The sequence below is a fragment of the Eublepharis macularius genome, chromosome 5, assembly GCF_028583425.1.
Source record: "Eublepharis macularius isolate TG4126 chromosome 5, MPM_Emac_v1.0, whole genome shotgun sequence".
NCBI lineage: Eukaryota > Metazoa > Chordata > Lepidosauria > Squamata > Eublepharidae > Eublepharis > Eublepharis macularius.
Genome location: NC_072794.1, coordinates 8,753,962 through 8,875,857, shown reverse-complemented (window position 1 = coordinate 8,875,857; position 121,896 = coordinate 8,753,962). Strand labels below are relative to the sequence as shown.

Sequence of the window (121,896 nt, the reverse complement as noted above, 5' to 3'; positions counted from 1 at the left end):
ACTTCGTCCCAATTAATATTTAGCATTTGTATAGTGCTCAAAGCGCATCTCACGCAACAGCCCTGCAAGGTAGGCCAGTGTTATGCTTTCCCCCTCTCCATGGTGCAGAGGGGAAAGAGAGTTGCTAGGCTAAGGATCCCTAGAGTGTGGAGAAGGGACATACAGAATTGCAGCAGAGCAAAGCTAAGTAAGACACAGTATTTGAAACGTTGGCACAAGCCCCTAGTCATTATCACCTATTAAAATTATCCCTAATGTGTGGCTACACTGAATGCACACTCTTTCCCCTGCTTACCTTTCCCTCAATTTATCTAGGATGGTTTTATCCCAGTGATGTTCCTGCCATCTTCTTCCCCTCCCTCTGTTGCCTTTCACAAACTGAATTTTAGTTTATAATCTCTGAAGGGCAGGGCCTTGTTACCAAAGTCATGGTGCTGTGAAAAAAGATGGCGGTGGTTTCCCAGTGGTGGCCATAGCGTGGCTGCAACTGTGCAACCTGGAAGAAGGCCAGTGTGGTGGGGTGGTTAGAGCTCATCGGGCAAGGACTGGGTATTTAGCAAAGAGCCCCTAGTTCAAATTACCTCTTGGCCACAATGCTCCCTAGGTAACCCTGGGCCTGTGTGGCTCTGCTTGACCTCTTTTACAGGGTGGTTGTGAAGAGAAAAATGTGAGCAGAGAAAACCACGTAAGCCACCCTGAGCTCCTTGGAGGAAGGTCCAAATAAAAAATAATATATAATGTAAAAATACAGTAGAAGCTCCAATCACAGCCACAAACTCAGTAGTTTGCTAGGCCATACTATGAGCGACGATTGGATTCGTGGGCAGGTGTGGGAGGACTCTCTCTCTCTCTCTCTCTCTCTCTCTCTCTCTCTCTCTCTCTCTCTCTCTCTCTCTCTCTCTCTCCTGCATCATTGCCCTAGTCAGAGATCCCCCCCCCAATTGCGTTGTCCTTTAAAGAAAAGACCCCTTGTCTCTTTTCCCTGCTGGGACAGAGCAACCAATGGGGGAATACTTCCAAACAGAGAAACAATTCTAGGTGGGGCAGCTCCCCTCCCCCCCTTTCCCTGGTCCATGTTACACCCTTGGCTAATTTTTAGATCCCAGATAGCAAGCCTGGGGTTCTGGTTTCGTGGTCTGATCCTAAGGTGAGCCATATTGCCTCTGTACTCCCCAGCCCCACCATTTGTTATTATTCTTTATTTATTAAAGTATTCCTACTCTGCCTTTCCATTGAGGCTTGGTGAATAATAATTGGCCTCCCCTGCAGGGCTGTTGCATAGATTACCACAACAATGTACATGGACTCCTTTGAATCCTCTAGGGTTAGTCCTTGTTAGTTCTAATAAGTGTATTCATTTCCCTAATGACTGAGGGGAGAGGCAAAGGACACAGGGTCGGTCCAAAATCTGTATCTAAACCAGAATCGAAACCTCGATCTGCAGCCTCCTGCTCTAGGCTATGCTGCCTCTCGGCAATAGGTGGGACTTTTTCCCTTCCTTATTTTACCATTTTGGAAACTGTCTTTTTTAAAAAACGAAAACAAAAAGTGGTTATGGTTTTGAGGGATTCCTTTGGATATTGATTGGCTGTTTTATTGCAGTGGTAGTCGTGGGTTGAGCAGGATCCACCTTAAGGACTCCAGTTTTGATAGATTTCCCCTCCGTTTGCCAATAGGCAGTTCTCATTCCAACCAGGGACTGCTGTTGAAATCCGTCCAGATTTTCGGCTGACCTTCTGTTCTTGCTCCCCCTCCCCTTTCCTTTAAAGAGATTGTATATATCTATTTTTTTCCTTCCCCTGCTGTGTGTTCAATGGGGGGAGACGACCCCCCATACAGCCTGGGAAGGATTTTCCCCCACCACCTTTTTGCCCTGCAATTATGTTAGCGAATATTTTGCAAAAACAAAAACCCAAACCAAAATTAACTAGATTTTTTTTCTTTCTGTTAAAACAAATCCTACATCGTTTGAGACTCTTTGAGTTTCTTGTTTTAAAATTAATATCTTGACGGATAAGCTGACAAAAGGAAAGGGTGTTCCCCCATCATTTGGGGGGTAGATCCCCCAGGATGTATTCACAAGGACGGCATGCTGTAAGTATGGGGGGGGGATTAACCAGATATTTGCTTTGCTTTGACTCAGAATAGAGAAATTATTCAGTGTGTATGTGTGTGTGTGGGGGGGTGTTAATTGAAGGAAAGGAATAGCTTGGTTAATAATGTTGGTATGGACAGGGTTTAAACTGTTCCAGAATGATGAAATGTCATAGGTAGAAATATTCTTTGCTTTGGTTTAATTGGGGGTTCGACTGCCCGCCTGTGTCTCCTGCCCCGAGAATGCTGCAGATTCTTTCATGTGAACTGAGTTGCCGGTGGGCATCCAAACTCACAGCAATGGGGGGTCCCCGACTTGTCTGATGGCCCCTGAAATGTGGAAATGGCTTCGGTTTGGGTTAGCAGACCCCATAGGGGGTTGGCAGTTGGTGTTGCAATCTCTACTGGGTGGGAATTCAGCTGTAACTGAATTTAAGCGGTTTCATAGAGGTTGGTTCTGTGCCATTCAAACAAGCTCTGCGTTTGGGAGATGGATGGCAGGAGCTGTCCATTTAATGCAAATCCATTTGCTCTAAAAACATTCCCCAGCCCTTGAAGCAGCCCCCCGACCCAGCATTATAATAGTAGACATTCTTCATTGTTCCACCCCAAAAGCTTTCGTTTCAGGTGAAGGATTACTCATTGTCGGGAAAGGGCTCTGCACAAACACTGGCCTGCATAGGTGCCCTGAGCAGTATGCACAGATGCAACAGGAATCCTTTTCGTTTGGTTCAGGACAGGTATTTTTTACTGTGTAGCCCACATCCAATGGGATTTACCAGTTACCTGATTCAAATGTATTTGGAGAAGAGCCAGGGCAGTTTAGCTGTCCCTTTCAGCCAACAGCAAGGTTGCAAGGCGGGGCCACGAATCAGACAGAGAGGCAACAGGCAGCCTCCTCTGCTATTACACTGAGGGGGGGGGGACGCTGCCAGAGCCCTTGATTATTTAATTATTTCACGCCCTGAGCAATTTAGGAATTACTATGTATGAAATTGGGTTGAGTTAAGTTTGATTAAAATTTACCCTCTCCCCCTCTCCCACGGCTCCTTGACAAACTGTGGGTTTTAAATGTAACTTTTAAACTCCTTGGCTGATAGTGGCTTTTTTTCAGGGGGATCCCTATGAAACGCTATACGATGCCACGTGTGGGTGCTTCTATAACTCATCATAATCATTAGTGGGTTGGCCATGCAGAACCGCCACTAGCTGCAGATGAGTTCCTCTGGGTTTGGGGGGGAAAGCCCCATCTTTGGTGGTTCATCCTCAAGAACACTTAACCCAGATTCATTAAGCCTTATTAATCTTTTTAACAACCCTACAAAAGAGAGAAGCCAAAGGGTGTCTCCTCCCACACCCTGATCATTTGCATTCAGATTTATTCTGATCCTTCTTTGGGTTGCTAGAAGAAGGCAGGGTCCAGGGCTCTGCAGCTTTTGCCCTAACCCCAGCAGCAGTAAGGAGAAAGGCTCTCTGCACATGCTCAAGAGCATCCTTTTCTCTCTGCCGTTCTGTTAGCACAGTTTTATCCCACTCGGGGCAGCATACCTGGTTCTCCCCCCATCTTACCCTCACAACCACCATCCTGTGAGGTAGCTTCGCCTCGGGCCCCCCAGCACAGTGAGGAAGGTTCCCATCGCCAGCCACTGCCTGCCCCCCCACAAGCAGCCTCATGGAATTGTCGGATGAGGCACAAAACGCCTTCCGAGGCTGATCTCTTTGTGTCAAGAAGGTCCCAAATCACAGGTGCATCAAAGGCACAGGAAGGCTGGAGGTCAGTTCTGCAGAGCATGTGGCATCAATCAACGCCCTCGCCCAAGCAACCCTCTTTCAAACTGTTTCTCTGGATTTTTGTTTTTTCCGAGCAGCAGCCAGCTACAACTGCTTTAAGTGGCAAATGTGAATTTGGTTTCAGGCTTTGTTCATGTCTATCCCACCCTGACTTTCAAATGCGCTTATGTGTGAAATGGCTGTGTCCTTTACAGGGCACGTGTGTTTGGGGCCTGGGAGAATGGCAGTGGAGGCATCAGGGGGCTGGAGTGATGCCAGATCAGAAAATCTGGAGGACACAGGGAAGGGCTTATCTATGCTGGGCGGTAGAGGGAGGATTTCTAGAATGCTATTAATTACGCCTTAGACTTCAGAAAGCACTTTTTAGTGTTCAAAACATTATCTTGTTATCCCAACAAGCAGTTCTGCAAGATAGGCCAGTATGATGAGTGCTAGAGGGCTACAGGAGAGTGTGCGGCCTAAAACTGCTTAGGGAGTTCAGATCCGAAGGTGGAGGGAGGAGGCTTCGGATCATACCTCATTCTCTTATCTGCTGCACCACCCCAGCTTTATTTGAAGATTCGCCACACCCCCTGCAAGTAGTTTACTCCACCATATTCCCCCCTCCCCTTTCTCTAGACTTCGCTTCAGTCTGGGCAGCCCTTCAAATTCTCAGTGCTAGAAATCTGTGACCGGATTAAAGAAGAATTCCATTTCCTCCAGGCTCAGTATCACAGGTAAGGGGTGGGGGCATGTGAAGAGACCCAGGAGTGGCCCATCCGATGCCAGGTCAGGCTAAGACTTTCTAACCTTCGTGGCCATAAGGAAAGGGTGGAAAGGGAACTGAGCACTGCCTCCTGAAATCTTGGGAAATGGAGAGCAGTAAAGTGGCTTATGTTGTCTTGTAATGAATGACAGTCATGGTAGTTAAAATGGAACCTCCCTGTTCAGAGGCAGCATACCTCTAAATACCAGCTGCTTCCTCCTCTTTCTCTATTCTTTCTCTTAAAAATAAAGGCATGGGAGAGAAAAGGCTGATACGATCCCACCTGGGTGGGGCGGGGGGGGGTCATGCCCCGCTGATGGAAGATGAGTGTGAGCAGGATTTGGGTCAGACCTGGGAAGGGACTCATGACTCTCTCGCTCTGTTGGCAGCCTGAAGCTGGAATGTGAAAAGTTGGCCAGCGAGAAGACAGAAATGCAGCGGCATTATGTGATGGTAAGCGAGCCCCCTTGTTTTCCACCAGAGCAGCACCCACTGAAACCCCCCGATTGGCAGGGCGTGATCCAATTCTACTGTATTCCTCTCCTGGGCAAAGCGGGGAGCCTTCAGGGCTCTAGTCTGGGTGCAAGAAATGCTCATCTTCTGAAGTGCCTGGGCAGTGTGTGAGTACCTGTGTAATACACCTGTTGTACTGGATCAAGCCCTGGTCATCGATCACGTTCGTAATCCCATAATAAGCCACATTGAGGTGAGAGGCTCTTCTTCCTGAGAATCTCCATCTTTTAAAAAAGGAATGCAAGTTCCTGTTCCTCATTATGTATTTGTTAGATTTATATCCCACTTTTTAACCGTAAGGGCCTTCATGACTGGGAAAGAGAGGCTTGAAAGTATGTCGTGGTACCAGCTGCTGAAATCTCAGAAGCCTAAAGAGGAGGTTAAATATGACTTCTGTCATCCTCCGATGCCAGGAAGAAAAAAAAGATGGGCGAGAACAAGAATAAATGATGAAAATAAGGAAGGTTATGCAAACAGGCTCAGTTATGCATAATTCAGAGCAAGTCACAGAATATTCATTTTATATATGTAATGTTGAAATTGTCTAGATCCTTGCTGAGATTGTAGAGAATCTGACCTAAATTTGGAAAAAATCATGGTTAATTTCAAAACCAGCAAGGCGATACGGCTTCCTTTCTTTGCTGCTGTTGGACATGGGTTCAGGACCAGCCCCCCATATTTCAGGGGGTTGGGTAGGAGGCCTTCCCGTTCCCAGTGTGCCCCCCTAGTGCATACACACCTACACAGGCACTAAGAACAAGCCTGATCCGGGGTAGCGGTCAGTACTCAAAGGGGAGGGTCTCCTTTTTATGCTTGCCCTCCTTCTGTCTTTCTTCAATTCCAATTTGATCCAGCTTCCTGAACTTGTATAATTCCAGGGTGAAGAGCCAAAGCCAATGAAATGATATTATTGGCTTCAAGGTGTTTTTTTTTAAGACTGCATGATTTAAAAAAATTATCCCCTTGATTTTTGTAGGAAACATGGAGTGAGGGTTTGCATCTGTTTAAATTCCATAAATTCCAGCTTTTGTATTGGAATTATGAAACTGTGTATTTTATTTTTTATTGTGTATCATTGTTTTAATGTATTGTGCTACTATATAATGTTGTCACCCGCTCTGAGCCCATTCACGGTGAGGGTGGGCAAGAAAGCTAATCAATTAATTAAATTAATAGGTGAGGGTGGAGTGGGGTTAAGAATCAACGTGTGGAATCAGCTATTAACTCTCATGGCTTTTCAGAACCAACTCTAGGTGGGTCAGTCGATGGCCCTTAGCCCTGACAGCTAGACTAAGTGGAACCTCCAGAAATGGCAGCAGTCGACCTCTGAATACCAGATTTGGGGAATGTGCCGTGCCCTGTTTGTGGGCTTCCCAGAGACATCTGAGGGTGACAGCTGGAAGGAGAATGTTGCACTAGATCAACCTTGGCTGATCCAGCAAGGCAATTGCTATGTTTTAATGAACTGTTGCATGAAGCAGTCTGGCTCATTTGAGACTTTCTGTGTCTTTGCTTTCTTCCACCTTTTCTTCTTCCTTCTTCCTGGCTTCTGTCCTTTCATTTCAGTATTATGAAATGTCCTATGGCTTGAATATTGAGATGCATAAGCAGGTATGTGACTCTTCAGTGTAAGGGAATGGAACAGGTGGGGTGTTTGGAAGTCAAGCGTTATAGGAGGGAAGTGATTGGGACCTCCGCCTGGGGACAGGCATACCTCTCAGTTTTCATTGTACTAAAGGGAGGTGTGGTTCATGTAGCACTATGAAACCACATGGCTCTTTAGAGTGCCATAACACAGGCGGACAAGGAGCTGGCAATCAAAGCACTAAACTGTGTTGTGTTTAGGACTCAGAGCTGGATTCTCTGATGTTTAATGTTAAAAAGCAGCCAGGGATAAAGGCATGATTTTGATGGGGGGGAATAAGTAATACCATTATCCAACCCCTTCACTGATACAGGAGCCCTGTTCACACAAGCTACCACGAATACAATCCAGGTACAAATTTTTCTTCATGCGGTTTTTCATTTTATCTTCACAACAACCCTGTGAAGTTGGTTATGCAGCAAAGGCATGCCTGACCCAGTTTCACAGCCAAATGAAGATTTGAACGGAGGTCTCCCAGATATTACTCCAACACTCACTGACGTGCTGGGAGGAGAGATCTGAACCTAGGTCTCTAATACAGCTTGACAACTTAGACCTCGTTTCATCTGCAGTGAAGGTGAGATCCAAGGCCCGCTTTAAACAGGAGACAGTGAAACAAGAAGCAAACAGCCTCCTTGGGTGAGGTCCTTTGTGCAGGTCTCTTTAAAAGGGTGTTAGTGGAGATCGCAGCCAGCTCAGGTTAAAATCAGGCCTCAGGAGCAGACGTAGGTTTGTTTGCAGAGGAGACTGGAATGGGGGAGGCCTGTTGGCATAAGGGGCAGCAAGGGTGGACAAGCAGCATCAGTTTAGAGAGACAGGAGGGCATCAAGGACGAGAGAACCTGTAAAGGGGGGAAGGTTCCAGCCAGGACCGGACATGGAGATAAGAAGAACCAGAACGGCTATGAAGGAGTTTGTTTTCAACAGGGTGGCAGGCACGACAGCTGGCCTCCTGGCGGGGATGCTGGGTCTGGGACAGGGTGGGCAATGAACAACCCTCCTCTTTTTTCCTGAAAAGAACCATGGGATGGTGTGTCTGAGCATGCGCTGAGTGCCATTCTCAAGGAGCCTTTGGGAGGACTCTCTGTGCATGTGCAGAGAGCAGGTGGCCATTTTGGGGGTGGGGGGGAAATGCTCATAAGGGCATGATGCCTCTGTGCATGTGCAGAGCACTGTTCTCAAGAAGAAAAGAGGAGCATGCAAAGAATGCCCTTCCCCTTAGACAGGCAACAAAGTTGAACAGCAAGGCACACCCGGCCAGGATGCCTTCGAGATGTGTGCTTCCACAGGCTACCAGCTCCAACTTCCTGGTGTTTAACGGTCTGAAATGGAAGCTCTGTTCTAGATATGGTGGCCAGTCCACATTACAGGTCTGGCATGCAGCACATGCTCAGAGGCCCTCTTGTCTAAACCATGGAGCCCTGGCCTTTGGAAAGCAGGTTCAGAATTTGACTCCAAGTGAACCCTTACGGATAGGCAAGCAGGCCTTAGGGAGGGGGCACCATTTGGATGTTTTTTCTGATCCAGCTGGCCTTGGCACGCAGAGCTCAGCAGAGAGGTTTTTTTTTAAAAAAAAAACTGAAGGCGCTGAAATCCATCAGGCCTCTTATTCTGTTTTCATCTCTCCCCACCCTAGAGGCCAGGAGTGCATTTCTCACCCCCCAAACCTCGCTATTGTTCCAGCTGCAATTTGCTCTCCGTCTCCAGCTTTATCAATCCAGTCATCGCAGGGCTGGCTGCCAGGGAAATTAGGTTGGAACGCTGCCCGATGAAGTGGCAAGCAGACTGGCACCCTCCTCCATCTGGCTCCTCTTTGCCAAGCATTGCCCCCCCCACACCATTTGTTTAGGGAGACTTCTGGCCAGAGCTCCTGTTTCGCTCTTGGCTTCTCTGCCAATTTGTGAAAGCCCAGACTACGGAAGCAACCTCCTCTTCACCCGCACTGAAAGGAAAGATGAGCCCCCCAGAGAGGAGATCTGAGCACTCAGCTGCAGCCGCCTCCAAAGGACACTTGGCAGGCACACAGTGGGTCTGGGTGGTGCAGAACTCGGCTCTCCTAGAAACCTGCCCTTCATTTAATTGAGCAGGAGCCTAGTCCGCATGGAGCTGAAGTTTTGAAAACAGCCAGCAACACCAGCTTCTAAAAGACACCAGGAATGTGAGCCTGGGGTGCAGAATTCAGCTTGTAGAGAAGCTTGTTGTTTGTTGAAAATGAAGAGCTGTCTAGTCGTTGTGGGTGCAAAGATTCCAATTAAAAAGTCATTCTAAATGTTGCTCTGAGAAATTCCAGATTCTTCTCTTCTACCAAAGCTGGGTTCTGTAGTCTATATACATTGATTCAAACTGAGCAAATGCACACAATTTTCCTTTATTGCCCTAATGTTTTTTGAAATTTTGCATCATGCAAATTTGCATTATAAAATGAGGAAGGGTGAAGAAGATCACCCCAAATTCCTTAGAGGAAGGGTGAGAAAAAATATATGCTAGACAGAATTTATTCTGGTGGATGTGTAGGGCCTAAAAACCTTGCCCTAGCACCACTAGAAATCTCTTTAAAATCCTCTTCCCTAACTTCTGAAGTCTCAGCAGGTATTGAAGATCAAGAATACCTTTATATCCATTAGATAAAATCTTGTTTTAAATGGAAGCTGGGATTCTCAAAAAGCTGAGCCCAATTTCCAGGTTCTGCATTTGCAAACATAGCCACTGTTGCAAGCACTCTCCGATGAACCGGACCTAGAGAGCTGACCCTAGTTCGGCAATCATAACTTCTTACTTGACTGCAATAAATTTCAGGGGCATTCAGAGTTGGGAAATGCGATTTTGAAGCAAGAAAGATGTGAATTCTGAGGTTATCTAGGATGGCTGGGACCTCCCTTGTGGAATTCAAACTCAGAAGTTCCGTGTCCAAACTGAGATTGGCTGACAGTCTGCCCTCTTCCTTCGCCTATGATTTTGACTGTTACCTCTTTTCCCTTCTAGGCTGAGATCGTAAAGAGGTTAAGTGCCATCTGTGCCCAAATTATCCCTTTTCTGACACAAGAGGTAAGGAAATTTCAAAAGGACAAGACCTTTTCAATCGGGGATAGTGAGGCCCTATGGCCAGCTGCTGCTCTGAATGAGTGGCTCTCTTGAGCACGACCTGGAATCCTTTGCGATGCGCAGAAGTTCTGTGGTCGGGCAGCATTTTTAAAGCTGCTACTTCTTGGGGAGGGAGGATCTCTCTAACCGCACACGAAAACATAAACCTGATCCCATATCCCAGTATTTTGACCATTAGATGCAAAAGCGTTGTGATGGTTGGTGCTCGCATACACGCATGTATAATTGTGTTAGAATGTTGCTTTTACTAATGTGTATCACTTTGCCCCAGGACTTTTTTTCTGGGGAAAGAGGTGGTGGAACTCAGTGGGTTGCCCTCGGAGAAAATGGTCACATGGCTGGTGGCCCCGCCCCCTGATCTCCAGACAGAGGGGAGTTTAGATTGCCCTCCGCACCACTTGGCGCGGAGGGCCATCTCAACTCCCCTCTGTCTGGAGATCAGGGGGCGGGGCCACCAGCCATGTGACCATTTTCAAGAGGTTCTGGAACTCCGTTCCACCACGTTTCAGCTGAAAAAAAGCCCTGACTTTGCCCCAGGGAAGTGGCAAACGGCATGAACTTTGATCCTGATACTGTTTCATTTCCACACGCACCCCGGATGATATTACTGGCCTACCTCATATGGCTGTTGTAAGGGTTATAATGTATAAAGCATTTTGAACATTGAAAGTACATTTTGAGCACTGAAAGTTACTATACCCTCATGGTATAGTTAGCTAGTGCTCATTGGTTATTAAGCCTCTGGCACTCATAGAATCATAGGGTTGGAAGGGATCCATAGGGTCATCAAGTCCAACCCCCTGCACAATGCAGGAAATTCACAGTTCCCCCCACGCACACCCAGTGACCCCTGCTCCATACCCTGAAGAAGGCAAAACACCATATGTTCCCTGGAGGGTGCTCTTTTTTCAGCCAATAAACATCTGCTGGCGATCCCAAGGATATTTGCCTAGCCTTGACCAGGGCCAGGGCTTTCTCGACCCTGGCGTCAGCTTGGTGGAACTCTCTGTCTGTGGAAACCAGGACCTAGCGGGGCCTATTATCCTTCCATGGGGCCTGCAAGATGGAGATGCTCTGCCAGGCTTATGGTGGTTGAGGAGGGTGAATTATCTAGCTGGGCTCCCGCGTGTGTGTGTGTGTGGCAGGGGGGAGGATTGAGCTCCCTTCTGGATCCTGCTATCTGTTTAAACAGCATGCCACCTCACCCCACAGGGTTTGGATGTCTGGGGTTGTGTGATATTGAGCACTGCTTTTTGAAACTGTTTTATTGTATTTGTAAATTGTTAAACTTTTACCGTATATTCTGGTTGTTTTTATCTTAGATGTTGTTATCTGCTCTGAGCCCACTTGTAGGGAGAGCATGCTACAAATTTAATAAAATAAATAAATGCCTGGCCGGATCTGCCCCCCCCCCTTAATCAGTGGAAGCCATCTCCTTGCAAGCCACCCCTAAAGGGCCCTTTTCTGTCTCTGTAGCATCAACAGCAGGTGCTGCAGGCCATGGATCGAGCCAAGCAGGTGACAATGGGGGAGCTGAACAGCATTATTGGGGTAAGTAACCTGTGGGGGGGGAGAAAGAGTTAATCTCCAACATGCCCATCCCATGTGTGACCTTTTTAGTGATGCCTTCTCATTGGTTGGCAGCAAGCAGAGCTGCAACAGATACTCATGCAGAGATGCATTAGGTAGCTTCCCCTGAAGGCTTCTTTGCATTGGGAGTTACTGAATTATCTAGATGCACAGCAAAAGTGCCTGCCCGCCAAGGGTGATTGGGAAAAGGCGAGGAGCAGTAAATCAAGCAGATATGCAACAGTCAGCTGCCAGTAGGTGGAAACTTTGGGCTCCCAGAAGCCCTTGATTTACAGTGTGAAAATGACTTCCCTATCTATGTGGAATTTGTTTTAACCATACCCTTTTGAATTATCTTAGAAAAGGGTGTAGCTGACTTACAGGTCACTTCTTGCAAAGCCCAAGCGTACTGTTTTTAGCTTTCGATTTTCATTAAACATAGCAAGCAAAACAAGTGCCTCTTTTATATTATACCATAAATGTTTCTTAAAACCAATAAGGTTTGCTAATTTTTAACAAACTTGTCAGGTAATGGAATCCTTGCAGGGTGCTTTTGCTTTAATCTATGATCTTAACTCTTGCAAAGTTCCATTGCAGTCCTCTGTAGGTGAGTTCATTCCCACACTTGGCAACTTTGGTGGACCAATGGGTTGCAAGGATGCCTAACAAACAAGGACTCTTTGGAGGCACTGAGGTCTTGCAAGAATCTCTGCTTAGCACAGCTGAGCTCTTGCAAAGCTTGCCTTGCAAATAAGATAATCACCGCTATCAGTTAATACCTTCTGGTTAAGCCAGCAAGAAAGATGGAAAGAAACTGGCCAAGAAGGAATATTTAGCTACCTGGAGGAAGGGTCTGAGATGGTTGTATAAGCAGGTCTGAAATGGGAAGGGTGAAGGGAAAGTGGGATGGGGCTTCCCTGACTGAATTCTCCCAGGAACTTCTGTTTTCTCTCCAGCAGCAGCAGCTCCAGCACCTCTCTCATCACACCCCTCCCATTCCGCTGACCCCTCACCCCTCAGGCTCCCAGTCTTCCAGCTTGGCTGGTGTGAGCACCACCTCCAGCTTGCTGGCACTATCCAGTGTGCTGGCAGCTCAGACCCAGCCAGCATCGAAGGATGAAAGAGGGCCTCAGGACCCCGAGAACAACAGAGGTAAGAGCAGGAGGTAGGGTTGCCAGCTCCAGGTACGGAAATACCTGGAGATTTTGGGGGTGGAACCTGGGGAGGGCAGGGCTTGGTTTGGCTGGAGATCCACAGGTTATAATCCCATAGAGTCCGCTGTCTAAAGCAGCCATTTTCTCCAGGGGAATTCATCTCTGTCACCTGGAGATCAGTTGTAATTCCAGGAGATCGCCAGCCACCACCTGGAGGTTGACAACCCTAGGAAGAGCTGAGGCAAGGGCCGAAGAGGCTCAGTATGTTGGTCTGTGGGCATGATACTTGCTTGGGTGGACACAGGGTCCTGGATTCAAATCCCAGGCATGTGGAAGGACTCAGATTTAGTCCACTACATTTTAAAAAGTGTTCATTTAGATACAGCATGTTGGCTTTTAGATAGTATAGGAAAGATGAGATTAAAATTCAGAAGTGCAAGAAATCAAGCATTTAAAAAAAATAAAATGGCAGAGTGATGCAAACAGGGCTTTTTTTCAGCTGGAATGCGGTGGAACAGAGTTCTGGAACCTCTTTAAAATGGTCACATGGCTGGTGGCCCCACAGCGCGGAGGGCAATCTAAACTCCCCTCTGACTGGAGATCAAGGGACGGGGCCACCAGCCATGTGACCATTTTGCTGGGGGCAATTTAAACTTGTAAAAACTCCCCCCTTGTTCCACTGACCCAAAGTGACGTCATTGGCCCTGGGAGCATTGTGTGCACTTTGCACGCGCACATGTGGTACCAGGGGCACCACCTCCCACCAAGAGTTGCCCCCTGTGCTGGCAACCCACTGAGTTCCACCACCTCTTTTCCCAGGAAAAAAGCCCTGGATGCAAATATTAAAAAGTAGTATAGATTAAAATCCATAATGACTCAGAGCCACTCACCAGACTTACTTGGATTCTTTATGGATTTAAATCTCTTGCTACTTCCTGGTTATTCCAAGGCTGAGGAAATGGCATTAGCTCAGACTTTAAGAGCTACCAAGCTGTATTCAGCAACAGACAGAGTTGTGCAGTTTTAATTTCAAGACAGGAGATTAAGTGTATGGCAATTGTCTGAATGACAGGGAAATATTGCAAAAAAAAAGGGAGTTACCAAAGAAGCTTGGAAACTGACATAGAGTTTGCATGAAAAGGAAAAATATACCAGGGTTTCGGGCATCTGAGATCTACGTAGGTTTTAAAAAGTTAAGTAAAACTATGTAGGTCTCAGCCCCAAGGACCTTGCAATCTTTGCAATGCAGAAACACAGCTGGAGGAGAGAGGAGGTTCCCCACTGCATCTCTAACATGAGTTTTTTTTTTATTTATTTATATTTCAATTTATATACCGCCCATCCCCAGGGGCTCTGGGCGGTGAACAGTTAAAATCGATAAAAACAAGAACTAAAATCAATATAAAAACAATAAAACAAATTAACAAAGTGCAGTGGTGGGGAGAACCCTCCCCCACCCCAAAGGTGGGAGGCCGACATGGCACCGCCCCCTTCAATCACCGAATGCCTGGCGGAACAGCTCTGTCTTACAGGCCCGGTGGAATGATAATATGTCCCACTGGGCCCGGGTTTCCATTGACAGAGCATTCCACCAGGCTGGGGCCAGGGCTGAAAAGGCCCTGGCCCTGGTTGAAGCGATGCGGGCTTCCTTAGGGCCGGGGACCACAAGTAAATATTTATTCGCTGATCGAAGCGATCTCCGGGGAACATACAGGGAGGGAAGATATGCCGGTCCCAACCCGCTCAGGGCTTTAAAGGTAAGAACCAACACTTTGAACCTGATTCGGAATTCAACCGGAAGCCAGTGCATCTGGCGCAGGACAGGTGTGATGTGTGACTGGTAAGGTATACCAGTCAGGACCCGCGCCGCCGCATTCTGGACCAGTTGTAGTTTCCGGATCAGGCCCAGGGGTAGCCCAGCGTAGAGTGAGTTACAGTAATCTAGCCTGGAGGTGACCGTTGCATGGATCACTGTAGCCAGGTCCTGGGGCGTCAGGTAGGGGGCAAGTTGCCTGATCTGACGAAGATGGAAAAATGCAGACTTGGCAACCACCGTGACCTGGGCCTCCATCGATAGGGAGGCATCCAGGAGCACACCCAGACTCTTTACCACTGGCAAAGTTGCCAGTGGTGTCCCATCCAGGGCAGGGAGCTGGATCCCAACATCTGGCAGCCCCCGTCCCAGCTGCAGGACCTCCGTCTTCACTGGGTTCAATTTCAGCCTGCTCTGTTTCAACCATGCCGTCACGGCCTCCAAAGCTCTGGCCAGATTGTCTGGGGCCGTGTCTGGCCGGCCGTCCATCAACAGAAAAAGTTGGGTGTCATCCGCGTACTGATGACAACCCAGCCCTACTGTCCTAGGCTTGCTGCCTTCCAGTCGGAAAGTCCACTCAGCCCAGGGACTCATACAGGTAGTTAGAAGCTCTCAAGTAGCAGGGCTGGTACAGACCATTCTCTGCCTGAGATTCTGGAGAAAGCCTGCCAGTTGTCGTAGACAAGACTCAGCTTGGTGGGCCAAGGGTCTTCATTTAAGAGCTGCTTAATTAAAATGGAATAGATATTTAGGGAGGCAAGATCAAGATAATCCAAACTATGGTATTCCCCATTGCCATGTATGGATGTGAAAGTTGGACAGTGAAGAAAGCTGACAGGAAGAAAATCGATTCATTTGAAATGTGGTGCTGGAGGAGAGTTTTGCAGATACCATGGAGAGCCAAAAAGATGGGTACTAGATCAAATCAAGCCTGAATTCTCCCTAGAAGCTAAAATGACAAAACTGAGGCTATTGTACTTTGGTCACATCATGAGAAGACAAGATTCTTTGGAAGAGTCAGTAATGCTAGGAAAAGAGGAAGACCTAAAACGAGATGGCTTGACTCAATAAAGGAAGCCATGCCCTCTAGTTTGCAGGATCTGAGCAAGTCTGTTAATGATAAGATGTTTTGGAGGTCTTTCATTCATAGGGTTGTCATAGGTTGGAGCTGACTTGGGGGCACATAACACACATTTAGGGAAAAGCTATAGAGCCGAGGGACACGTTTTGCGAATAGGAAGTCCTGAGTTCAATCCCAAAGAGCAACAGTCAAGCTAGCATGGTTAGAAACTCTCTCTGCCTGAGGCCCTGAGTTCTGCTGTCAGTCACATGAGCTGGAATGAGTCAATACCCTGTTGCCATGCCCAGCAGCATTCCCACGTGGTGCTTTGCTTTAGGCCTGTGTGCACAGAGACTCATTGCCTCTTGAACCCTCTCAGCAAAGGTAGTGCCTTGCTTTTCCCAATGGGACTGGGTGGCCACTGTGCACTGATGGGGTGAATTTTGCCGTGCTTGCAGTTTCTCCCTGGAGAGTCTCACATAGCCTCTGCCCTTCACCCTGGATTCCAGTTGTTGGTCACAGCAGCACGAGAGGGAGTGTTGAATTATATACAAAAGCAACACTCCCTGTGCGCTGCCTGCCTTCTCACATTTTAGATTGTAAACTCCTCGGAGCAGGGATTTGCAGTCCTGTCTTCTACACGAAAGATTAGTTTTATTGTTATTATCAATAATAATATGCATTTAAACTGTGCTTTGGTTGTGATCTTGAGAGCGAGGCCTGTACTTTGTGCCTCCCCAATGTCATTCATGCCCCCACAGCTGTTTGTTCGGGGGGGGACTTCTAGTGACTAATAAAGCTAATTCTGTATCTGTAGAGGTTGGTTCTATTTATGAGCCTGGGAACAGCTGCATTGCATGGAGACTTTGATGAGGAGACTTGGGGGAGAACAGTTCATTGCGAAGAGGAGAAGGGTTGGGGCCCAAAAGACCTGCCCCCCCCCTCATAGAAATGTTGAGAGGAAAGGTTGTGGTTACTCTGGTTACTTTGCGGTGAAGGAGAAAGCACTTTACGCATGCTGAAAGGCAACCTTTCAAAATTCATTTTCTTGGGGGGTGGGCAGGCTAAGCTCTAGCAATGAAAAAGAGAAAAAGACTTTGTTTCTGAAGGGGAGGTGTTATATCTTGAGCTTTTGGTGAAGTTCCCATTCATTTCGAATGGCGCCTGCGCAGGCAAACTTTTCCGGTGGAGCAGGCTCCCATCAGCCTTCTGCTCGGCCTCTTAACAGCTCCCTTGAGGCGGATGATTGGCCTTGTCTCAAACTTGAATGAGCCATTGTGTTAGAGCAATGGGGTTGTCGAACATTTCATTTCTTTATGTCATTTATAGTCCGTCTTTCTCACTGAGGGTCAAGACGGATTGCACAGTGTGAGATTAGTACAGTCAATATCAAGACATTTCCATAAACGATGCCATAGGGCAAATAGATACAAGCAGGGCTTTTTTTCTAGGAAAAGAGGTGGTGGAACTCAGTGAGTTGCCCTTGAAGAAAATGGTCACATGGCTGGTGGCCCAGCCCCCTGATCTCCAGACAGAGGGGAGTTGAGATTGCCCTCCGCGCTGCTGAGCGGCGCGGAGGGCAATCTCAACTCCCCTCTGTCTGGAGATCAGGGGGCGGGGCCACCAGCCATGTGACCATTTTCAAGAGGTGCCAGAACTCCGTTCCCCCGCGTTCCTACTGAAAAAAAGCCCTACATACAAGTTCACAAAGACAGGAATCCAGTATAACATAGTGGTGAAGTGTATGGTCCCTAACTCCTTAGCGGAGCATTTGAGACCTCCTCCCTACAATACAGCCCTCCTATCTGAGTAAAAAGCCTTTTCGAATAATTTGGTCTTGCATCGTTTGTGAAATGCCAGGAGAGTGGGGGCTTTCCTGACCACCTCAGGCAGGGAATTCTACAGGGTGGGGGCCACCACAGAGAAAGCTCATGTACGGGCTGCTGTTGGTTTCGCCCGTATGCAGGGTGGCACCTGCAGGAGACCCTGTTCGGATTAACAAAGCTGTTGGGGAGGAGCATAGGAGGGAGGCAGTCCTGTAGGTATGCTGGACCAAGGCTGTGAAGAGCTTTGTAAGTGAGCAATTGGGAGTATATTTTGTTTAGATGCTTTGTGTGTATTTTTTATTTATTTAGAAGATTTCTGCCCCACCTTTGTGTCATATTAAACGGCACACAAGGGAAGACCGAACAATACAGAAATTTTTCAAATTAAGCTTTTTTAAAAAAAGAGCGTGGTAACAGTAGAAGAAAAGCAATTGTAAAAAAAAAAAGGCAATACATCGTTTAAAAGCTGTAGTGTTGGAAAAGTGGCATCTGGCCTCAGCTATAGAATCTGCAGAGTTATTCAGCTTTGGAGAATGAAATGATTTTAAACTCGCACAAGGCCAAAAGCAGTATGTGTTTTTGTGTTATAGTTTGTGAGGCAGGGAATTTCATTGTCTGAGGGGCCATAGCAGAAAAAGCCCCGCCCTGTATACCTGCCAGCCGTGGAATGCAGGTATGCAGAAGAAGGTATTTGAGATCCTGGGCAGGCTTGTGTGGTGGTGGAGAGTGCCCTCAAGTCAGAGTTAACTTATGGTGACCCTGGCGGGGTTTTCTTGGCAAGAGACTAACAGAGGGGGTTTGCTGTTGCCTGCCTCTGCAACCCTGGTCTTCATTGCAGCTCTCCCATCCAATTACTAACCAAAGCCGACCCTGCTTAGCTTCTGAGCTCTGACAAGATCAGGCTCACCTGGGCTATCCAGGTCAGGGTAGGTAGGGTTGTAGGCAGGGCTTTTTTTCAGCTGGAACACGGTGGAACGGAGTTCCGGAACCTCTTGAAAATGGTCACATGGCTGGTGGCCCCGCCCCCTGATCTCCAGACAGAGGGGAGTTTAGATTGCCCTCCGTTTAGAGGGCAATCTAAACTCCCCTCTGTCTGGAGATTAGGGGGTGGGGCCACCAGCCATGTGACCATTTTTGCTGAGGGCGATTTAAACTTTTAAAAACTCCCCCCCCTTGTTCCAGCTGACCCAAAGTGACATCATTGGCCCTGGGAGCATGCATGCAGTTTGCATGCACACACATGTGGTACCAGGAGCACCACCTCCCGCCAAGAGTTGCCCCCTGTGCTGGCAACCCACTGAGTTCCACCACCTCTTTTTCCAGAAAAAAAGCCCTGGTTGTAGGAAATGAAATTAAGTATGTTGTTGCTAAGTTGTTTATATGCCACGATTCACAGAAAAAGCGCCAAACATGGGATGGTATTAATGTGTTACAAAATTCAGCTTTCAGAAAATCTTCACTTTCTTTGTGATTTTTTAAAAAGTTCCTAACTATTATGGTTGTGATTGTGAAGATATACTTGAAAGAGTGCAGTCATTTCTCCCAGTGATACCTAGATGCTGCTGCTGAAGATTTCCATAGGGTCCCAGCAGAATAAGTTATGTGTAACACGAATTTACAGCTGTGTGCACAGCTCAGACTAAACAGGTTCCCTCGACACAGATTTGCCTGGATATCTTGACTTGGAGTGTGACAGTGCCACACACAAAGTGCTTATAGAAATCTGGAGTCACATTGGCTGGCTGTCTGCAGTGGCACACACACGTATGTGTGTGTGTGTGTGTGTGAGAGAGAGAGAGAGAGAGAGAGAGAGAAATGTCCCCCTTTGTTCTGAATTGCTTTGCATGCAAGCCTAATCAATGCCAAAGTCTTTTTGGCAAGCCCTGAGTCACTTTCTTGGCTGCAAAGCATTGTGGGACTCTATCCAGCATCTGTTAGCCCACCTCCCTTTTGTTGGCAGGCATCCTTGTTAATCTGGGGGAAATAAAGGCCTTCTCTTTTTAACCTTTATGCCAAGATTGGCACCAGGCCTGCTGAGGGGCTCCATGTGGTGTGGAAGACCATAAAGGGTCCCTTGAAGGGCAGGGGTGGGGGTCACAAATCTCTGCAAAACAGCAAAAGGATAAAGATAGGTAGTAAATTGCCACTTTCCTGATCTCCTATGGTGAGGACTGCTTGCCACCAGGCGACCAAGCAAAAAGAACTTGAGATAACTTTTTAGGCCACAAAATATTTTTATTAGATGTAGATCCAGTTTTTTGCAGAACAGTTTACAATACTTCAAAATATTTTAACTTCTTAACCATCCACCTCATTCTTAGCTCATCCATCCAGTATTGCCACCAAATCCACCTGTGCCTGTTTTCCCAGGTACGTCATTGAGGCTTTTCCTTCCTTCCTTCCTTCCTTCCTTCCTTCCTTCCTTCCTTCCTTCCTTCCTTCCTTCCTTCCTTCCTTCCTTCCTTCCTTCCGGTAATTTTACCCTGCCCTTTCTCCAAGGATCTCAGGAGAGCACACATGGTTCTCTCTTCCCTACTCTATCTTCACAACAGCCTTGTGAGGCTGAGAGCATATGACCGCCTTAAGGTTAATCAGTGAGTTTTGTGGCTGAATAGAATAGAATTGGAACCCAAGTTTCCAATGTCCTAGTCCAATACTCTCTCCACTGCCTCACACTGGGTTTTTGTCTCCTTCGGATTTCTTAGTTAGTGTTAACTGGCTGGGTTTAAAGAGTTTTCCTTTTCTCATCTGCAGGGGTCATTTCATAGAAAAAGAGCTGGAGGAACTTATTAGCATAACTCATTAGCACAACTCATTAGCATATGCCACGCCCCTTGATGGCACCAGAAGTGTGTCATTAGCATAACTGATTTGCATATGCCACACCCCTGACATTACCTATCCTGGCTGTTTTGGACCCAATCCTGGCCATTCAGGGCCAAAATTGGACCCAAGGCAAAAAAGAGTCTGAAAATGGTCGAAAAGGGCCCCCAAATGGTCAGGATTGGGCTGCTGCTGAGCGGGAGAGTGATCCAGCACCCGTCAGAGGCCCTATCCAGGTCGTTTCAGCCCCAATCCAGGCCGAAACAGGCCCAAAACGGCCAAGAGTCAGGTGGGCAGGGCCACCTGACATGTAGGGTTGCCAGGCCCCCTCAATCTCCCAGCGGGGGATCGGGACCTGGCTCTCACCTCTGTTCTGAGGGGGGGTACGTGCGTGCGAAGCGCTCCCGCAAAGTGCAATGACAGCAATTCTGGGAAGTGACATCATCACACTGCCCATGCCCCACCCCCCCAGCGCACCCACGCTCCCCAGGGGCTCGCATTGGGGGCTGCTGTGGAGCGCAGGAATGCTCCTGCACTCCACAGTGGCCCAAAATGTGCCTGTGGATCGGGCCCGTTTTGAGGCGCTGCGGAGCACAGGAGCACTCTGTGCTCTGCAGCACCTCAAAACAGCCCTGTTTGGCCCAGATTGGGCCCATTTTGAGCCACTGTGGAGCGCGGGAGCGCTCCTGCGTGCCGCAGCGTCCCAAAAGGGGCCTGATGCGTGGGAGCGCGCAGCTCCGCAGGGGAGCACCCACAGAGGGTGCGCCCCCCCCCACTAGCCAGGTAAGTGGGGTGTGGGAGGCGAGGGCTGGGGATCCCCCACCCCCACCGGGTGTCTGGCACCCCTACTGACATGTGACCTCTTTGGGGAACTGCCGGAACTGTGTTCCTACGAGTTCCCCCTCGAAATGAGCCCTGCTCATCTGTCACTATTATGCATTTCATCTCATTTGTAGAAAATGTATTGTAACCTTTTAATGTAAAAGTGATCATAGCAGCATAATCACTTTGGATTTTTAGCTCCCCCCTCCAATGACAATGTTTTCCTGTGTAGGTGACTTTTCTCTCTTATCACCATCAAGAGATAGTCTATCTACAGCTGTTACATTTCAAAACTTGTATTCTGTTTGGAATGTTCATCAAGATTCAGCAAGAGGAGGCCGCTAAAACCTGTGTGTGTGTTATGTGCCGTCAATTCGCCTCCGACCTATGGTGGCCCTATGAATGAAAGACCTCCACAACATCCTATCATGAACAGACTTGCTCAGATCCTGCAGACTGGAGGGCGTGGCTTCCTTGATTGAGTCCAGCCACCTCGTTTTAGGTCTTCCTCTTTTCCTACTGCCTTCCCCTTTTTTTAGCATTATTGACTTTTCCAGAGAACCTTGTCTTTTCACGATGTGGCTAAGGTACGATAGGCTCAGTTTTGTCATTTTCGTTTCTAGGGCTAAAATCTACTCCTTCCCAACTTAGACCCAACAGTTGACTAGACCTGATACATATGCTGCTGAGTTTTAGCTCTCTGTGGCTTTTTAAAAAAAAATCTTTTTTGGAGTTTTCAAGGTCATCATGGAGCCCTTCCATCAACCTTGAGCTGCCTAACAGCCTTTTGGGCTGAAAAACTCAAGCCGAGTGCCATGAGAGCCGTTATGAGCAGCAAAGCGGGGAGAGGGACAGATCCTGCTGTGGCCCTCTGGCCGAAATCTCTCCCCCCACCTGCCCCCGCTCTACAACTATTGTAGACTTTGCCTGGGTTTTCAGCTGTGTGATTGTGCTAGTGATTTTTTTTTAATTGATCAGTTTGAGCGTGTATGTGTTTTGCCTTTCTGATTTCTGTCTCAAGAACAGCAAGTAGGCTAAGATAATAAATACTTCTTGTCCCCGATCCTTTCCCCATTGTTGTGCAACTTGTTAAAGGAAGCTCATCATTGTCGGGGCTTCAGAGCATTATATCCACACAGAGGGGCAATGGACACCCCCAGTAAAGGACAACATGCCCATCCAGCACTTTCATTCATTGTTCCACCACATGTGTGAATGATATCTAAGCATGGGGACATGGGGGAGAGTTTAGTGACCTCATTTCTAAGTTGGTAAGGGCTGATTCCAGACGACTAACCGGAAGGCGCTTCATGCCGCCATGTTCCGGATCGCGACGGGGAAAATGCGAAATATCGCGTTTTCTCGTGCGAGTTTGGCGTGACGTTGCGCCAAACTCGCGCGAGAAAACGCAATATTTCACATTTTCCCCGTCACGATCCGGAACATGGCGGCATGAAGCGCCTTCCGGTTAGTCATCTGGAATCAGCCATGGTTTGTGAATTTATTTGCAAGGAGAGCCTGTATTCAATTTACCTTTGATGTGTTTGATACTATTTATTTTTAATTTTTTAAAGTGCGTGTCAATCACCTTACTGTCTTTCCACTCATTAGCTAGAACAGTGGGAGGCAGGGGCAGGCGTAGGGGAGCATTCGGACAATTTCTCTTGTCCTAGTCTCCAGCATACATTTTAATTATGTCCCTCCTGGGACCAGTGAGCTTTTCAGAGTCCTGGAGGTCTGGAATGTGATTCCTAGAAATCTTATCCTCCACCTCCTCTGACCTCTGAGATTTCACTGGATGTTGCCCGCACACTTTGAAGCATATCTTCATTCTTACAAAGGCTTAGAAACTTCAGTTTTTGAAAGCATAAATTCTCAGGAAACTAAGTTCTGAGGTCTTGCAAAACAGGCAAGTAACACCAAACCCTGGTTACGGTTGCCCTATTAAAACTTCACAAATACATGTTGCCTAATTTGCATAGCATGCAAATTGTCTGCTAATTATGTGAACCATGCCAATTAATTGTTCCATTGTCTACCCGTTGCCGTGCAACCCCCTGCCATTAACGACCACTCAAAAATTGTTGGGAGGATCACAGAAAACATCTTTTCTCCTGACCTGATTCGCTCATGCCAGGAGTCACTCCGTTCTGTCTTCCGAGATGACAGCAAAGCTTGTCTGTGAGGGAGGAAGATGGAGCGAGGCCCTGGCCCCTCCACACTTGTCACTGCAGCTGTTTAACTAACCTGCAAGGAGATGTTCCCCCTGTAGGCAGATCTGGTTTGTTTTTCTCCCAAGTCTGAAACCCTTGACAGTTAAATCCTAACCCACTCCCCCTTGTACACATTTTAGCTGACAGCGTTTAGCCATAGTAAAAATGGAAAGTTCTAACAGATAACCAGAGTAAGGTTTGAGTGGCTTATTTGTTCACAATCCCCTCCTTTTGATTTCACTGTGGTTTCATTGGTTTCCATAACTTGGATTGCTTATGGTCTGTGGGCCCCATACAAACAACCTGTCTGCATGTTGACTGACCGCACGGGAAAGGAGAGCAGGCATGTATGTGCTGACCAGGCCCTCGCCACTCACAGGCAGTCTTCATAACTGGAGCTCGGAGCAAAAGTCCAGGATGGGGCCCCAGAATTACTGCCACCCAACCTGCCAGGGCTCATCTGAGCCACCCCAAGTAGCCCTTGGCCTGTGCAATTTGGATGGGCACACACGGTGACCACACAGCCACAACCACAAAAAGGCTGCCACAGGAGGCTTTGCCGACCACAGAATGCCAGGCAGTGATGTCACACTTAACTCTTCAACCCCCTCCTTGGCAGTCCTCAAGGAGCAGCCAGACCAATCCTTGTCAGGGAGGCTTTAGGCTGTTCCTGCATTGGGCAGGGGGTGGGACTAGAAGGTCTGTAAGACCCCTTTCAACTCTAACCTTTCAGACAGGAGCTCTGTTTAACAGAATGCCTTATAAACAGAACATGTTGTTTTGAAATGTGTGTGTGTGTGTTATGTGCGGTCAAGTTGCCTCTGACCTTTGGCGACCCTATGAATGAAAGACCTCCAAAACATCCTTAACAGATTTGCTTAGGTCCTGCAAACTGGAGGACGTGGCTTCTTTTATGGAGTCCAGCCATCTCATCTTCCTCTTTACTGCCTTCCCCTTTTCCTAGCATTATTGACTTTTCCAGAGAATCTTGTCTTCGCAAGATTTAGAAATATTCTCTTACATACAGTTGACTGTCAGTCACCGATGAAGATCCTCCTGGTATCAGCTGTTGCCAAAGCAACTTTTTAAAAATCTGCACAGCCCATCAGACCTGCAATAGCCAATCAGAAGTCATTCTGGGCAAAAGCCCCACCTGGCCCCACCTACCTTCTAAAAACACTTGGAGGGGGGCAGGAAAGGTGTTGCTGGGCACCACGTTAGGGACCCCTGGTATGAAGATTTGCATCTTTTAATGAAAGCTGGGAATGTAGGGCAGCCAGTGGGCACTAAGTGATGTCTCCAGATTCCTAGTAAAATCTGACTTTCCTGGCAAAACGGGAGCTCCAGAAGGGGTTCAGAGGCCCCCTTAATTGATGTGTTCCATAGCAGAGCTCAGGTGCCGCAGAAATTCTGGGCGTGTTCAAAGCCGTACAATCTAAATCAGCTAAAATCCAGCCGTTCACTTTAAGGTTTGTAGAGATGGGAAAATTAACAATTACATCCGTACTTTCAAACATGTTGGTTACTGATGGTTGTTGGGGGTTTTCCGGGCTGTATTGCCGTGGTCTTGGCATTGTAGTTCCTGACGTTTCGCCAGCAGCTGTGGCTGGCATCTTCAGAGGTGTAGCACCAAAAGACAGAGATCTCTCAGTGTCACAGTGTGGAAAAGATGTAGGTCATTTGTATCTACTCAGGAGGGGTGGGGTTGAGCTGAGTCATTCTGTAAGAGTTTCCCAGGGTGTGGAATGCTAATGGCGGGAGGCTTCATTGTATCCTGAGGAGGTTCTTTTGCATATGGATTGGTGCTTGATGTGCTAATCTTCTCTGCAGGGCTATTGTCGGGTGTGGAGTGTTTTGTTGGCCTGGTGTTTTTCAGAACTGGAGCCCATGCTCTGTTCATTCTTAAGGTTTCTTCTTTCCTGTTGAAGTTTTGCTTATGCTTGTGAATTTCAATGGCTTCCCTGTGCAGTCTGACAAAGTAGTTGGAAGTGTTGTCCAGTATTTTGGTGTCCTGGAATAAGATACTGTGCCCTGTTTGAGTTAGGCTATGTTCAGCCACTGCTGATTTTTCAGGCTGTCCAAGTCTGCAGTGTCTTTCATGTTCTTTTATTCTTGTCTGGATGCTACGCTTTGTGGTCCCGATGTAAACTTGTCCACAGCTGCAGGGTATACGGTATACTCCTGCAGAGGTGAGGGGGTCTCTGCTGTCTTTTGCTGATCGTAGCATCTGTTGTATTTTTCGGGTGGGTCTGAATACTGCTTGAAGGTTATGCTTTTTCATAAGCTTTCCCATCTGATCAGTAATTCCTTTGATATATGGCAAAAACACTTTTCCTGTAGGTGACTGTTTTTCCTTGGTTGTTTGATTCATCCTGGGTTTGATTGCTCTTCGGATTTCATTTCTGGAGTAGCCATTTGCCTGAAGTGCGTGGTTTAGATGATTAATTTCCTCATTGAGAAAGCGCGGCTCACATATCCGTCTTGCACGATCCACTAATGTTTTCATTATGCCTCTTTTCTGTCGGGGGTGGTGATTGGAGTTTTTGTGTAAGTACCGATCAGTGTGAGTTGGTTTCCTGTAGACCTTGTGACCTAACTGAAAGTTTGCTTTGCGGATGACCAAGGTATCCAGGAATGAGAGTTTTCCCTCACTTTCTTTCTCCATTGTGAATTGTATGTTCAGGTGGATGTTGTTGAGATGATTCAAAAACTCCATCAATTCTTCCTCCCCATGGCTCCAAATGATGAATGTATCATCCACAAACCGGAACCATACACTGGGTTTGTGGGGTGCTGATTCTAGAGCTGTTTTTTCAAAATGTTCCATGTAGAAGTTTGCTATAACTGGGCTGAGTGGGCTCCCCATGGCCACCCCATCCATCTGTTCATAGAATTCGTTGTCCCATTGGAAGTAACTGGTTGTCAGACAATGATGGAATAAGGCTGTTACATCCTCTGGGAAAATCTGATTAATCAGTGCAATCGTGTCTTTTACTGGAACCTTGGTAAACAGGGATACAACATCAAAACTGACAAGTATGTCTTGTGGATTGAGTTTCAGAGAACTGATTTTGTTGATGAAATCTGCTGAATCTTTGATGTAAGACGAGGTTACCAGTTACTTCCAATGGGACAACGAATTCTATGAACAGATGGATGGGGTGGCCATGGGGAGCCCACTCAGCCCAGTTATAGCAAACTTCTACATGGAACATTTTGAAAAAACAGCTCTAGAATCAGCACCCCACAAACCCAGTGTATGGTTCCGGTTTGTGGATGATACATTCATCATTTGGAGCCATGGGGAGGAAGAATTGATGGAGTTTTTGAATCATCTCAACAACATCCACCTGAACATACAATTCACAATGGAGAAAGAAAGTGAGGGAAAACTCTCATTCCTGGATACCTTGGTCATCCGCAAAGCAAACTTTCAGTTAGGTCACAAGGTCTACAGGAAACCAACTCACACTGATCGGTACTTACACAAAAACTCCAATCACCACCCCCGACAGAAAAGAGGCATAATGAAAACATTAGTGGATCGTGCAAGACGGATATGTGAGCCGCGCTTTCTCAATGAGGAAATTAATCATCTAAACCACGCACTTCAGGCAAATGGCTACTCCAGAAATGAAATCCGAAGAGCAATCAAACCCAGGATGAATCAAACAACCAAGGAAAAACAGTCACCTACAGGAAAAGTGTTTTTGCCATATATCAAAGGAATTACTGATCAGATGGGAAAGCTTATGAAAAAGCATAACCTTCAAGCAGTATTCAGACCCACCCGAAAAATACAACAGATGCTACGATCAGCAAAAGACAGCAGAGACCCCCTCACCTCTGCAGGAGTATACCGTATACCCTGCAGCTGTGGACAAGTTTACATCGGGACCACAAAGCGTAGCATCCAGACAAGAATAAAAGAACATGAAAGACACTGCAGACTTGGACAGCCTGAAAAATCAGCAGTGGCTGAACATAGCCTAACTCAAACAGGGCACAGTATCTTATTCCAGGACACCAAAATACTGGACAACACTTCCAACTACTTTGTCAGACTGCACAGGGAAGCCATTGAAATTCACAAGCATAAGCAAAACTTCAACAGGAAAGAAGAAACCTTAAGAATGAACAGAGCATGGGCTCCAGTTCTGAAAAACACCAGGCCAACAAAACACTCCACACCCGACAATAGCCCTGCAGAGAAGATTAGCACATCAAGCACCAATCCATATGCAAAAGAACCTCCTCAGGATACAATGAAGCCTCCCGCCATTAGCATTCCACACCCTGGGAAACTCTTACAGAATGACTCAGCTCAACCCCACCCCTCCTGAGTAGATACAAATGACCTACATCTTTTCCACACTGTGACACTGAGAGATCTCTGTCTTTTGGTGCTACACCTCTGAAGATGCCAGCCACAGCTGCTGGCGAAACGTCAGGAACTACAATGCCAAGACCACGGCAATAAAGCCCGGAAAACCCCCAACAACCATCGTTCTCCGGCCGTGAAAGCCTTCGACAATACATGTTGGTTACTGTTTCATACCTTTTAGTGAATGGTAATACAACCTCAACATAAGCAAAGTAGTTCCCCCCGCCTCAATGGTATTGTTTTTTATATAATGTGATATGTGTTTATTCATAGCTGTCTTCTGCATGTGGTTAATTTATTCTGGAAAATGTAATTGTGTATCTTTTTTTAAAAAAAAGGAAGGTAGAGTATCCTAGTGGTTAAGGGAGGACAGGCTGTGTTCCGATTCGTCCCCAGTTCAGATCCCACTGCTGCTACAAACCTACTAGGGTAGACATCGTGAAATCCAAACAGAGTTACTCCAGCCTAAGCCCATTGATTTCAATGGCCCACTAGAGTAGCAGTGCTTAGGATTTCACTGTTCGTCAAGTCACTGTGTCTCATAGAGGGATAATAATACTGGCCTTCCTTGCAGAGCTTTTGTGGGTATTTCAGCAAGATGGAGCACTTTGAAGCACTTTCCACTCTGGAAAAGTTGTATTTGTTAAAGGAAACTCAGATTTGTATTGTGCTTCTCCACTGCCTGAGGTTCTTGCTGTCCCCCTTCTCCCCCTAAACCCTTTTCTAGCAGTGTTTAGTCTCAGGCATATTTGCATGCAGGAGTCTAATTAAATCTTCTTCTTTTTTATTTGTTCCTGGACTTTTGGGATGTCTTGCTGCTGGGGTGTACATCAAAGAACCCCACTCAAGCCGGGTAAGTTTTCCTTGTGTCGAATTGATGACTTTGGCGAGTAGCAGCAGCAATCCAGATTCTGCTGAGAGAAAAGCCGAATTCTGCAAGAGTTGTTCAGCTAATTCAAATGTGGAGGATCTCCCTTGTGCTGTTATTTTTCTCATCCTAGGAAGGGTCAGAAATCTGGAGAGGGTACTTGAGACCTCTATTTGCCCCCTGGAAAATGTTTTCCACAAGGCCTCTGGCTTATGAGATTTCACCAGGTGTTACCCCCTCCGTGCTTTTAATTCTCTCTTTGCAAAAGACTCGAGACTGGAGCGCCTCTCTGTGTTTTTACACTAAGTTCTGAGGTCCTAGAGAACTGGCAACATAAACGTAAACCTGATTAGGCTAGATGAAAGTTCTTATTTTTAAAAAGAAGGATGGGAATCGGGGATGTCCACAGTATCTTCCAGGGCTGATGAACAGCCCACCAAGGTTGTCTTGGGCCCAGATAGGTTCCCCACTCTAGTAGCTGAGAGAACACGAGGCAAAGAGAAGCGCAGAGGGATGCCTGGGTTATGAGCTGAAGCAAACTGAGGCGGGGAAAATGTCCTGTCCCTTTAACAAAGGTTTCATATGCTGAAGTGGGCAGTTGATGCGTTTTATGGCATGAAGTTAAACAGCATCACCTGATAATTGCTTGCAGATCAAGCTGATATTAAAAGGAGAGTGAGAGGGACCAGATTCAAAGTTGGCAACCGTCTCTCCCTCCCCTAGAAGGCCCCCTGCCTGAGAGGCCCTGATGGGGTGATTTGGCCAGCCTGAAACGCATCTGGAGTGTTTAACGTTTTATTTTTTTTAATTGAAATTGAACGAGCAACCGGGTGATCTTCGTTTTTTCCAAGTGCTGAATTATCTCTGTGTTTGTGGTGCTGATTTCTATCAGTTGGTTGTTGCAGATAGCCAAATGCCTCTCGCATGTTGTCAAAGGCCCTTCTCTGCCTGGCTCTGCAACATCGTGGCTGGCTTGGGTTCAAAAGCCGTAAGGCTGCCGTTTTGGCTTGGCATCTGCCGAAGGGGGGGGGGGAATGCAGCGGTCTTATGCAGTAGATGAATCTAGCCTAGGCGCCATGTGCCACATGGCAGGTTGTGCACTGCATGGCACCTCACTGTACATGTGTATCCCGTGCATGTGGAAGTGCATCAGGGACAAAATCCACCCACCATCATTTCCTGTTTGGAAATTTCACTGCCAGGGACACAGAAGGAGAGTCTAAAGCCTTCAGCATTGTACTGCTCACTAACATGTGCTTTGAAAAGGAATCCCCCAAATCTCCCAAGAAGGCGAAACAGGTGCTAGAGCATCAAAGGGACTGTTGCAGGCTATGGAGTCAATGGACCTCAAAGAGCATGGCTCTGTTTAGGACTGCACAGTACAATGCATTCTAGCTGCCCCCTTGTAACTGCCAGGGCCCTTCTCCTTCCAGCACCGTGCAGGTTAACGCTTTGGAAGTAAACAGCCCAAACGGCTGATGGGGATTTTCCGTTGCTGTCATGCCTCATTATCTCCCCAAAGGGGGAGGGAAGGATTCCTTTCAAGTCCAGCACAAGCAGCAGTTATTCAACTGTTGTTTTAATTCCAGCCACTGTGCAAACATTCTTTGTGCGTTAGGGACGGTCTCCAAAGAAGCTGCTGCTATTTGCCAGAGCTCTGATGTTTAAAAAAAAAAAATTTAAGACTTGAAAGGGGGCCAGAAGGATTGATCATTCATAAGCAGATGTATGCTTAAATTCCAGGTACTGGCTGGCAATCCAAATTCTACGCCAAGAAAATGCTTTATTCTGTTCACAACCCTGCCATTTTGTTGACTGATTTTGCTTGAGTTATTCTGGGCCGATTCCAGATGACTAACCTTAAGTCGCTTCATGCCGCCCTCTTCCGGATCGCGACGGGGAAAATGCGAAATATCGCGTTTCCTCGCGCGAGTTTTGCGCGACGATGCGCAAAACTCGCGCGAGGAAACGCGATATTTCGCATTTTCCCCGTCACGATCCGGAAGAGGGCGGCATGAAGCGACTTAAGGTTAGTCATCTGGAATCGGCCCTGGCCTTGATGGTCGTGGCCTGAGTCTTTTTCAAGTGTTTTGTGTGTTTCTCACCCCAGCAGATCTCCTCAACCTCATACGAGGTTTGAGTCCTCCTGTCCCACCTTTAAGGCAAGACAGGACTTAGGGTTCCACCTGGCAGGGACTTTCTCTGAATGAAGTTCTGTCCTCTTTTTCTTCCTCCCCCAAAGAGCAATTCAGCGTCTCCTCCCGAGAGCTCGCAAGAAGAGGAACAGCTGGACAGCACAGGGGTGAGGCACAAGCAAGAGGCCAAAGAGGAGGCAGGGCATTACGTAAGTGCAGCTGCTGGTGGGCCTCAGTGGGGAATAGGGCTGCCTTTCCTGTTTGAGACCAGTGGGCTGCCTGTGTCCCATCTTCGTATGATTTGGCAGTGACAAAATCTCAGGGTCAGGTGAACAAGTTCAGTATCCTGGAATATTCAGCAAGAAGGAATGCCCAGTGTGGCTTATGACATGCCTGCATCCCAGGCTTGAACTGATTTGACATTCATGTATAGCATACAGTGATTCTGTGAGGGGCAGGGAGCAACTTTCTGACAAAAAGGTCTCTGTTCACAACAGACTACAATTCCCAGGATCCTTCTCCCATCGGAGAGCTGGTGTGGTATGGTGGTCAGAGGGTTGGAGTAGACAAAGCTCCAATTCCTGTTCACCATGAAGCTCACGTGATCAGTTATTCTCTTTCAGTTTAATCTACCTCACAGGGTCATTGCGATGATAAAATGGAGACCACCATGTATGCGACACTGAGCTCCTTGGAGGAAGAGGGTGGGATGAAAATATGCCAAATACATAGTATGGTTCTGCCTGTTCACTTAAGAGCACCATGCAGATGGAGAGTGACGAAATGCAGTCCAAGCCTTCAGTAAAATGGTTGCGCCTGAACTTCGGCTTTATTTTGAGGGAAGTCGGGGCCTTTTCAGTCGTGTCCCCATACCTTTGACACATATTCCTCAGGAATGTCCCCTTGACAGTGACAGCATCATCAGATTGTTTTCTCTTGTGTTGTGTTTTTTTAAAAAATATTGTGCTGAATGTTATGATTAATTTCATTTTATCCTTTATTATGTTTTAAGAGCTTGTAAACTTTGGGAAATACATGCAGGGAAAAAAAGGGTATTATTTGAAATAAATATCATTCTTTTTTTAAAAAAAAATCTTCAACTCCAGATTTATTCAAACATGTTCTGGCAAGCAGCCCAAAAATTTGGCAACTGGCCCAGAAGCTTACCCCCTCCCCCAACTCAAGCATGAAACAGTTGGGGCTGTTTTCCCTCTGGTCAGTTGGCAATCAGCATCTCTTCTTCCAGTGTCTGCCGTCTTCTGCAGAATTCTCCGCTTCCTAATCCAAAGGGGCCGATTAATAATTGCTCAGAAGGAGTTTTGGGGGTCATTTTGCCCAGCCTGACGGATTCCATCTGTTCCTGTTTTATTCTCCCCCCCCCCTTTGCAGGAGAGTGATGGGGAGAGAAGTGATTACAACCTGGTTGTTGATGAGGTACGTGGCAAGGATTTATTTATCTTGCGTACTGAACCCAGGGTGCTGCTCCCCCCCCGCCCCAGGTTAGCGAAAATCAGAATGGATTATGCAAAGTAAATCTACATCTGTGAAACAGGTTGCAACATGCACTGGGCATGTTGGACTAGATGGTCTGTATGGCCCCTTCCAACTCTATGATTCTATGATTCTATTATTCCTCTTTTCTTGAGGCAGAGTATGTGCAAATGCTCATCCTGGTGTGTTCTTTCCAACCCCTTTTTGGACTGAGCCCATTATGTCCTGCCCTGGGAACACTGTTAGCATCTTGTAAAAGCAAGTGGAACCTTGTGACCAGGGTTTTTTTTTCAGCAGGAATGTGGTGGAACTGAGTTCTGGCACCTCTTTAAAATAGTCACATGGCCCATGGCCCCGCCCCCTGATCTCCAGACAGAGGGGAGTTTAGATTGCCCTCTGCGCCACCAAGCGGTGTGGAGGGCAATCTAAACTCCCCTCTGTCTGGAGATCGGGGCGGGGCCTCTGGTCATGTGACCATTTTTGCCGAGGGCAATTTAAACTTTAAAAAATTCCCCCCTTGTTCCAGCTGACCCAAAAGGACGTCATTGTGCAGTCCGGAGTTCCACCACTGAGTTCCACCACCTCTTTTCCCAGAAAAAAGCCCTGCTTGTGACTGATGCATCCTGCTCTGTTTGTAGGATCACAAGCCCTTGCTAGCCTTCTCCCCACCCCACAAACAAAAAACAAAGTCCCTCCTGTGTCAGAGCCCTTTTTCGGTGTCCAGAGCAACCTCCAACCTTTTTGCTGCAGCTGCACTGTGCATCAACATCCAATGACTGACATTTCCCTTTCTGCAATTTGAATCAGTGTTGATGAACATTCCATGACATCACTGCAGCTCAGTTCAATGGCAGTCGACAGACCCCTTTTTCAGTTTACAGGCAAAAAGAACTGCAGTTTTTAAGCACTGCATTAACTGATATCCTGCCTTCTCCCTGGCTGTTCCTGCTTTCTCTTTTCATCCAGGATCCTACTTCTGAGCATGATATGCCTCTCTGCATGTCCACTGCCAAGCTTCTGCCTAGCCGGAGGGAGATCCCCGACAGTCCACCTTCCCTGGCCTCCAGTCGGAGCACCACTCCTCTCAAAGCAAAAGACCAGAATTTAGTAAGCAGGGCAGGCCTGGAATACTAAATGGGTGGCTGGAGCCAGTCACAAAAGCAGTAAAGCCTGGCCATGTATCTCCAGGGTTGGGATTTCTAGATATTGGGGGGCCTCCAGCATGCAGAAAAATGGGACTGATTGTAAAGAAGCCCTGCACACGCCCTCGGGTTGGGGAGGGGAGACCTGTGTCCCCGCTCTCCTACCAATGATTCCTTGTAGAGGACTGCAGCTCATTCTCTAAAACTGGACTTCATGATTGCCTCCATATTGAGGGGGCAGCAAAATGTGGCGGGGAACTGTCTAAATGTGGATAAGCAGACTTTGGTGGCCCCCAGCCCACGGGACATTCGCCTGGCTCCAGCCTGGTGGAACACACTCCTGATTGAGATCTGGGCCCTGCGGGACCTGCTACACTTCCACGGGGCTTGCAGAATGGAGATGTTCTGCCGGGCCTTTGGTTGAGAGCCAGCGAATTGTCCCTTCTCTGTCTGCCACGTCTCGTGCTCCACTGGGGGCTGCCCTGGGCCTGTGTCACCATTGGCCTATCCATGGTTTTTAGATGTTTATTGTAGCCTATATTGGTTACAGCACCAGTCTTTGTAATTTTTGTATTGTTTTCTATATTGCCTTTTAGATATAGGTATATGGTTTTAATGCATGTATGTGCTCCCCCCGCCCTGAGCTCATTCGCAGCAAGAGCAGGGTATAAATCTAATAAAATACATAAATAAAATAAATACAATTATTTATAAATTAGAACCAAAAATCCTTCCCCAAATGGATGGGTGAAAATGAAGCAAGCTAATTTAATGCCTGCAAAGGGTGTCATTTAAGGGGGAAATGGAGGAGGAATGGAGAGATGGGCCTGTTCAGACCCCTAAATGCTTATAGTGTCACGGAGAGAAGATCTCGGTCCAGATTTCGGGAGGGAGGAATTCCGATCTGTGGGCCTCCAGCTTGTCTGTATCCTTTGATGAAGTCAAAGCTAGCTTTTGATAATCTTTTAGGGTTGGAGAGGAGCCAAGGAAGCCTCAAATTAAAGCACAGGTATGCTTTAATGATGGGTTGATTAATTTGCTACCCACGATAAATAAGTCTTACTCCTTGAGGCAAACACAGGGAGATACTGGAGGGAACTGGCAGGAAAGGATAGTTGCACTCACGTACTACTCCTAAATGGAACCTCCAGGTTCAGAGGCAGTCTATCTTCCAATGCCAAATGCTGGGGAGGAAACAGCAAGCCCTGCTTGTGGGCGTCTGAGAGCCCCTGGTCAGCCCCTGAGGGAGGCAAAATGCTGGACTGCATGGAGCTTTGGTCTGGCCCAGCAGGCCCCATCTTAGTACTGCATGTGCCTTTTACAAAATGGACCCCCCCCCCCAGCAATGAAAGCCAGACTTGTGGATTCTGGTTCTAGAAAAGCCTCCTCTTTCCAAAGCGCAAATGTGCAGCCTCTCCTTTTCTCCACCACTCCCCTTCCTCAAAAGGAAGACGACGCAGCTCAGTTAATTAGTAGGCCACTGGGGGCTTTGAATTCCTGCGAGGGTTTTAATGTATAATTAATTGCTATTAGCACAAGCTGGGGCTGGGGTGGGGGGTTTACCATGCCATCTGGGTGAGATTAGGTGGGAGAGAAACTCCAGGCTTCCCAAACAGAGGTTATTGAACTGGTAATAGTTGTGAAGCTCAATTTCCCCCTCCTCACGCCCCCCCTCCCCATCTTTTCCGTCTGGCCGCTTATAAAATCCCCCCTGGGCCCTCCTTTCTCCCCTCTTCTCATGCCCCCCTTTCCTTCCTTTATAAATAGAGTGAGCAGCTCTTGGCTCAAATTTATTGATCGCCCAGAAGATCACCGATTGAAACATCAGGGCAAAAGGGAGCCGGAGAAGAGAAGGGCATTGATCGGATGTCAAACCCACAGCAGCCAGGAAGGAAAGAGGAGAACGTAGAGACTCAAAGGGAGATTCTACAAGCCACATGCAGGATGGGGGTGGGAGCTATATTTGCCCCCGTGGATTAGAATAGGTACAGTCCCATATGTAGAAACCGTCCCTGTGCTAAACACACACACACGCATGAAGTTGTAGAAGGATCTTTCTGGGCTCTTTTTTTTTTGGCTGGGAAAACGAGATGAGAAAGATGGGTCTATCAAAACTGGTAAATGAAACCTCCATGTACAGAGGCAATGTATCTTTGAATGACAGGTAGTAGGTACAAATGGAAAGATGTATCTCTCTCGTGCCTTGCTTGTGGCTTGGAAACAATGTGCAGGACTAAGTGAACATTTGGTTTGATCCAGAAGAGCTTTTTTCCTTCTTATAGCACCAAAACCCAACGCTAGATGTCTGCACACAGTCCTTGTATTCCACACCAGTGAAATGTAGAGTGCTGAGGTGGAGGAATTAAGGCTATCTATGAGAAAAAACCTGATCACCAAACTATTGTTCTCAGGATTTGGGGGATGGGGGAGGGGTAAAGCCTGTGGATGACTGGTATAAAACCAGTATAAATTTGTGATGCAAATATGTATTATGTCTGCACTGAACAAATGGGAACGTGGTTTCATTGTTCAGAAACTGGGCCGTTTCCACACGGCTTACCTGCTTGCGTTATGTCCCGGCAGATCGCGCAAAAAACGCTATCTTCCGCGTTTTTTGCACAATCTGCCAGGACATAACGCAAGCAGGTAAGCTGTGTGGAAAGGGCCCTGGTTTGTTGTTCCAAAGGGCTTCTGTGCGCTGTCATTCGTCACAGGGTCTCTTTCAAAGCATCGGTGGAGCTCGGCACAGCTACAGTTCTCAGAGGGATCCTTTGGGGAAAGCTGTGACAGTTAAACCCGTTTCAAAGGGATTTAAGTTTCACAGGCACGGAGTCATAAAAGCTTATTTAAACATGTAAATACTCTTCTGTTCTACTCTGTATCGTACGCATCCTCTGTACATTCTTCTCCTACAATAAAGGGGCTGGTTGTCCTGTCTGTTTGGGTGGGAGGGGGTATGTATGCCGCCCTGTGCTCCTTGGAGGGAGGGCAAAATAAAGATACACAGGAAGATTACAGATACCTCCCAAAGGTGACACATAAGCAAGGCATTGGTGGCTCAGAGACCCCTACCTACAGATCCCAAATATCATTCTTGTATTCTTCTTAATATGCTTTTATATTTATGACATCTCATTGAGAGAGGTTTGGTTTCAGTCGGTTCCAGTATCAGTCATCTGTCTGTTATAAACTACCCGTCTTCTTTTAGCGCAGTATCGGCTGTAATCCTGTATTTTGCCCCTAGCTTCAAGGACACTGCAGCCCAGGTCATTTCCCATGCCCCCTCTTTTTGCACCCCCCATATGTCTCCCATCCCCTATAAACATGATATGACGTATACAGGATGTTGAACCTCTAATATTCCAGGAATGTTCAAGGCTTTGTGAAAAGAATTTGCGATGTTTTCTCAAAGCAGCTGCGCCCTTTCTCTTTCAGAGCGATAATCCCACCAGCCTTTCCACCTGCAAGTCACCTGGTCTGTCTGCATCCCAGGAGTCCTTAACTTCAGGGCCTGGGCCCAGCGCCACCTCCCAGGTCCGGCAAATTTTCTCTAAGTCTTCGGCCACAGATGCCATCAGTAAGCCGAGTTTCTGAACATTGTACTTCCGCATCATGTTCTGCTTGCCATAGACAACTCAGAGTTCTTTTATCACCCCTTAGATATGTTATCTTTGGTGATTGCTCAGGATGAATTTTTGTTGCTTGAATTTGCGTACATTTGCATATGAATAATTGGTCTGAAGAAAAAAGACACTGGTCTCCACCTACACATAGACTTGGTCTATGCTGGAGCCCTCTTTTTATTTACTGTAGTTAATTATTTTAATGTTTCTAAACCCCATGTTCAGGTCCTAGAAGGAAGCATGGTTCCATGCTGAGGATCTCGGAGTTTGTATTAAAAATAACAGACTCATATTTTCCTTTTTCCTTTTGCTTCTGTTTTGTGTTATAATTTAGTATGATTTATTTCTCCCCGCAAAATCTGATGCCTGGTTTAATTAGGGGTACCAGTTGCCAGAGCCAGTTTGATATAGTGGTTAAGAGTGGCAGGACTCTAACCTGGGGAACCCAGTTTGATTCCCCACTCCTCCGCTTGAAGCCAGCTGGGTGACCTCAGGTCAGTCACAGCTCCCTCAGAGCTCTCTCAGCCCCACCCACCTCACAGGGTGATTGTTGTGGGGATAATAATAACAGCTTTGTAAACTACTCTGAGTGGGCGTTAACTTGTCCTGAACGGCGGTATATAAATTGAATGTTGTTGTTGTTATTACCAAACATCAGTGTCTCACAGAATTCCTCAATGGGTTAGGAAGCAAGCTGAAAGTCTGTGCAGAATTCTTCCGCTTCTTTAATGAAAGCCCCCCACTTTCCTCCTCCAGCCCTACGCAGTCCTCTGAGCATGGCAGGCTCCTACACTTCCTCCTTTGGGATCGTACCCCATGCTGCTCTCAACGGTGAACTAGCTGCATCCAGCTCATATGTCAGCATCCACCTCTCCCCCCAGATCAGTGGGACGGTGTTATATGGACGCTCCCCTGTGGTACGTTGACAACAAACTATCCCTTCCACATTGCGCCTCCACCTGGAACCCCATCTCCAAAGAGCCACATTCCCACAACAAGCTTGCATTGTGTTGGTGCTTCCCCCAATGGATCCTGGGAACGGTAGTTGCGTAAGGGCTGGGCTGTAGGCTGAAAGGAGAATCCTGGCAACGATTGGCACCAGAGCTGGATGATGGGAGAGCTGTGCAGCGGGGCAGTCTGGAGGCAGAGTCCATTTTGAGCCAGGAGGAGAGCCAGACCCTTTGTCTCCTTGGAATAAGGATGCTGGCGAGGCAGGCCGGCCCCTGGGAAGGAAGCTGGCAGGCAGGGAGGCAGGCAGAGCTACTCCGAGCAAAACTGGAGAGCTGCATAAACAAGGCCAGAAGCTGGGTTTTTTCAGACGGAGAGAACGCAAGCCTAGCCTAGAGCATTTTGTAGCCAGTCCAGATCAAGAATAGCCTGGCACTGTGCTTCTGCTCCTCTCCTCCCTGCCTGCCACTCACAAGTAGGGGCACAGATTCAGGAATGTTTCTGGTAAGTGTGAACATTTTGTTCTGGATGACTCTGGTTAAGCTTTATTCAGAGATAGGCCTCCACGTAAGAAGCCCTGAGCGTCTAGTTAGCTTTCTTGTATCAAATAATTTAACTCCTGGCAAGAGGCACACCACAGATAACATCTTTGATTTGTTACCAAGTATTGTACACAAGTAATACAGTTACAGAGTCTGCTTCATTTTAAGCCTTTGTCATTACAGAATAATTATTCAGTATTCTTGATATTAACACAATCAACAGAAGATCCATTATAACTACAGAAATCACTGTGGAGAGTGCCCTCAAGTCATAGTTGACTTATGGCGACCCCTGGTGGGGTTTTCATGGCAAGAGACTAACAGAGGTGGTTTGCCATTGCCTGCCTCTGCAACCTTGGTCTTTGCTGGAGGTCTCCCATCCAAGTTATAACCACGGCTGACCCTGCTTAGCTTCTGAGATCTGACGAGATCAAGCTCACCTGATTTCCAGATCAGGGCATAGAAATCATTAAAGAAGAGTAATTACATAAGTGTCATGTCTGTACCCATACATCCATGCCATTGTCTATTGTTGGCCTGATATTTTAAACCATTGCTGTTGCTGTACCCCGATATCATTTTGCTAATGCCATAGCTTGCTTTCACAGGCCCTCTGCAGCTGCAGGTGTCTTATCTAACGCTTTGAAGCTCTCGGCGCTTATGACCTTGTACACTGCTCACTCCCATTACTGTGTTTCAATTTTAATCTCATGCCTTTTAGTGTCTAGATTTGATAGGTAAAATATGTGAGGAGTTCTCAGGACTGGTTCGCGCCAAAAGTTGTGTTTTACTATTGGGAGGGGGAAAGGAGTAATTGTGCTCTATAATAGAATGATCTTCACACGCCTTGAGTATTCCTGTCAACCTGCTGTTACTGCTTAGTTGCTTACCTTGCTTCTGAGTAATCCTATGGACATATCTGTGGAAATGATCTGATTCCTGAATAAAACCTTCTAACCAAGAGCCTGGGCCGTTTCCACATGGCTCCCCGCTGCTCGTAACAACCCAGAAGATCGCGCAAATCTTGCACAAATCTCGACATTGCGCAAATCTCGCGCGAGAAAAACGCAATCTTCTGCGTTTTTTGCACACTCTTCCGGGTTGTTACGAGCAGCGGGGAGCTGTGTGGAAACGGCCCTGAATTCTCGCTGTGATGGTTACAGGGGTCTCTCTGCCATAGCCTGTCATCCATAGTCCATTTGGACATTTAAGTCCAAAAAAGTATCTTACCCAAAGGTGCAAAGGTCACAGGCAGGGAGTCCTTCCAGAGAAAGAAGCTTGTGATTAGTTTAGCTTGACATATTTATAGGGTTTCAGAACCATTTCTTAACAACAGCTGCTTCAGCAAATCAAATGCTTGGCTGTTATCTTATGATTTCATACTCCAGACGAAATTATCTGTATTTGAAACATCTTCTTGAAACATGTAACAGTAGCTAGTTCATTCTGGCTACTTTTTCTATAAACAAAGTCTATATAGAATTAGTGGTTATCAGGGCTTTTTTTCTGGGAAAAGAGGTGGTGGAACTCCGTGGGTTGCCCTCGGAGAAAATGGTCACATGGCTGGTGGCCCCGCCCCCTGGTCTCCAGACAGAGGGGAGTTGAGATTGCCCTCCGTGCCGCATGGCACGGAGGGCAATCTCAACTCACCTCTGTCTGGAGATCAGGGGGCGGGGCCACCAGCCATGTGACCGTTTTCAAGAGGTTCCGGAACTCCGTTCCCCCTGAAAAAAAGCCCTGGTGGTTATAAGTTTCTCATACACCTGAACGTCTTTTCTCCCTCCACCAATGTAACTGTCCTCGAATAATGTTGCCAACCTCCATGAAGTTAGACCTTTCTGTCATTATCATATACTTCCTGCACTTGGGCTTTGGTGCACCGTATACATTAGTATGAGTTAGATGGCTCTTCTAATCTACGCATGGCAACACAACTGTGCAACTCTATTGTTTTACACCCTCCTCCAAAGTTGTTTTATTCTAGGCCCTTTATGGCTTATCTAGTTAAAGCGCCAGGCTAGCCCTCTTTCTGTGTGCATAGGAGCCTTGAGCAACTTCCTTTGTCATGTCCAGCAATTGTTCCTCCACAGTTCTAGCCGTATCCATGACAATTTGAGTGCTGCCGAACTCTTCATCCATCGAGATATTACGCACAAAAAGGGCGTGGGGGAGAGAGTAAACGATGGTATGGGCAGCAAGATGGACATACCCAGAGAATACTGAAAAGTCAAAACGAAACTTTGAAGCCAGTGTAATTCAGGAGTTAGACTAGGATCGGTGGGACTCGAGTTCAAGGGCAATATATTATGAAGATGAAATGAGGAAGGAGGAAGCCAGAGAAAAACAACTCTGAGTGCCTTAGAGAGAGGGTGGGTAGCCTTAAAGAAAAGTTTCCAATGACTAGATGCCCCCCTCCCCACGTGTGTTTGTAGGGAATAACCTTTGCTAGCGCCAGTGTATGTCTTACCCCTGTTTCTGGGGATTGATTTCAATTGTGGGGCCTGGATTTGAAAGCCACTCACGGCCTCTCTCTTTGGCTTCAACAGGTAGCCTTTGAATCCCACCCGCACTTGCGTGGATCAAGCATCTCCTCTTCCCTCCCAGCCATTCCTGGGGGCAAGCCGTAAGTGTCGAAGAGCCTTGTGATGGCAGCTGGCAAGGGGGGAGGCAAATGCAGGAAGCAGCTGATAGTCTTGTGGAACCATCCAAGGAAATCAGAAAGTCTGGACTGGAATACTGAGCAGAGTGGATCTGACACCTTTCCCTGGATCCCTGTTGGGGCTTCCCATCCACTTCTATAGAATTGCCCTTGCTTGGGGTTCTCTGTGGCTTTGCCTCAAACTCTCTTTCCTGCCCTTATTTCCCCGTTTCCATTTGTCCTGAATTCTCCATCTCAGCTGTCTCTCTGCACATAGTTGCCCTTCCTGCATGCAGCCTCAGTCACGATGCTTCACTAATGTCAGTTTTTCCCCATTTCTCACAAAACCCACTTGGTTGGTGACACCTTTGAGCTAGCCCCTTATTCCTTTGGTCCAACCGTACAAAGCACAAGTACACGTAGGAATGTTTGCTAACATTCCCAGGCTGCCTCGGTATCTCCCTCCCCTTCTGTTGGTTGTGGAACTTGAGATTGTATTTACCTTGGGTCAGAGGTCTGGCTTTTTGTACTCTCTTTCAAAAGCCCCATATTTATTCATTTAACATCACTCATAGCCCGTCTTTCTCCCTGAGACCCAAATGTGAATTATACAGTATAGGCCAATAGGATCAAGCATTCAAAAAAACACTGTCGTAGGGTACGGCTTGCAAAAATTTGATTACAAGCAAAATCCAATACAGAGCTGAAGACAATGCTGAAAAAACATAAGCAATTAAATGATGCAGAAACTTCTCAGTAGGGACACAACAACATAGTCCTCAGTCCTTGTCCCTTTGCCGGCATCGCTGTGCGCCATTTCCTTTTAGTACAGCCTCTTCTTACCTGTGTAAAAAAGTTCTCCTGAATAATGTAGTCTTGCAGAGATTGCTCAAGGCAGAAGAGTGGGGGCTTTCCCGACTATCTCAGGTGGTGGCCAACAGAAAATTGCATCTATATCAGGGGTCCCCAACGTGGTGCCCGTGGGCACCATTGCACCCGCTGACACATTTCCTGGTGCCTGGTGAGTGTTTTTAGAAAGTGGGTGGCTTCTGATGGACTATCGGAGATTTGATTGGCTGTGCAGATTTTTAAAAACATTGCTTTCGCATAAGCGGGTTCCACAGCCCAAGGATCTTCACTGTGTGACTGAAAGTAAGCTGTAACAGCCGTTTTGTGGCTGGCTCCGCCTCCTGTGGCAGCCTTTTTGAGGCAGCCATTTTATTGCTGTGCCCACCACACTGTGTCTGAGAGCTCCAAATTGCTTGGGACCCCTGATCTATATGAAGGCTGGAAGGGAGAACCAGTACTAATGTTACCATGTTAAAGATTGCATGTGTTTTGGCTATGTGGATGGCTGTGCACCATGCAGGACTGGGGCTGGATGTGTCCATTTTTTCCTCTTCTGAGGTCTATTGGAAATTCTTCTTTGGGCTTCTTCCCCTGCTCTTCCAGGGCCTACTCCTTCCACGTGAGTGCCGATGGTCAAATGCAGCCGGTCCCCTTCCCACCTGACGCCCTCATTGGCTCTGGCATCCCGCGGCATGCCCGCCAGCTCCACACACTGACCCACGGCGAGGTGGTGTGCGCCGTGACCATCAGCAACTCCACCCAACACGTCTACACGGGAGGGAAGGGCTGTGTAAAGGTGTGGGACGTGGGGCAGCCTGGTGCCAAGACTCCCATTGCGCAGCTGGACTGCCTGGTATGTACAAGGAGCTATGAACTGGGGCCCTCTGCACCCCAAGGGTTCAATTCCAAGGCCCACAAGGAACCACTGATACATGGGGAACCAAAGCCAAACTCACCAACAGCCATAGCTCTACAGGAACTATAGCTCTGTGGGTCACCAGTGAAACCCCCAGCAAGCACCTCCATGGAAAGATTCTCAGGCAGCCAGGGCAAGGGAGCACTTCTGCCCGAAACCCCAGAGAGGTTCTCCCTGCTGGAGAAGATGCTACTGGGCTAAATGGTGTGATGCGCTGATGCCCTTTGCTGGAACCGAGAGAAAGACCCAAGATCCAGCCAAGCAAAGGTTGCAAGTAGCCACGTTGCCCCCCTCCCAAGTCAAATCCCAAAGAAAATGCCATGAGATACTTTCTATTACAATCCACCAAAACAACACAGAACAGTGCAAGCTTTTATGTTCACCAGAACTTTTAATTAGGCTGGAAGTTAAAAAACAAAACGGTTGATCCCTCTAGTCTAAGTCTGCCAGCTGGATGGGGCTGGCTGAGAAATTCTGATGCAGATAACCACTCCCAGTGGTCAGTCAGTGACAGACTAGATTGCTTCTGATAATGGGGGATCTACTTCTAGCTCACGGCAGTTAACAGGCTCTTCCCGTGTTTCCCTCATCCCTTTTTAAAGCCATCCGAACTGGTCTGTCTTGCTCCATTTGTAAGTCTGTAAGTTGCTTGTGCAGGCCGAAGCATCCTTTCTCCAGAACTGGCCCAGAGCTATAACGGGAACCCGTGATACAATCTCAGAGGCAGGGGGGGAAATCTTGTATTTCTAACATGGTGTAAATAGAAGTGATTGAGGTACTGAGATTGCAGACACCCCGGCCTCAAGAAAGGGTTCCCATTTCTGGATGCCACCCCCTCCACTGTATGGGTCCTCCTGCACTCAGCAGTGTGCAATTTTTGATTTTGTGAAAACACAGGGCCAAGCTACAAGTGACGAATGACACTTGAACGGCAAGTGTATTTCTCCCTGTTCATTTGTGCTCCACTCAATCCACTTGCCGTTCAAGTGTCATTCGTCACTTGTAGCTTGGCCCACAGTATAAATTAATGGTTCAGCTTCTTCTCACTCTCTGGTTTTGTTACAATACACCCCTCGAGTTTCTAGCCCTTATGGCTGAAAGTGTGGGCGATGTTCTTGCTGCGACCACAGAAGCCAAAGGAGTGGCCGATTGAGCTTTCCAGTGGAGAGGATGGGGGCTTTTAACCTTTGCCTTCTGACTTTCCACCCTGCCCGCACCAGAACAGAGACAATTACATCCGCTCCTGCAAGCTTCTTCCCGATAGCCGGAGCCTCATTGTGGGCGGGGAGGCCAGCACCCTCTCCATCTGGGACCTGGCAGCTCCTACCCCGCGGATCAAGGCGGAGCTGACTTCCTCTGCCCCGGCCTGCTATGCCCTGGCCATCAGCCCCGATGCCAAGGTCTGCTTTTCCTGCTGCAGCGACGGGAACATTGTGGTGTGGGACCTGCAGAACCAAACCATGGTCAGGTGAGACAAATGGTTCTTGGTATGGTGATTTTCAAAGGAAAGAGTTCTTCTGAGCCAAAAGTACTCATCTGCCTGCCGCTTCTCTGCAGAATTCATTGCATGTCAGAATGTTGCTTCTTTCTAATCAGCCTGTGCTCCACCTCTGCCTCAAATCAGTCCTTGATGCAACCTGCCCTCGGAGGAGGCTGTTCATTGTGTCTCTCCAGTGGCGTAGCATGCGTTGCGAGTGCCCGGGGCAACTCCTGGCAGGAGGTGGTGCCTATGGCACCATGTGCGCATGCTCCCAAGCCCCCCACACAATAATGTCACTTCCAGGAAGTAATGGTATCGCATAGGGCACGGCCGCCCCCCATGAACACTCCCCTGATTCAGGGCCGCTCGCCTCCCCACCCCTTACCCCTCCACCGTAGCAACTCCTCCTCCTCTCCAAGAGCGCTCCCGCGATTCAGGGCCGCTCGCCTCCCTGCCCCTCACCCTTCCGCTGCAGCCACCCGCACCACTGCCGGCCGCTCGGCATGCTCCTCAGCTAGCAGCCGTGGAGAGCCAGCTCAGCACCCAACGAGCTGGCCACTCTGTCAGTGCAGGAGGCAGCCAGGGCCATGCGGGTGACCTCCCAACTCCCACAGATGTGGCGCAGGCTCTCCTCGGCGGCTGGCACCCCTAATAATTTTGCACTCAGGGCGGCCACCCTCTGCCCCCCCCATGCTACACCACTGTGTCTCTCTCTGTGTTGCTGCTCTGGGCACATGTCCTTTCAGTTAGGGATCATGCTCAGAATAATGACTCAGACAAAAATACACAAGTGGAGTCCTCTGTCAGCACACAGTAGTTACTCATATCCCCTGCATGTGAACATGCCTTTAGTTTTAATACAGAAAAAGAAACATGATGCAACCAATTCTACAAAGGCATTTTAAAGAGGGTGTGAATAGAGCAATGATAGTTAGGCTGCAGTTGTGAGTGCCTGGCTGGGAGTAAGGCCTTTAAACACAATAGGATGTATTTCTGAGCAAATAGGTGTGGAGCCAGATCCTATTACAGCATCATACCAAAAAACCCCCACAGAAGCAGAACTTGAGGGCCGCTAGCTCATGAGCTTGTGTGTGTGCTGCCTGCCTGCCAGGGCAGCCAACGGAGGCCAAGAGTAGGCGAAGGCCAGTTTCACACTCAGGTTTAAAGCCGATGGGTTTCAGCATCTGTGCCTGTGGCCGTGGCAGCGGCTCTGCATCCCCCCGTTTTACACTCTCTGCTCTCGATTCGATTCGGCATTCTTTTCGGCATTTCATACTAGATGTTTGGCACCGAGGTTGCCTTGGGCTTTGTGGGCTTCTCAACACACGTCATGGAGTTTTCTTTAATTTTGAGTTTGCGCATGCACGGTAACAAAGTGCTGTTGTGATGTAGCCTCTCTGTTAGACTAAGAAACCCCGCCCTCTCTGTGGAGCCACCCAAACTTATCACGATCGAAAGTAGCGATGAGTGGTGTTGAGAACTGATTACAGCTGGAGCCTCTTTACTTGCAAGGAGGACGGCACAAGAGCAGCTACAGTGAAATCAACATCAACCCCCTAGACTATTATTGTTGTCTGCAATCGGAGACGGCAATAAAAGCAGGCAGAGTTCCACGCAGCAAGGCGACAGGCGGGGGCGGGGATGACTCCGTTTGTGGTGGGAAGGCTCCCGTCCCAAGCAAGCCGCTGTTCTGCTTGTTCTGTGCACTTGCTCAACCCGGCATCACAATAACTGTTAAATGCTCACACTTCTTTTTTAAAGTGCTTAATTTTTTTCACATGAATTTGCAATGCTGCAACTGTTGCTGCTCTTCAAAAAAAATGCCAAAAAAAATTGAGGAAAATCAGACGGAGAGCTGAGGAGTGAGTGGGGAAGAGCCCGCCCCAGCTCAGCACGCCTTGGAAGGAAGTGAAGGAAACGAGCAACCTGCAAAGCTGTGCTGCCGCTTACTGCTGTCCGCCCTGGCTCTGCTCGTTGGGCGTCATGTGCAGTGCATATCCGTTGCCTATCCCACCACCACCGGGGCTGTCCGCTTATCCAAGGCACAGAGGCACCAAATAGTGCTTCACCGTGTGAGTTTGCAGGTGCAATGGCACCTGCCCACCCACCCCAAGTGCCTCTAGCCTGCCTGGTGAGGTATCAAACGGTGCTTCACCGTGTGAGTTTGCAGGCGCAACCAGGGCCAGCGTGCCCATAGAGGCCAGGTAGGCGGTAGCCTCAGGTGCGAGGGCCCTGGAGAGACGCCGGAGGGGGTGTCGGGGACGGAGGCACGCGCTGCAGAGCTGGTGTGGCTGGCCCGTAGCTGCTGCAGCCAGCCAGCCCTGTGCCGCCGCCGCCACATGCCCCCAGCCAGGCGCAGCAGCCAGAAGCCGCTGCCGGGGCGGAGCGCGGAGCAGCCTCTGCCCGCCACCCCAGCCATCCACTGGTGAATGCCCCGGCTTGCGCTGTGCGATCGTGCAGTCTGTGGTGCACACGCGCGTGCTGTGCGCACGGGGGGCGGTTGCCCCAGGTGCCAGAGACCCTGGCGCCAGCAGTGAGCACAACAGCGTGCGCTTGACCCCCACACACACACACACCGCTCACCTGGGAAGGAAGAGGAGGAGGAGAGGACGGGGCACAACTGAGCTGCTGCTCGGTGCAACTTTACTGCCCTTCAGAAACAGTAAAAAAAAAAAAAAGGAATTTCAGACAGGGAGCTGATTGGGGATTGGGCAGAGCCTGCCCGAACTCCGCTTGCCCAGAAAGGAAGCAGCTGCTGCTCGGTGCTGCCCATTCTGGCTCCGCTCGCTGGGGACTATGTGCAGCGCATAACCAGAGCCTCCCCCATCCCCGCCGGGGCTGCCCGTTTATCCAAGCCCCAGTTCTTTGGGAATGCAAGACAGACACCCTGGGACCCGTGGAGTTTCCCGCCTCCCTCACGCTCTGCGCCTGTCTTTCCCCACTCGGGCCAGGCCGGGCCAGATGGAGGATGCTGCACCGCACTGCCATGGAACGTCCTTTCGAAAAAACAATGGCGAAAGTAGCGAAAGTAGCGTTAGGGGAGCTGACAAGGGTGGGTGTGGTTAAATCTGCTCTGGCCAATCAACTTACAATAGGAAAGGAAGAGGGGGGTCGAGAAAGGCGTGCATTTTACACTTACATACAAGCGCAAGTTGGCAGCTGAGACCAAAAAAAATCGGCGTATTTCCACAGCCAGATACCTAACATAGCCCAGAGCTGCGTCACATGACTAGCTCGGAAGTGTAAAAGGCGGACAAACATGGGATGCGAAACAGGTAATGAACGCGCTGTAAAGCCTGAGTGCAAAAGGGGCCTAACTAAGGACAAACAAAATCACACTGAAGACTTTTGAGTATTTGTGGATTCTGAGCCTTTTGCTCTTGGGCTTGCCAGTACAGATTTTGGACCACTTCAGTGTTCACTGAGGCCATTGAGAAATGATCTGCTGAAAGTGATACTGGCCAGAACCAAATCTCAAATCCAGGGATGAGAGGGGAGATGGGCCAGAGGATTCCTGGCATGTCCCACCCATGGCTGGTTCTCCATCTTCCCTCCAGGCAATTCCAAGGTCACACGGATGGCGCCAGTTGCATCGATATCTCCAATTATGGCACCAAGCTATGGACAGGGGGGCTGGATAACACTGTGCGGTGCTGGGACCTCCGCGAAGGCCGGCAGCTTCAGCAGCACGACTTCAGCTCCCAGGTAGGCAGATGGGAAAGGATGTCTGCGAGGCCCTGTTGAGAGAAGAAGTGGGGAGGGGGAGGCACTGCAATGGCTTTGCTTTGGGAGGCAGGCATTAAAAGGGCGGGGCTAGCATTTGCAAAAGTGTTTTGTCCCACTGGAGAAGCTGGAGGTGGGAGGGAAGAAATGGCTAGATGCTGATTTCTATTAATTAATTATAATAATTACTATTAGCATTACATTTCAGCGCAAGCCTAATATAAAACACCTATGCATGTAAAACCTGAAGGCTTTTTTGCTGGTGAATATTAATGTTTATAGATTCAAAGATAAACTTCAGGCTGTATGGTAGTTGGTGTCTAGGGATGAGTGTGAATACTCTCATTTAGGATAATTTTTTATTGCTTTTCTAGTCATTTGTTTTGAAAGGTAGAGATTGTTTAAAAACATCCAACAGGTTCAGGGTGAATAAGACCAGAAGTTAAAGCCAACACAGAACATTTTAATATACATAGAACCCATCCTTTTCTTGCTTCCTTCTCAGACTCCTACCTTGCCTGTCTTAGCCCCCTCATGCCGCCAAGTGAAGTATTAGAAAGGGTTGGCATGACAGATGTTGTCAGGATGAGGGGGCCATGTTGGTGAGGTCAGTTTCTGGAGCTTGTGATGTCAGGATGGATTGTAACCAGGGCTTTTTTTCAGGGGGAACGCGGGGGAACGGAGTTCCGGAACCTCTTGAAAACGGTCACGTGGCTGGTGGCCCCGCCCCCTGATCTCCAGACAGAGGGGAGTTGAGATTGCCCTCTGCGCCACCAAGCAGTGCGGAGGGCAATCTCAACTCCCCTCTGTCTGGAGATCAGGGGGAGGGGCCACCAGCCATGTGACCATTTTCTCCGAGGGCAACCCACTGAGTTCCACCGCCTCTTTCCCCAGAAAAAAAGCCCTGATTGTAACACAATAAAGAACAGCATCAAATGGGAGAAAACCTGGAGGTGGAATATGTCTGAGAAAGCATATACTTAAATTCCAAGTCAGTTGGCCTTAAGAATCACTTACCAGGATGCTTTAACCCACAGCGGCTTCCCCCCTCCATTTTATTGTACTTGTTTGAAGAAAATGGAGGATTTGAATTTCCATTAACAAATATGAAACCAGAACAAAAAGGGCTAAGGCATTTGGGGTTTTGTAAGATGAGGGGGGGAAATGACCATATTAGAAATGCCTAGTCTAAAAGCTGTGGAGAAAGAGGATAAAGAGGGGAAATTCTCTTTTTTTAAACACTAAAACTCAAGGTCACTCAATGAAATTAACTGGTAGCAGATTCAGGAGAGATGGAAAGAAAGACTTCTTCACGTGACCTGTATTGTTTATGGGATTCACTGACACAAGACGTGGTCATGGCATGTAAAAAGAACTAGAGACATTGAGCTAAGCTACAAGAGACGAATTACACGAGGAGGAGCACGTGAAGGGAGTCGCAATGTTAGCCGGGAAGCTGAGTTTTAAGAGGTCAGAAGGCTTTGTCAATTTCCCCTCTCTACAGAGCCAGGGAAGATCACTCCCAGAGGTTTTGTTTATTTTCTCTTCTCCTCTTAGAAGGGGAGGTGAAACTGACAGAGCCTTTGGGGGGCAAAGAGGAAATTAACAAACCCTCTAGGCAGGGATCTCCCTGGCTCTGTAGAGAGGGGAAATTGACAAAGCCTTCCAATCTCTTTTCAAACGCAGCTTCCCGGCTAACATTGCAACTCTATTCATGCGCTCCTCCTTGTATAATTTGTCTCTTGTGGCTTGGCTCATTGAGGCGGGGGACAGGGGGCAGTGATAGCTATGATAAGTAAATGCAACCTCTGTTCTGGCCCTGTCTCTCGTTGCCCACCCCCCCCCCCAGATCTTCTCCCTGGGCTACTGCCCCACAGGCGAATGGCTGGCTGTGGGAATGGAGAGCAGCAACGTGGAGATCCTGCATGTGACCAAATCGGAGAAGTACCAGCTCCACCTTCACGAGAGTTGTGTCCTGTCCCTCAAGTTTGCCTCCTGTGGTAGGTGTGTGAGTCCCCCACCCCCACCCCACACTGTGTGTGATGCTGCCGTGTTCAATTCCAACCAGGCCTTTGTTCCAACCAGATTTTCAGTGGAGCATGTCATAGTTGATGCCCTCAACATGTTTCTGGGCAGCACGGGAAAAGAGAAACGTCCTTCCTACTCCCTCAGAGCCAAACTAAATGCGATGGCGAACCTGTAGTCACCATTTTAAAGCATTTTGTAGCACTCCCCCACCCCACCCCATGCATGTTATGGTGCCAAACCAGCTGTGTGTGCATGCTCAGGCGCAATCAAGATTGGGCCCTCATATCATTTTTAAAAACCCTTTAAAATGGCGACCACGAGTTCACCACCACATTTCGTTCGGCTCTCACTTTACTAGAGCTCAGCTTCACTGAACAAAACTGACCAGAGGTAGATTCAGGACTGAGACAAAATAGTAGTTCTTCACCCATCACCTGATTAACTTGTGGAACTCCCTGCCACTAGCTGTAGTGATGTCCATTCGTTCAGATAGCTTTAAAAGGTAGTTCAGAAAATCATGAATAACTAGCTACAGCGGTTAACTATGACAGCAAAATAGTACCTCTGTCTTCAGTGGATGCCAAATCCTTAGGTCAACTGCTGAAGATTGTTCTTTCTGTGGTCTCTTTCTGACATTCTTGGAGGTATCTAGCTGACCATGGTTAGAAACAGATTGCTGAATTAGCTAGACCTTTGGCCTGATCCAGAATCTTTCTTCTTTAAAAGGGGCTTGGAAGAAGGTACAGAAGAGATCTGCAACAGTTATCCCTGACTGCCGAGTAGAGCTTCCATGTCAAAAGCACTCTGATTACCAAACAAATGGAAGGCCATGTTTGTGAACTTCCCAGGCTGTCCCCTGTTGGAGGCAGGATACTGGGATAGATGGGTCTTCCCATCCACTGCTGTCCCTTTCTAAATGATGTCCTGATGGAAAGGAGTACCCTACAGAAACAAGAGCCCATTTTGTCATGTTCCTATTTGCAGCTTTGTGCTCTTAAAAGAAGGAGGAGCCCTGTATGGCTCAGTGCTAAAGATCCCTCCATTAATACAGGGGTTTGGTCACACAGAATGTTTCCTGTGGGGTCTTCACGACCCCTCCCCCCTTGCTTGTATGCTTTGAGTTGCAATCTCCAATATAACCCCCTTTCACCTTACAGGAAAATGGTTTGTCAGTACGGGTAAAGACAACCTCCTGAATGCCTGGCGGACCCCTTACGGTGCAAGCATATTCCAGGTATGGGCGGGGGAATGCTCTGCTGGTTGGGGGATCCCAATGCTGTTGGAGGCAGGGGGACCCGCCTGGGTTGTTCGATGCTAGCTGTGGTGGAGCTGGACCACATAACTGCTCCTGGGCTCCTAGCAGACGCCCAACCTCACCATCCTCCGTAACCAGCCACAGTAATGGAGGTTATGTGCAAAGAAAGGCCCTGATCCCATTCAAGCCACTTAGGCTGGTTTCACATACATTAGTTAATGCACCCTCAGTGCACTTTAGCGATCGTTTGCAACTGGATTTTCCTGCATGAAACAGGAAAATCCACTTGCTGACGATCATTGAAGTGCGTTGACAGGGCTTTGAAAGCGCATTAGCCAACATGTGTGAAAACAGCCGGAGTTCTACCAGGACTGACAGAAGAGGCAAATACTTTGGTCCACTGATGTTAATTAAGAAGCACTTAGACTGCTGGAAGTGCTTCTCTTATTGTCACCCTTACCACGGTGCTGTCAAGCAGGTTAGCCATAATCATCCTACTCCAGATAAAGCAGGAAGAGAGAGACAGGTCGGGTCACCAGCTGAGTTCATGAGGCAGCATTCGAAGCAGGAGCTTAGAGCCATACAGACGGTCAAGTTTTGTTTTGCCCTTCTGTTGAGGAGTTCAAGCTGGTGTACGTACCTCACCCTTCTTCCGTGTTATCCTCACATCAGCCCTGCGAGGTAGGTTAGGCGAAGAGAGGGCACCTGATCCCCAACCACCTAGTGCAGTTTCAAGCAAGAGTGGGGATTTAACCCTGGACCTCCCCTCTTCTAACCCAGCACTCGAACCAGTACACCCCTCTCTCTCTTATCCATTCTGTTACACTGTGAGCACGTGGCGGTTCTATGGGAGGACAGAGAGGATCACGGCATTGGCCCCAGAACCTTTGCAGCCCCAGGGGCTAAGAGAGTTCATAGTCCTCATGATGGCAAAGATCTGTTTGCTAGTATAGGCGGGTCGGGGGAGGGGGGTTTGACGTACTGAAATCCTCAGTGTTGTCTTTAGGAAGGAGGCACAACTATTCAAAATGGCATCAGTGTTTAAACGGGTTGTGTCAACACAGCTTGACTAAACTTCCCCCCACATTTCTTTCTTTCACAGTCCAAAGAATCCTCATCAGTTCTGAGCTGTGACATCTCTGCCAACGACAAATTTATTGTGACGGGTTCCGGTGACAAGAAGGCTACCGTTTATGAATTGGTGTACTGAGGGGGTGGGGGGAGTTCAGTTGGCCTCTCCATTACTCCTTCTCCTTTATTGGACACACTTTGTTTGGGATGCTGACTGCAAATCCTTCTAACAAGAGCTTCTCCTAGAAATCTGATTCTGCAATTCCAGCAGACATCCCCCGCCCCCAATACCTTACAGCCATAAGGACTAGAATCTTGCCTGCTCCTTCCTCCACTCTGTTAAATAGCTGATTCTCAGGAAACTGAATTCCACATCCAAAAGTTGTTCTGTTCCGCCACACAATCCACAGTACTGTGAAAGCAGATGGAAAGGGGCACTTCTGCGACAATCTGGAGAGAAAAGTTTCTAGCCTTCTTAGGAGGAAAGGGAAGCGTGCATGCATGCGCACATGCGCGCGTGCACACATCCCCCACCATTAACTGGTACTTCTTTTCCTGATTTCAAGGGTTTGTTTTTCCTTTCTTGGGGCAGGTTTTGGTGGTGGTGGGGGGACAGATGTTAATTCCTTTTGTGTAATTAAATATATTTAAACGTTTGATTCCTGTGTCATTCTTTTTCATAGAGATGGGTGACTTCTCCCAGTTTCTTGGAGGGCAGTGGTGGGCCGTTTTCACGCTGCTTACTGGCCACGGAACATCACGCCAAGCTCCCGGAATGACAGCGTCTTCCTGACGTGATTTCACGCAAGAACATTCTCTTGCGAAATCGCACCAGGAAGACGCTGTCGTTCTGTGAGCTTGGCACGATGTTCTGTGGCCAGTCAGCTGCGTGAAAATGGCTGTGGTTTCCTATGAGGGTTTGACCCAACTGGCAGCTGTATTGAGCTAGGTGCTGTTTCTGTCCCATTTCTGCCTCTTCCCTCCCCGAACACACCAACAGCTTAAGAGCCCAGTTCTGAACATAAAATGGGAAGGCGCAGACTACTTTAAGCGATTGCACGTGGTGGATTCTCCTTGAGATTTGCGGGGTAAGGGTTAGGGGAAGGGAGGGAAATGAATGAGGCCAGATTGGTAATGCTTAGGCATAGGATATGAGTTTGTAGGGTTTACTATAACTTCTCCATTTAGGACAGAATGTGATGATCGATCCATTCTGAGGAATTCACATATATGCTGTCAAAGTAGTGGTACTCCAGAAGTTTAAAAAGTAGATCTAGTTAGCATTAGCTCAAATTAAAAGCAAAATACCTGCAACTGCATGATAGGAGAGGAACAGTATCTAAAGTCTAACAAGAGCCAACTCCCATTTCCCTTTGCTACAACTAATGGGGTCTCCAAGAACCCTGCTAGCCTAAACAGAGGGCTTTCCCCCCTTCAACACCAACTCTCCTAAGAAATGTAGGGGCCCAGATGAAGGGGGAAAGTGGGCTCACGAGAGCAATTCTTAGGGTTAAAATCCAAACCAGTTCGTCTTCCAGCCCGCTTCCTCCTCCTCAGTTCTCTTCCAGCCATTCTTCTAAGAACCAAACGCTTGGCTGCCTTGTGCTGGAAGCCTTTAAAAAATCCTCATGTACAAGTCATGGCTGCAGTAGATTTTTTTTTATTATTAAATACATCCGTCGAAGCAAAAAAGACTGCAATGGTACCCTTCCATCACAACTATCCCCATCCCCCTTTTATTAGCCAGAGATTTTTAAAAAATTTAACGCACAAGAAAAAACAGTCCCCCCCCCCAAAGACAAAAAAAACACTGCCCAGAAAAAACAAAACAAAACCAGGGAGAAACAAAGCAGCAGCAGCAGAGTCCCTTTTTGTTCTGAACGGGGATTCTCTCTCTCTCCCTGTTCCCCTGTAAAAGTCGGGTGCTCGGTGGGAGGGCAAGGCGCTGCCCCCGCTGCCTCTTCTCTCCCCGGCCAAGTTCCTGTAAGCTTTATTCTTTGGCTGGAAACTGAGGAGAGTGGCTAGCTCCTCTCCCAGACTGGATTTCCGACAAGGCTGCCGGCTTTCCTCAGTAGATGACCTCGTAAACGGAGGCTTTCTTATCCCCAGAGCCAGTGACAATGAATTGGTCATCTGTTGAAACATCACAGCTGAGGACTGAGGATGATTCCTTAGACTGAAACACCAGAAAAAGAAGACTATGTTAGCTATCCATCCATCAGGGGAGCAGGTATTACTACTGCGAGCGCTAGAGCCCGCTGTGATTTAATACAAGGGGCTCTAACAGGGAGTCACCGCCCCTCCTCCCCATTGCCCACGGATCAGCTAGGCAGGGAGAAAGCGGCGGTTCGCCCCCTTCTCCCTGCCCAGCTGAGAGGCCCCAGGGCCATGGTGCCAGGCCTTCCTGCAGCTGCGTTGAGCCTTCCTGGACCTCTGGAGGCCCCGAGGAGGTAGGTGGTGGGGAGGCAAACGGTTTTGCCTCCTCTCACTTCTTATCCCCATGTTCTGCGCATGTGTGGGGATAAGAAGTGAGTCGTCGGCAACATGGTTTGCTTTTATGTTTTAGGATTATTATTATATATTACAAGTGAATACATTATAATCAATAGCTAGGACATTCACAGAGCAAAAATACAATGATTCTCCCTCTTTGCTTTTATCCTTCCAACAGCCCTGTGAGGGAGGTTAGACTGACTGGTCCAAGGCCAAAGAGCCTTCATAACCACATGGTGATGAAAACTGGAATCTCCTAGCATCTAGTTCACTCTAACCACTACACCACATCTTGGAACAGTCTAGCCTTCCTGGAGCGGCAGTGTGCTTTTTGAAACAGGTTTTACTTCACATGACTGATGCAGACTTTTCTTTGGCCACTGGTCAAAGGGGTTGTCCAGGTTTTGGACAATTATAAAAACCTACTAAACTTGTTTTACAGAAATGAAAGGAGGCTGAATATTCCCACTGCAAGCAGCAATCCAGAGTTCAAAACCACCTCTATTTCTCAGCATGTTTTTGGTGTGTGTGTAGGGAGGTAGGATGTAGAGAAATCTAGCAGCTGTCCCTAAACCCACAGAACCTTGTCGGATTAGAGGCACGAACAGATCAAACACGACACATCTATGCACCTTGTAAAGTGAAACTTTTCTTAATTCACTTTCACCTGTTCAAACACAAACAAACAAAAAAACCCCAACTGCGGCCACAGCAGGTGCACTCCGGCAGCCGTGTCACCCCCTTACCTGGAATATACTGGCCCCGTAGGGGGTTCTCCACGCATTCAAGAGGTTATCCTTTCCTGTACTGACAAACCATTTCCCTTGATTGGGATAGAACAGAAAGAAGTGATCACCCTTAAAGAATCTGACCACCTAAAGAATCGGTCCATTTCAACTTCTCCCCTTCCTACAGAGAAGCAAGCTTATCGAGTGGGCTGTGGATTAATTCATCCCGACCCCATCCTCTCTAGATGCTGGAAGCTGCCTTTGAACAAAGGGAAATCATCAATCTAGCTAGCTCAGTATTGCCCATAGCAGAATCTATCCCAGCACCAGAAACCAGAAATACTTTTAAATGGAGGTGCCAAGGATTGAACCAGAGACCTTCTGCATGCAAAGCCCATGAGTGGCAGCCTCCCCCACACCACTATCCCTGGCACTGCAACTTAGTCAAGACACTCCCCCCACCCCATGCCAACATAGTACCCTGTAGAGATTGCAAACGACCAGGGCTTTTTTTCTGGGAAAAGAGGTGGTGGAACTCAGTGGGTTGCCCTCGGAGAAAATGGTCACATGTCTGGTGGCCCCGCCCCCTGATCTCCAGACAGAGGGGAGTTGAGATTGCCCTCCGCGCCACTTGGCGTGGAGATCAGGGGGCGGGGCCACCAGACATGTGACCATTTTCAAGAGGTTCCGGAACTCCGTTCCACCGCATTCCAGCTGAAAAAAAGCCCTGTAAACTACACAATCCCGAGTTTTGAATAAACACCAAGGATGATTATGAACTCGTGCACAAGGAGACCATATGCAGTGCAGGGGATTCTGGAGGTACAATCTACAGCACATAGTTGATGGGGGTGCGGTCCCAGCCTGCTGCACCTCCCCATCACTGCACATGCAGCAAGAGGATGCACGGGAATCGGCCGAGACTGCCTGTGTCTGAAGCTCGTGGGGGAACAGCAGAACTTTTGGCCAAACTCTTATTAGGGGAATCAGGAATGCTAGAATGTTCTGGCCCTAGCCCTTTCCTGGAGCACTCTGGTGGCCCTGGGCCATGCCAGTCTATTTAGGGTTTCTATGGAAGCCACCCTATGCCTCCTGCCCAATCAAGACACCACCTACCGCAGGAGGCGAACTTGAGGGACAAGACACAGCTTTCGTGAAGGTGGAGCTGGTACTTCTCCGGCTTCGACACGTGTAGGATTTCCACGTTGCTGCTCTCCATTCCAACAGCCAGCCATTCACCTGTGGGGCAGTAGCCCAGGGAGAAGATCTGGGGGGAGGGGGGAGAAAAGGCAAGGCTGGAGTCAAGCCGGAAAGAAATTGAGGCAGGTACATCCTTCCTCGGAGCTGTGCATACTCTGCAATTCTGCAGGTGCGTTGGATGTAGAATTCACAAGCAAGCTTCTAGCTCTCATGGATGCAGTGTGCGCGCAGCGTAACATCTCCCAAAAGATCAGAAGACTGCAGAACTAATGTTACTGTGGCCAAGGAGCAAGGTTTCACATGCCTGCGTGGATCCTCGGCCATCTCTCTAACCCCAGCAGGATAAAAAAGAAAAGTAGGCCAAATTTCTGAAAGCTGCACAGCACCATTTTTGTGGCAAGTAGAGTTCGAACATCTTTGTGCTAAAACAGACTTAGGATTTCACAGCAGCACGGCTACCCTGCGGTCTTTCCACAATGGCAGATGCAATGGGAAGCCACCATCCATTAACCTCCCCCCCCACCCCAGCACGCAACTAAAGCCCGCATTCCTCTGCCCCCAGGAACGCCCCAAGACACAGCCTCTGTCTCACCTAGCAGGCCAACCGGACCCACCACTTTGCACCTGCTCCTAGTTCCCATCGGTCCCTCTTCTCTACTGCAAGCAGCTCTCCAGTCTCTCTCTCTCTCTTTCTTTTTAAAAATATTATGCCCCCAGGACCAATAAAGCCAGCAGCACAATAATAACAATTAAAAAAAACACAATAAAAGCAGGAACACTTCAAGATTCAATCCTGCAACCAGAGAGCTGCTCAGACAGAGACCTGGGCAGGGCATCGCTCCCCATTTTGGGGCTCTCACTTGATTCTTCCTCCTTTCTTCCAGCTTGCATTACAGGCAGAGTGTCCACTAGAGAACTGCAGAAATGGTACCCTACCGCTATAGCTGCTGCTTATGGGCAAAACTCAGGAGTCCTCCTCCTCACCCCTTCCTCCCATCACAGAAGCCCCGGCCCTTTCCTACCTGGGAGCTGAAGTCATGCTGTTGAAGCTGCCGGCCTTCCCTCAAATCCCAGCACCGGACAGTGTTGTCTAGGCCCCCCGTCCAGAGCTTTGTGCCATCGTTGGAGATGTCAATGCAGCTGGCTCCATCCGTATGACCCTGGAACTGCCTGGAGGAGAGGGAACGGCGGGGTTACAGAGACACAAGGCCGCAGCCCATAGGAAATACTTGCATTTCTAAAAACATCAAGTTGCGTGCCACGCTGAAGCGTGAGAAGTTAGGAAGGGGCCTTCAGATGGAGCAGACTCCTCCTCTAAAGCCCCCGTTCCAGCCTGCAGTTATCATGGGCCACAGAGAAGACCTTTAACGTTCCAAAAATTGCAAGGAATTAATCACTTCCCAGTTTTTAGCACAAATGACTAAATTTTGCAAAAGCAAGCTTAGGCCTGTCGCAAACGCATGGCTTGATAGGATATGGGGAATTTAATCGGTGAGAAAAGAACCGCACAAATTAAAGTCCTGTAAAAATTCTTCATTGATCAGTAAGTTTATAGAAAAGTTCATCAGTGGTTGACCGGAATGCAAGATCTGGCACATTCCCTGAAAGATCACGATATCTATCAATGAACAGAAAATGGTTTTTGTAAAAACATACTGTAACACTTTCCAGTTTCCGTAGTACAATGTTTGTTAGCTAGTTTGCACCACATTATATGGGCCTACTCAGGGCTTTTTTTCTGGGGAAAGAGGTGGTGGAACTCAGTGAGTTGCCCTCGGAGAAAATGGTCACATGGCTGGTGGCCCCGCCCCCTGATCTCCAGACAGAGGGGAGTTGAGATTGCCCTACGTAGGGCAATCTCAACTCCCCTCTGTCTGGAGATCAGGGGGCGGAGCCACCAGCCATGTGACCCTTTTCAAGAGGTCCCGGAACTCCGTTCCCCCGCGTTCCCCCTGAAAAAAAGCCCTGGGCCTAGCGAAGGCACAGGGACGTGGGCGCAACCTCCCTCTCCCCAGCCCACCGCTCACCTGACCAATGTCTGGTTCTGCAGGTCCCACACCACGATGTTCCCGTCGCTGCAGCAGGAAAAGCAGACCTTGGCATCGGGGCTGATGGCCAGGGCATAGCAGGCCGGGGCAGAGGAAGTCAGCTCCGCCTTGATCCGCGGGGTAGGAGCTGCCAGGTCCCAGATGGAGAGGGTGCTGGCCTCCCCGCCCACAATGAGGCTCCGGCTATCGGGAAGAAGCTTGCAGGAGCGGATGTAATTGTCTCGATTCTAGTAATGAAAAGGAGGGAGAAGCCACTGAAGCTCCCACCACCCACGGGACCTCACAGGTAATCTAGGCGCCTTCCCTGAATTTTCAACAGAAAAAGCATAAAAAGTATGTTTCTACTCCTTTTTTTCTTACAAAAACAGTTGCAATTAACATTATTCCATAGCCATGATTTTAAAAGGATCTAGACCGGTTGTTACTTGTCAATTCCTGACTAAAACCCCCGTTAGCACTTCCCCACCAGCAGCGGAATTTCAAAACGACTCCCTCCGGCCAGGCCCCAATCCTCCTCCTGGACTCACCAGGCAGTCTAACTGTGCAACAGGCGTCTTGGTCCCGGGCTGCCCCACATCCCACACCTTGACGCAGCCCTTCCCTCCCGTGTAGACGTGTTGGGTGGAGTTGCTGATGGTCACGGCGCACACCACCTCGCCGTGGGTCAGTGTGTGGAGCTGGCGGGCGTGCCGCGGGATACCGGAGCCAATGAGGGCGTCAGGTGGGAAGGGGACCGGCTGCATTTGGCCATCGGCACTCACGTGGAAGGAGTAGGCCCTGGAGGTGGGGCAGGCAGAAAGAAAAAATATCCTTCAAATAGAATAGCCCTGTTTAGTTGGAAAACAAGAAAGACCGAGAATATAGGCAAAGTTTCCACAGATACTGGGCTGCTTCGGCAAGCTGAAGGCATCCCCTTCAGCACTGTGATTTCCCTAAAGATGCTCCTTCGTTCTTTCTGCCCCTAACAGATCCAACTTCCATTGCCCTGATTTTTCTGTAGCTACCACTACCCTTGCAACAGCCTCCTCTTCTCACACCTTTTTGCATGCTCAGCAACCAATGCCCTGGGGATAAAAACTGCCAAAATAGCATCAGAGAATCAAGAACAAAAGCAGACTGCTTCTTGTACCTCAACACAGTTTGATTGACAAACAACATTAGTAAGATTATTTTTTTTAAATGCAGCGTTTCTACAGCACTGCATGTTTAAAAGTGCTTGGCATAACTGACAGCTTTACAACAGCCCTGTAAGTAAAGCCAGCATCAGGAGCCTGAGAAGAAACTCAAGTACAAACCAGCATTGAGGGCTAAGCTACACCTTATGGTTTATTTCATATTGATTTTGAAATAACAGGCTTTTGACTTTTGCAAAGGCAGATTCCATTATTGCTCTATCAAGCAGAGGAAGAGTCTGTGGGACAGAGGGAAACTTTAACCCGTTCTTCTCTTGCAGTTTTTTCACTGCAAAAAAACACTGCTGAGGTGCTTTTTCCTGGGGGAGGAAATTGTACATTTTTCCCAGCAGGAGCAAAAGCATCCCAGCAACTGAATGGAAGAAAGAAAAAAGGTAATTTCAATCAACCAATCACAGACCCAATTATAACCTGTAGCTAATCCCTCAGCCACCATAACTTTGTCACTTATCTGGAAAATGTAACTGTTAGAGTATTTGGGAGTGATTAAGTAGGGAATCAGCATTTAATACAATCTGGATAGGCTAGAAGCAAAAAAAAAAAAAGATGGTTTGCAGCAGAGAGTTTGTATTTAAGAGAATGGCTGATAAAGTTTGAATTTTGCTTTCCCATCTATATTACATCCACAGGAATTAACTTCACCCCTGACAAAATAAGGCTTGCTCAGGCCACAATCCTTTACTCACTTACCTGGGAGTAAGTCTATTGAACTCAGAGGAATTGACTTCTGAGTAGACTTGCTTAGCTTCTCTAAATATGAATGCGAATATTTGACGCGTAATTCATGGTGATGAATATTATAATTTATTGTCCATAGATAGTATTGTCCTGGATAGTTTTAGAACATTGGACATGTCACACATTCAGAGGTCTTGGTTTGTGAGTGTACTGAAGGCGACATTTTGACATTCTGGATTTTTATATATTCCACAGAACAAAAGACCCAGTATGTTCACCTAACACAATCTTCTGCAACAGATTACAGTCTCTGAATATTTTGCCAAGAATCTAAGACAAAGCAGTTTCCCAAGATACGCAAGCAATGAAGCAGATGTGAGTTGGAAGGGGGGGGGGATTAAGGGACACAAAACACAGAAGTGACCAATTATCTCAAAAAACCTTTCTCAATTCTACCTATTCTCCAGCATTATTATTTCACAAAACATGTTATGTGCAGTATCTGTAGAAAACTAACATCCAACAGTTGCAGAAGTCTATTAAGAAACAATCCCAGGATCAGACCTGCAGTCACAGGAGAACTGTTTGCGCTGGATCGTAGAAGGCGCAGAGCCTATAATTTGCAGCATATGCATCTTCAGCTGAAAGTGAGCTTCCGAAAGAGAAGTTCAAGTTCTGTTAAGACCACAAACATGAATGATCAGATATTGCTGAGCAAGGGAGCTCTCTCACCTTAGTAGCAGCTGAAGACAAAGACCCCCAAATTTGTCCAGGGAGGTTTGCAAGATCTACCAAGCAGGAATCAGAAAATACAGATGTTCCCTTGGTGCGGGTTCATAATGAATTGCGCCCGGCAGCTGAGAAAGGTCAAGTATTTCAGCAGAAGCTGTTTTGGGAATCCTGCATTATGCTGGCTGAGATCTTCCACTGTCACTCTAAAGTCACTACTGTAGAAGGGCAGTATTCAAGGAAGAAGCTTCGATCTCAGCAGGGTAGCATTCTTTTCCACCTCTTGCTAGATGCCTCTCTCAGAGAGGAACTCGACTGATTCTTGTGAAGCATGAATGCAGCGATGCGCCTGGCACTCGAAAACCAGGAGCCGGGACTCATTCCCCAACACGGCCCAGAACAGGAGGACAACCTTGTTTCTAATCCAAAGAGCCCCAAAATCCAGACTCCATACAACAGGAATGCCAGGGCTGTGGACAGGATGCAACACTGCGCATTCCAGCCCACCTCTTGAGACTTCGGTATGCTGCCCACCAATGAAGCCAATAACATTTGCGTTGCATAGGATCTTGTCAAAGCACATGGGATCAGCTTGCCCTCTACACAGTCAAAGGATCTGGTTCACTTTCTCCATAAGGCGGGCCATTGTTTGAACAGATACTGCCAATAGACACAGCCCTTACAGAAAGCACTTTGAAGTCTATGAGGTTATGGTGAAGACCGCGGCCATCGCACCACTCAACAGCGTGGCCAACAGATGTATAACTTTAGAGAGCCATTCATATTCTTAATGAGACATTGGGTCTGATCTTGCAATCCACTGGCCCAATTCTTACAGCCCTTCCCCTCTGTTCCCTTCACCTCGCAGCCATTTCCGGCCCTTGGTGGTGGGTCCAGCATGGCTGAGTAGCCATGTGGTTCCACGGACTACAATGAGCTGGATGAAAAGGGGCGAACCCACTTCTGTCTGACATCCACTGACAGAAGAGGCAAGATGGGTGATTTCGCCCCCTTTCCCTTCCTCGCGCCTGCCTCCTGGCCCATGTAGTCTGTGCAGGTCTTGCAACCCCAGAAAGCTGCCTCTCTGCTGGAAACTGCTGCTGGGGAGAGGAGAAAACAGGGGGACCCCCCCCAATCAGTGCTGGATCCAAACCATTAAATGGGAACAATATATTCCATGCGAGGACAAGCACCTGGTGTCCTACGGGATACTCTCCGAATGCTCTCGAGTCAGGAACTGAGCATACCTGCAGCTTTGGTGGCATTGGGCCCTGCCAACATCCAGCCAGGAAAAAGTGATCCAGTCTTGGCAGCTCCAGGGGGCACAGCTTGGTTCCAGTTACAAGCAGAGGACTCGGGAAGTTGGAAAGGTAAGAAGGGCAGGAAGCAGATTTTTCACATCATGGTGCTACAAGCATCCTCTGTGAAACGCCTGCGGGAACCAAGTGAAAGTTTATCCCTAGTGTCAGGTTACAGCATGTCCCCTGGCAGGAAGCTCTGTGTCAGGGTCTGCTCTTTGGCAACACATTAGAAATACAGAATTCGTCCATTCTTTTGCAGGCTGAGAGCAAAAGGAAGCACTTGGTGGCACTTTGTACCAACTTTGTTTAAGGGACATTTCAGATGATGCAGAAGGTATAGAGTTAATTAAACTGGGTGTAGACCAGTACGGCTGTTTACAACTTGGGGGACTTTGTCCTCTCAGTTTATCCCATCCAAGAACTACAAGTCAATATCTCCAGTTCCGGAGCAAGAAACAGCAAACAGAGTGGTGAAGTCGCACACTGTTCAGTTTTGGGATCGTGTACAGGAGCAAACCGAGTCATCATGATCCGGCTGATCTTAAGCTTTCTGACCGCTTTTGGAGACCACCTGAATAGATCTGGCTGAGCAGAGCAATGGGTTTAAAATGGATTTTCAGGACCAAGTTCAGCTGAGCTTGGACTACAGCTGGGCAGGCGTTCAACAAAGGTCGGAGGGCTCTCAAGTTCTCGTGGTCCCTGTTGGTGTCCAGCTTGCTCCCTTTCACTGCTGCAGATGACAAAGATGGCCATGAGGAGGCGGAAGAAGCTGCTACTGCTGCTGAAGGGAGATCAGAAGAGATAGTGGAATGGATCCTGTTGTTCAAAACAGGATCAGTTTAAGGAGCCGTTGAGCTGATCCCGGATCCACTGGACCAATTCCTATAAGGCCACAGGCTAACTGTTAAGGGCCAAAAGCCCCTCGTTCTTGCACTTTGGCTCCCATCAAAAGACCTGCTCCTCTGGCCATGCCCCGGCTTTAATACCTGCAAGCAGAAGAGAGACAGCCCAGATCTCATTCAACCATATGAAAGGAGGCAGCGGTACTAGGCAGACGGATGCTCTCACATTGCAACATAGAAGCATTCAGGGTGCCAGCTGCATCACAGCGACACTTGTGTTCACCAACAAGGACACAATGGCTTGACAAAAGCAAGGCAACCAGGATGGAAATTAATTGACCTTCCAGAGACGTCCTGTGCTTTTACTGAATGCGCAAGTTGTTCTGCTCCAAAACTTGACCATGAACCATCAATGGAAAAACAGAAACCACATCATTTTCAGCACTCTCCGAACAGGTCAATGACAAATGGATACATTCGTACAAGAGCGTTTGGTTGCAACCGAGCCAGGGGACCAACCAAAAAGCATCTGTCTCTAATCAGCTCTAGAAGAACACTCCAACATTTGTGGTTAAAGTGTATGCTGTAGAAAAAAGAGCAGGGGAGGAGTCTTTGGACTGGCGGAACAAGATTGGGCCAGGGGTCTGTGTTGAAGAGATTGTGGCCCCGGACTTATATTCTGTGACCTGACCTGACCTAGTGGATTCAGCACCACCATTAAGAGCTGTGGCTTTTTCTCTCTTTTGTTTATTTAAATTATAGTTTTTCAAACCTGCTTTGAGTTCCCACTGGAGAGAAAAAGATATAAATATCTAAACAAACAAACAAACTTCAGTAGAGAAAGCGACCTGAGGACGAGCATACTGAAAACAGACGGAAGTGCTCCACAGTGCCTCATCCCGGCATACCAAGTGAGGCCCCCCTTGACTTGTCCACCCTTCTGAAACATCAGCTTACGCAACAAGTGACAATTACAGAAGTAAGTGGCATACCTTGAACAGGGGACAAGTCTGTGATTTCAGATATTTTGATCGAAGGGACTGCTCATCAAGGTCGGTCGCCGTGTCTCGTTATAGACGGAGAAACACTAATAGCTATAAATCAATGGCCCTCCCAATGCAGTAACTTTTGGTGATCTGGCAGACACATATAGTACATCAGTACCAGGGTTTTTTTCTGGGAAAAGAGGTGGTGGAACTCAGTGGGTTGCCCTTGAAGAAAATGGTCACATGGCCGGTGGCCCCGCCCCCTGATCTCCAGACAGAGGGGAGTTTAGATTGCCCTCTGCGCCGCTGCGCCCCTCTGTCTGGAGATCAGGGGACGGGGCCACCGGCCATGTGACCATTTTCAAGAGGTGCCGGAACTCCGTTCCACCATGTTCCCGCTGAAAAAAAGCCCTGCTCAGTACACATCAAATCTCAATATCAAAGGGGCAGACGTGGCTTATGACCATTATCCAAAAGACAGTTTAGAATAGGGCTGCACAACAAATCAAGCCTGCACAGCTAATCCAACAAAGCACAGAAGGACATGGATGTTTCTGGGCCAAAAGCCTAATGGAATTTTATGGCTTTGAATGATAAACCAGTCTGATTTTGCAAGGTCTTTGCCAGAGGACCTCCCGTTCTGACCCACAAACCCGTAAGGAGGTCATTCTTGTTGGTGGACCCTCAAATTCGGTAAAGTCACCCCAACAGGACAAGCAATTTAACTCCTCTCGGGTCAATACACGAGGAGGCAGATACAGGTTTCGGGTCATAGAGGAGCCAATTCAATGCAGCTGTTTTGTCTGAAAGGGACACTGTCAGACAAGTCCAGTTTTCACTGGATGATTTTGGGGACATCAACAAAAAAGACGTTACACTGAAGTATTCAACAACAATAATAACAATATTCAATTTATATACCGCCCTTCAGGATAACTTAGTGCCCACTCAGAGTGGTTTCCAAAGCGTGTTATTATTATCCCCACAATAATCACCCTGTGAGGTGGGTGGGGCTGAGAGAGCTCTGAGAGAGCTGTGACTGGCCCAAGGTCACCCAGCTGGCTTCAAGTGGAGGAGTGGGGAACCAAACCCGGTTCTCCAGCTTAGAGTCCTGCCGCTCTTAACCACTACACCAAACAAACTACCAGGAGAATCATCAATGATGTTGCCACCCTTTCAACCACACCTCTTATGCATCAGATCACAACATACAATATGTTGGAAGGTCTTCAGAGAGATCCATCACCCACTGGGTAATCTGGAAGCAGGAAAGCTACCCAGTCAAATAATCACACCAGCTGGGAAATTTGTCTGCAGAATATACATTTTTTTAAAAAAAAAATTAAAATAGAATTCCTTACAACAGATTACAAGAAAAACAAGAAAAACAAGCAAAGATATCAATAAGAAACCTACCGCTCCCTCCTTCACCTCCCACCTCTTCCTAGGAAAAAAATCAAACCGTAGACGTTGGGATTTCTCAGAAGTATATCCTGCTCATTCAAGAAAGAGACAAGAGGAAACCACAATGCCACAAACCTCCGTTGATAAGCTCCTAAATTGGGTATGAAGGTTTGCTGAGATATTTTTCCCACAATAAAATGTTCCCAAATTTTTGTCCCCATTCCTGTATAGTTGGAATCTTGGTATCTTTCCAACAAGTTGCCAAAGTGAGTCTCGCCACTGTCAGCAATAACGCCACTAATTCCTTTTTATCCTTCTCTCTTTGAGTCAGAATATACAGTATGAAGCAAACGGCTCTGTTGATACCGTACAACATCGACTTGTCTTTCAGAACAGGAGAACCGGAAACCTTGCCACCCACAAGCGCTGTCATCATGCCATGACTGGAAGAAATGCTCAGGGCACCATTCCAGAACTCTTAGAGCCAACAGCTATTGGCTGGAAGTGCTGCCAATCAGGTCTGCATCCTTTTCTGGTGGTCTCCAAGTCTCATTCTGGCCGCTTGTTTGGAAGAAATCTCTTGCTCATGTGAAATGCAATGCCCAACTGAGAGATGCAAAAGCCACAAATCTGGATTCTGGCATACGTTAATGTGTCAGAGCAACAGGGATATTGCTGACCAGTACACAGGCATGAATATAACTGGAGTCCAACTGCCTGCCACAGTTAATGACCACCAAGGGAATGAATTGGCAGTTTCTTGCCTTACCTGGGGCCCTTAAAAGTGTTTGCAAGTTTTAGAATTACATCCTGATTTTATGAAATAAAAAATTCATTGCAAAGTTTCTTCATTAAATCCATTTGTAATATTGGCAAGTTACATTTAGGTGATCAAGAAACTATACAATTAAACTTTTAAAACAAAACCATACAGACAAGTGTATGCATGACACATCCCCAAAAAATCAAAATAATCTATTTTAGGTTTTTTTTCCCTTTTCAAAGTTAGTTTTCAGCTTGGAAACCCACATTTTCAGAATCAGCCTACCCAAAATTGGTTAGATAGTTTGGTTCTCTACATTTACCCCCTCAATGCCCCTTGATACACTTTCCAGTCCCTCCCCATTTTAGAAAAAAGCAGCTAGACTAAAAGGTTCACGTGATCATACCTAGTGGCTCACTTTCAGCTTGGCCTACCTTGCAGGGCTGTAGCGAGTGTAAAGCGGGACAGTTCCCAGATACCCAGCCCCAAGTTCCTTGGGAGAAATATGGAATGCAAATGTACATTCTTATTATTAGCCAATAACAAATTGTTTCAGAGATTCAGCCAAGAACAGGACTTAGCAGAGATGCGACTTCCCTCCCCACAAGCTCCTCCTTCCACTTACGGTTTCCCTGAAGATGTGCCCGCCTGCATCCCTGTGGAGAGCCCTGGAACCCGCAGGTGCGAGTGAGGATCATAGGCAACCTGACCAGGGAAGAGAGTCCACTTTGGTTAACATATTTGGGGGACCAAAGCCCGCCTCACAGCCTTCTGCAAGACATCCCCACCCCAAGCACTCACCAGCGGGGAGCGCCCGTAACTGCCAGTCCCGACGACAGCTGTCCCATTGAGCTGGGGGGCCACGAGATGCAGGCCAGCGTAAGCCCCGGCACCAGCCATGTCTCCATTGACAGAGGCATGGGCAACGTTGAAAGCGGCGGGGTAGGTGCTCTGGAGAGCAAGTGGGTTTCTCAGGCCAAGAGCTGAAATTGGGAAAGGGGGAGAGAGACGTTTTGCAAACACACATGCATGCGCTAAGACAGACTATTAAAAGGAACTTGAAGCAGAAGCAAGACTTTTCATATTAGTTTTTTTACCATCAAGCTTATATTAAAAGCTCGTTATCTCTGCCTTAAGACATTGTCTCTTGAAGATATCCCTTTCCAGCACCATTCCCACTTGGTTTTCTTTGCCCCCTCCCCACTTTCTCCGGCTACACTCCCCTAGCCCCTTGCTTGTTTCTTCCCTCCCCACCATAAAGTCTTTCCTTTGCTTCTTTGAAAAAGAGCCCCTGGAGAAAAGTCATTCTAAGCTTCTTGTTCTCATGATTGCTACGGAGGATCTTGATGAATAGAAACAAAAACCAGCACCTGCCTTGCCTTGCCAAATTTGTTCAGGGAACAGCCACACCAGTTTGCAAGTTTCCCTTTGCAATTACGAGAACGAGGAGCTTGTAGGAATGCTTCCCATGTTCTCCTCTTGCCCACAGACAATCGGCCTCTTAGGGAGAAGGCATCCTAAGAGAGTATACCATTTTTTGCCAGAGCCTCCCTCTCCAAACTTCCCTCCCCAAACCACAGTCCGTGCCGGGCGCTGTGGTCCCATTATGGCCTTCCAGTTACCAAGGGACTCCACTGTCTGCTTGGCTACACCCGGGCGGAGCTGCGGGGTGCTGCTGCTGGATCCCGGCACTGTCCCTTCACCTTGGGAAGTTGGGGTGCTCGACTTCAAGCCAGGGGTGCCTGCTTTCTCCACCTGCAAAGGACCCATCCCAAGCTGATGTCAGTGCATCTCATTTTTGTTCTTCCCTTCCCCAAAGCTCAGGGGTGGGGAGGGGGAAGGAGACGGTCAAAGTTCTTCATAAGACAGTATTTTAAAGAATTACGTAAAGGTGATACGCTGCAGGCCAGCAACTAGCAGAGGAGAAACAGCGGTGGGCTGCTACAGAGACCAGCTCGATGTGTGTGTCGGAGGTACCCTGGCTTTAACATGGAGGCGCCATTGAGCCTGAACTTCCAAGGGGCACCTGGCTCGCCTCTGACACAGCCGGCTGCCATGGTTGATGGGTGTTCCAGCAGTGGGTTTTCAGAGGCACATTCCCCTCCCCAGAACACTTAGGTCCCATTTAGGGTACTCGACCATGAGGAGGCCACATTTCCAGCCTCAATCCACCACCAGATAGGAACATTATCACTGCCACAAGGAGAGACTGAGAAGGCAGTCTGCCCTTCTGTAAACAAAAACCTACGACCTGACGCTGAATTAAGAGGCAGAGCATATTTGAAGATCGCCACGATTTCTGGCCTCTCTGCCCTTTGGTTGAGGTCACATTGAAGCCGAGCTTTTCAATCCCCCCCCAAAATGAAGAGCCAAAATAAGGGATAGCCTTTCCTCCTATTCTAAAAACTTTCCAGGAATGTCTCTGACAAAAGAATACTTCCTTCTTGCATCAGACTCCACTATCCCAGAGCCAGAAGATTAGGAAATCGATAGGGAAAGAACCTTTTCTGTTGTGGGCTTGCCGTTGACAAAAAGCTGAACCCACCATTCTCAAGCCAGGCAGATTGATAAAAGTTCTCTCCAGCTCCTTAGCAGATTTTAACTGGACCCTTCCTCCACGCAGCTCAGAGCAAGGTGCACAAGTTCTCGCTTCTGCACTGAATCGTCGTAATCGAGGAGGCAACTGGTCCAAGGTCACCTGGCCAGCTTTGCGGCAGCGCAGAATCTAAACTTGGGTCTCCTCAATTCTAGTCCAACATTCTGTTACCTCACACTGGGTTGTTCCATCGTTTCTGCCCACCTGGAAAACTACGTTAGAATAGTCTCTGAACATGAGCAGAGTGTAAACACACTTTCGCCTAAACCTATTGATTTTGCATAAAGTTGCCTACAGAGTGAGGCATCATTTCACCACAAATACCAGGCACAAATCCTATTTCCTTTTTGCCACTGGGGCACAGCATGTGCTTTCATGCTTGTAGTTTCAAATTCATTTCCCAGCATTTACATTTAGGGGGTTTTTTTCCTGCCCCAAAGCAGGTCCCGATGAACTACACATTAAGCGTCAAAACTCCCCCCTCCCCCATATTATAGAACTGGAAAGGGGGGACCCAGTGAATTTGATAGGCACTCAGTTTGGGATAGGCTATTTATTTCTTACTGAGACTCATTAAGTAAACGGTAAGTCAATACAATCAGCAGCTAGGATATTCAATAAACAACACAATAGGGTATAGATAGCAGAATTAAAATAAAAAACCAAGCGTAAATCCTAACACTGAGCTACAAACAACGCCAAAAAAAAAAGACTTGACATGACATGTGAAACTACATGGAAACTACCCAGGTGGAGCCTACTTACAACAACATAAAATACACAGTAGCAGAGACTACAGTCCCTACTCTCTTTCCAAAGCATCTCTCTGAGTCTTTTCTTTCAACAAAGACAAAATGAATAATTTACCATCCATAACTAATGTGCGGAACCCACTGCCACAAGACGCAGCGATGGGTGCTGGATTAGATGGGACTAGACAAACTCATGCAAGAGGAGAGAGCTGTCCGTGGAACATTCCGACCCAAGTTTACAGCTTCACAAGTTGATTGTTGAAATTTGCACTCGGGGAAAGCTCAGAGGTTCAACTAGGACTACCTTTAACAGTCATCAAAAGGCTGCAGAACAAATTTTCCCTTCTAAATTCTAGTCTGCAGTTAACAGGGTGACAATTTCCAGGAAGCATGGGGCACTGAAAGCAGTTGAGAGTCAATTAAAAAAGGGGGGGCATGGTTGGAGAACTCAAGAAACCCCCGAGAGCTTACAAAATCCTGGAGGGGAAGATCTGAAAAGGGATGTCAAAAAGGTCCGCCACTCAATGATTTCTGCTTGTATTTAGTAGGTTTTTATTCTTTACAATAAAAATCCAAAACCAGGAGAAAGATTTTTATCCCTTCCAGGTTTTAGAGGTTTCAACATGCAACGATATTTTAATGGAATTCTTAATATCATGTTGTTTTTCCAGCAGAGTATATTTGTAGACCTCCCCCTCCCCCCAGAAATATTTTGAAATGTAAAATTCTCCAACACAAAATAAAAAGGGGCTTTTACATTAAAATTGTCTTAATTGGGCTTCTTGGCTTTGCTTGCTTTGAAAATCCAGAGCACGCCCTCTTCCAATTTATGAATGCTTGCTGGTTGCTTGGAGGGCTGGGGGGCGGGGGGGATCACTATCTGCCAGGGCGATTTACATGGTTAGTCTGTAGCCCAAACACAACCAAGCGTTGTGCCTAGTAAAATATGTTACAATGCAATAGGAAAAGTGGACATAAGATGGTCCAAAGAAGAGGACACATCTCAGATCTCTGCCTCTGGCTCTGTGTTGAAGCTTCTGTTTATAAAGAGGAACATGCAGTGGTCAAGATGTCCACCGAGGGGGCAGAAACGCAAGTCAGGAGCAGTGGGGGAAGAGAAGAGTGGACGTCATCATAATCCTTCCTTCCTCCACTGGGACTTCCAAAATGAATTTTTCAAAACCCAGCAGCACACTTGGCTGCCCTTCCCAGAGGCCTCTTGCTGCCGTCTTCCCAACCCGCAGCTGCCACAATCAGCATTGGAAAGAAAAACAGAAAAACCTCACGCCCCAGGAGAGCCATTTGAGGGAGGAATTCTTTCCCTCCTCCCCGCCAGCCATGCCACTAGGCCATTACTCAGTGCAGTTCTTTCTGGGCTCCGGGCCACAGTCAGGCCACAACAGCAGTCTCCGTCCTTATGGTCTCTATTATAATGGGGCAAAGGGAACTCGTGATGAGACTGCTTGTGAACATTCCGTCACTGTCTGTTCTCACAATGTGCATTCATGCTCAGCCAATAGGAGCCCAGGAGTCACAAAACTCCTGAATGACCTGTCCTTATTCATAATGGCCCAACACTACTCACAGGACTACTTTCCTGAAGCTGCCACATCCAGCTACGCAAGATCCATGCAGATGCTAATCAGCCCCCTTGTTGCCTTACAGGGAGATGGGTATGGCATGCCCAGCATTATTGATCAACACATTAAAAGTCAGTCCTCCAAAAATCTTAATGCGCTTGGAAGCTGAGACTCCAATTTTCAGTTTCAAAATTGGAAGGAGTAAGACCTTTGCCTCTTTCCGCAACTGATTTCAATCCTAAAATCCACTCTCTTGCATGCGCATACACCGATGAATCGTGCACAACAGCAACACTTACTGTGGCTACATCCTTGGCAGTCCGAGGTGGGGAGGTGCTGCTGGAGGAAGCCATGGAGGTGGGGCTGAGTTGAACGGGCTCCTTCCGCTGCAGGGAGACTTTGTCTACCCCATTCTCCCGGGAGGAGAACGAGTGAACGCTGTGGGGGGAAGAGGGATCCTGGGGGGGGGGGCGGGAGGGAGGGAGGAAAGGAAGGAAGGAAGAATAGCATTACAGAGTGGAAAATGACAAGCCAGCTTCCATGGGGGCGGGGGCTGCTATTTGCAAGGACCCTGGCAGAGCTACAGCTCAGTGGTAGAACATCCCATTTGCTTGCCAAGGGGTCCCAGATTCAGACTCCAACTAATGGATCAGAGGAGCTGGCAAAGAGCTTTCCCAGCCATTATGACTTGGGTATGTTCCCATGATTGCCCGGAATCATATGTTTAATTTCAAGACATTTGAGATTAATTGATTGACTGGGTTTTTTTTTAATCCCATTCCTCCAGAGAATGAAGCGTACATGGTCCCTCTCTGAGTTTATCCTCCCAGATTTATTCTCAAAACGACCCTGTGCAGTAGGTTAGGTTGAGAGAGAGAGAATTGTTGGCCCAAAAGCAGCCAAAGGAACTTCATAACCAAGTCCACCGTTGAATCCAGGTCTCCCAAGTCAGAATCGGACCCGGAAACCATTGCATTGCCTCTCGTATTGAGCAATAGTAAAGAGTCCAGTAGCACCTTGAAGACTAACCAACTTTATTGTAGCATAAGATGCATCTGACGAAAAGAGAGCTGTAGTTCTTGAAAGCTTATGCTACAATAAAGTTGGTTAGTCTTAAAGGTGCTACTGGACTCTTTACTATTTTTTTTTTTGGCTGATCTGATTTTTGCTATTTTGCAACTACAGACTAACACAGCTAACTCCTCTGGATCTATATATTGAACTAGAGGCCCCACCTAACCCCGGTCACAGGTGAAGCTGCTGTAAACCGAGTCAAACCATTAGTCCATCGTCAGGATCATCTACCTGGACGGGCAGCCTCTCTCCAGGGTTTCAGGCAGAGGTCTTTCACATCACCTACTGCTTTGGGGGTGGGGGGAGAATTGAACTTGGACCTTCTGCATGCCAAACAGATGTTCCATCACTGGGCCACAGCCCGTCCCGTCCGAATCGTGACTTCCATTTCTGATACAGAAGGGGAGTACTTGCTCTCAGTGGTAGCCTAGGGATTCAGGGCTGTGTACATATGTCCAAATTCCATAAAAAACAAAATAGGGGACGTTTTCTAGGCTTCACAGGTTATGAAAACACATGCTGATCTCTCTAAAGGCAGTCAGAAATGCTGGATGTCACAGGATTTGTGGGTCTCTTTTTTGTAACCTTGCATATAAACACATCACTGCCTGAGGAATCCTACCTGGCTTTTCTCTCCTGATGCAAATTCTACAAAATCGAAATTTATTTTATTTTATCCCTCCCCTCCAAACCCTGCAGGACATTGTGAAGTTAATCTTTGCTCCCATAAAGGATGCTTAAACCTCACCATGCATGACACACCCTCAGGCATGCTCACCGAAAGCTGAATTGCAACACACACACACCCTTACCTCATCAACCACCAGATTATCATCGCTCTTCTCTCCGTCGCTCCCCTGAAAACGTACATGTGGAGGGAGGAGGGGAAGAGCAAGAATTACTCTCCAAATTCATGGCACCTCACAAGGATTCCCTCTGCCAACCCGCCCCCCCCCCCACCTCCAGGGCTTTTTTTCAGCAGCAACGTGGTGGAACGGGAGTTCCGGAACCTCTTGAAAATGGTCACATGGCTGGTGGCCCCGCCCCCTGATCTCCAGACAGAGGGGCGTTTAGATGGTCCTCCGCGCCGCTCGGCGGTGCGGAGGGCAATCTAAACTCCCCTCTGTCTGGAGATCAGGGAGCGGGGCCACCAGCCGTGTGACCATTTTCTCCAAGGGCAACCCACTGAGTTCCACCACCTCTTTCCCCAGAAAAAAAGCCTTGCCCACCTCCATCTTCAAAAATCTAGCAAGGATTAAGAGTATGTGCAAAAACGCAACCTAGCAAAGGGCACTTGGCTTCTTGTTTGCCTCGAGTCCCCATCAAGCTGGGAAACACTGCCCTTGAACCCCCCCAGCTGAGGTTGTGCCATGGTGCAAGAAAAGCACTCTGCACGTGACCAAAGACATCCCTTTAGTTTTAAGTTTTGCTTTAAGCCGCATTTTAGCGAATAAAAGCAGAGGCTGGGGCAAAGTCCATCTGGAAACACCTCTGAGCTAGAAGGCACTCCTTTTAAACCAGAGCAGTGCAGCTGGCAACTCCACAAGCTAGACACACACCCCCTCCAAATATGCAAACCACGTTAATGGGAGGTCATGAAAAAGGTCACAGGGTATGGCTTGCATGGGAAGGGGGTTTCCCATGCACAGCTTGTCAAGGAAGAGTTCCCTGCACCAACATGCTATTTCACCAAGGGTGGGAAATATGCATCATACAGGAGGGAAGGAGGAGACCACAAAAATTCCACCACAGAGCTGGCAAGAAGGAAGAGAAAGTTCCAGTGGGTTAATTCAGTGACCAAGGGAAAAGAGACAGATTGCACAGGCTCAGAGGCACTCTTTCTTTGCCCTTGAGACCAAATTGCCTAAAGTTTCTCTTGAAAACATGGCCCACTTCCAGTTCAGCTTTCATCATGCACACATGCCCCTCAACAAAAACATACGTAGTCTGTGCCATAGTCCTTCTCCTCTGATTTCCTCTTTTTGCTACTGGTCAGATAGTCTGAAATGGCCCGCATCCGTTCCCCATTGGACAATGCTAAAGAACTCTGGGGTAGGGAGAGATGTAAAGAGGAGGTGTAAAGAGGAGGTCCAACCCCCATTGAAAGGAAAGATATTAGTGACAGCCTGCAAACTTCCAAACTGCCATACCCATACCCCTTTTTGAAGGGAAGGCCCTGGCAAGACATATCCCAACTCTTCCTCTCCCCCAACAACCAAAGATTATTAGCAAACTCACAACCATGAACTCACAAGTTTGGCTAAGATAACAAGCATTAGAGGACACTGAAAGCCAGAAGGTGCTTTTGAGCATGTACAGAGTACATCTGTCACACTTCAGGACCATTAAAATAATAAGTGCTGGAGCTACATGGGATTCATGTGTCCTCAACCAGGCCTTCTTGTGCTCTTAGTCCAAGCTGAGAGCGGCCATTCATGTTTTGCAGATCGGTCTCTGTTCATGCTCAGAGGTACTCTAGGGCTGGCACAGAAAACTGTTCTGAGGCTGAGCCCTCATCAGAGGCCCAGTCCCCCCAACACGTTAGCCAATGGAAACGCTGGTCACCTGGCTCCTGCCAACATTTTATGTGCCATTCCCTGCCAATTTTGCATTAATGAGGGGACTGAGAGACTTGAGCCTACAGAAGAGCTGGTGTGTGTGTGTGTGTGTGTCGGGGTGGGGCTGGGGAGCAATCAAAGGCTGCAAATTACTGGATATAGGGAAGAGCCACCCAAAGAAGACGTACACAGGGTGGATTTATCTCATTTCATCCTCTTAAGAACCCTGCAAGGTAGGCTGGCCCACCAACATCAAATAAGCTTTGAATGCCAAACACCTTCATCTAAAGCCTGACCTACTCACCAAAGCATAATGGGAGGGTACATATCTCCCTGCCCCGCCCCGCCCCCCCCGCACACACCTCCCCACACACAAGCAGGGAACAGAGGGGAAAGAGTCCTCCTCTCTGAGGCTCCCAACTCCTAGGATAGATTGGTGCATTCCCTCCTCATCCTTTCACAGAGTTCCCTCCCCTTGCTCCAGACACACACAAAAGCAGCTTTAAAACACACCCAAAATGCGAAAAATCAAGACACGCATCCAACCAGCCCATTCCACACCCCTCCGTTGGGCTAATGCCTCCTCTCTGCTAAGGAAGAGGGAAGAAGCCCAAACAACTAGAAAATAAGGGAGGGGGGGCCAAGCAAGAAACGGAAAGGAAAACGGAGACTTACGGGACCCGGGTCTCTCTCTGTCGCCATGGCAACACAGATCAGCAACAGGGCAAGGATGGGGAAAAAACAAGAGAGGATGAGATTTTAGCAACACGCAACACACACACTTTCCAACATATTCATTTGAAATTTGCAAACAAGACTCTGGGGGAGGGGAGGGTATATTTTCAACCCTCTCCTTCCTAATTTCTCAATGAATTAAAAAAAGCCTTTTATTGCTAAGCAGCAATTAAATTAAAAAAACAAAACAAATGGCATTTCTGCCCTTTGTTTGACAGCACCCTGGCAGAGGTAAGTGCAGTATTGATTTCGTCTTTGATCCCCTTTTTCCACCAACAAATTATCAGGCTTGCATACAGCCTGATTACCTAGAGTGAGAAGAGAGTCCCTCCAGGTGACTGAATAAAAAAGTCTGCAAAATCTTTTTTTCCTCCTCTCTTTTAGGCCATAACCAGACACACCGAGGGCTAGTTAAGGTATGGCTGTGGATTAACAGCTCCAGAGAATGTATCCGCATCCCTTTGATTTTATATATATTTTGAGTATTCTGTTCCCTGTCCCCACAAAAGAACATTTTTATCCTGCCTTGCCTCCATAAACAGTTCTCCCTTGCTTCACATTTGTTTATATCATTATACCCCACCTTTCCCTTAATGAGGAGCCAAAGCAGCTTAAATCATTTTCCTCTCATTTTATCCTCACAACAGCCCTGTGAGGTAGGTTAGCTGAGAGAGTGCACCTGGCCCAAGCTTGAACTTGTGTCTCCCAGATTCTAGTCCAATATTCTAACCGATTCACCACACTGGCTCAGGACAAACTGCAAGATGTTTCTTCCATGAAACAAATGGCCTAAATGAAACTGCGGGTTTTTTCCCATTTTGTTCCTTAGTGAAAAACCACCCGATGAGTTTATTTCCATAGCATTCATCGTGCACAGACAGTATTTTTCAGATGGTACTTTTCCTCCAACATTATGTTGGGGAGTGGAGGGAAGCAACCATCTGCAAGATTTACAGCCCTACATACTGGCCTCTGAGGTACCTTAAAACGCAGTTTTCAAAAACTCCAACCTCCCCCAAAAAGCTGGAATTGAAAGACCGTATATAAAAAGAGCTGCAGAGAAGTGATTAGTATCAGCAGAACATACACAAAAAGGTCTTGGCCACAGTTGTGAAAACCAAGACAAAAACCAGGCAGATTACTTCCCCCTGCCCTCATTTTCCCTACCGCTTGCCTTACTTCCCTTTCCTAAACCTAACCCTCTGAAATTCATCTCCTGTCCCCACCATAAACTGCTCACCAAAATCATACATCTGAGTCCTAGACAAGACCTGGTACAGATGCTGCCCTCTTGCTTTTTGAGGAAACACATTTTATGCTTCTATTGTCTAAAACAGCTAAATGGAACCTCCATGGACAAAGGCATTCTACCATCAAATTCCAGATGATGGAACAAGAGACAGGCTTCACTTCTAGTAGTACGGTGGCCTTTTAGCATTCTGGAAATGTTCCTCTAACAGGAACAATTATAATTGAGCCCCAGCCACTTCACCAGGGCTAGTGCTGCTGCCCAGAGCTGAGCTGACTCCTGGGAGGCCACTCAGTTTGGCTTGCTCCTGTCCATTGAAACTCCCCACCCCACCACCCTGACAGGCTTTCCAAAGATTCATGTCCCACTTTCTCATATGGTCTTTGTGGAGTGTGCCATCAAATCATAGCTGACTTATGGCGATCCCTGGTGGGGTTTTCATGGCAAGAGACTAACAGAGGTGGTTTGCCATTGCCTGCCTCTGCAACCCTGGTCTTCACTGGAGGTCTCCCATCCAATTACTAACCAAGGCCGACCCTGCTTAGCAGCAAAGATCTGATGAGTTTGGGCTTGCCTGGACTATCCAAGTCAGGACACTTTCTTATATAAGTACCTGCTTACAACAGTAAGAATTCTCAAAGCAGTAAAATAATAAAAACAATGATAAAAACAGCAGCAAAACATGAGAAAAATGCAGCCAGTTCTAAAACAGCATCATATATTTATTTACTTATACCCCACTTTTCTCCCCAATGGGGAACCAAAGCAGCTTGCATCATTCTCCTGTCCTCCATTTTATCCTCACAACAGTCCTGTGTGCCTGGCTGAAGGACACCCAGCAGGCTTCCACATCACAGCGGAGACTCAAACCCAGCTCTCCCAAATACCTCAAAAACAGCCTTGTTGGACTGGCCCAAATTTGTATCTCAGTCCAGTATCCTGGGACTGGCAGGCAGACTGCCAAGATGAACATGCCTGCCATTTAAGACTGTATATTTGGCACCCGTCTTGGTATGTGCACAGCAGGGCCTTTCCTGTGGTGGTGCCTAAGCTCTAGAATTCCCTTCCTATGGAAGTTTGCCTGGCACTGAATTTATAAGCGTAATGAGGTGAAAGCACTTCCTTCCAGGCCTGTTGGATGCCCCCTCCCCTATTGCATGCCATCAGATGGACCTGGTTCTCATAACAGGAATTCTCCTCTCTCCAGCACCCCATACCTCTGTGCTCCGCGTCATGGAGTCCTCGATCGTCCTTTGGAACAAGCTGGGCCTGAGCCCCCAGTGCCCCAGAGAGCGCCAGGAGCCCAGAAGCGCTGCCAATGGTAGCCAAGCTTGCCGTCTGCATGCTGGAGGGGTGAGGGGTCAGCGGGATGGGGGGTGCATGATGGGAGAGATGCTGGGCCTGGAGCTGATGCTGGTGAGAAAAACAGAGGGGGGGGGGACAGAGACAAAAGCAGTCCTGAGATCATACCAAGACTCCGAGCGAGCCCAGCAGAAGTGTGAAAGTGGGAGATCATTCGCCAGTGGCTTAAAGCCAGGAAAAACAAAGGACAGATTCTGAATTGGAACCGTTTTAACCTATTCGTTGACTACTTAAATACTTCTCAAAGCTGCATCGGGCATCCATTAAAAGCAACAGAAAAGCCCGTTGTTCCCAAGTTTGAGGCAGCCCCAGCACCCTGTTTGAGAAATGGTGCGATTTCCCTTCTTATTACTCCCAAGCCCAAATTCGTATGAAGAAGTGCCGTCTTCAGACCACAACCACAGTTTCAGGAATGGGAAGCAGCTGCTTCAAAGGAAGACCAGTTTATAGGACTTATAGGAAAGAAGAGGCATTTCTGGAATCCAGATTCTGGGACTGTTAAGGAGCCAGATTTGCAAGGAACACTGATTTTCAGTTCCAATAATATATTTCTGAGACTTCTCCTCCTCTTCCTCTGACCCTGGAAAAAAGAAAGAGTCGTCTGCTGCATAAGGCAGTGTTGCAAGATTTCATGGCTGCAAGCACTTTGTGGCAAAAGGGCACCCAGGTGATTCCTTGAGCAGAACTGGCCAGTGCAGCCTGGTAGAGATACTGTTGCTTGTACTCCAGCAGCAGACTCAAAATCCATAAATGCATTAGCCCAATCGAGCTTAAACATTTCCAGGTGCACACCTCAGTGTCAGAAGCGCTCAATCAATAGTGCTCTTCTGACACATCTGGGATCGCTTGACGCTTGGCCAGCTAATGTTTTTTATAGGTACGGGTCTTTGATTGCAAGTGGGAGACGGAGGCTCTGTTCACGGCAGTTTGTGTCCTGCCTGTTTATTATTGCTGCGTGTTGTGCTTCTACACTATACATAATAAATTATCAGCCCAAGACTGTAGGCACGGGCTAGTCCTGGCTGCCTGCTGACTCATGGCCAAATGCTTTCACCAACAGTCCCAACACATCACCAGCTCCCATCACTGTCGGAGGGAAGAATTCATTGGGAAATTATACACTTCAAAAACATCCCCCCATAATTTATTCTTATTACGAATGGGATAGCCCTATGAAGCAGCTACACAAATGCGTGCACACAGTCCGGGTGCTCTGGGGACTTGTTCTTGTACTGTTACATGGCAATATTTTCTCTGGAAATGAAGGTACTGCAAAGAGAAGACCCAGGCAGGAAAAGAAAGCTGGTTCCTTGGAGCGATAGGATGAAGCTAAACTGCAATTGATACCAGGAGGGATAAAACAGATATGAAGGCCCCACCCTTAACAGCCGAGCTCTGGCTGCTGGCTAAGAACACCTGGCAAACAAAAGGAGAATTCCTGGTATATTGTGAAGGAAATATTCTGTTCTGCAGACAGAGAGGGGCTGACAGATAGAAAGACAAGAGAAGCCATTTGAAAAGCGCATCCCTAAAACGAAGGTGGCCTCATTAGACAAGGACTCGAGTACTGGAGGTGTGTCACACCCTCGTGAGAACACTGGGGCTTTTGATCCCAGAGATCCAACTTAAAATCCCAGCTCATTCTGCCAGTTTTAGGCATGCCATGCTCCGTCACGACCTGTTTCCTCACTTTTAAAACAGAAAATCCCTTACAGGGATTTGCGAGGGCAAATGCAATCAAGTTTGCAAAGTGCTTTGGAAAATTACGCAGTCAAAGTTCAGTACATGACATGTTAAAAAAATATGGATAATACCTTGCCCCACAAAGCTGGGATACATTATGGATACATTATGCAAAATGAAGCATAATCAAATCAATCTACAGATTTCTCTCTGCTGGTCCCAGAGATGGACAGACCGCTGAAGGATCTAAGCTCTTTTACTAGGGCTAAACTGCGAGAAAGTGGAAACACCAAGTAAGGGGCACAGCCTGCTTCATCCCTCGTTTGGGGAGGGAAAGATTTTACCTCTTGTGACTCTCATATCCATGATCCCAGTAGCATATATATCATATGCACAAATTACACAGTGGTGTACGATCCTCAAGTTACACATGTACCAAGCTGAAAGTTTCCAGGTCCTGATACCCCTGGTGATCAAGGATCAGTAAGGGTGGAGCATCCTTTTTAAGAAGATGCTTGAAGGTGCTCGGCCCTTTCTCACTCACAAGGGCACATTCCTGAGAAATCTGAAATTGGGAACATACGTAAGGCAAGGCTCTCTGATTTCCAGAAATGTCTAACAGCCAAACATTTGTTACAACTCAGCATGGTCAGGAGACAGGTCAAGAACCCTTCTGCCTAATGGAAAACAAAGCCACTCACAAAAGGGAAAAGTTGAGTTGTGGGTGTTTTGTTGATCTGGTGCCCTGACACCCATTTGCATCAGCCTCAAAGGTAGAATTGTGTGGGTGTAATTTCCAGAAGTGCCCAGAGATACACAACGTTGCTTGATGAATACAAAATCAAATTTGCTCCCGTATGTATTGTAGGCTACACTAGATAATTTGTAAAGGAATACTGTGTGTGTGCGCGCACGCATAGCACAGGTGTGCACGCGCGTGTGTCATCCAGGAGGAAGGCTTGGTCTTGCCACTTACCAGCACGGGGCTCTTGTGAGCAGACCACCCCCCCCCCCCCGCCTTCAGGAAAGATAGGGGCCCTCTCCATATATATGCAGGTAGAGTAACCTACCACTTCTGTCTTTGGAGAACGTGCTGCCAGGCTGCAGGACGGTTTACAGAACTGGAACTCGGGAGATGTGCCAGAATCTGAGCCAACCCAGAAATCCTCTTTCATAGGAAGGGTGGGCTGATTCCTCTCTGCCATGCCAGTTCATCCCCCTCCCCGTATTTTTAAGTATGTGGGTTTTGACAGAGCCCCAGAAACTGGGTCAGCTTTCTCTTCCCTGGTCTTTTAAATTAAATATCACTGTTCATACTCAAAAAGCTTTCAGAGAGGAAGCCAATAGCTTTTCCTCGTTGGTTAACCCAATCCAACTGCCTGCCTGGATTGTTTTCTGCCTCTGCCCTCCGCACCCTCCATCCTGACAACGCAATCGCATGCATCAATTCACCTTTTAGCACTTCAAAGTCACCTTCCTCCAAATGCTATTTTGCCCACTCTGGTGGGCCACTGGTAGAACCAGAGTTAGGAAAGGACTTCTTGGCCCAGGGGCTTGTTTGTGTGTGAGAACACCTGTGCAGAAGCTAGGGATTTGGAACCGGGTGCATTAAAAAAACATCAAGTTTCTAGCCCTCAAGACAGCATTTCCCAAACTTCAGATTCACGAGAAGCACCTTTCTTCTGCATTACATCTGGAGGCAACACTTTACTCCGATCCCCGTTTTCCAAGTGTTCAGAATTACCCATCTCCAGGACAGAAACCATCTGCAGGTTTCTGCATGACCTCCTCTTCAGTGCAAACCTCTCGACTCGCGCCCATGTGCAATGAGCATAGCCTCAGTAGGCACATACTCTGAGTTCACAGGAATCTTTTAACTGTTCTGTTCGTTCCTTTCTTTCACAACACTGACCACCAAGATCTCATGGTACCGTGATGCCACACAACCCAGTCTGGGAATAACAATGGTTTGGCCCTCAAGAATCTCTCAAATCCGTCACTTAAAAAGTGCTAAACAGCCTGAGCCCCAGCAGAGCTCAGAGAACCCCGGCACAGCAGGGCCCGCCAGAGACAGGCTTTCCAGCTTTGGAATCCTCTCCCACCCACTCTGCAAAGAAAAAGCAGTAGGATTTCCAGAAAGGGGAGGGAGGAGGAAGAAAGGCAATCTCCCACTCGGCGCAAATATTCTGAAGTCCCTTTGGTTCAACCGCTTGCAGCATGTGCTTCTGCCAAACGATGCCGGGAGGGTGTCACACAGGACGCGTAGCAGCCCACTGAATGCCATGTTTTGTTCCCGACCTTGCAATGCGAATCTCCAGCCCCCAATCCCCCTCCCACAGCTCACCACACTAAATCCAATTACCCACTGCCATTCTCGTCACATCCCTGCGTACGGAGGCTCTCCTAATCCTCTCATTAACCACAGTTACAGAGTGAGCGGCTACCACCAGCGGTACACCCATTTCCTTCCTTCCTCAACGTCCAGCTCTTCAGAGAAGCCTGGAAAGGGGACATTTTGTACTTATCAGCCTCAAAAACAGAGAAATCGGAGGTACGCCTCCAAAGCAGTTATTTTAACAGCACTCAGAAAGTGGAGAACTGATAAGACCCCCAAGCCTCAAAACTATCCAATCAGAAAAAAGAGAACATCTGTACATTTCCCTCTTGAACACAGTGGGGAGAGAGGCATGAAGTATACCTCCAATTTATTAAGGTACTTAAGCATTACCTAAACCGCTGGAATTTGGTACATGTAAGGTCCAAGGATCAGCAATCATTTTTTTAAAAAGTCTTAAGAGGGTAGACATTTTGATATTTGGACAGTTACATTTAATTAGATTCTGGTTGCAAGTCTGGAGCCAACTACAGGTTTCCTGATCTGTCCAGCTGGCTGGGGTGGGGGGGTGGGGTCAGCAGTGAACAGCTGAGAGTGAATTGTCAGAAGAAGTAAGATTTCAGAGGGCAGGATGGAGGCTCACAGGCCCTCACCACGCAGCTAGGAGCATCAAGTACAGACCAGGCCTAGATCTTAGGACTACAGGATGGCCAGTAAGAACCCGGAGGAGACCACAGCTGCTTCTGCCACCACCACCTCCACCACCCCCCTGATCAGAAAGGGAGGCTAAGAGGGTCCATCAACAGCACAGAATGGGGGGAGGGAAGGGGCTCCACATACCCCAATTGCCACGTTCAGTTCTGCCATAGTCACCTGCTTGGCACGTTCCACAGCTTGGACCACCTGCTGCTGATGCTGACGGGGTAAAAGAAAAAGGAAAAGAAGAGGATAGGTCAGCAGAGAGATTAAAACAGTCCTGCCTGCCTGGCCCCCCTGTGGCACAAGTGGATCAAGCACCATCAAGGGACTCCACACTCCTTACCAGATGCTTACATCAACGGCTGCCAAGGAAAACGCCACGCCCTGACACCAAAGGCTTGGTCACCTCCCATTATCCCCCTGCCCATTCCACCCCAAATGCCCTCCATCCCTCGTCAAAATCCACTTCTCCCCAGCTTAAACTCCTGATCCTCAGACCCCATCAAAGCTGTTTGCTCCAGCCTGTACATTTTCCTTCCCTTAAAAAGAAGATCTCAGTCTCCATGCGGCAGGGAGATATCTCTGGGGCGTCTGTCAACCACCAAAGTGATGGTGCAGAATCATCTATAATCAGATTTGAATTTTTAACAACTGGTCACAACATAGCATGGCCAACAGAAGCATGCTCCAAGAAGCTATGCAAAATGGAAGGGGCTTGGTCCTCATGCCCCCCCCCCAAAAAGAGAGATGAGACTAGGGCTAATGGAAACCGGCTCGATCTTCAACAGCCGACATTCCAGGGATCCGCAGGCGTCCCCAAAGACTTTGCCTGCTTCAAAGGTATCCTTTTTATTCCCTTTGTGGAGTGGTTGCCATCCACTCCACAAAGCCCCCCACCCCGCATTAAACAGCCCAACCGTCACGATAGCCGTTTTTCTAGCAGTAAAAATATTAAATGTTCCAGCTTGAATATGGCATGTCCAAAGTTACCCACATGCTTCATCCGGGAGTGGGGGGGGGGGGAAGAGAGCTGTAGTGGATTGGGGGGGGGCTAGAGCTGGTGACACCCACCTCTTGGGACAGGAACGGGATGAGCTGTGCACAAATGACATTGAGGCGCTTGGCAATCTCCGTCTACAGGGTGAGGACGAAAGGGGGGGGGGAGAAAAACACCACAAGTTCTGAGACACTGTCTTGTAGAGGAAGAACACACACAGAAGGCCTCAGGCCCAACCCCTGGCAGGGCTGACAAAGAAAGTCTTGCCCACTGCCCTACAGAAGCCATGGCCAGGCGGAGCAGGTAACTCCGAGGGGCAACAGGAGAATGGCCCACCTGGGTTTAAACAGCTTTCAATCTATATAGTATATTTTTATTCTATGCTTTCCCTCCACTCTGGATCTCATGATTCTCCCTTCCTACATTTTTGCCTCAAAACAACCCTGTGAGGTAGGTTAGGCTGTGAGAACAACTGTCCCAAAGTAACTCAAGCAAGCTTTCTGGCAAAGTGGGAATTTGAATCTAGGTCTCCCAGATACTAACCTGGCAGCTTTAAAAATACCACGCCTCCAATCTGTTTTTCCACCATCTAACTCATGTGCCATCGGAGGGCACAAAATGGGTATGGAAAAGTGTTTGTGTAATTCTCTGCCTTGTTCCTTTAAACACACCCAACGCTACCGTCCCTCATCTTCAGCTGGCCCTTTAAGAAGGCAGACAGTGCAAAGTATTTCCGAGCATATGCCAAGCCCCATTACCAGTAGGGAGAAGGGGCCAAGTTCTTCCACTGCACGGGAACTGATGGGGCGGTTAGGGTGTCAGACACAGAAGCCCTAAACAGCCCTAAATCTCTTTGGGTGACCACGGGCCAGTCCCTCCCTCTCAGACTGACCCACTTCACAGGATTGTGGGGAGGATAAATCAGGAAAGGGGGAACCACACTCCCCTGAGCTTGAAGAAAGGGCCAGATTTTTTTTTTAAAGTGCTAGATACCATCATTTCTACCAAAGGGAGAGAATCGGTGTGTGTGTGTGTGTGCTGCGGTTTGTATTCTGGTTGTGTATTCGAAAACATCCATTTCTATTTCGGCTTTGGAAATTAAGCATCTCACACAGAGACCAAGGGATCTAGAAAGGAAGGGAGAGAAAGAAAGAAGGGGGAAGAGACAGGGAGGGCGAATTGTGAGCAGGGAACTGGCGGCAGGTAGTTTCTGGGAAAGATTTAATTCTCTCCTGGGGCCTGTGGTAATGGATTCTCCTTTCTAATGCACTGATGGGCAGCTCGCTCCTAGGGGAAGAGCAGCCTCCGATTCACTCGGCCTCGTTAATGTTCAATTTAGTGGCACTTTAACGCTCGCGGTATGAAAAATGATCAGGCTCAGCTCACAGGGCTTCCCCTCCCCAACCTCCTTTCCTTTCCTGTGCACAAGGGGGGAGAAAAGGAAACACACACACACACCACAGCCAGCCTGCTTCCACCCCAAAGCCTCCTGTGAAGGCCTGAGCCTTGTTGAGCGAAAGCCACCATTAAAACCGCTGCCACTGAAAACCGTGAAGGACGGGCAATTCTGGTCCCAAGCGCATTAACCTCCCTTCCTTCCTTATACGCCACCTCGCCAATTTCACAATTGCTTAAAGGGGCTCCCAATTAACACACAACAACAGTTATAAAAATCGTAAGTGATACATCTACAGATGATGAAAAACCCTTTTGTATTACCACTAGCAACAACTTAAAGGCAGGATAAAAGTTTAGATTTTAAAAGGCCACCCAGTATAAAAAGCGGTTTCTGGCTGCCACCTGAAGGCCGGCAACAAAGGGGCTACATTCTAATTCATGGGGGAGGGAGTTCCAAAGATTAGGAGCTGCCAGTTTGGTGTAGTGGTTAAGAGCACGGGACTCTAATCTGGAGAACCGGGTTTGATTCTACATACGGTAGATTGATAAGAGTGGCATAGTTAGGTGAGTTCTTTGCTTGAATTTGTCTTTTAATGCAGCTGAAATAATCCTGTTTGCATCTGAGAGCAGAACCACAAGTGACAAAAGGCACAGATTGGACACTTGTCAGCTTCCCTCAAGTTTTGATGGGAAATGTAGGCATCCTGGTCTTGCAGCTTCGCTCTCTGACTGCTGTCCAATGGACTCTTCAACTGTCACTTGTCCAACATTCCGCCAAGCTGCCTACATTTCCCATCAAAACTTGAGGGAAGCTGACAAGTGTCCAATCTGTGCCTTTTGTCACTTGTGGTTCCGCTCTGAGTTTCCTCTCTCTCTCTTTCTCTAACACATACACACATACACACAGACACACACTCCTCTTGCTCCCATAATTTCAATCCTTTGCAAATTCAGATATAGACCTAATTTGGACAATTGTCCAAATCCCTTATACAGGGATTATAATGTTTCAGAGGGTGATTTCTAGAATGGAAGGCATCTCCATTTTTTTTAAAAAAACCCTGCACATAGAAACCTAGATAGGTAGGGGCTGGCGGGGAGTTCCAGCCTAGCTTTCGTCTAGTTTTCTAAGCTCAAGCATTCAGCCAGGTAAGCCCCCAACTAAAGCATTACAGGTGGACCGCTAAGCCAGAGAAACTCTTACTTGGTTAAAGCACAACAACAAAAAGCCTATCAGCATGTGCAGAGTGCTTTGCCCTTATTCTTGAGCAGCCGCAACGTCTCTCCTGCTAGCATGGCCTTATTCACCACTAAGATCTCCCCCTTCTCCCAATGCTGCTCTCCTTAGCACCAAATCTCCAGGAATTTCCCAGCCAGGAGTCAGCAACCCTCAACCAGCCCCAGCTGAACACCAGGGCACCAACTGCCATCAGCAAGGCCAATGGGAGAGGAGAGATCCGGCTGGCTCCTGGAAAGCGCATTCTCTGCCCAAGATCCCTTTTCAACAGCAATATTTGTATTGTTTAAGTAGTTGGGGTTGGGATCCAAAGTTTAAAAGAAAAGCTGTGTTAAGAATCATACAGTCAAACACATAAAACGCCAAGTATTTAATAGCTATATAAATGCTGCGCAATATTTATCACTAATTATTATTATTAACAGTTATTTGGGATTATAAGGAAGGGCTGCTGCCACAAAGGGGAGGTTTAGGCTGCAGAACCTCTCAAATGGGGGAAACACAGAGTAAAAACACCAAACTGGGGTGGGGGGAGGAAGTTACACGGGAAGCCATGCCTCGCCTCGACCACCAAGCTGGTTAACTGTGACCTTCGTCTGTCAGCAATAGAGCCTGCAATGGGAAAGGGGTGGCGCAACATTCAAAGGAGGCGGCAGGGGGGCAGGAGGGGGGCTTAATCTGAGGGGAGGCACCATCCAGGTCGCCAGAGGAAGCACAGGATCCATCAGCGTGGCAAGGTGATAACCCCCCCCCCCCCAAGGCTCTGGCTGCAGTGGCTCCTATTTGTCACGCAGGGGGCTGTCAGAGGCCAGAGTTATGAGCTTTCGTTAAAAAGAAAGGGGGGAGAAGGAGGAGAAACGCGAAGACAGGCTGTTGGCAGCTGGCCAGCACCACCTGAAGCCGGCAGTAAATTCTGCCGTCTGCACAGTGCAAGAAGCAGCCGGAGGAAGGGAGCTCAGCGAGGCCGTGGCTGGTGAATTCCACAAGGGAGCAGGGAAAATAGAATCATTGCCCAATGAGGAGGGACGAGCTGGAGCCGATTCCACCCCCACCCCACCCCCCAGGTTCTCATGGCCCTGCGCTGCTAGAGCGGACAAGATGTCCGGCTAGCCCAGTTACCCGTTTCTGAGACTGGCTAGTCAAGATGCCACTAGGCAAGAAAGTGACACACCCACCCACTGCTCTCTGTCATAGCATTCAGAGAGAGACTGCCTCTGGAGATGGCAGAGGTTGCAGTGACTACTGAGGTCCAAGGCCAAAATCCTAAATCCAAACCCTGTTTAGTAGATACAATCAACACAACACAAAACTCTGGGCAAGCTTCCAAGTTCTCCAAAAGTCAGGCTGGGAGACCAAAAGGGAAGGGAGAGAGAGAAAATTACCTCAAAGGCCATAATCAGGCCTGACACACCTTCTTTACTCCTCTCCCCCCTATTTTTAAAACATCCAGCATGATGAAGCGTTCTGGAGAACCTGAAAGCTTGCACATTGGTGCGGGCTGTTTTGGTTGATCCTAATAAATGGTGTTATGTGGCTTCTGCTTTTGGAGGGAATGGCTCCGTTGATCTCCCACAGTCACCAGCCACTGACAGATGGCTAAGTCAGGACACGGATAGTTTTTAAACCTGGGATTTGGTCTTTTTCAAATGCAGTTGTTTTCTTCTACTTTTATATGGCAAGACAACTCGAGTGGGTTCGCTGGAAAAGCAGCCTATACATTTCCTACATAAAATACTTTTTGACAGAGAAATTGAACCCCGGGGGGGGGGGGGGCGTGACGTTGTCCTGCCTATCTCAAGGTGCCTCCAGTGGGAGCAGCAATGAGGGGAGACTTTAACATCTGAGCCCAGCCAGGGGCACTTGGCTGGCAATGGTGGGAAACCAAGTGCTGGACTAGATGGACGCTGGGTGTGATCGAACAAGGCCAAAGAACCAAAGAAGCAAAAACTGCAGCTATTCACAGCCACCCTTTTCCTCCCCTCTCCCCCTTTGCCCAGATTTATACTGCAAGATCCTCAGGGCAGGGACCTTTCTTTGGGTGCTTACACTGAAAGCAGCTGCCTGCACAGAAAGTTATTCATTTACATTCCACTTTTACCCCCAGTGGGGGACCCAAAGCTGCTTACCACAAGTCTCCTCTCCATTTTATCCTCACAACAACCCTGTGAGGGAAGTTAGGCCGAGAAGGTGTGACTGGCCCAACAACACCCATCAGCCTTCCCTGGCCGAGTGGGCAGTCGAAGCTAGGTCTCCCAGAGACTAGTCTGACACTCTAACCACTACATAACACTGCCTCTCAGGGACACTGACATACTGGGCTAGTTAATCCCAATTTTTAGAACGCTTAAAAATATTCCTTGTACTCACCTGTTTGTGCATTTCAATGTTCAGACCATAGGACATTTCATAATACTGTAGGACAGAGAGAGCGCATTTTTTAAAAGACATCGTTAGGGTCAGGAATCTTAACTCTAATTATCTGGGTTTGCCTAACCCTCGTGCTCAGGGAAACCCTGTTCTACTACCAGCTCATACCAAACTTGAAAGCAAAGTAAATCTCAGAGCCTGTGTTTGACGCCAGGATGGAGTCTAAACACAAAAAATTAAAGAGAGCGAGAGAGCAAGGGTGCCTCTGAGGATAAAAAGAGTGCTTCCCCCTCTGCACTGAATACAGCCCATCCACATGCCTGAATGGGAATGGTGGAATGCCAGAGCAGGCCTGACACCCCCACCGCACTTCTCTGCCTCAGGAATTCGTCACTGCCATCCCCTCCCCGCCACACAAACCCCTCGTTATCAGAAAGCGGATCAAAAAGCAGAAAGAGGCACCGAACTCCGAAGAAAGCCAAATCTGAGTAAGAGAGGACTGTTCTTGGGTCACAGCAGCCAAGAAACCCAGAAAGTGACTAGGGAAGCTAGCCAGAGGATAGCAGGGCCAGTTGAGTCTTGGGGGCATTCGTGGAGCAAAGCCATACACACACACCCCAAAACCCCCACACATTTGAACATGGGATCCAGCAGGTAGAACATTCCCAGGAAAGAAGGAATCGGCAAACTGACACAAAGGTCGGGCCGGGGCTCCCTCCCCCGGCTTTGATTGTGAACTTGTACAAATGGAACGGGAGGCAAATGGAACATCCATGCCTTTGGCTCCCTGTTCCTTTGGCTGCAGTGGCCCCCTCCCTCCCACCCCCAAGAGGAAACAATTCTACTGGAAAGCTACCAACGCAGGGATTATCACCAGGCAGGCCGGCCAGCCCAGCTGCGAAGTCAGGACACAACAGGCCTCTGGTACAGCAAAGGGAAAGCATGAAACACGCGCCAGCTTTGCCCCTGGTCACTGCTGCCACCCCCTGTCTCTCTCACACACACAAGCTCCAGGTGGGTTGCTCACCATGACATAGTGCCGCTGGATTTCCGTCTTTTCCGTTGCCAGCTTTTCACATTCGAGCTTCAAGCTGTAAAAATAGAACAGGGAAGGCAGTGAAAGCCCAGCACGTTCCACATACACCACAGTGCGCGCATAAACGCACACAGTCCCTCCAGCAATGCTTCACAGCCAATTCACGCAATCAAAACCTTGGGACAAGTCTCCAGGGCACTGTTAAGGAGTTCAGGGCAGCATGTGGGGGTCTCCCATCCCTGCTGTATATTCACAACAACCCTGCAAGGGGCTGTTAAGCAGAGAGAAAGTGCCTGGGCCAAGGTCATCCAGAGAGGATATGAATCCAGGCCTTCCAAATCCTAGCCTAAGCACTACATTATACTCATTGCTTATTTTCAATTTGGGAAAATTTTCCATTATATAGAGGAAGCCAGTTCCAAAAGTTGTTTTTTAATCTAATTCATTGTTTATTTAGTATTCATTTAGTACATTTTTATCCCATCTCTTCTCTGCAGAACTCTGGAAGAAATACAGCATTCTCCATTTCATCCTCACGATAAATCTCTGAGTTAGGTTAGGCTGACAGAGCTATTAGTCCAAGTTCACTCTGCCATGGAAGCTCATAGACTGGGGATGTGAACCCACATCTCTTAGATCCTCGTCCGGTAACCTAACCACTACACCATCCTGCTACTTTGTATAGCCTATACTGCAAGTAGTGAGGAAGACAGCATTGAACCTGAATCCTCCACTCCTAATCACTGGAGGTCCTTCTGGCTTCCCCCGGCCCTGCCCAAAGACTGCTCGAACTTGACTGATATCGCGCCCTCCCATCTGCCTGCTGCTTCACACAGCCCAAGAACAGCAAGTCCCTGCTGTGAAGAAATCAAACTGAGAGCCAGTTTAGTGTAGTGGTTAAGAGCAGTGGGACTCTAATCGGGAGAGCCGGGTTTGATTCCCCACCCCTCCGCTTGAAGCCAGCTGGGTGACCTTGGGTCAGTCACAGCTCCCTCAGAGCTCTCTCAGCCCCACCCACCTCACAGGGGGATTGTCGTGAGGATAATAATAACACATTTTGTAAACTGCTCTGAGTGGGTGTTAATTTGTCCTGAAGGGCGGTATATAAATCGAGTATTGTTGTTGTTGTTATCTGAAATTTGCTGCCAGGATAGCCAAGAGAGCGGAAGGGAAATGGTGGCAGGGATAAAACAGAGGAAGAATCTACCTCGGACATTTGTATCCTGCTGCTCCTCCAAGAAGCTGAGAGAGATTCACATGGCTCTACCTTTGCCATCGCCCTCACAACAACCCTGTGAGGCAGGTTAGGCTGAGAGAAATTGGCCCAAAGTCACCAGGTGAGCTTCATGGGCTTAGTGGAGATCTCAACCCAATCCTAGTTCAACACTCCAGCCCATTATACTCCACTGGCTCATTAGAGACCCCCCCAAAAGCCACGTGAAACTACCAAGGCAGGATGTCAAAAAGTGTGTCTTTTGAACTCACATTTTCTGACATCCTGCCTTGGTAGTAAAGGCAGCTTCTAAATGTGCATATTATTATTATTATTAAAAAACTGGGGCACGTGGCCTCTGTCCTTGAGGATGCTTTGGAGAACACAAGCAGTTAAAGTGAGTGATTTGGGGTAGGTAGCCTCCACTTGGCCTGGTAGATTCTTTGGCATATGGGTGTGAAAGAGCAACCTAATGGCTCCCAATGCAGATATGTAACAGTAGTACCTTCTTAGGAGGCTTCCTGCTGTGTCTCTGCACAAGTCACTACACCCTTCCAGTCAGAGTGCACATCCAGATCAGTGACTCGTGCAGAAACAAGAAGTGGGATTTCCCAGGTGGTCTCATTTTCCCCTCTGATCCACATTCAGGACCAAGAACGGATCACGCCACAAGTTTTAATTCAGAAACAGGCTGGCACCTATAATGGCTGGACATGGAAGGAGGCAGAACTTCTGCAAGGCACAATAATAAAGCAAAGGACCATTGAACGACAAAAAGGTATTCTACCTGTGGTACTGGTTCTGCAGGAACTGAAATTCTTCTTTAATTCGATCCAAGATCTCCGGATACGTCAGCTTCAAGGACTGGGGGGTGGTTGACACCACACTGGCGGCAGCAGCAACAGCTGCTGCTGCTGTGGCAACGGGCGGAGCCTGCAGATGAGCCTGGGAGAGACAGCGCCAATCACCACCCATACTAGACAACATCCTCCTTCCCCTGTGTAATGCTTTGCCATATAAATAGTTTGTGTTTTCTGAATCTGTGTCTTTGTGGGTGCAGAGAGTGGTTATTCTGCTAGCGAAAACTGAAGAGAAATGTATTTGGGGTTGAGTCGGTTTATTATTTCTACCCTGAGTGGCAACGGTAGGAAAGATCAGTCTTTGAGACTGGGTCTGTGAATAAGCATGCAAGGATCTATACCTAATCTAAAACCACCAAGGTTATGAACCTATTCTGAAACCAGTACACATGCCAGTTCTCTGCAACCATTACATTGTATTCACTTGCAGTATTGTAATTCGCCTTGGATCTCAGAGCCAAGCTACAAGAGATGAATTACACAAGGACATGCCCATGAAGGGAGTCACAATGTTAGCCGGGAAGCTGAGTTTTAAAAGCAATCGGAAGGCTTTGTCAATTTCCCCTCTCTACAGAGCCAGGGAAGATCACTCCTCAGAGGGTTTCTTAATTTCCTCTTTGCCTCCCCAAGGCTCTGTCAGTTTCACCTCCCCTTCTAGGAGGCAAAGAGGAAATTAACAAACCCTCTGAGCAGGGATCTTCCCTGGCTCTGTAAAGAGCGGAAATTGACAAAGCCTTCCGATGTCTTTTAAAACTCAGCTTCCTGGCTAACGTTGGGACTCCCTTCACGTGCTCCTCCTCGTGTAATTCGTGGCTTGTAGCTTAGCTCTCAGTGAGAAAGGCGAACTATAAATAAACAACAACTGTAATAAATAAATTCTGTTTCTGGTTAAGAAAAAACCTGTTTCATCTGGAATACAAGATCCCTTTTTTACCTCACAGCCACTACCGTGCTCTGACCGTTCTGTCATATTACCATCTATAACTAAGCCTTTCTATAATACAGGAAAAAACTGAAGAGTTTTAAGCCAAAATCACTTGGTGGCAGCAAAAAACCTTTGGGAACACCGAGGGAGTCAGGGAACCAGCAACACACAGGCTGCGCAAAAAGGGCAAAATGCCATAGGTGGAGTTAGTGGTGGGATTCAAACCACCAAGGTGAAGTGCCCTTGAGGTAAAAGGCCTTGGTAAAGTAGAGAACACCTGAAACTTTGTATGTGGGCGGTGGGGGGAGGGGGAAGAAGTGTTGTGACGGGCCCTCCTGAGGTAAAAGTTTAAGGTAATGTAAGGAGGAGCTGATAAAAAGATCCTAGGTAGTTTAAAACAAAACCACCACATCCCATATCCCCAATCTTTTCCACTGTGAGGTCACTTATTCTAACATTTCAAACTAAAAGTACTCCACTCAGCTTATTCATTCCTATATTTATTTTAAAAATACTTCGCTAATCAAATATTGAGATCTATCAAGCCCCAATTAAGTAGACAAAACAACAAGCTTATGTTTGACAACAACTCCAACTTGAAATTCTGTTAAGGATTATCGTTTCTAGTACCACACCATTATATCGGGGTCTAACACAACCCTGCTGTTAATTCCTATGGAGTTTCATAGATCCCCCCCCATTTTTCCCCCTCAAAGCCTTCTAGAGATGAATTGAAAACAACACCGAATGGATAGCACCTCCTTATCTTAACTGCAGCATCAACGTATGTAAGACTAGATACCATATTGGGGTCTAGGGTTGCCAGCCTCCAGGTAGTGGCTGGAGATCTCCCAGAATTACAACTGATCTCCAGGCCACAGAGATCAGTTCACCTAGAGAAAATGGCTACTTTGGGGGGGGGTGGACTCTATGGAATTATGCCATGCCAAGGTCTTTTCCCTCTCCAAACCCCACTTTCTCCAGGTTTCTCCCCTCAGATCTCCAGGAATTCCCCAAGTTGTAGCTGGCAACCCTATTGGGGTCACCTAGCTAACCCCCCCAAACCATTTATGGACAGACTTTCATCTTCCACTCAATCCTTCCCTGACAGCTGACCACCATGTTGTTTTAGTAAAATGTTCATATTGAAATCAACTCTGGGAGGGAGAAAGAGGTTGAAATACTAGTTAGCGGTGGATCCCCTTTACTATAGAAAGATAAATAGATTATAAAGTAATGGAAAGGGGAGCTTTTCATACGCCTTTTATGTCAGGATCCTGATTTTTCACCAACCCTAATAGGTTGGTGAAGGACATTTTATTGAAAACATCTTTTCTGACTGTTGCAGGTTCTAGGTTAAGATCTTCTGCATACTGATAGGTTTTGAACTTGCTTATCTTAGAATGTCTTTTTTGTTTGTTTCTTTGCATATCTATAAGAATAAAGCAGACTCTAAGTTTGATGAAAAGGAATTCTTTAAAACAGCATTCTTGCTCTTAAGCAAAATCATTCCCCTCTTCCTTTCTGAGTCTTCCCAACTACCCAAAACTACACGGAGGGATCGCAACAACCAATTCAACTGCTAGAAGGCAAGGAGTTAATTCAATATTAAGAAAATCTTTTATGCAGTTGAACCCCCTATGGAACGAGAATGCTGAAGTCTGCAAGGAATCTTAAGCAGGGGTAACTCACCGGAGGCCGGTTTTGGGGGAACATGTTTGAGGCAGAACCATAAGCCCACTTCTTGCTGTGTGATTTCTGAGGTCAGAGCTGCATCCTAAAGAATAGAACTGGACTTGACCAGAGGTTGCAACAGATGGGCAGGAGGACAGAGGGAGAAGAAGAGACAGCCGGTCACTGCAATTCCCAACAATTCATTTGAAAAATGCCAATATAATAGGCTCATAAACAGCCTGTTTCTTCCAAGCAGCAATGCCTTTTACACTGGAATAATTTATATTTTTCCTTCCCTTCCCAAAAAACAAAGGTAAATATGGACAATGTTTCTAAATTAAAAGTAGAAGTGTGGGGGGGGGGCGTTCTGTACATGGAACATACAGTTAACATAAGGAACTTACTGCCACAAGACGCAACTACAGCCATTGATGAAGAGACATTAATGGGTCTGTCAACAGTACAACAAAAGGGAACCTCCAAGCTCAGGTGCTGTATGACTCTGGTTGGCTACAACTGGATGCAGGAGGCTCAGTTAGATGGACCTTAGACTTGATCCTGCAAGAGCCATCCCGGAAAGATATGCTGCCTTGATACATGAAGGTTCTGCTTCACTATCATGGTTGCCAAAAGAGCTGCCATCTACCAACAAGAGCATTTTAAACACACCATCCTTTAACCTTTGAAGGAGAGCTACCATAAGCCCTTACTTAAGGTAAGATAGCCATGGCTGACCAAGAGAGAGAGAGATCGTGCAAAATCACATTCCTCTACTCCTAGTTAACCGGTCCAGAAGGACAAGATTCAGATTCTCCACATGGCCCAAAGAATGGAGAAATGCAAACATATGGCTTGGAATGGTGAGATATTTGGTGCTGAGCAATCGTTGGTGCTTATTACATCGGTGGAACCAGGTACCTCTCTGCTTGAGGTGGTAAGATTTGGCAGCAATTTGAACTCAAAACTCCCCATCACAGGTAATCCCAACAAGAAGTAAAGTGAGGCAGCTGCTTCAGGTAATGGACTCTCGATATTATTAAGTATATGTCGGACCCATGGGGCCCAATCCACTGGGAAACCCTCCTAAGCAACCCCTGGTGAGCTGTGCAACAGCACCATGCAAAGATTGATTTCAACAGAGTAAGATTTCCTGGAAGTTCACCCCTTTCTTTTAATTCATAGGACAGAAGCACCCTTTGGACTTCCCCCAAAGATCTGGCTCCAGCTCCTATTTCCCATGTCGGAGCTACATGGGATTGATGTGCAGACCTCCTTCCTCCCCCAGGAACCACACCCTGTTCTGAGATAGGGAAAAGCAAAGATTTCCAGGCCCCCAACATGACCCAAGATTGACAATATGCCCTAAAACTCACAGATCCACCCCCAACAACCAGCTACGGCCTTTTTAGCCTTCTCCGTTCAATATCCTTCAAGCACGATAGATGCTACCCCCAGACCAATTTTTAGATGATAGATTTTAAGTGCAGTGACATCTCATGCACAGGGCTCCTCCCCCCATATGAGTGAGAAGCTAGCAGCCACAGGTATCCGTAAGAAAGCACTCTGCCCATGCTCAAGGAAGCAGTGCTGATAAGAACTGGCCTCTGGAAATAAGTCACATCAAGCTATCTCACCCTCCTCCCTCTTGAAACCTTAAGGAAATACAAGAAGGGAAAGAAGAGGGGGGGAAGGACCAAGATGTGAAGGGGGGGGGGTCACTTGGAGAGCAGCAGAGCAAGGGACAAATGGGAGTCTGTCCGTCTGGACACACCCGTGACACACCTTCCACTTTTTGAATATTGCTACCCCCACCCCCACAACACACACACAGACCACCTCCTCCCGTTCCAACCAGGGAGCGCCTTCTCCGCCGACTTCCTTGATCTCCACTCCTTTAGGAGCCCCCCTCTACCCTCTGCTCTCCCTACCCCCAAGCTGGACCCCCCCCTTTCTCTTGCACCCCTGCCTTCCCTTTCCAGTTTCCCCCCTCCCCCATCATCTCAGCCCAAACAATGGGGTCTCTCTCTCTTCCTCCTCCTCCTCTTGCGGTCCTTCCAAGCCGCAGCAGGTAGAGAGATCAGGAAGAGACTCCTCCTGCCTCCCCTCCATCAAGCCCCCCCCACCTTGGGCAGGCTGCGGGGGGGCGGGGGTAGAGCCACTCACCGAGGCGCTGGAGCCCGGATCGGGGCCCCTGGAGCGCGGCCGCCTCCCGCACGCCCAGGAGCACGGTGGGCGGGTGGGGCGGGCCGCTTTCTTCGGTGGGTGGACGCCCCCCCTCCTTTCCCCCCTTCCCCAGCAGCTTTGCGGGGGAGACCGATCAATGAACGAGCGCCAGCTCCACGTGGGGTCTGGCTCCTTCTCTTTTGCCACAGCCGAGCGAGCCGCAGCCAATCGGAGAGCCGAGCCGCGGCGCTCGGCCCCCACGTGGGTAGGCGGAGGAGGACAAAGCCGAGGGGGCCGCTGATTGGTCCGAGGCTGCCGCCCGGAGAAAATGTGTCAATCTGCGGGAACGCCAATGTAGCCAAGAGATGAAAAAGGGAGAGAGAGGAAGAAAGGAGAGGGGGCGGGGAGGGGGAGGGGTTTAACCCTTTAATGGGACCCAGAGCGGCGGGAGAGAAAATGGTTTAACCCTTAAAGGACCGGTGCCGGGATAGATTAACCCTTTGAAGTCTGCATCGCTGGGGGGAAAGAAACCGGTAGGTTAACCCTTTAGAGTCTGCATCACTGGGGGGAAAGAAGGGGGTAGGTTAACCCTTTAGAGTCTGCATCACTGGGGGGAAAGAAGGGGGTAGGTTAACCCTTTAGTCTGATACGGATTGGTGAAACCGTATGGGGAGAAGGAAATTTGAGAGTCTGGGTGCGGGCCGGGATTGGATAACCTTGAAGAAGGAGATGCTGCAAGAAGTCGTTTAACCCTTCAATGACTAAGTGGGTGAAAAGGAGGGAAGTTCGTTAAAACCTTTAAAAGGTTGGAAGGGGAATGAGACATTCCCCAAAGGACTGGAGCGCAGGGGCGGGGGCGGGGGGAGAACTCAATCCCTAAGCGCCGGGTGCGTCGACTTTTTAAAAAGATCGCTGGGCGAACTGGCTGATCTTTTCAAGCTGGTCTTTACACTTCGAGCTGCCTTTGAGTGGTCCCCTCCAGGAAGGGCTGGTGTGCTCCCAAGCAGGCAGAAATTCAACAGGCGAGTCTTTTCCCTATAATAGGAAAGGCTTCTCCCGCTGGCTTTTTGACTGTGGGACTCTTAAACAGGAGCGAGAACGCCTGGAAAGGAGAGGAGAAAGAAGAGTGATTTGAAAAGAGAAAACTTTCCAATTCATTCTTTGGGAAATGCAGAAACGACACTACAGGCAAAATGTTTATTGCACCTCTCTAATTAAATTAAATATAACATCAACACACACACAATGCACCAATCAGTGTACCTGGTATTTTACAAACGGCAAGACAGACACGTGTCTCTTCCACCCACCCCCAGGCATTTCCATTTTCAGGTAGGGATCAGTTGCCCATTCAATTGCCAGCCAGCCTGTGCTGAAGCAAAACGTGCTAAGCCTTGATGGATCGGGCCCTGCAGCATCCAGTCGGAGGCCTCCGGCCAGGCCAGTTCGCAAGGGGGGGGCACAAGGCAACAGCTCTCCCCTGTTCTTTGCCGCCACTATCGGGTAGTTACTTCAGTCCATGGAAGCTCCATTGCGCCATGGCGGCTAAGAGCGCCCTGCCCTCTGCTTGACCCATCAGACAAGATCTTGGGCTTCAGATGTTCGCGAAATCAGCTGGTCTAAACAAGTTCTGGAGCTAAATCTTGGGCACCGCACGCCCCCCCCCCCCAGCCTTAATCCTGCTTCCCCTTCCCTCCCACCCAGTTTAGGTGCACATGTGGGTCGCCTTTTTCCTCTATCCCCCACGCCCTGTAAAAGTCAGTGGTTTCCAAGGGCCCCCTGCTGGCAACAGGAGCAGCCCCCCCCTCCCCATTCATTCCCCATCATTCAAGGGTAAGAAGCAAACGCTGTCTAGCCCCCCCCCCCCCGCGGCTCCCTGCCATGTGTCAGAACTGATCTTTTCCAATCTGCTTCCTTGAGCACGGATGGGCTGGTGTGAGCCGGATTAAAGGAGGCAAAAAAGAATTAAAAATCCAAGGCCTGTGGTTAAAAATGGGGCGGAAGGGGGAGGAATTCGTATTTTATTTCTGAGTCTGCCAATGTCTGTCTGTCTAACCTTGGGAAGGGGGGGGCAGAATTTTCAGAGGACCTTCTTTGAGAGCACCAGAGACAGCCGTAATTATACAGTAGCACTCCATGGCACCAGAAAAGCACTTCTGAATATTTCCCCCTCCTCCCAAAGAGCAGAAAAATCAATTCTTTGGAAGGGGCCTCCAGAAAGTGCGTGGATGCACCCCCCCACACACAATCTTTTCTTCTAGCATGTAGGCTAAAATCCAGATTTTAAAGAGGACCTTTGGAAATGGAATGCCTTGACACTTTTTTTGTTTATGTGCTACAGTGGGGGATGCAGGCCTCTTAGGGTGCCGTCTTAATAGAGACCGTTTCTTAGGATCTGCGAACTCTTGCCACCGACCTCCAGTCCCTATATTAGAGAGGCAGACAGACTTTTTGCCTGGTGTGTCGGATGCATAATGTTGTCTGCTTGAATTGATTTTGTAATATACCTTAAGTGAGTAAGAAAGGCGAGCGATAAATGAAATAAAGAAATGAAGAGGACGTTGATTTGAAGGTGCCATTGAATCTGCAGGAACCAAACCCAGATTGTGTTGACGTGGAGAGTGTTCTTGATGCAAGATTTGGAATTTTAAAAAATGTTTCCCCCCCTTTATGGCTCCAAAAAAGCCCAAGAGACCGCCTGCAATGTATAAACCGCCCCCTAAGAACATCCAAATATAAACACATCACTGCAAACAGCCAAGCAACAAAACATAATAATCAGTGTCATGGCCCATAAGAGCCTAAAAGTTCTCTAGCTTAAGAACTAGAAAGCTGGAACTGATACAGAATAAGTCAGGCTGCTAGCTCAACTACACAGCGCTGCTTCTCTCCCTGTTACATGCAGGGTTTGAGCCAGTTTATAAAATTGGCAGGAATAAAGATTTCAGGCTCTGGGAACTGCATGTATGAATGTTTCCACAATAGTGAGAAATATTATGTCAAATGGAAGATTAGGCTAAGCTATTTTCCCTGACATGGTAGTTTTCTACATGCAAGGTTTATTTTATGTTGTTAAAACACAACCTCTATTTGCAGCCTAAAGTGGTATCATCTAGAAAGGCTTCACAATTCGATTCTGGTCCTGTATGCATTTTTGTTGCCTGGCTTTCAAAAATCTCCAGCCATTGGTTGAGCTGCTGTGATGTCACAGCATTCTAGAGTTGTGCTTTAGTGCTGATAATAGGGCACCCCAGGCAGAAGTAGGGTTTTCAGCATACTCAGCAGACACCAATATACAGAAAAATATTAGTTTGCAAATTCCACAAGGGGAAATAAACCCCAGTCTCCTGGTGAGGAGCCAGCAGGCTCAGGGCCCTTCATGAGCTCCAGTAAGTCAAGTGCATCTAAGCTCTCCCATGCTAAATGTTATTAGAGCACCTGAACTTCTTGATGCTGGAAAAGTCATTGTGGAGTGCGTGTTTGTGTTGATCAGGATTGGAGAAAAGATCTTCCTCCAGTCCTAATTAATCACAACCCCAAGGACTCTTTAAGATGCAAAGGGGGGGGGCAGAGCTCTTTACAGCAGTCTGGAATGGGGGCAAAACAGGGTCAGGGTATGCCATGCGTACCCCTCATCCTAATCCCCTCCCTATTCTCCAATGTAAAGTAAATTTTTTAAATTTTTTTGCAGAAGTAAGAAATTTTTTAAAAACTTCTATCCTAGACTGAATTGCTGCATTGCTTTCTTCTCACCCAGCCCCAGTTCTTAGCATCATAGGGCAAGTGAACTGTAAACAGAACAGGCCAAAGTTCAGCAGAAATGGGTGGCTGGTACACGCTGGTGCAGAATTCCTCTGCCCCCCTCCCATCTTCTAATTGGTGAGGAACACACAGTGTGTTGATAGACAGAGCAGCAGCTGGAAAAGAGGGTCCAAGGAAAAACTGGGCTGGGCATCAAAGGTTTGGCCAAGGTGCAGGGACCCCTAGCTTGAGGCTAGGGAAAACCTATAAGGACAAAATTAAAAGGGCTTCAGCAAGCCCAACAGCAAAGAGTCCAGTAGCATCTTTAAGACTAACCAACTTTATTGTAGCATACGATTTTGAGAGCCACAGCTCTCTTCATCATGCATCTGATGAAGAGAGCTGTGGCTCTCGAAAGGTTATGCTACAATTAAGTTGGTTAGTCTTAAAGGTCCTACTGAACTCTTTGCTATTTTGCTACTGCAGACTAACTCAGCTAACTCTGCTGGATCTATGAACAAGCCCAAAGCATCCCTTCCCCATTTCTTTCCCAGCCTGCCTCGACTGTGGGTAAGAAACTCCAAAACCAGAATTACAGTCTATGTTTATGCTGGGCTGGGTTTTTAAAGCTGCATTTTAATCAATATCTTTTAGTGTTTTTAGTATTCTTTGTTTTATAAGTTGCCTATGGCAGGTTCCTGGAGAGGCCGCACAATTTTTGTTCTAAATAAATACATACCTGTTCTTGGAAGAGCTGCCCATTGTGTCTCTGCAGGCACCACTGCTCTGGGCTCACCCTCATCCAAATAAGCGGCACGCCTAGATTAGTGACTCATACAAAAACATAAAGAATCCCCATGGGGCAGGGGTGAGCCCAGAGCAGGGACTCATGAAGAAGAACAACGGGCAGCCTGTCCAACACTGAATTCCTTTTTGTACAGTATGGAGGACACAGGTTAGGTCAGAGCTCCCCTCCATAAGGATCTGGCTGTGCCAGAAGCGGTTTCACCTCCCTCCTCTCTGTCTGCACTATTTTCCTAACCTGAAATGGTTCCATAGCCTCATTCTCCACATGGGCTTCCTCAACAGGCCCAATAGCGCCCCCTGGGACTGCTTCAGGTTGGGGGAAATGGTGCAGAGCGGAAGGGTCTAGGCCTTTCCCTAATCAGGTACTGCCTGCACGGGAATTAAAGAAAACCCCAAACTTGCATACAGAATATTGAGCTGGATGGACCAATGGTCTGATCTGGCAGAGCTCTTCTGATGTTTTTAAGTCTGCCACGGAATGGGAACCCCCCAACCCAACCTGTGTACCTTACAACATGTGAAGGGGCAACTGTGTATAAAAATCTTGGGGGGGAGGCGCGCTACCTCCTCCTGGGGGTTGCAAGTGCAAGTAAGCAAAGCCCTACTTGCGAAACCTCCCTTCCCTCGGCCCTTCCCCTAGGGGAGGATCCTGGGTTCTGGTCAGAGGACAACTCCCTTTTCCCCTGGGGGGAGGGAAAAAGCAGCCTTCCGGTCAGAGCCCCACAAAACGGGAAGACAGACACACTGAAAGGCAACACCCCCCCACCCCCTCCACAACTGATTTCCTTTCCTGATATTCCTTTCCACAGCAAGTCTATTAAGATAGCTATGCGCATGCTGCCCTCTAATGTCTGTTCCAGTGCCTCATTTCCAATTCTTTAAACATCTGCCAGGCACTGGGAAGTTTCCTCCCTCCTCCCCTTTCCCCAGCCTTCTTACAATGATTTTTAAAAATTTCCAGTGCAGTTTTCTGGGAGAAAATTGCTTGGATCCCTTTGGCTGCTGGGTTGCACGTGGGCCTCGGCTGACCCTGGGCCACAGCACCTGCCGCCAGCCGCAGGACTCAACTGGAAGGTGCAGTGATTGCAGAAGCAAACCCAAAGCTCTTCCCTCAACTCCCCCCACCCCAAGAAAAAAAGGAGAGGCCGGGGTCCTGTCCATTGGAAGCCCAGCCTCTCAACTCCTGGTCCCCCAGTCTGTGTCAGAATATGCCCAGTGGAGCTAGAAGTGCTTCCTCTGCCTTGACCTGTTTTGGGAATTGGAGGATGCAAAGGTGGGGAAACGACACAATTCCAGCCAAGCCATTCTTGCTGCTAGCATGCATGGCAATGGGTTGCACACCTTTGCACTAAGGCGCAGCTTGCTTGTAGGTACCTGCACGCTCACAGGGAGATCCAAAGGTAGGATTATGAATGAGGCTGATGCCCTTTCCCAGGGAGCACTGGGCACACGCAGTATTCATTTCTAGCCATTACTCAGAGTCAAGACAGACAGAATCTCTTCCCTGTCATTCAAAAGGTCGCCCCTGCTCCCCTTCCTTCATCTCTCAGGCCATGTGCTGTTCTGCAGGAGGGGGCATCAAGGGAGTGGTGCAAAGCACCAGATTCCACAGCACACCAGCATGGTGCAGTGTCAGACTAGGATCTGGGAGACCCAGGTTTGAATCCCCGCTTAGCCACAGAAGCTGGCTGGGTGACTGTGGGTCAGTCGCAGGCCTTCAGCTCAACCTTCTTCACAGGGTTATTATGAGGATAAAATGGAAGAGAGGAGAATAATGGAAGCCTCCTTGGGTCCCCCTCATCCTGACCTGGATAGCCCAGGTGAGCCTGATCTCATCAGATCTCAGAAGCTAAGCAGGGTCGGTCTTGGTTAATAATTGGATGGGAGACATCCAACAAACACCAGGGCTGCAGATGCAGGAAATGGCAAACCACCTCTATTGCCATGAAATAGCCTCACCAGGGGCTGCTGTGTCAGCTATGACTTGAGGGCACTCTGCACCCTCTTGGGCCCCCATGGGGGAGAAAGGTGGGGTATAAATGAAGTAAGTAAATAAATAGTCTCCAGTTGTGCAAAAATAGCACGTCCTTCTCAAAGGAAAGACCCTCACAGGCAAAAGCATATTTTATCCTTAGGTCCCCTTTTAAAAAATATTTCCCTCCTGCAGAAAAACTCTGCCCATGCTCAGAGACACTCAACACCGATACTGGAATTGTTGCAAACAAAAGGGTGTGGCAACTTCACACAGCACACCAAAGTCAGGATCTTGCCGGTTTATGCCTCATACACTCCCTGGCCCATTAACGTTGTGCCACAGAATTGCAGTTTTGAGAGAAGAGTTTATAGTCCGGTTTGAGAAAACCATTTCTGGGTTTGGCCCTGGCCCAGGTTAAACCTTGTGCTAGACCTCAGTAACTGATGCATAATGAGCTGCACAGCTGAGTGTGCCCAAAGTCCCTCTCCCCCAAGACACATCCAAACGCCAGGCACCCCAGGAGCTGAGCATCCCCAGACGGCGATTCGTGTGCCAGAGCACATTAGAGAGTGACCACTGCACTCTCTACGAGAAAGATATACGTTCAGTAAGTGAAAGCATCTGTAGCAACTACATATAGGAGGCTGCCTGAGGCATCTCTGGATGATTGTTCCAGAGGTGGTGAAACTCAGCAGGTTGCCCTCGGAGAAAATGGTCACATGGCCGGTGGCCCCGCCCCCTGATCTCCAGACAGAGGGGAGTTGAGATGGCCCTCCGCGCTGCTGAGCTCAGTGGTGCGGAGGGCCATCTCAACTCCCCTCTGTCTGGAGATCAGGGGGCGGGGCCACCGGCCATGTGACCATTTTCAAGAGGTTCCGGAACTCCGTTCCACCGCATTCCGGCTGAAAAAAAGCCCTGCCTGTCAACATCCTCTGAAGAAAGGTACTTTTGCCACATTTCTGAAGAAGGTGTGATCGGAAAGGAAGTAAATTGGATCAGTGCAAAGATCCAGCAAAATTACCCACAAAGGAGGCTGGCATCTTTGTATGAGTCCACTGTTCTGGGCTTATCTCCTAATCAGAAGGGAGTAATTGTTATTCTGGAACACAAGTTCAGTGTACAGTATTACTGTAAAGGAGAACTGGCCTTGTTTCTATTTAGCTTCCTAAAAAGTTTGGTTCGCAGACAACACCTGCAGGCTGCCCATTTGGTTGAGGGTCAAAAAAACCCCAAACTCGCCCCCAACTCCCTTCAGCGCTCTCCTTTGCCCTGCCCTCACGCCTGAGTGGCACAACAGTCGCCATGGTTTTTAGCTGCCGTTATCTAAGAGCTGGCTGGTGAGAGGCAGAACAAACAGAGGAAAGAGGAAGTCTTGCAGGGCCCGAAGCCCACATACCTGAAAGGCTGCCTTTCCCTGTACAAGCCCTGTGTGCCAACCGCACTCACGTCTCTTCCCTCTCCTGTCCTGCAGGAAAGCTCAGGGAAAATCTGGGAAGGAAGGGGCCAGCTGTGGAAGTCCAGGCCGCACCCTCCCCCCTCCCTCCCACCAGCCACATAGCACAGCCCTGCTCCAGGGAGCTTTTAATCCCAATATATTTGTCAGTCAAATGTGTTCAGGTTGGCTGGTTTGAGGTTCTTGGCATTTATGCAATTGGGAGCTGAGACCTCAGGGCTGTTTTATATCAGGTAAACCATCTTGGGCTCCCTGTGTGTGTTGAGGAAAGGTGGCATAGAAATGTTTTAATCAATACAGGAAACAGCACGTTGAAAAGGCAGGTAGCCAAGGGGGCTTAGCAAAGATAGAGTGGCCCAGAGGAGCAAGGCTAGAATCCTGTGTGCGTGTGTGCCACATACAAAGGGGGCCGGAACCAGAGAAGCAAGAGGAGGAGGAGGAAGCTTGCCTATTGACTGGAAACTCTTGCTGGCTAAAAGCCTCTCCTGATGAGAACATCCTTGGGCAGCCCCCCAGGTCCCCAAGGGAAGCAGGAGGCAGCCTCCGAGATCCACCACTGAAGCCAGGCTGGCCCGCCCTCGCTCCTCTGCCCAGGTTGTGCTTGGAAAACAAACATTTGGGCTGCCTCGAACTCTGGATGTGATTCTCCACCCTGGCTCGGTGACTCCAGGAATTTCTCTCCCCCTCCCTTGCTGTGTCTGTACACGTTCTGCACCCTTCCTGCCAAGAATCTGGAATGTGAGACAGTAGCCAGAACTCTTTCCAAAATGCTGACACCATCTCTCCCTGCCGCCCAGGCCATGCGCCTCCTTTTTGTGTCGAAACCGCCTGAACTCACAGCCAGAAGCAAATCAAGAGGAAACCAGACAGAAGTTTTTAGCAGGGGGGGTTTATTAGCACCCCCATCCGCTCACAAATGTGTGCATGCACGCACGCACATGCACAGCACACATGGTACCATTCAAATGCCAAATCTGGTTTTCTACACATTGACAAGGAGGTCATTGGTGTGGGGTGGGGGGGAAAGAAGCAGAGAAGGGTTTTTAGTTAGGGCAAAGAGCCGAGCTAGCGCACTGCACTTCAGTGACTGAAGAAAATACATATCCAATTCTATATCACTTTGGGGTGATATAGGGCACTCCTAAAATTACTGATTTAAATTTCCAGGAATAGGAATAGCTAAATCACATTTCCAAGCAACCAAAACTACAGTTCCCCAAATTCCTTGGTGAAAGTCATAATAGCTAGACTGGTATAAAATCAATATAAGTTTACAGTGTAGATATGGAGTTAGTGCCTAACTGTGACAGGTTCTGGAGTCCACAACAGTCTGTTTTTTCTGCAATCAGCTCCTCCGCTATGCAATACATTTCTATCCTTGCCAGATGCCTGGAGGGGAAAAGGTCTTGTCCCTTTAACGCTAGGTGATGTTTTTTATCTCCGTACCATGAAAAACTTCAGTGGCCCATTTCCTCATATTAAACCTCTGTCTAAAGGGACTGGATGTTTTCCGTCTAGGCCTGTTGGCAACACCAGGCCCACCCTTTCTCTAAAGTGCCGAGGTCAGAGTATCTTCACAACAACTCTGTGAGGAAGGCAAGGCTGTGAGGCGCTGACTGAAAGGGCCAAAGACAACCAGCAGGCTTCAAGGCAGAGATTTGAACTCGGGTCTCTCAGACTCTAATGCTCCAACCTCTACACTATTCACTTCTGCTTCCATGTCTCATTCACTTCAAAATTTCCTTTTAATTTCCTTCAAGTTTTGGCTCATGTATTTTAACTCACAGCAAGATTACTACATACATATCGGTGAAAAAAATACAATCACGCAATCGGGGACAGAGGGTGGCACTCGGGGAACAGGTGTCCGCTCGCCATTCTTTGGTATGCGGCGTCCCTCAGGGGGTGATTCTTTCCCCGATGCTATTTAACATCTATATGCGCCCCCCTCACCCGGTTAGCCTGCAGCTTTGGGCTGGGTTGTCACCAGTATGCGGATGACACTCGGCTCTACCTGCTGATGGACGGCCAGTCTGATCTCGCTCCAGATTCCTTGGTCATGGGACTTGAGGCTGTGACGGTATGGTTACATCAGAGTCGCCTGAAATTGAATCCCCTGAAGACGGAGGTTCTGTGTCTGGGTCGTGGGGCGATCGAGCTGAGGACCCGGCTACCAGCCCTCGACGGGGTACAACTGAAACCTTCGCCGACGGTGAGGAGCCTGGGTGTGACCTTGGATGCCACACTTTCAATGGAGGCCCAGGTCACGACCGTTGCCAGGTCTGCCTTTTTTAATCTTCGACAGGCCAGGCAACTGGTGCCCTATCTTTCTTCCCAGGACCTGGCCACAGTAATCCATGCAACAGTCACCTCCAGGCTAGACTACTGCAACTTACTCTATGCTGGGCTGCCCTTGGGCCTGACCCGGAAGTTACAGCCTGTCCAGAATGCAGCGGCACGCGTCCTTACTGGAATGCCAATCCGAGCGCACATTCATCCCTTGCTGTGCCAGCTTCACTGGCTCCCAGTGGAGTTCCAGATCTGGTTCAAGGTGTTAACCTTGGCGTTTAAAGCCCTTCATGGACTGGGACCTGCATACCTGCGGGACCACCTTTTCCGTTACGTCCCCTGCATGGTGTTGCGCTCTGCAGAAAAGCAACTCCTGGTGGTCCCCGACCTGAAGGACATCTGTCTGGCCTCAACCAGGGCCAGGGCTTTTTCTGCCCTGGCCCCGGCCTGGTGGCCCACTGGAGATCCAGGCCCTGCGGGCCCTGTTACAGTTCCACAGGACCTGTAAAACGGAGATGTTCCGCCAGGCCTTTGGCTGAGTGCCAGCGGGTGTCCTCCTTCTTCCATCTAAGACCTCCACTTTTTCTGGGGCTGCCATCGGCCATCTGCTGTGCCCATATACAGACTCCCAATATTTGTTTAAACAGCCTGCTCCTGGACTATTTTAATGACTTTTAAAAAAATTATTGATTTTATGTTTTTGTGACTTTTATTTTTTGAATGTTGTTAGCCACCCTAAGACCATCTGTGGGGAGGGCGGGGTATAAATCAAATAAATAAATAATAAATATGTCATATATTTAAAACGCATAATACAGAACCAGATGGCTGGACTAGGACCTCATATATACAATAATATGGTTGCCACTAATTTTTCTTGGTAGACATCCTATACCTTTTAAGGTTTATTTTCAAAATTTATGCCCCACCTTTCTGCCCTCATCAAGGCCACTGAGGCCGCTAATAGAGTAAAAACGAACATAATGGTTTAATACACAAGTGGCTGGAATTTAGCAAAGGGAAACTTCCTACGACTCACGTCCATGGTTGAAGAGAACGTATTGCCCGTCAGACAATTGTTTAAACATCTCAGGAGACATGCCTAAAAACAATGGCTCTTTGACAACCCTTTTCACACTGCCCTAATTTTATAATTGGGTAGGAGATCAGGCTGGATGGGGCCTAGGGACTGCCGGTTGCCAACCCCTGCCTAGCATCACTTCTCACATTTGTACGCTCTTCCAAACTTGTTTAAACGATTGCAACCCAGCCAAGGGGATTTGGGAACTCTAGCTCTGCAGAAGGCAGTGGAGAACTCCCAGAACCCTTTGCAAACTCCTGAGGGCCTTCAGAGCACAGTTGCCAACTCCAGGTTGGGAAAATTCCTGAAGGTTCAGGACAAGCTGGGGAGAGACCTCCGGGCACAATGCCAGTGTTCGTCCTCCAAAGCACACATGGTTTCCAGGGGAACTGATCTCCACACTCCATAATTCCAGATCTCCAGGCCCCTCCTGGAGGTCGGCAGTCCAACCTGAAAGGGAGAGTTAGAACTGACCTCCCACTGGTAATGATGGTGGTTCCAGATCTCTGCTTTCAAGCACTGGCTTCCTCCAGCAGGAAATGCTACCAGTGTCCCACTTGGGAATCAGTTTACTCGTTTTTAACCATGCTTATTTTTTTTTTTTACATTTGTCTACTGCCTTTCCCCCCAAAGTAGTTTACATTGTTCTCTTAGCTTCCATTACATATTCAATACAGCCCTGCGAAGTAGGCTAGGCTGATTGTGTATGACTGGCCCAAGGTCATCCAGCAAGCTTCCACAGCAGAGGCAGAATTCGAACCTGGGTCTCCCAGATCCTAGTCCTACACTCTAGCCTCTACACTCGCTCAGACACACTGGCTTTTTAGGATACATCTATGATCCTAAACAGCTTTCAGAAGTTAAAAAAATAATACTCATCAAAAGAGGATTTCAAAAGGTGCTTTGGGAAAGCAGTTTCTCGGTGAAATCTTGCTCCAGGCACGATGAAAAGATGCCTGATGGGAAGAGCCTCCCCGTCTCTCTCTGGGTTTCACAATCTCAGCTGCCTCCAAGAAACTACCACCAAGACCATTTTCTTGTCTTGTTTAGGAATACGTCATTACCAAAACATTTCTATTAACTGAAGGTTTTTATAAAACCTAAGCACTGCAGTGGAGCTCTGTTCTTTGGGGGTTGGCAGGCAGCAAAGCAGCGGGCGAATCTGTGTGGCTAAGGGGCCTCCACCCTGCAAGGGGACCCCATCCGGCCCCCTCTGGCCTCAGCAAGGACAACCAGACCCGACACCTGAGATGCAGAAACGCCTCCCTTTGAATAGCAAGAGCCCTCCTGGGCCAAGACTGGGGGGGGGCGGGGGCGGGGGCTTCCACGGGGCACGGAACCATCTGACACTGCGGGCCCAGCAGATAAACCAAATTCCACAGCACACCAGCACTGTCAGATAAAATTAAGTGACGCCCTTCCCCCTCACCCCAGGAGCTTGGGGTGGCATGGATCTCTCATTTCTCATAACAGCCTTGTGAGGTAGGCCAGAATGACAGAGAGGGGCTCTGGAATCCAGTGAGGTTCCTGGCTAGAGGCAGACCTACCTTCTAACCTACTGGGGACATACCTCATGTGCCACAGCCCTCAAAGGCCATGGGTAGCCAGGAGCCAGCCAACCTTGAGAGGTCACCAGAGCGAGAGGGACATTTGGCTTACTCGTGGGTTATTTTAACTCCTTAATCGGCCCCCGTTCATGGCTGGGCCTCTCCCATTCTAGTCTGACACACTTCCTATAATAAATACATTCATCAGCCATGGAGATCGAGGGGTGAGTTTTTCTCCAGTTTAGTATAGATGACATACTGACTAGGATGCTAAAAACACTAGTTAACTCCTTCTGGAGCGACACACAAAGGGCCGGCCCGTGTGGTTTTCATGTCAGGGGAAGCCCCGTTCACATGCCAAGAACTGCCCGTGCCCATGAAGAGGGTCTGAGGTTGTGCTCTCCTGAGGGCCCATTCCAAGCCAGCCTTATTCCCTTTACACAACATCCAAGCTGATTCCCCTCCTCAGCCCTTAATGAATCAGGTCAAGATGGGGAAACAGTGCTCCAGTGCCTCCAAAACTACCACATCCCAGCTATTCACCAGGTAAGGAACTTCTCTGGCAGATCACATCCCCCCCAAAAGTCAAGGCCCATTAAGAAGAAAGGAATCAGTCATTCGCCCAGCAGCTTTTAAAGCTTTCCCCTTCATTTTATTGAAGTCTAAATTTCATCTCAAGAACCTGCTGCTCAGAAGCCTCAGCTGGAAATGCTGTTTGAAAGGGGGTTGCAGGATTTTTTTAAAGGTCAAAAGGCCACACAATACCACCCCTAATGTCTCCTTTTATTTAATCTATCGTTCTCTCTTCTGTAAGACTGGATCAGACATTAGTGGTGCAGTAAACCAAGAGCTCCACGGCAAAGCCAAATTCACATGTTCCAGCCCTGCTTCCGTTCAGGGAAAATAATCTCATGAATAAGGCCTGTGTAATCCCCACGTCTATTCCATGCTAAAGCGCATGATGGGAAAGCAAGTGCTCACTCCACCACCACGTGAATTGGACAGGATTCTGTTTCACCATGAAAGATGACCGAGAAAATACCTCCTTGCCTGCACCTGTACCTTTAAAATGGTTGCAGGATCTGTAGATGTCAGCAGATGAGGTTCCCCACAGCATGCACATGAGGGTTAGCAACTGCAGATCACAAACTGCTACTGAAAGGTGGGAACCAGATTTTTTTAAAAAGGCACTGGCAACAAACACACACACCCATGTGAAAGTGACCTCACAGAACTCCAGCCTAACTCCTAGGAAGAGATTTTTTGCAAGGCTGCAAAATGCACGCGTACAAATGCTGAGCATTCTACAAAACACACACACACACACACACACACACTCTGCATTCTGTGAAAACTTAAGGTCTTTGGGTGTGGAGCACGTAAGAATTCTGGGGTGCAGAAAATGGCACCATGCAGTAAAAAAGGGCACTTCAGCCTCAGAGCGAACTGTGAACGGAAGAAAAGGAATCCCTCTTTTGCAGGAAAGTTCAGACACAAATCCCATCCACAGAAGTACCCAACACAGTTTCTGGGCGCCCAGTAGAAGCCCCACCCCTTCCGGAGTGGCCAGCCGTTCAGGTAGATGCCCGATAGCCGTAATGGTTGTGTTCTGGGTCGCTAGGCGTGAGGGGAATGCTGGGTTTGCGCCCGGTCTCTTTCTCATCACACGGAGGCGGTGAGCGCTGCTTGAAGAAGTCGGATACATATTGGACCTGGAGAGAGGAGGGACAAAACGTGAAGGGTGGCTGGAGACACTGTGGCTTGGCTCAGAGGCCCTCCCTTCTTCTCACGTGCCAACCTCCTGCCAACTAGAGTTGCCACTGCAGGGCCTACTCGGTGAGGCCCCCATCTTCCTTTTCTGTTTGTTTGTTGTAAATTTATTTATTTAAACAAAGACCGTAAACATAAAAGGTAAGAAAAAACACAGCAATCTAAAAAACCAAACTGACACTACAGATAAACATGAGAAAACAAACAGGAAAAGCAACTAATAATAATATAAAGAAGATACAAAATAGAAAGACCAAAAAAGGGGGGAAAAACCTTGAAGTTGAGTTGCGATTTTCTCTGCAACAAATATATATCATTTTCAAAGTCTCACTTATTCTATGTTAAAAATAAGAGCCCTCTTATTTCTATTTTCATACTTCTTAAGCCATATTATGGATTATGGATTGAGGCCCCCATCTTCCAAAGGTATTGTTAATTAGTGGCACGACCGTCTCACAAGGCTCACCTGGTGCCTGACCTCCTACCCTTTGGATACCTGTCCAAGACATTTTCATTTGTTCTGGGAGTTTGGTTCATCTGCTCCAGCCCTAGATGACATGTTTGGCCTGCTCCACCTTTGATACTATTATTAGAGACAGGCACGAACTGGGAAAATGGCAGTTTGTTGCGGTTCGTTGCACTGAACCAGCATGAAACTGCCCAGTTCGCAAACCAGTTCATTTGGTTTGTGAATATGTCACTTCCAGTGCAGCAGCAGGTCTAGAGAAAGCCCCCCCCCATTGCCTAGGAAACTGATTGATCGACGCCAAGTTGTCTGCAGTGATGAACCTAAAAACGAATCAAACAAACGGGCCTAAAAATCACAGCAGTTCATTGCGGTTCATCAAAAATGCCCTCCAACAAACTGCCAGTTTGCGAACCAAAAAAATGGCCCAGTTACTTTGGTTTGTATTTCAGTTCATGCCCACCTCTAATTATTATTCTATCTAGTATTCCGTTTAGATTTGAATCTCTCTTGTGCAAACTGGAGGTATTTTTGTGCTGCTGCAGTGTCTTGTTTTTGCTTTGCGGTAAAGCTGCTTCAACCTCACTATACGGGAAAGTAAACGGTAGAAAAATTAAGCAAAGAAGTATACTGCTTGGGTTCCATCCAGTATGCTTTATAAATACTTTTAAACCACTCTTCTCCTGATTTACACAACCTGAAGCAGCTTAAAATCTACTAAGTACATTTTAATCTTGTGCTTCCTCCAAGAAGCTCGTAGCAGAATTCTTCCTCCCTTGTTTTTGTCATCACAACAACCCTGTGAGGCAGGTTAGGCTGAAGGCAGATGGCTGCTCCAGCGTCTCCCAGCATTGCAACTTTCCATGGCAGAGTGGGAATCTGATCCCATGTTTCTCAGTTCCTAGTTCAGCACTCTAACCAGTACCTAACACTGCCTCTCATTAACAATCTGAAACCAGAATACATCAATCAACTGCCCCTCTCCTATGTCCAAAGTAATAGTAATCAGAGACCAACAGAAGATTTTGGTTTGCTCATCGTGAGAATGGGAGTAGTGACATTCCCCTTCTTTGTCTGTGACATGCGGTTACATACAAACCTTATTTATTTACTCTTGTGCCATTTCCTACTATATTCAGGCTACCCCTTCCTCGTAGAACAGCAAAGCTCTGGGTTGCTGCAAAGCCATGGAATATTCACAAACATCCCAACTTTTAGAAGGGAAAGTCATCCATGAGGAAAAATGAGACAGAAGTCTCTGTGCTATTGTTCTAGAATGTATAGACTGAGGTAAGCATTCTGGGCAGATGAGAATTCTGGGAATCTCAGAGGCATGGAGAAGAGAGGCACAGTGCTAACGGAAAGGGGACAGAATGGGGGAGAGAGAAACGGCATTTTCCTAATGCCCCCCTGCGAACACCTGGTCAACAAATGATTCAAAGTGAGCCTTCCCAAGAGCCACAGCATGTAAGACATCAGTGGGTCACCGACCCACTCTATCAACCTTGTCTCGTCCTTCAGTCCCACACTTGTCTTCTTGCTTAGCCCCCACACGTACCACAAGAACAGCGATGAGCGCCCCCTGGAGGAGGCCCACCAGTACATCACTCCAGTGATGTTTGTAGTCTGACACTCGGGTGTAGCCCACGTAGATGGCAAAGGAGATGAGGAGGAACTGGATCGTTGGGCGCACCAACCGGGCCCATCGTCCCACCAGGCGGGCCTGTACGTAGAGCTGGAATCAGAGCAAGGAAAGGAGAGTGACAGAAAGACAGAAGTCAGTTGCAGGCAGGAGGTCAGGACTCTCGTATCCTTGGGGTGACTGCTCCTCAGGGCAACCAGTGGCGTGTCTGACAATTTGTTGCCAGTGAAACACTTACCGCCAGAAACATCATACAGTACATTCCGAATGAAGAATGTCCAGAATAGAACGATAACCTGGAAGAGACAGAGAGGGAGAAAAAGCTTGCATCTCTTCTTTGGTGCTCCTTCCCCAAGTCTAGAGCAGCTCTACTGCTGGAACAAAGATGCTGCCACTCTGCAAACTATGAGACCAGGAGACCATCTGAGAAACATACTTAAGCAGCAACTCTCAAGAAAAAAGTGCCATGTAAACATGATAAAGGGACAGCATTGCAGGACTGGGAGGAGCCATGGTAGTAGAGTATCTCTTGTGTATACAGAAGGACATGGGTTCCATTCATGGCATCTCCAATGAGACCCTGCTAAGAGCTCAGAGAACAGCTGTGGAAGGAGGCAAGCTAGAGTGATCAGAGGTTCATATATGGCAACATGAAATGTCCATGATTCACAAACAGCAAACAGTCAGACATGTCCATCTGTGCTCAATGTCTGACCATGACAAAGCACTCATTGACAACAACCAGGTGTCTCTGGAACCCCCAAGAGGTTTCAGCAATACCTAAAGGTGGTGGTTGTGGAGAGTGCCCTCAAGTCAGAGTTGACTTATGGCAACCTCTGGTGGGGTTTTCATGGCAAGAGACTAACAGAGGTGGTTTGCCATTGCCTTGGTCTTCGTTGGAGGTCTCCCATCCAATTACTAACCAAGGCCAACCCAGCTTAGCTTCTGAGATCTAACGAGATCAGGCTCACCTGGCCTATCCAGGTCAGGGCACCTAAAGGAAGTAGCTCATGGTTAAAGGAACTTAACTTCTGAAGACCTCCTCAGCATTTAGCTGTTTCATAGCTCTGTGACATCATTGCAGCTAACCCAATGGCAGCCACAGGCTCCCGCCCTACCATGACATCAGAGCAGATCAGCCACTCCCTGAGAGATGACCCTTGCACTCCAGTATGGCAGAATTCCTTCCATACTTACCTGGACTCGGTGATATGCTTGATGCTTCCCTGGCACACAGCTTCCAGCTGGACATACTCTGAACAGTTTATTTTCGACCAATCAGGCTGGCAGACTGCTAGGAAGTTCGGCCGCAGTCGTCCAATCATGTACTTGGCCAAGTCTGTCAGCGATTGGCTAACAGCTGCACCAAAAAGGAATGTCCCCAAAACCTTGTAGAGCGCAGCCACATAATTGTTGAACTCGGACCGCGAGTATAGGCGCTTCCTGTAAACAAGGTACGCCTCACCAAGAGAAACCTAAAAAGAAAATGTAAGGTTTGGATTAGTGAGAGTCAACCCCAGATGCGCCATTACTTGGAAGATAGGGGGAAGGGGTCAGTAGCGCATAGCAGAGCCTATTAGAGGCCTTAGAGATGTTCTTTGCTTTAAGCTTTAAATTTTTGAGATGGAGGATAGGTAAATGTGTTATATAATGCAAAGATATAACACATATCATATAACACACACATATATATGTTTTTTCAATTTGATTAATATAACATAACTAGTAGAATATAATTTATCATAGCTAGTATTGAAATTTTGTTAGGATAAATATTTTAAATATATAAACAAAGGTAGTGATAAGGGTAAGAACTGACATTGGTAAAATATATATATTATTAATCACTGGCTATTTCAATAATGAGGTTTTCCAAGATGAGAGAGGGTATGTTTGAGTTTTCTATGTATTGTTTATCCCAAAAAACTTATTTTAAACGTTAGATGATTTTTGTACTCTGATAGCCCTTGTAACGCATTTTTGTAATCTTTTCTCTTTAAATCTTTGTTCCGTTTTCCTTTTTTCTGTACCCCATTTGTGGCTGGTCCTACCCACTCTATTGGGCTGCTTTTTCCAGCAGGCAGAGGAGCTAGCGCGTTCCGTCTCTAGCTTGGTGCCACATTCTGCATCCAACCCGTGGCCTCAGACTCAAACCCGTCTCTTATTGTTGGTAGCTGAGCTGGTAGGCACGGCCACACGAACACACACAGCTGCTTTTTACTGAATCAGACTTTGGGAGCATCAAAGTCAGCCCTGTTTTCTCAGACTGGCAGAAGTCTTGGGCAGGTCTTTTGCAGCCTTTTAAACTGGAGATGCTGAGAATTGAACCCGGGACCATGCTTGGCAGATGCTCTATCCATGAACCGTGGCCTTCTCTTCAGCCCCTCCCACGAGTACCACCACCTAAAGGACTCCACACAGCATCTTTTTTTAAAGTGCCACTTCCGTGCGGAATGCTTTCTGGCACACCACCAGCTCATCACTGGAGACATACAATCAATAAACAAAGGTTTGGGGAGCAAGACGTGATAAAGCAGTCCTGCCCTGGTGTAGTTAAAAAGAGCAAGAATCCAGTAGCATCTCTAAGACTAACAAAATTTGTGGAAGGGTACGAGCTTTTATGAGTCACAGATATCTGAAGAAGTGAGCTGTGACTCATGAAAGCTCATACCCTGCCACGAATTTTGTTAGAGGTGCTACTGGACTCTTGCTCTTTTCTGTTGCTACAGACAGACTAACAGGGCTACCCATTTTGATCAATCTGCCCTGGTGTGTACTGAGCTCCTGAGACTCAGCGGTACAGAGCCTTGGGTCATGAAATTCCATTAAGCTCTCACAGCTAACAGTAACTTCCTTACAATGGATGTGGTGCAGATGATAGTCACACTGGCCATCAGTCCATGAGTAATGGTGTCTGCCTTGTACGGGTACTGGATGGAGTTGTCATCGCAGTAAAATCCACGCTTGTAGGGGGAGTTCACGAGGGTCAGAATGGCGAAGGGCAGAGAAGCTGCAAGACACAAAAAGAATTAGGAAAGTGCCCCCCACATCCCACCCCAGCATCTTATGCCCTTCGCTGCTCAAACCTTGCCCAAACCACTTTTACGAACTTCCCTGTAAAAACAGCAAAAAGGCTAACAGTGCAAACAAAACCATTGTCTTAAAAAAAATGAAAACTGGTATTTTCTTTTACGCTCTCTACCAGCTTCTTGATGAAATATGTAGTAAAAAACCATCAGAACAAATAATATATTTGGGAAGTCAAAAGTCATATCTGCCACCTAAGCACTTCTGAGGCCAGAAGGGTGGCCACGCCCCAGTGCCTTTTGGGGGCCCCTTGTGGAACGCCCACTACTCATCTGCTCCCCCATAAAGCTTTCAGCACAGAGTGAAAAACATGAGTTCCCCCCCAGACTTTTCATTCTCTCATCCCCTCCTCTACATGTTAAAATCCAGTGTAGATTTAACTATTGATTATTTTTTGCCACTGTTGGATTTCTAATGTAGTATTTTAAGGGTGGGTTTTTCACCCATTTTAGCGTTCTCTTTTCACTGGTCTTTTAGTGTTACTGATCAATTGATTGCATCCGAACTAGAGGGAACTGGAAGCCGCCTCAGTAGCTGTTTTGCCGCGAGCTTCAAATCAATAATGGTTATCAGTAGAAAGCCAGGTGTTTGTGAAGGGCTTTCTTTGTAGCACGTTGTGGGGTGTGTATGTGTGTGTGTGTTACAGTGCTTGTGCTCCCTTACCCCCATGAGATTCCTATCAGTGGAAACCAAGCACTTTGGATTGGGGAATAGGGGTAAGACTCTGTCTTCCGCACAAGTGTTCAAGTGCGGTGGGCAGGGCTTTTTTTCAGCTGGAATGTGGTGGAACGGAGTTCCGGCACCTCTTGAAAATGGTCACATGGCTGGTGGCCCCGCCCCCTGATCTCCAGACAGAGGGGAGTTGAGATTGCCCTCCGCGCTGCTCAGCGGCGCGGAGAGCAATCTCAACTCCCCTCTGTCTGGAGATCAGGGGGCGGGGCCACCGGCCATGTGACCATTTTCTCCGAGGGCAACCTGCTGAGTTTCACCACCTCTGGAACAATCATCCAGAGATGCCTCAGGCAGCCTCCTATATGTAGCTGCTCAGCGGCGCGGAGAGCAATCTCAACTCCCCTCTGTCTGGAGATCAGGGGGCGGGGCCACCAGCCGTGTGATGATTTTCTCCGAGGGCAACCCACTGAGTTCCACCACCTCTTTTCCCAGAAAAAAAGCCCTGGCTGTGGGGCATTGCGACGGGTGCCTTGAGGGTTCCTCCCGGGGTGAAGATTCATTAGCAAGCTTGGCAGATGCTGTTATCTTCAGAGTCTCATCTGTAGATGAGTTTCTTGGACTCAGTTCAGACAGCACAGAAAATTTTGGCTTGTTTTAACATTTGTGTCCATTTATGAAACCAGGATTCAGCTCACAGTCAATAATATGAATCCAGATGCACCTCAAGAAATGCTGATTTTGTCACTTTTGCTCCCCTCGCCCCAGATATCCTAGCCTGCGCTGCAGCGTGGTTGGAGCTGGAGAACAGGCCCAGATTTCGGTGCCTATGCATCAGATGAAATAACTGAGGTTATTCAACCAACTTTTCTCCTGGTTTGACAGACTCCTACCTGCCCTAGTGACTCGCGTTCAAATAATCACACCAATCACAACTAAACTGAACCACGTTCCTGTGTGACATCTGAACCAAGCCTTGGTCACCTGAAATTGGGAGAAGGGGACAGAATGTTTGACACCAAAACAAACCATACATACAGCTTCATCAACAAGCATGGTACTTTACAGACTGGCACAGCCAGAAAAAAGAGTCCCTGCCCCACAGAGCTTACTACCTAGTCCACAAAAGCACCTGCATGCTTCCACTGCCAATTTGCTGGGGGTTAAACAGCTACAACAGGAAAGGAGAAGCCGTCCTTGTACCAAAGAAAGAAAATGCTGCCTTCTGCAAAGGACCAACCGAGCCGGCTGTTTTCGGCCCCGAAGGAAAGGAGTCACTACACCTTGCTGGAGCTGTGGCCTGTGCCAGGCCTTCCATACCTGCGATGTTGGGGCAAAGAGCTGTATCATTGCTTTGGATCTCCGGGAAGGAGGACGCTGTGTATGGAGGGAGGGTAGTTCCTGGAGCACCGAGCAACTCCAGAACAGAGTACAATAACCCAGCCACCGAGCAAGCTTGGCTAATGCACAAATGGAGTCGAACATCCTGAAACCTTCATCTGGGACTATCCTCTGTCACCATTAACTCTCAGTGTCCTGCTATGAGGAATAAATCAAATAACTGAAGGTTCTTCTGGGCTCAAGGTACCCACTCATGAAGAAGGTGTCTGCTGTATCTCTGCATGAGTCTCTGCTCTGGCCACACCTCCTTTCACACACCCCTAGGAGAGGTGAATTATTTCATTCAGTTACTCCCAGTTCAAAGAAGTGGCAGAATCATAGGAGGCTGCCCGTTTTTTCTCTGCGTGAGTTACTGTTGGTGGCTGCCTTCCTTTCAAGTAGCGACTCACACAGAAAAGCAGGAAGGCTTTCATGTGCCGTGGGAAGCAGGTAATCGTTACCTTCCCTAAGATAAAGCCTTTTTGGGCGATGAGAGACTTCCAACCATACAAAACTAGGCTCGCCGCACGACAGACCTTGGACCCAGGGTCGCCACTATCGATGAGAATGCCATTATCAAGTCCTGCCAGCCCTCTGTGCCCTTATCGATGTGGAAGCAGAAGTAGCTGCCAGAGGAGCAGAGGAGGAAAAGGTCTAGCCGTTCTGAGCTGCCAGAGTGGTGCAGAAGCAAAGAAAGCGAATACAGTTCTTTGACACTTTAGCAGAAGCACATCAAATGTAGAAAGAATCATCCAAAGATCCAGACACATGGCTGTGTTGTAGTTTCTCATGTTCAGGGAAGATGGACTTAAAGAGAGTTAGGGGTGCTCTTTCCTAATAGCAGTAGAGCCTGCCCAAAGATTTTCCAGCTGTAGGGAAGTTCAAGTCCCCCCAATACAAACACATGTGTCTTATTCTAGGCTGGGCACTGCCACGTTAGAAAATGCAATGACGGAGCATTGTCCAGGCCAAGAATTGTTAGCACTGGCCTTCTAACCATCGTACCACTGTGTTCCATATTTGTCAATTGGGATTAAATCTTTCTCTGACTCCTTTGGGCAACCAGCAACATAGACGAGAATCCTCTATCCAGCTACAAGCATGTTAAGAAACTAGATCAATCCAGGAAGCGCCAGGCATCGGCTCTCTCCCCGAGAGATTTATTTACACAGCTGAGGCAGGCGCCTCTGGAGCTTTGGCACCCAGACTTGGTTGCGTAGTTTGCTTTATGGCTGGGTCGGCCCTGATGACCCACCTATTATTTGACGATTATTTTATGGCAGTCAAATAGGCCATAAAACCAAGAATGCAGCCATCTCTCTCCTTAAAGCCATCATGATGTCAGAGCCAATGCAGAAGGGAGAGCCGCCTAGCTTTGCAGGAACCTGCCTGTCCATCTCTGAGACTCATTTACAAGTGGACACGCCTTTCATTATGCATTATGTACATGCATAAAAGAGGGAGAGAGAACAACCTTCGTTGTTGCAATGTATCTCCTAACTGCATGGCAAAAAGCAACCTTTTTAATTCTTTGGTCCATTCATGTGGGCCACAAATGCCTGTCATGTCGAGGTCTGCGCCGTATTCTTCAACACGAACAGCTACTGCAATCAATGGCAGTCGATATACAGAGGCAGACCACCTCAGAGTATCAAATGCTGGAAACAAAGGCCACCCTCTGCCTACGTGAACTGGTGATGGTCTTTGTCTCCAGCACTCAACAATTAGAAGGAGACTGCCTCTCTACATGGAGGTTCCATATGCAGTGGCACGGCTTCTGGAGTCATCTGGCAGGCCACTGTGGCAAACAGGTGGTAGAGTGCCCTCAAGTCATAGCTGACTTATGGCGGCCCCTGGTGGGGTTTTCATGGCAAGAGACGAACAGAAGTGGTTTGCCATTGCCTGCCTCTGCAACCCTTGTCTTCGCTGGAGGTCTCCTATCCAGTTACTAACTGAGGCTGACCCTGCTTAGCTTCCAAGATTTGACAAGATCAGGCTCACCTGTGGCAAACAGGATGCAGAATTGACCTGACCCAGCAAGGTTCTTCTCCAGCTAAAACTGAGTGTCCATGTTGATCATCTCTCTCTTGACACCCGTGTCACTGTTCTGCTAAATCAATATGCTCAATCCCTGGCAATTATTTGATAATATCTGGCTGGTCAACTTGGCATTTTTGTTTATTGGCATCATTGATTCAGCACTAAATGTCTGCCCCTTCCCAAGGCTAGGAAAAAAGTAGAAATCTCCCAGACCCACATGCCTACTGGTTCTTCTGGAATTATCAAGCTCCTCTACAGAACACAAGGACTACTAGAAACTTCCTCGACAAAGATCCACACTCCACTTGCCAGATGATTGCACAAGTTCTCACACTCCACGCGCTCTGAACTTCCGGTGCAACGCTTGGCAACAGAGGCCTGCATGCCAAGTGCTCTCCTATCAACAAGCCTTTGGAACCTCCCTCCCACTCCTAATAAAGCCTGCCTAACCCTCAGGTTACTGCTCCTCTGGAAACTCACCAAACCAGTTCAAAGCACGGGGGCGGGGGGGGGGGGCGGGGAGACCTTTAGACACACCTGAATTGGCAGCTCCCTTTTCACTTTCCAGAAGAAAAGCAACATTGGAACCGCTTTTACAGAATCAGACCAAATATCTACGTAGTCGTCAAGTTCAGTTCCCAACAAAAAGGCAACCGTACGCCATTTTTCTTGTTGTTTAATCCTAGCACTTTGCATTCAAAGGTAGAGAGGTTTCATTTAGCTACCACGGCTAATAGGCAGCCCAAATTTCCCACACTTTTTCATTTTTTAAAAAAGACTTCTAAGGCTAGAGCTGCATATAGCCAAACAGAGATTCGTGCTTCACATT

At 48.0% G+C, this 121,896-nt stretch overlaps 3 protein-coding genes across 10 annotated transcripts in view; 1 reads left to right on the top strand and 2 right to left on the bottom strand.

Annotated features, from left to right (window-relative positions):
- Window positions 1–1,651: 1,651 nt before the first annotated feature.
- Window positions 1,652–52,682, top strand: LOC129331224 (transducin-like enhancer protein 2). Of its 3 annotated transcripts, none has more exons than XR_008597108.1 (20): window positions 1,652–2,094; window positions 4,504–4,601; window positions 5,020–5,083; window positions 6,710–6,754; window positions 9,770–9,832; window positions 11,366–11,440; window positions 12,415–12,610; window positions 28,390–28,406; window positions 30,664–30,765; window positions 31,946–31,990; window positions 33,014–33,154; window positions 36,625–36,766; window positions 37,569–37,729; window positions 40,849–40,925; window positions 42,393–42,642; window positions 43,926–44,173; window positions 47,743–47,890; window positions 49,758–49,912; window positions 51,094–51,170; window positions 52,294–52,379. XR_008597108.1 is itself a non-coding variant. In XM_054981642.1 (20 exons), exons 1-20 carry the CDS (start codon window positions 2,071–2,073, stop codon window positions 52,399–52,401), a joined length of 2,232 nt encoding a protein of 743 aa, XP_054837617.1. In that variant the 5' UTR covers window positions 1,652–2,070; the 3' UTR covers window positions 52,402–52,682. The 3 variants fall into 3 exon arrangements, 2 of the variants coding, with proteins under 2 accessions (XP_054837617.1, XP_054837618.1); XM_054981642.1 differs by having other exon boundaries at window positions 49,758–49,908; window positions 52,294–52,682; XM_054981643.1 differs by lacking the exon at window positions 6,710–6,754 and having other exon boundaries at window positions 49,758–49,908; window positions 52,294–52,682.
- Window positions 52,683–53,920: 1,238 nt separating this feature from the next.
- LOC129330235 (transducin-like enhancer protein 1) lies at window positions 53,921–97,247 on the bottom strand. 5 transcript variants are annotated; one of them, XM_054980252.1, is made up of 21 exons: window positions 97,121–97,247; window positions 94,976–95,073; window positions 92,286–92,443; window positions 90,277–90,340; window positions 89,250–89,294; window positions 84,322–84,384; window positions 83,392–83,466; window positions 78,389–78,584; window positions 75,863–75,879; window positions 74,572–74,676; window positions 73,442–73,486; window positions 71,855–72,013; window positions 68,250–68,382; window positions 67,429–67,610; window positions 67,253–67,332; window positions 59,259–59,508; window positions 58,711–58,958; window positions 57,706–57,853; window positions 56,600–56,750; window positions 55,502–55,578; window positions 53,921–54,438 (listed from the first exon to the last, which is right to left on the bottom strand). In XM_054980252.1, the coding sequence occupies exons 2-21, from the start codon at window positions 94,997–94,999 to the stop codon at window positions 54,331–54,333; spliced, it is 2,328 nt and encodes a 775-aa protein (XP_054836227.1). In that variant the 5' UTR covers window positions 95,000–95,073; window positions 97,121–97,247; the 3' UTR covers window positions 53,921–54,330. The 5 variants fall into 5 exon arrangements, with proteins under 5 accessions (XP_054836227.1, XP_054836226.1, XP_054836229.1 ...); XM_054980251.1 differs by having other exon boundaries at window positions 94,976–95,060; XM_054980254.1 differs by having other exon boundaries at window positions 83,425–83,466; window positions 94,976–95,060.
- Window positions 97,248–111,292: 14,045 nt separating this feature from the next.
- Window positions 111,293–121,896, bottom strand: part of PLPP2 (phospholipid phosphatase 2) — a 21,122-nt gene continuing 10,518 nt past the window's right edge. The window contains exons 1-6 of one of the 2 annotated variants that reach the window (XM_054980124.1): window positions 118,541–118,562; window positions 116,750–116,901; window positions 115,089–115,366; window positions 114,130–114,187; window positions 113,808–113,984; window positions 111,294–111,725 (exon numbers count right to left, since the gene is read on the bottom strand). In XM_054980124.1, the coding sequence (XP_054836099.1) occupies window positions 111,588–111,725; window positions 113,808–113,984; window positions 114,130–114,187; window positions 115,089–115,366; window positions 116,750–116,785 (687 nt within the window). In that variant the 5' untranslated portion in view covers window positions 116,786–116,901; window positions 118,541–118,562 and the 3' untranslated portion in view covers window positions 111,294–111,587. Of the gene's footprint in view, window positions 111,726–113,807; window positions 113,985–114,129; window positions 114,188–115,088; window positions 115,367–116,749; window positions 116,902–118,540; window positions 118,563–121,896 lie in introns of those variants that run through there. The other variant, XM_054980123.1, reaches the window with a different exon arrangement.

Bases quoted from the DNA above. Each gene is read 5' to 3' on its own strand.
- LOC129331224 (XM_054981642.1), top strand. From the start codon at position 2,071: ATGTATTCACAAGGACGGCATGCT. The intron at 36,767-37,568 runs GTAAGCCGAGTT...TTCCTCCTCCAG, and splicing joins TTCGGCCACAGATGCCATCA to CCCTACGCAGTCCTCTGAGC. The intron at 49,909-51,093 runs GTAGGTGTGTGA...TTCACCTTACAG, and splicing joins CCTCAAGTTTGCCTCCTGTG to GAAAATGGTTTGTCAGTACG.
- LOC129330235 (XM_054980252.1), bottom strand. From the start codon at position 94,999: ATGTTCCCCCAAAACCGGCCTCCG. The intron at 92,444-94,975 runs GTGAGTTACCCC...TGTCTCTCCCAG, and splicing joins TCCCCCAAAACCGGCCTCCG to GCTCATCTGCAGGCTCCGCC. The intron at 67,611-68,249 runs GTAACTGGAAGG...TCCCAATTTCAG, and splicing joins GCAGACAGTGGAGTCCCTTG to CTCTTGGCCTGAGAAACCCA.